This window comes from Urocampus carinirostris, chromosome 16 (assembly GCF_059441175.1).
Source record: "Urocampus carinirostris isolate Australia breed hairy pipefish chromosome 16, RoL_Ucar_1.0, whole genome shotgun sequence".
Classification (NCBI taxonomy): Eukaryota; Metazoa; Chordata; class Actinopteri; order Syngnathiformes; family Syngnathidae; genus Urocampus; species Urocampus carinirostris.
This window is the reverse complement of record NC_142364.1, coordinates 875,179-997,074: the sequence shown is the minus strand read 5'-3', so window position 1 is coordinate 997,074 and position 121,896 is coordinate 875,179. Positions and strand designations below refer to the sequence as shown.

At 39.2% G+C, this 121,896-nt stretch overlaps 9 protein-coding genes across 22 annotated transcripts; all 9 read left to right on the top strand.

Moving 5' to 3' along the window:
* Window positions 1–225: 225 nt before the first annotated feature.
* Window positions 226–13,453, top strand: LOC148349936 (uncharacterized). The gene is made up of 4 exons (XM_088319973.1): window positions 226–449; window positions 4,757–5,692; window positions 8,175–8,348; window positions 11,234–13,453. The coding sequence occupies exons 1-4, from the start codon at window positions 353–355 to the stop codon at window positions 12,361–12,363; spliced, it is 2,337 nt and encodes a 778-aa protein (XP_088176099.1). The 5' UTR covers window positions 226–352; the 3' UTR covers window positions 12,364–13,453.
* Window positions 13,454–15,586: 2,133 nt separating this feature from the next.
* On the top strand, window positions 15,587–21,565 carry LOC148349935 (uncharacterized). Of its 2 annotated transcripts, XM_088355467.1 has the most exons (3): window positions 15,587–15,829; window positions 18,325–18,678; window positions 18,763–21,565. In XM_088355467.1, exons 1-3 carry the CDS (start codon window positions 15,787–15,789, stop codon window positions 19,971–19,973), a joined length of 1,608 nt encoding a protein of 535 aa, XP_088211593.1. In that variant the 5' UTR covers window positions 15,587–15,786; the 3' UTR covers window positions 19,974–21,565. The 2 variants fall into 2 exon arrangements, with proteins under 2 accessions (XP_088211593.1, XP_088211592.1); XM_088355466.1 differs by having other exon boundaries at window positions 18,325–21,565.
* A 2,353-nt stretch (window positions 21,566–23,918) lies between these two features.
* Window positions 23,919–57,759, top strand: LOC148349932 (uncharacterized). 3 transcript variants are annotated; one of them, XM_088355443.1, is made up of 4 exons: window positions 46,365–46,591; window positions 52,481–52,891; window positions 56,688–56,723; window positions 57,622–57,759. In XM_088355443.1, exons 1-4 carry the CDS (start codon window positions 46,495–46,497, stop codon window positions 57,633–57,635), a joined length of 558 nt encoding a protein of 185 aa, XP_088211569.1. In that variant the 5' UTR covers window positions 46,365–46,494; the 3' UTR covers window positions 57,636–57,759. The 3 variants fall into 3 exon arrangements, with proteins under 3 accessions (XP_088211567.1, XP_088211569.1, XP_088211570.1); XM_088355441.1 differs by lacking the exons at window positions 46,365–46,591; window positions 56,688–56,723; window positions 57,622–57,759 and adding exons at window positions 23,919–24,138; window positions 27,421–27,515 and having other exon boundaries at window positions 52,618–55,885; XM_088355444.1 differs by lacking the exon at window positions 56,688–56,723 and having other exon boundaries at window positions 57,622–57,666.
* LOC148349934 (uncharacterized) lies at window positions 27,543–32,686 on the top strand (the record flags this gene model as incomplete). Its single annotated transcript, XM_088319964.1, has 1 exon — window positions 27,543–32,686. A coding segment is annotated over one exon (2,841 nt), but the record flags the coding sequence as incomplete, so codon positions are not given.
* On the top strand, window positions 35,219–46,143 carry LOC148349933 (uncharacterized). Of its 8 annotated transcripts, XM_088355458.1 has the most exons (4): window positions 35,219–35,484; window positions 39,161–39,176; window positions 39,207–39,583; window positions 41,806–46,143. In XM_088355458.1, the coding sequence occupies exons 1-4, from the start codon at window positions 35,388–35,390 to the stop codon at window positions 43,047–43,049; spliced, it is 1,734 nt and encodes a 577-aa protein (XP_088211584.1). In that variant the 5' UTR covers window positions 35,219–35,387; the 3' UTR covers window positions 43,050–46,143. The 8 variants fall into 8 exon arrangements, with proteins under 8 accessions (XP_088211584.1, XP_088211585.1, XP_088211583.1 ...); XM_088355459.1 differs by having other exon boundaries at window positions 39,161–39,421; XM_088355457.1 differs by having other exon boundaries at window positions 39,161–39,583.
* LOC148349931 (uncharacterized) lies at window positions 57,729–65,017 on the top strand. The gene is made up of 2 exons (XM_088355484.1): window positions 57,729–57,876; window positions 61,871–65,017. The coding sequence occupies exons 1-2, from the start codon at window positions 57,780–57,782 to the stop codon at window positions 63,181–63,183; spliced, it is 1,410 nt and encodes a 469-aa protein (XP_088211610.1). The 5' UTR covers window positions 57,729–57,779; the 3' UTR covers window positions 63,184–65,017.
* Window positions 65,018–68,392: 3,375 nt separating this feature from the next.
* Window positions 68,393–75,174, top strand: LOC148349930 (uncharacterized). Its single transcript, XM_088355493.1, has 2 exons — window positions 68,393–68,652; window positions 73,776–75,174. The coding sequence occupies exons 1-2, from the start codon at window positions 68,610–68,612 to the stop codon at window positions 74,744–74,746; spliced, it is 1,014 nt and encodes a 337-aa protein (XP_088211619.1). The 5' UTR covers window positions 68,393–68,609; the 3' UTR covers window positions 74,747–75,174.
* Window positions 75,175–77,433: 2,259 nt separating this feature from the next.
* LOC148349929 (uncharacterized) lies at window positions 77,434–81,491 on the top strand. The gene is made up of 2 exons (XM_088355490.1): window positions 77,434–77,689; window positions 80,264–81,491. Exons 1-2 carry the CDS (start codon window positions 77,647–77,649, stop codon window positions 81,325–81,327), a joined length of 1,107 nt encoding a protein of 368 aa, XP_088211616.1. The 5' UTR covers window positions 77,434–77,646; the 3' UTR covers window positions 81,328–81,491.
* A 918-nt stretch (window positions 81,492–82,409) lies between these two features.
* LOC148349928 (uncharacterized) lies at window positions 82,410–98,775 on the top strand. Of its 4 annotated transcripts, XM_088355483.1 has the most exons (4): window positions 82,410–82,647; window positions 86,504–86,779; window positions 89,282–89,379; window positions 97,217–97,365. In XM_088355483.1, the coding sequence occupies exons 1-4, from the start codon at window positions 82,605–82,607 to the stop codon at window positions 97,292–97,294; spliced, it is 495 nt and encodes a 164-aa protein (XP_088211609.1). In that variant the 5' UTR covers window positions 82,410–82,604; the 3' UTR covers window positions 97,295–97,365. The 4 variants fall into 4 exon arrangements, with proteins under 4 accessions (XP_088211609.1, XP_088211608.1, XP_088211607.1 ...); XM_088355481.1 differs by lacking the exons at window positions 82,410–82,647; window positions 86,504–86,779; window positions 89,282–89,379 and adding exons at window positions 90,381–90,588; window positions 97,776–98,775 and having other exon boundaries at window positions 97,217–97,691; XM_088355482.1 differs by lacking the exons at window positions 89,282–89,379; window positions 97,217–97,365 and having other exon boundaries at window positions 86,504–88,038.
* Window positions 98,776–121,896: the final 23,121 nt, after the last annotated feature.

The window sequence follows — 121,896 nt, the reverse complement described above, 5'->3', positions numbered from 1 at the left end:
TTGTTTTTGTTCATTTACATATTCTTATTTGTTTGTATGTATTTACACATTCTTATTTATGTGTTATTGTTTTTTATGTATTTATTTTATATTTCTGCGTATATTTTTTTTCTTTACTTTTAGCGAGAGGTGCCGAAAGAGCCTGTTCTCTAAAAAGAGACGGATAATCCAGTACTGTTCCATGGTGTGCTGCCCCCTAGCGGCCAATTCTTAGATGTGGCCATAAATGCGGAAACCTTGCACACAGCGCGATTCGAGGTGGTTGAAGGGAACCTCGCCAGGTTTTTTTTCGTGATCTCGTTGCGTGGAAAGGCGCCCTTAGACTTGAAAAGGGCCAGAGAGAGGGAAAGTGATGTTGAAAAAGGAGCTTCCAAGTCCTAAAGAGGAGATGGAGATACCGCTTCGAACTGACTGTTTGGAAGCAGCTTCGAGTTGTGTTGACAGAGCAGGTTGGTCATTTTTTTTCTTACTTTGTAACCTCTTCGATATTCTAGTTGAAGTTAAATATTCTATTCTGGTACATAAAATTGAATCGTGAGGGGACAGGGTCGGAAAAAGCTCAATACTGTAGTGTATTTTACAAGGAGCGGCCATCTTGGCTACTGTCGTTTTAGATGTGTGTCTTTCACGAACGAAAGGAATCGATTTGCCAACTCCTTTTGAGACTCTTGTTTTTCTCTGGTAATTGGTCAATATGTACTTTTTGGAGAGTCAGTGTTGGCGACTTCAATTTGTTGTATATCATCTCATCTGTTTTTATAGATCTGTAAATATGTGTGCTTTTTAGGAATCGTGTTTGCCGATTATCTTTTTTTTTTTTAAACTTACATTTTATTTTTGTATTTATTAGTTAAATGGTAAATGGTCTGCATTTCTATAGCACTTTTCAAGTGAATGAAGACTTCCCAAAGCGCTTTACATTGTGCTTCACACTTACCCCATTCACACACACACTCACACACCAACAGCCATGCAAGGCGCCTACCTGCTTATTGGGGACGTTAGGGATTCAGTGTCTTGCCCAAGGACACTTCGCCATATAACATGGAGGAGCCGGGAATCGAACCTGCGACCTCTAATATACTAATATATTACTATTGAAATAGTACAAAAATACTTCTGCAGGTATACAAAAGAAATACAACAACAAATATGCTACAAAAATCATACTGTGGAAATATAAAAATACTACAGGAATATCAAAAAAATACCACTACAGTGCTATTATACAAAAATACTACGACTCAATTATTACGACAAAAATACTAAAAAAAAAACATTTGTCATGAGACAGTACAAACGCAGCTTTTACTATATCACAAAATGACTAACATCATCCCCACAAAGTTTAATTTTCACCCAAAATATGAAAGCCAACGGCACCCAGATGATGAAAGGGCTGTATTTGAGTCAGATCAGGAGGCCCCTCCTGCTACTTCTAACCATGGAAAGCAGTAATATCTGTTTCATGTGGGAGAGCTAACCCATATCCAAAAAACAGCCTGTAGGAGAATGGGCGCCACCAAGGCACACCACAGGAAGTGATGCCCCTACGACCCTGGTGGTTAAGGGATCTGTGAACTGTAATTTCATAGTTTTACTTTTTATTACTGTAGGCCCATTACTTTTTGGACTGATAAGTCTTTACATAGCATTGTTGGGGAAATTGCAGGTTCGATAATCGAGAGAAAAGTCTTCTCATATGTGGATAAGGAAAATGGACAGGAGCCAGCTTCGTGGGAGGGAGATACAACTTTATTGATGCGTCAATGAAGTTTTCTCAGAGAGCTGGGAACATGACAATGTTTTTAAAGCTGGTAGCGACCATTAAGCTTCGATTGAGTACACCCCAAAAGGCGGTCCTGTGTCACGTATCAAGTTCAGAGCGTCCCGTCCCTTGCACGCTATCTTCAAGGAAACTTAATTGTCTGCCAAGAGTATCTTCAAGGAAACTTAATCGTCTGCCAAGAGTATCTTCAAACGATGTCAACCCGACCTTTTCCCACAACTGTAAGCAAGTCTTTCTAAATTTCTACATGTATGCAAATCTATTCTACAAATGCAAGTGTATTTACCACAACAGCATGTTAAAATAACTTTACATAGAGAACAAATGCAGACATCCTCACCTTTTGTACAGGGTTCGTAGGGGAGATAGATAGATACTTTCTTCATGCCCGTAGGGAAATTCCCACTTCCAGCAGTATCCTTTTGTTGTTTATTAACAGATGAACAGGATGGCCTCGGGGTTCTGTGTTGTAGTTTAGCCACATCGGAGTGGATGACATCACACGCTAGGCCAAAAGTTGGACGTCCCTGCAGCAGATGGAAATCTTTGTGCCCAGGGTTACACCACCTCGTGTTCACGTAGATAGTGAGTCCACCTCCTCTCGGCTTCCTGCAGGCTTTGTGTCCGTACTAACTGCGTCGAAGCCGGGTAGCTCCGGGTAGCTCCTTGCAAATGCTTGCATTTTGGGTGAATTACTTGAAGTTGCTTGAATTTATTTCCATTGCCATTTCCTGGCAGTCTGACTCAATAGATTACACTTAAAAATGAAGAAAAAGAAGGGCATAAAAATGACACCAATTGTGGCTCCAGTCCTCATTATTGAAATGTTTTGTCAAGCGTTACTGCACCCGACTGTCACATCCAAGAGGACAGGTTTATTAGACTCAAGGATCCCTTAACAGCATGGTTTGTCAGGGAACCAACAAGGACGCAACTCTGGACAGCTTTCTCTACTGTTGACGGTTCCTGGTCTGTTCTTGGGTTGTGGTAAACTTGGCACCAGTCCATTCCTAAATGTTGTGGGCCCAGTTCTTCTTCTGCCCCCTTGGACTTTGCCCTGAAGAATGATCTTGGTCAGTCCTGATGATCTTCTGACCATACCACTGAAGTTTTCCTCAACAGTTATTGGTCAGGCCCAATGTTCCCACTCATGGTTTTGTTTGTCACATGGGCTAAGTAGCTGATGCCTACAAGTTTCCTTTTATCATTTCTTTATACCACCAAAGAGTTAATCTGTGTAGTTTATATGTTATTGTTTTGCATTTCATGGATTTTGTGTTGTTATTCGACTTTCAATCTTTTAGATAAGTTTCATTAGACGAGTCATGGGAATTCCGGCTCTTTTTCGAGTAACGGCTCTTGTGAGGGTCAAACAGAGTTCCCGAATGTTTGATCTTACATTACACAGTCCAGCGTTTTCCGAATTGCTCAGTCCACCAAACTATGGAGTGATTATTTATTTCATATGTTTGGGAGGGGATCCGTCCCAAACACGTGAAATATTATCTTAAATATTGACGTATCATCTAAAACTATTTGTAAAACATCCATTTTTTTTAGCTTTGATTTTGAAAAACCTTTTGATTTCTTTCTTTGAAGTTTTGGAGTTTAACTATCAAAATGTACCGTTTACCAAATTGTTGGAATAAGTTATCTGACTCCATTAAACAAACACAATCTACATTCCTCCAACAATCATGCACGCTCGTTTTTTGAGAGAAAAATGATCAGGAAAGCCGACATTTCACACGGGGGGGGCGATTTATTCACAACATCAGAACTAAGGGTAAAACAGGAGACTGCTGAAGTGACGTTGAAGTCCGTGTGAAACCTCCTTCTGAAGTCCTTTAGCTTTCTCTTATTGGCCCACGTTTCCCCGCAAGATGGCGTCTCGGCTCCTCCCATGGGCGTGCCAAGCAGTTGTTTTGCGCCCAACGTTCTCACAACACAGCGCCTTGATGTCTGGCTTCCCAAATCAACATCGCCTGCCGTCCTGCGTCAGCAAATCCACGAGTCCTGTTCTCAAAATTTCCTAGGCAAAATATTATACATTTCGAACAGCCTGCCCTGACCTTGTTCATCGAACTAAAGCCCACTCAGTGAAAATCTTCATTGCATTATGAGTCAATCGTATAAAATCCTTTATAGTCAAATGTATGAAATCCTTAAGAACACAGGTGTCAAACAGGCGGCCCGCGGTCCAAATCAGGCCCGCTAAGGGATTGAATCCGGCCCGCGAGACAACACTCAGAGAAGCGCAAGAGAAAAACGAGCCGCAGGCTGAAATACTTGATGTTGCCAAAGCCAGGTGCCTCGAACAAAGACACTGTACTTGTATTTCTTTTTCTCTCTCTCTCTTTCTCTCTCTCTCTCTCTCTCTCTCTTTTTTCCACCCCTTTTCTCCCACTCTCTGTCTCTGTCTCTTTCACTCTCGGTGTCTCTTTTTCTCTTCCTTTGTTGCTCTTTGTTTCTTTCTCGCTCTGTCTTTTTAACTTCTTTTGCTCTAATTTCCCTTTCTCTCTTTTCTCTTCCTGCCCTTTGCGCTTCCTTTTCTCTCCTTCTGTCTTTTTTTTCTCTTTGGATTTCTTTCTTCCTCTCCCTTTCTTTTCCCCTCTCTCACGACTTTTTATCTCTTTTGTTTCTCACGCTCTCTCCCTCTCCTTTTCTTTCTTTGTCCCGCCCTCACTCCTTTTCCCTCCCTCTTTCTTTTATTTCTTTATCCCTCTTTTCCTTTCTCTTTAATCTGCTAGTCCGGCCCCCGACAGAATGTTTGTTCTATTGTGTGGCCCCCGAGTTAAAATGAGTTTGACACCCCTGCTTTAGAAGGTACTGGAAAAAATTCTCCTTGAAAGTGCTTGAATTTGACTATGAAAAAGGTTTACGAAGCCTGTTTACAAATCCATGATTTGGATATTTTTTTCATGTATTTTGAATGATACAATACCATGTGTGTCTTGTGTCCCACAGATCTCCATGAAGAATTCTTTCCTCCTGTGCGAAAGGAACCAGAGTTTCCTGATGTTAAAAAGGAGGAGGACAATGTGGAGCTTGTGTGTGTTAAAGAGGAGGAACATCTCGCAGAGTTGCCCGTTACTGAAACCTCTTTAACAAAGGAGAATTGGGTTAAACATGAAGAAAACAACTGGCAGGCCCCTCTAAGCAACAGCTCCAGTCAGCACATGAAAACTAATGATGACGACACATCCGACTCTGCGCACACCGATGGCGACGAACAGTCAGAAGGCGATATCAAGTGTTCCCAGTGTGGGAAAACCTTTCGATTCAAGTGTCATTTGAAGTCGCATATGGTTGTTCACACTGGTGAGAAACCCTTTTCCTGCTCCGTTTGCGGTCAAAGATTCAGCCTGAAGGGGAACTTAAAAAAACACACTAGAACCCACACTGGTGAGAAGTGTTCCTCCTGCTCAGTTTGCAGTCAAAAATTCAGCTGTAAAGACAGCTTAAAAAGACACATGAGACTCCACACTGGGGAGAAACCTTTCTCTTGCTCAGTTTGCGGTCAAAAATTCAGCTGGAAGCGCGCCTTAAATATCCACACAAGAATCCACACTGGTGAGAAGCCTTTTTCCTGCTCAACTTGTGGTGAAAAATTCCGACAGAAGACGCACTTAATAATACATACAAGAACCCATACTGCTGAGGAGCCATTTTCTTGCTCAGTTTGCGGTCAAAGATTCAACCGGAAGCACGTCTTGGAAGACCACACAAGAGCCCACAGTGGTGAGAAGCCCTTTTCCTGCTCGTTTTGCAGCAGAAAATTCAGCAGGAAAGAACACTTAAAAAAACACACAAGAATCCACACTGGGGAGAAACCTTTTTCCTGCTCGGCTTGCGGGCTAAGATTCTCGAGTCAGGCCAGTGCACAGGGTCACAAGTGTGCTGGTTAAAATGGTATTGGTCACTCTGCTTGATATGATTTCATTTCTTGCATTTACATTTAAGAAATATAACACAGAATTTACAGTTTTGTGTCCTCTTTATGTCATTGACATGCTTAAACTTTATGTGAGTGTATATATGAAATATACACAGTGGTGCCTCGTTTTATGATCGATCTATCTTAGGAAAGTTTCGGTATCCAAATATCGTGCCCGGCTAAAACCTTCCTTGTAATACAATCAGTTTTCCAGTATCCGAAGTCCGTGACGCTAACACTAAAGCAGAGGTCTGGAACCCATTGCTCTCGAGCCATGTATGCCTCTCTACATGAATACAAATGGCTAGGAGTTAAAATTTTACCCATGCAAATCTCATCCATAGTAATCCAATTCTCATAAGCGCAAAGTCAAGGATAGTGCACTCATAGCTGACGTAGCGCTAATAGTGTGAATGGTTCGGTCCAGTATATAAAGAGCTACTCCAGTTTACTATCAATTTGTCACACCAACATACCCCATTTTGGATATCCTTCATTAAAGAATCATTTATATAAAAGCTCATTAAACAATTTAGGTTTACTGTTGAGACACTTTATGATGAAAACCCACAGAAAAACTGTAAACAGCCAGTAACGCCAACCAAGCACACAGAGCAATTTGACTGGGTGAGCGCTAGGGGTGGGAGGAGTTATGCACACAACGCCCTTCTCTCTGCCCAGCGCCATCTGCACCGAAGGTAAATACGTCAGTATCCTTATTTGCAATATTTTGGGACATTTTTACAAAAGTACTCTGTTTGCACATTGTTTTGAAACCATTGCTTACAAAAAAGAAATGGTCAAAATGAGCCTCATCGATCTTGAGCAGTTGCGGGAGGGATACAAGTTTAAAGTGATATGTTTGTTGATATGGGACACAAGCTTTGGCATTATTATTTCATGAATTTTATCAAATCATCGAACGTCATGCCGCGAAAGAAATTCCGCTGAAAAATTATCTTTTGTCTGGAGAGCGGGTTTTGAGGTTTTGCTGAAATTGGTCTTAAAATATATGGGATGACTCCAAAAATAAAATAGAAATGTTTTGCCATTATGTCACAAAGGTTCCAGGCCTCTCATTCGTGCAGGTAGGCGTCCTGGGTGCTTTATCAGCGAGGTGAGACCCTTGCAACCCCCCTGCATTAAATAGTCAAATGGTTTAGTCTGTTAATTCATTGGTTTGCCGCCACCAGAGTTTTGGAGGGATCGTCGTTGGGCGTCGTCCCAAAATATACGCAGAGAGGAGATATGGCGAAAAGGGAACGCGCTTTATTGCATTCGGGACACGTTCAAAGTTCCAGATGTTCAACATTGACTTTTATGGTGTTCTCAAATAAAGTTAAGATATTTTGTGAAGGTCGTCCGCCCCGGCTCCCTCAGCATATCACCTTGTGACCTCTAGCAATGTCATTTCACGACCTTCACCAGATACCTACATACTTATCATTAGTTATTATCCAAATTCCACAACAAAAGCTCATGCCTCATTTCAGAATATTGGGAAATCGAATTGTCGGATGGTACCAGATCCCAAAGGGGGGTTCAGAGAAAGGTGGCAAGTCGGGTTTTTCCAACCTCCAACCAGGAAAATATCGCGTCGTTCAACATATCTTTTCCCCTGGTCGGTGGTTGGGAAACTCCGACTTCCCACTTTTCTAGAATGCGGAATTTCTGCCGTTGCTTTTTGTATGAAATGTTTTGGATTAATAAAGCTTTGTACTGTAAAGTAATTTCATTTTTTGCATTTCTGTAGCCTTATTTCACATTAATTCTATGTGGTATATTTATGAATATTGACTAAAAAAACAACTTTCAATTGATAACTGTTTCATTATGAAACGTCACAGGTGGGGGCAGGGGGTTATTTAAAAAAAACAAAAAACGAAATAAGTAAAAAATAAAGCAAATTAGTGATAAAAAAAAATAAAAAATGCAAAAGGAAAAATATATTCGAGGGCGCCTAAGCATTTCACACACTTGCACGTGCAACAAAAGGAGCTTGACAGAGGCTGCAATGATGATTTCAGCCAGAGGATGGCGTCAGCGAGTAGAATATTTTAAAGTTACGGACACCACTTTTAAATAGGATGACAAACGCTAGTTTTCTTTAAGTAAAACACCAAAAATGTTACAAACACCAGCATGTGCGTTGGCTCTTATATCACTTTAAATGAAATGAAAAAACAACTAACAGCCAGACATCCCCAAAAGCTCTGAACTTAAAGTCGCTCCTCGTAAAATATGACGAACCATTTGGGAACCGAAAGAATCGGCTCTTTTTAGTGAGCCGAGCCGAAAAAGCCGGTTCTCTAAAAAGAGTTGTAATTCCCATCCCTGTTCTACTGTTGTGCTGCCCCCTAGCGTCTGATTCATAGTTCAGGTCTTAAGTGCGGAGACGAAGCACACAGCAAGACTCGAAGTGGAATCTCGCCACTGTCATTTGACTGATTTCTTCGCCTGGAAAGGCGCCTTTGGACTTGGGAGGGAATCAATCTGGAGTTCGAAAAGGGCTAGAGAGGGAAAGGATGTTGAAAATGGAGCTTCCAAGTCCCAAAGAGGAGATGGAGATACCGCTCCAAAATGGCTGTTTGCAAGCAGCTTCGACTTGTGTGAACAGAGCAGGTTGGTTATTTATTTCCTACTTTGTAACCTTTCATATAATACCCTTGAAATAATATTTTCTTGTACGTAAAATGAAATCGGGAGGGGACAGGATAACAACACCCCCACACTGTATGTTACGATGAGCGGCCATCTTGGCTATTCTCACCATTGTATTTGATATGTGTGGTTTGCGAACGAAACGGCTTTACTAGCTGGCTTTTGAAGTGAACTCCGGGAGACGGCTCCCCACCAGTCAAGAGCCTGTTCCTTTAAACAAGGTTCTTAAGGGTTTTTGGAATCTTTGAAAATGCTTACATTCTAGTGTTGTTTTCTCATTGTTTACAAGTGTTTGGATTTAGTTTGAAGTCCTTGTAAACACTTGAAATTGTTACCATGTTTCTTGGTAGGCTGACTCGATAAACCGCGAATTGGATGGGGAAAATTAAAATGAGTCTGCCAAAAAATGAGGAGAAACTCCTCTGGTGGCTTTGGTTTGCCATAGCAATTCTCCTTTTCTCGGCAATTCCAGCTGCAGTGTGGAAAAGATTACTCATTGGCATCCTCCGCAGTGACCTGACCTCTCTTGCATTTTGTCTTCCATGGACAACTAGCCTTCTTGGGCGACTTGCATGAGTTTGTAGATTTGTTAAGATTCAATATTTTTAAAATCACAGAGTTGGAACAATCAACTTGACTTGCTAAAGCTTATAGCATCATAGACATCATAGGAGCAAGCGGCAGCCTTTCCAACAGCTCCGTGTTATTTCACTCTTTTTGTGATTTATTGTTTTAATTGTCTGCTTCTATCTTTTTCTTCCCATTTGACAACTACACTTTGGATTACTTTCTATCCTATCGTTATGTCTTTTAACGGACATAAATGCGTTTATTCGAGGAATCAACTACTTGCCCTGAAGAATTCTCGTGCCGGCGTGATGAGGGGGCGCTATAGTGGCTGCAGAGCCGGAGCTAAGGTGAAGTCTAGCGGCGTATAAGTCTTTGGTACTGTCCGTAATCATGATAAATGCGAACTCTCTACTAAATAAGACCGACGAACTTGCTGTGCTGGTGTAAAACATCAAAGCGATGGGAGTGCAGTTTGCTGTGTTTTACGGAAAACGTGGCTCACGTGGAGCTACCCGAAGCTATCCTGAGCTACCCGGCTTCAGCGCTGTTAGACAGAGACAAGAAAACCTGCGGGAAGCGGAGAGGAGGTGGTCTCGCTATCTACGTGAACATGAGGTGGTGTAACCCTGGGCACAAAGATTTCCATCTGCTGCAGGGACGTCGAACTTTTGGCCTAGCGTGTGACGTCATCCACTCCGCTGTTGCTAAACTACAACAAAGCACCCCGAGGCCATCCTGTTCATCTGTTAATAAACAACAAAATGATACTGCTGGAAGTGGGAATTTCCCCACGGGGATGAATAAAGTATCTATCTATCTGTTTATTTATTTGGCCCTTAATCACAAAGAGTCTCAAAGGGCTGCACAGACTATTATTGCACCATCCCCTAATCTAAAACCTACAAGGCACCTAAATGTGTTCTCTAAAACGTCCTAAACATATTTGTAATATAAATATACCTTTGCACTGCCTCGTGAGCAGGGTTGGGTAGGGTTACTTTAACTGGATTACTTTCAATGACTTTTGGATGACTCCAATACCAAATATGCTAATAAAAGACAAAAGAAACTAAATATGAATAAAACGATGACTCCCAACACGTGGTAAGCTTTCTCTCCTGGCTTTGATCTCTTTGATCTCCGGCAAAACGAACATAAACTGCGACAGAAACAAAATGAAAATCAATCCAAACAGCTTGCCAACATCATTTTTGCCGTTCCATGTATTCCGTTACTCCCCAAGCCTGCACAAAATTTTGTCATTTGATTCATATTTAGTTTCTTTTGTCTTTTATTTGCATATTTGGTATTGGAGTAATCCAAAAGTAATTGAAAGTAATCCAGTTAACTAGGACATATGATGGTAAAAGATTGTTATCTACTGCCAGCTATCGATATAGATGAATGTTATTTACCTTGCAGGTCATTGAAAGAAAGCAATGATACTAAAACATGGCATGCTTTTTAACAAAGATAAAATTGGCATTTTCTTGCGTAGCACTTGAAATGGTCTCACGGCACACTGGTTGAAAATTCGTCCTCACCTTTACAAGCCCATTATTTGGGTATTTTGTGGTTTATTATGGATGATCTAAAACAGGGGTGTCAAACTCATTTTAACTCGAGGGCCACACCATAGAACAAACATTCTGTCGGGGGCCAGACTAGTAGATTCAAGAGAAAGAAAAAAGAGATAAAGAAATAAGACAACGAGGGATAGAAAAGGAGAGAGAGCGGGACAAAGAAAGAAAAAGAGAGAGAGCGTAAGAAACAAAAGATAAAAAGTCGTGAGAGAGAGGGAACAGAAAGGGAGAGGAAGAACGAAATCCAAAGAGAAATAGAAATACAGAGGAGAGAAAAGAAAGCACGAAGGGTATGAAGAGAGAAAGAGGATAGAGAGAAAAGTAAAAGGGAAGTTAGAACAAAAGAGGTTAAAAGACAGAGTGAGAAAGAGACGAAGAACAACAAAGGAAGAGAAAAAAGGAGACACAGAGAGTGAAAGAGACCGAGACAGAGTGGGAGAAAAGGGGTGGGAAAGAAAGAGAGAGCGGGAGAGAGAGAGAAAGAGAAATAAAAACAAGTACAGTGTCTTTGTGAGGCACCTGCCTTTGGCAACATCAAGTTGACATATTTCAACCTGCAGCTTGTTTTTCTCTTGCTCTTCTCTGAGTGTTGTCTCGCGGGCCAGATTCAATCCCTTAGCGGGCCTGATCTGGCCCGCGGGCCGCCGGTTTGACACCTGTGATCTAAAACCATGTGTGTCTTGTGTCCCACAGATATCAGTGAAGAATTCATTTCTTGTCTGCGGCAGGAACCAGAGTTTCCTGGCATTAAAAAGGAGGAGGATGTGGAGCTTGTTTGTGTGAAAGAAGAAGAGGAGGATGTGGAGCTCGTTTGTGTTAAAGAGGAGGAACATCTCACAGAGTTGCCCGTGACAGAGACCTCTTTAACTACGGAGACTCGGGTTAAACATGAAGAAAAGAACTGGCAGGAGCCTCCAAGCAGCAGCTCCCGTCAGCACGTGAAAACCGATGACGACAAATCCGACTCCGATGGCGACGAACAGTCAGAAGGTGATCACAAGTGTTCTCAGTGTGGAAAAACCTTTCGTTTCAAGTACCGTTTAAAATTGCATTTGGCAGTTCACGCTATCGAGAAGCCATTTTCCTGCTCCGTTTGCGGTCAAAGATTCAGCCTGAAGGGAAACTTAAAAAAACACACGCGAACCCACACTGGTGAGAAGCTTTTCTCCTGCTCAGTTTGCAGTCAAAAATTCAGCTGTAACGACAGCTTAAAAAGACACATGAGACTCCACACCGGGGAGAAACCCTTTTCCTGCTCAACTTGCAGTCAAAGATTCAGCTGGAAGCATGCCTTAGAATACCATACCAGAATCCACACTGGTGAGAAGCCCTTTTCCTGCTCAATTTGTGGTGAACATTTCAGACAGAAGGCACACTTAAAAACACATACCAGAACCCATACTGCTGAGGAGCCTTTTTCCTGCTCAGTTTGCGGTCAAAGATTCAGCTGGAAGAATGCCCTAAAAGACCATTCAAGAATCCACTCTGGCGAGAAACCTTTTTCCTGCTCAATTTGTGGTGAAAAGTTCACCTGGAAGAAAGCCTTAAAAGACCACACAAGAACCCACAGTGGTGAGAAGCCTTTTTCCTGCTTATTTTGTAGTAAAAAATTCGGCCGTAAAGAACACTTAAAAAAACACACTAGAATCCACACCGGTGAGAAGCCCTTTTCCTGCTCAATTTGCAGCAAAAAATTCAACTGTAAAGAACACTTAAAAAAACACACAAGAACTCACACTGGTGAGAAGCCTTTTTCCTGCTCAGCTTGCGGCCTCAGATTTTCAAGTCAGGCCAAAGCTCAGGATCACACGTGTGCTGTTTAAATTGTGTCACTGCTTGATATGATTTCATTGCAGGCTCACTCTGTTATTGTTAGCCATTTAGGTCGACATTGGATCATTCAGAAGTCATCGGGGAGCTTCTGGAGTTAGTTGGCTAAGCTGAGAAAACAGGAGGCTAACACTTCATTTTTTTGTTGTTGTAAATACGATATAAAATGTTAAAATATTTTGGTTTCAATTCAGGATCGTTAAATAAATCTTCTTTTTTTTTTTTTGTAGCTTAAAGCAGTGTCTGAAATTTGTGACAAAAAGTTAGCGGACACCAGCCATAAAGTTGCCTGTCCCATTTTTCACAACTTGAAACACAAAAGACGACTCACCGTAAAAAAAAACATTGTTGCCAAGTATTAAGAATTGATCATCACAATATATAACAGAACAACACTTTAAATTTAAGTTTATTATAAATCTACTTATAACATTCAATTATGTATATGACATGGCTGTTTTCCATCTGCCATCAGTGTGTACCTGTATTTACTCCTCTTCATTCAAGCCATGTTTGCGTTGCTTCGTCTGCTACAAGCCACGTGAACTCTTTCCACGAGGCTTTTAATGTATGTTTACGTTTGGTAGCGTCATCAATTTTGTTAGCTTCTTTTGAATCCTTCTGGGGCTGAGGTTTTGACTCAATTCCTAACCACTTCTCCATTTTTCTTGTGTTCTCTGTGCGCCTACTTTGGAAAATGATATGCTATTGCACGACTTTATAACGCTCAGAAGTTATTTCATGCAGGCTTCTGATTGGCTGCCGAGTATGCAAATTGCTGTTGACGTTTGAAGCCTGAAATGTGGCAATATGACAAAAAGTTCTTTGGGGGGCGCTGTTCAATTAAACATCCTGTTATAGTAACAAACTACTATGATATCTGTTCATTATGTTTAACTATTGACTGAAATACTTTCTGAATGTCTTTTATTTTTGTGCCTATTAATCCTGTCCTTCTTTTTATCCTATTTTTCTCTATTAAGTCTTTTATGACGGGTTTATCACGAAGCGCCACGTCTAATTGTGTTGTAAACAATATTCCTTACGTTTTGATCAATAACAATAAAGACAAATCTAATTGTGGATGCATGTATTATTGTTATTATTTGTCGAGGTGACAAAATTAAGTGCACTCTGGACCAATCGATGGGAAGCGCCACCGAAAGCCTTCGAAATTTGTTTCGGCCCTTCTCTCTTAGGAGAAAGACGTGGATCGTGCAAAACGGAAAAATGGAGCTTCCTAGGAACTCTCATTACAGGATAAGAGAAAGGATCTCAATGAACAAGAAACTTTTGACTGAAACTAATAAACTCATTGTCCAAGATGACAATGCATCATGGGCAGCACGGCGGCACAGTGGTTAACACGTGTGCGGCACAGTTCTGAGGTCATGAGATCGAACCTCCTGTATGGAGTTTGCATGTTCTCCCCGTGCTTGCGTGGGTTTCCTCCGGGCACTCCGGTTTCCTTCCACATTCCAAAGACATGCATGTCAGGTTAATTGGCCGGTCCAAATTGTCCTTAGGCAGGGTTGGGTAGGGTTACTTTAACTGGATTACTTTCAATTACTTTTGGATTACTCCAATACCAAATGTGCTAATAAAACACAAAACAAACCAAATACGAATAAAATGACAAAATCTTGTGCAGGCTTGGGGAGTAATGGAATACATGGAACGGCAAAAATGATTTTGGCAAGCTGTTTGGATTTATTTTCATTTTGTTTCTGTCGCATTTGATGTTAGTTTTGCCGGAGATCAAAGAGATCAAAGCCAGGAGAGAAAGCTTACCACGTGTTGGGAGCCATCATTTTATTCATATTTAGTTTATTTTGTCTTTTATTAGAATATTTGGTATTGGAGTAATCCAAAAGTAATTGAAAGTAATCCAGTTAAAGTAACCCTACCCATACCTGTCCCTAAGTGGGGCCCCTGCCCACTGCCTGAAGACAGCTGGGATGGGCTCCAGCACCCCCGCGACCCTACTGTGGATAAGCGGTGCAGATAATGGATGAATGGATGGATGGACAATGCATCATGCCACAGAGCAAAAACTGTGAAAGCATTCCTTGAAGATAGACTCATCTAGTCAATGTCATGACCTGCAAATAGCCCAGATCTTAACCCAATTGAAAACCTGTGGTGGAAATTGAACGAAATTGTCCACAGCAAGGCTCCGACCTGCAAAGATGATCTAGCAACTGAAATCAAAGAGCGTTGTCACCAGATTGATGAAGAATACTGTTTGTCACATGCCCTAGAAACTGCAAGCTGTCACAAAAGCCAAAGGTGGTGCAACCAAATACCAATGATACGGTGAACGGTCTGCATTTCTATAGCGCTTTTCAAGTCAATGAAGACCTTCCAAAGTGCTTTACAATGTGCTTCACACTTACCCATTCACACACACACTCACACACCAATAGGGAGTCAGCCATTCAAGGCGCTTACCTGCTTATTGGGGCATTAGGGATTCAGTGTCTTGCCCAAGGACATTTCGACATATAACACGGAGGAGCCGGGAATCGAACCTGAGACCTCTTGATCCCAAGACGAGCGCTCTACCTAGATGTTTTGATGGTTATTTCTTTGTCTGTTTTTCATGATTCAATATTTTTTCTTCAGAATGGAGTCGCCGAGTAGTCAGTATATTACCAACAATAATTTAATGCAGAAAATGAATTAATAATTTGAATAAGAAAATTCAATATTCTACTTAATGTATTTTCTCATTCTACAGTGAACGTCCAAGCGACTTCATTTTTGAACTTTTTTATAATAAACCTCATTTGTGTCGAGCAATTCAGTATCTCACACAAAATGTTAATGAACAATATATATGATATAACGAAACTCATGTACAATATAACATGTTAAACCCCATAAATAAACACGTTTGCAAAAAAAAAAATATGGTTGGTTTGTATTTTGTAAGGGAAAATACGACACTTTGTAAGGGCATGGAGCCCTGGAGCGCGACAGGTATGGGAACAGGACTGCATAGAACATTCCTGTCGGTCTTGGAATGAATTGAATTAGTTCATAAAGTTTTAGTATTATTGGTAAAATATCATTTGGAAAAAAAACTACACTGCTTGGGAGCCGAAAGATCCGGCTCTTTTTAGTGAGTTGAGCCGAAAAAGCCAGCTCTCTAAAAAGAGACGGAATTCCCATTATCGTTCTCGTGGTGTGCTGCCCTCTAGCGTCAGAGAATGAATGCGGAAACGATAAAAACACTGAGCGAGACTGGAGGTCGAGCTCTCACCACAGTTATTTTACTGATCTATTCTCGCGGAAAGCCCCATTTGGACATGGAAGACAATCGATTTGGAGCGTGAAAAGGGTCAAGAGAGGAAAAGGAATGTTGAAAAAGGAGCTTCCAAGTCCCAAAGAGGAGGTCGAGTCACCGTTACAAAATGGCGGTTTGTAAGCAGCTTCGAGTTGTGTTGAACAGAACAGGTTGGTTATTTATTTCCTATTTTGTTACCTTTCATATAAAATCATTGAAATCATATTTTCTTGTACGTAAAATACAATCGGGTGGGGACAGGATAATAATCACAGATATAAATAGAACACTAGCAGCGTGTAGCAGCCAGCTGACTAATGTGCTTACGTGGCGGTGTTATGGCGAGAAATTCACCCCTGCAGACCTCACTCCCGATACTATAACCACTTTTACCTGGTTTTATCTCACTTTTATCTCACTTTTCGGGAATGTAATAGCGAACTTGTCACCAAAACCACTTCGTCTTGCCTTTGTTGGGAAGTTAATAGAACGGTAATGCACACCGTATATAAATCACTTTTGATTAGCGAAGGATTTTATATTGTATTCATTTGACTATAAGGGATTTTATACACAAATGACAGTTATTGAATGCAATGAAGATTTTTCACAGAGGAGGCTGAAGTTCGATGACAGGTCGCACCGTTCCAAGTGTGAAGTGTTTCGGCTGGGGAATTTTGATAACGGGGATAAGGTTTGTTGGTGTGGGTCTTTTAGACATGGCGGCGCCTTTCGGCGAGGAGGTGGTGAAGCTGAGCACCTGACCCGCCCCACGGGGGGTGGGCGACGCTCCGGCTTTTGAAAAGACGTGGACGAAAGGCTGAAGGAGAGATGGAAGATCAGATCAGGAATGAGAGGGAGGCTCGACGAAGACTAATTAGAGTAATTCGACAATAATTTGATGGAATTCACTTAAATACCTTAAGAAAATAAATTTGCCCCCGTGTGAAAATGCCGGCTATCTTTGTTCATTTTGCCTAAATTAAGAAACGAGCTAGCATTGTTAGGAGAATAAAGTTTGTGTTTGGTTAATGGAGTCAGATAACTAATTCGAACAATTTCGAACACGATACAGTTGTATTATGTTTTTTTCCCTAACATTAGGTAACATGTTTATTTTGCCTTTTCCTACTCAAAACGCTGGTATTGAAACGGTGTGACCCTGATTTAATGCAAGGTTATCACAAAAGAATGTTCTTTACAAATATGTCTAGGGTAAAAAACGGTTGTATACTAAAGGATTTTATACATTTGACTATCAAGGATTTTACACGATTGACTGAGTTTAATGCAATAGAGATATTCACTGACTGGGCTTTAGTTCAATGCCAGGGCAGGCTGTTCAAAATGCATTATATTTTGTCTGGGAAATTTTGATACCAGGACTTGTGGATCCAGTCTCGGCTAAAATAATCTTGTATGTATACAGATATTTTAAAAAGCCGACATTTGCACATGGGGTGGATTTATTTTCCCTAACAGAAAAGAACTAAGTGTACTCCATCTTGAGAGATTCGAGGTGGTTGACCTGAAATTTGTTTACTACAGGGACCCCTCGCTACCTGAGCGCCTCTGCTATTGCTGGTCCTCTGCTTTCTGAATTTTGAACTGAATTGTCCTCAATTGTCATTGATATCAGAGTAGCCCATTCTGGTCCATTCATTCAAGTTTCTGGGTACTTACTTGTCAGCTGACCTCACATGGACTGTCAATGCTATTGATATTCTAAAGTCAGCCAGACAAAGGCTCTACTTCCTTCATCAACTCAAATCATTCAGAGTCCGTCAATCCACTCTAGTCAATTTTTATCGTGCTATCATTGAATCCGTTTTAACTAGGTCAATCACAGTTTGGTTTGGTCGCGTCAATCAGAAGGAATTGTCAAAGATGGAATCAGTAGTGAGGACGGCAGAGGAAATAATAGGTACTGGCCTCCCGTCCCTGCATAGTATCTACATCGAACGAACGAGAAAACGGACACTAAAAATTATGGACGATCCCAGTCACCCTGCTCACAGGTACTTTGATGACCTGCCGTCAGGTCGCCGTCTTCGCTCCATTGTGAGCAAGACTACACGTCTTAAAGAGAGTTTTTACCCTTCCGCTATTCGTATGTTCAACGGGAATTGATTTAGGTTATTATGTATAGTATTATTATGCCAACGGCGTTCCTCTGACCTATTCTACTAGTCTTGTTATTTACATATTCTTTCTTTTTAAATGATTCTATTGAATTACCTTGTATTATACACTACAATATATTTTTTTACTCTATTCTTTATTGTTTTAAATCTATTATATTATCATTATTGAGAGTTTGCGTGTCAAATGATTTCTTGTATATATCATGTTTATGGTTTATACTGGCTGAATAAATAAATACAATACAATTGTGGTCAGAAAAGAGCACACAGCAAATGCTATCGCTGGGCTGTGTGTGTGTGTGTGTGTATTGACTGTCTGCGTGCACTACTGTGATAGGCTGGTGTATGGTGTCAGTCAAACAGCTGGGTGGGCGCACGAGTCAATATCTATGAAGCCAAACAAACTGGGAAGTATGGCAAACTTTAGCTTTCATTTTTTTTCTTGTTGCACTCAAAAGCCAAGATCCTTACCTTGCATGATTTTGGATGATACAAAACCACGTGTGTCTTGTGTCCCACAGATGTCCGTGAAGAATTCTTTCCTCCTGTGCGAAAGGAACCCGAGTTTCCCGGCATTAAAAAGGAGAAGGACGATGTGGAGCCCGTCTGTATTAAAGAGGAGGAACATCTCACAGAGTTGCCCGTGACTGAGACCTCTTTAACTACGGAGAATTGGGTTAAATATGAAGAAAACAACTGGCAGGAAACTCTAAGCAAAAGCTCCAGTCAGCACGTGAAAACTAATGATGACGACACGTCCGACTCTGCGCACACTGATGGCGACGAACAGTCAGAAGGTGATCACAAGTGTTCTCGGTGTGGGAAAAGTTTTCGATTCAAGGATCGTTTAAAATTGCACATGGTAGTTCACACTGGTGAGAAGCCATTTTCCTGCTCCGTTTGTGGACAAAGATTTAACCAGAGGGGGAGCTTAAAAAGACACGCAAATCTCCACACAGGGGAGAAGCCTTTTTCCTGCTCAGTTTGCGGTCAAAGATTCAGCTGGAAGAGTTCCTTAAAATCGCATGCAATAACACACACTGGTGAGAAACCTTTTTTCTGCTCAATTTGTGGTCAGAATTTTAGCTGTAAAGAAAGCTTAAAAAGACACGCAAGTCTCCACACAGATGAGAAGCCTTTTTCCTGCTCTGTTTGCAGTCAAAGATTCAGCCGTAAAAGCAGCTTAAAAAGACACACCAGACTCCACACCGGGGAAAAACCGTTTTCCTGCTCAGTTTGCGGTCAAAAATTCAGATGGAAGTTTGCCTTCAAATACCACACCAGAATCCACACTGGTGAGAAGCCCTTTTCCTGCCTAGTTTGCGGTGAAAGATTTACTCTTAGTGGGAATTTAAAATCACACACAAAAAGCCACACTGGTGAGAAACCATTTTCCTGCTCAGATTGTGGTCAAAAATTCAGCTGGAAGCGTGCCTTAGAATACCACACCAGAATCCACACTGGTGAGAAGCCATTCGACTGCTCTGTTTGCGGTCAAAGATTCAGCCATAAAAGCAGCTTAAAAAGACACACCAGACTCCACACCGGGGAGAAACCGTTTTCCTGCTCAGTTTGCGGTCAAAAATTCAGATTGAAGCGTGCCTTCGAATACCACACCAGAATCCACACTGTTGAGAAGCCCTTTTCCTGCCTAGTTTGCGGTGAAAGATTTACTCTTCGTAGGAATTTAAAATTACACACCAAAAGTCACACTGGTGAGAAGCCATTTTCCTGCTCAGTTTGCGGTCGAAAATTCATCTGGAAGAGTGCCTTAGAATACCACATCAGAATCCACACTGGTGAGAAGCCATTTTCCTGTTCAGTTTGCGATCAAAAGTTTAACCGGAGCGGGACCTTAAAAAGACACACAAGAACCCACACTGGTGAGAAGCCATTTTCCTGTTCAGTTTGCGGTCAGAGTTTCAGCTGGAAGCATGCCTTAGAATACCACACGAGAATCCACACTGGGGAGAAGCCTTTTTCCTGCTCTGTTTGTGGTCAAAAATTCAGCCTGAAAAGAAGCTTAAACAAACATATAACGACCCACACTGGCGAGAAGCCATTTTCCTGCTCAATTTGCGGTCAAAAATTTAACCAGCGCGGAAGCTTAAACAAACACAAAAGAGCCCACACTGGTGAGAAGCCATTTTTATCTGGAAGCATTCCTTAAAATGCCACACGAGAATCCACACTGGGGAGAAGCCTTTTTCCTGCTCCATTTGCGGTCAAAAATTAAGAGGTAAAAGCACCTTAGAAAGACACACAAGACAACACACCGGGGAGAAACCGTTTTCCTGTTCGGTTTGTGGTCAAAGATTCTCAATTCAAGCCAGAGCTCGGATCACACATGTGCTGGTGAAAATAGCATTGGTCACTCTGCTTGATATGATTTTATTTCTTACGTTTACATTAAAAAAATAAACCTACCACTTCATGTACAGACATGTCTACTCTTGATGTCATTGACATGTTTAAATTTAATGTGTGTGTACATTAGGGCTGCATGATTATGGGTAAAAAACCTAAATGGGATTTTTTTTTCAGACCAGTATTGCTATTTCCACGTGATTTTTTAAGAAAAGTTCCTCTTCTGTGCCAGTTATGTTTTTGTGTGTACTTGATCATAGTGACCTGCAATAACCTTAAGAAAACAATGTCCTCTTCTCAGAGGTTATACTCAAAAATACTTGTCCTAAGTTTGACCTCAGCCTTGAGTGCAACTTTTTTGAAGGGTGTCGTAAACTACCCGTGTTTTGGAATGTGTCTTTTATTTCAGTCTGTGCAGATAACAATGATTTATCACCTCTCCTCTGTTGATGCAATCAGCCAGGGGCTTGATCATGGGGCGTGAACACTTCATCGGCAAGACACGGGAAGGGTTTCGGAGTCAGATATCAGTATAATAAATGTTAAAACCTTACAGTACCTACCTTGTCATAAAATGCAAAATGATAGCACTCCCAGTTCAGAAAATATTGGTCTAGTCCAAGCAACTTATTTAAAAAAAGAACAAATGAACATTTATTTTCACATGTAATGGAGTGCTTCTCAATTATTTCCTGGCGACAAAGTATCGTGTGAACTGAAGTATATTATGCCCTGTATCATTCCAGTTGTGCAAAAAAAGCCTATTTAGAATTATAATTTGAAAATACAGAAGTTATTTGTTGGCCTGGAGAGGGATGGGGGGCCACCCTTTGACCATGACACACCACAGGAAATGGTGACCCTACCACCCCTCGTGGTGAAGGAATACCCCCATGCCGCTCACTTATGCCTGTAATTTGGGTTTGTTCTTTGGTTTCAATGAATAATAGTCTATATAACCCACATGTTGTGTTAGTAATTGGCACTACTAACTGTTATTAGTCAATTTTGACTCCGTCTCTAACTCAGTCGTGACCACTAAAAATTAAAGGAGTATCGCTCAATATGGTTAATACAACATCTTATTAAACATGTGTATCCTTGACCAAATATTCCCATTGTAATTTGATTTAATGTCCCATAAGAGACATATCAGTTATCACATTTCATAACCTTGGAGACCCTGACACAGGGATCCCCATTTTATTCCAAGCTGAGAGTTACTTTTCGTTACTTAAAACAAAGGGCAGCCATTTTTATATGCATGTGTATGGGATCACATGCTGTGACTCGCCATCAACTATCCAATTTTTTTATTTGACATAATGAAGATAAACATTGTTGCTGTGTTTATTATTTATTTAACTCAATAAATTACAATAAAAAAAGATTCAATATGGCTCATGTCAAGTTTATTTGTGACGCCCTTAATCACATGGGGTCTAACATAGGCGCCGTCGCGAGCGGCAGCCTTTCCAGCAGCTCCGTGTTATTTCGCACTTTTTGTGATTTATTGTTTTAAGTGTCTGCCTCTATCTTCGTTGTTTTTCATCCCGTTTGACATATACACTTTGGATGACTTTCTATCCTATCGTTATGGGTTTTAACGCACAAGAATGCGTTTCTTCGAGGAATCAACTCCCTACCCTCGTTAGGGGAAAAACTATATTATAAATGTATCGTTTACCAAATTGTTCAAATTAGTTATCTGACTCCATTAACCAAAAACAAACTTTATTCTCCTAACACTGCGTGCTTTTTTCTTGATTTTTGGTAAACATATTGACAAGAGACAGGCTTTTCCACACGGGGGCAGATTTATTTTCTTATTAAGTGAACTCCATCGAATTTTGTCGAATTATTATCGAATTAGTCTTGGCGAGCCTCTCATCTCTCGTTCTCCGATCTGTCTGTCTCCGATTCCTGTCTGTCTGTGCTCCCGTGTTCCGTTTCTTTTGACACGTCGGGGCATCGGCCACTCCCGTTGGGGCGTGCCGACTCCTCCCCTGGAGTGGGCCAGGAACTCCTCCTCCCATGGGCGCGCCGCCGCCTCCTCTTCGCCGGAAGACGCCGCCACGTCTAGAGGGCTCAAAACAATTAAGCTTATCAGAAACTTTGTCTCCTTTTCCCGCTTCACCCCTTGTCCTCGTTCTCGGTATTATGTAAACATAATTCTTGTCCAGGCCACACTGACCCCAAGCCCTGAATCCCTGTGAAAAATCCCCACTGCATTCAGCAAAATTTGATTTGTATTATATTAAATCCCTTATAGTCAATTAAATTAAAAAAAAAAAATCATTCACCCTGAAGAATTCTCGTGCCGGCGTGATGAGGGGGCCCTATCGTAGCTGCAGAGCCGGAGCTAAGGTGAAGGCTAAGCGGCTAGCGGCGATATAAGCCTTCGGTACCATCCGTATTCATGGTAAATTCGAAATCCCTACCAAATAAGTCGAACTGACTGTGATTGTGAAAAACAATAAAGTGTACAAGGAGTGCAGTTTGCTGTGTTTTACGGAAACGTGGCTCACGTGTAGCATCCCGGACGCTAACGTGGAGCTACCCGGCTTCAGCGCTGTTAGGGCAGACAGAGACACAAAAGCCTGCGGGAAGCGGAGAGGAGGCAGACTCGCTATCTACGTGAACACGAGGTGGTGTAACCCTGGGCACAAAGATTCCCATCTGCTGCAGGGACGTCGAACTTTTGGCCTAGCGTGTGACGTCATCCATTCCGCTGTTGCTAAACTACAACACAGCACCCGAGGCCATCCTGTTTAATCTCTGGGGACTTCAATCACGTGACTCTGGACACAGCACCGCCTGCTTTCTTTATTATTTTATTTTTCAACTCAAGTCTACTGCTGGAAGTGTGAATTTCCCGACGGGGATGAATAAAGCATCTATCTATCTTTTAGCGGTTTGTTATATTGAAAAGAAATTCATCGATGAAAGTGGACTCTGTGGAAAGTCAGAAGAGCGCAAAGGAAGGGCTGAACACAACCGGTTGCTTCATAGATTGTGAACAACACTCGTAAACTACCTCAGCGGCGCCTGTATTTAATTTTTTTTTTTTTTTAATGAAGCTGTTTAAGAATGCTTGGCAAAAACCTAATAAAGTAAATGGAATAATTTAAGATTCTTGCGCACATTTTGGATGATAATTTTGTTATTTTACTAAAAGTAACTGAAAATAATTATTGCTCGTTTTATTTTCTGAAAAAAATAATAATGGTGATCGAATAAAACAAAATAGAATGTTCAGTAAAACTTGAAAAACAGGTTAAAAATCTTGTATAATCTCATATTATATTGCAGCAAAATTATTAACCAAAATGAATATTAATCCCTGAGCCACGGTGACCACAAACAATAAGAAAAACTTTATAATGTCAGTTTAAATTTTAGAAAATAAAACATTTTTAAGCATTTTCAACTGACAGCATGTTTTTAGATTATTTTTTTAGGAAAACAAAAGGTTGAAAAACATAAGTCATGTTTGATCCAGCAACATGGTATTCCGATCCAGTCGCGTTAAAAAGCTTGGAATAATTCAAAATGAATTAATTTAGTTTAAAATGTTTTATCATTCTTGGCTATATAATGAAAAAAAAAACCTGAACAACCGTTTAGGAGCCGAAAGAGACATTTTTTTTAGTGAGCCGAGCCGAAAAAGAGCTGTCATTCCCATCACTGTTCTACTGTTGTGCTGCCCCCTAGCGTCTGATTCATATTTCCGGTCATAAGTGCGGAAACGAAGCACACAGCCAGACTCGAAGTGGAATCTGTCATTTGACTGATTTATTCGCGTGCAAAGGCGCCTTTGGACTTGGGAGAGAATCGATCTGGAGCTTGAAAAGGGCTAGAGAGGGAAAGGATGTTGAAAATGGAGCTTCCAAGTCCCAAAGAGGAGATGGAGATACCGCTACAAAATGGCTGTTTGCAAGCAGCTTCGACTTGTGTGAACAGAGCAGGTAAGTTATTATTTTCCTACTTTGTAACCTTCCATATAATATATTTGTAATCATATTTTCTTGTACGTAAAATACAATCGGGAGGCGACAGGGTAACAACAGCCTCACACTGACGATGAGCGGCCATCTTGGCTACTCTAGCCGAGGGCATCATGTTCTCAATTCTCCCCAAAATAAGCTATACAAAGTTGTTTTAGTAACATTTGCGTTAGGAGCGACATTTCATGCCGCGATGGACAATTTTCGGCACAACATCATTTGTATTAGTGGCGTGTCGCTCACGAATAATCGTTATTATATGGATAAAATTAACAAAAACAACCCGAAGTGCCGTTTTAGTGAGACCATTCCCATCCCCGGTGTTGGGCACGTTATTCAAAGAAAGTAATTACTTATAGTTAGTCGCTACTTCTTCCTAAAATTAACCGAGTTAGTAACTGCATTACTCTATACCAGGGGAAGTAACTCTTGCCATTATTTTAATAATACGTTGTATGTCAAATAATTTGAAATGTATAGAGCAATATTCTAGTCAGTTGAATATAGAAGAACAGACAGGTAGTTGTAATATTTAATGGACCTCGCCAGCAACAGATGTATCTTACATTTGATGTGCAAAAAAATAAACAATATCATGAAACAACAATCAGCAGTAAACAATAAAAAGTGAGTTTAATGAATTCAATCTAACTGGAATGGGCTGTTGTAGCGTTGGGTGTTACGACTCTTTTTAGAGAACCGGCTTTTGTTTTTTTTTTAGCTTGGGTCATTAAAATTTGCCAACCCTCTTGGCTCCTAAATGGCTCTTCAGATTGTTTTTGTTTAATTCATATATTACCATTTATGATGTCTTATCGTGAATGACTTAGATGGGAGGACAATAAAGCAAAATTAAAGCTAAAAGCTTGACACTGAAAAGCAAAGGAAGCATAAATCATAATAATTATTTATTTTTCCTCCATCTCCACCTCATTCGTTCTTCCTCTCACTCCCTTAATCAAGACTCTTCCAAACAGCTTACCCGGCACAGACAACAAACTGATACCTCTCAAATTGCTACATTCATTTTTATCACTTTTACCCTTATACAATGGCACTACGCATGCACTACACCAATCAACAGGAACCACAGCACCTAAAAAGCATACATTCAACAAGCGTACTAACCAGTCAATCATAGCTGTTCCACCTTATTTCAAGCATTCAGCAGTACAACCATCCAACCCAGGTGCCTTCCCCCTTTTCATTTCTTTCACTGCCTCTTGCACCTCCCATGTTTCCACAGGCTTCACATTTAAATCACCCAACACGGGCATTCTCCCCATACCATCGATCACCCCGACTCTCACTTCTCTCCAATCTTCAACATTTTGCAACTCTTCAAAATACTCTGCCCATCTCATCCTGACTGCAGTACCGCTAACCAGCAATTTACCATCCTTATCTTTCACTTTCTCTTCCTTTCCAGACTTGCTCTTTCTTATTCTTTTCACTTATTTCCAGAAGACTTTTCTCCTTTCCTCAAAGTTCACTCCTATCTTTCGACACCATTCATCATTTGCTTTCCTTTTTGCTGCTTCCACTGCCGCTTTTAACAACCTTTTCTTCACTTTATTCCTTTCAAACGCTTCACCACTCTTATCTTGCAGACACTTCTCAAAGGCACGTCTCTTCTCTGTCACAGCCTCTGATACCTCATCATTCCACCATTCACTTCCTTTCCTAATACCTACACCAACTTTTCTCATTCCACACACTTCTTTTGCACTCCTCAACACTGCCTCTTTAATCAACTTCCATTCCATTTCCACTCTCTCCACTTCTCTTTTACTAATCCACACATACTCTTCCCCTATCCTCTTTTTAAACTCTTTCATTTTCTGCCTGATTCGACGCTGACATTTTCACCTCTTCCCTCACACTCTTCTTATAACTAGCCCTCCACGATCCATCTATTCTCAGTTTTCCTTCCACATAAAAATGATCGGACATACCACTCATTTCACCTCTGTAAACATGGACATCCAACAATCTACTTAACATCCCTTTCCTAACCACTTCATAATCCATCAGTGCTCTGTCCACCATCTCACCACCATCCACTCTGACAAAAGTATACTTATTCACGTCCCTCTTTTTAAACAATGTATTTCCAATCACCAACTCATTTTCCACACATAACTCAATCAATATCTTCCCACTCTCATTTCTTCCTTGTATTTGTACTTCCTAGTATTACCACTTTCCACCCTTCTTTTGCTCTTGCCACACACTCGGACAAATCCTTCCAGAACTCCTCTCTCTTCTCAGCACTTCTTTCTGAACCAGGTCCATATGCACTTATAAACATCCATACTTCTACACCCCACTTTAACCTCACCCACATCAATCTGGAAGATATCTCTTTCCACTCCACCAGTTTTTCCTTTGCTTTCTCACTCACAAGCACAGGCACTCCATCTCTAGCATGTCCACATCTAACTCCCGAATTTCTACCATACATACCTCCAAGCTGTAATTCACTCTTTCCTTTCATCTTTGTTTCACTCAAGGCTAACACATCAACCTTCCTTTTATCATTATCCTTCCGATCTCCTCTTTCTTCCACTCAGTCGCTTTACTTCCACATCCTCTCACATTTAGTGACCCTATAACTAGGGTTTGCGAGACCTTTCGCCCCCCCCCCCCTTTCTTTGCCTTGCTGTCTCTTAGGGTGTAGAGATAGGGAGGAGAGGATCCCCAGTCCCCTCGCTCCCTCCACTTTAGTCGACTCTTACGACACGCGGCGGATCACGGTGGGAAAATTCTCACACCTCCCAGGGGGGAGGGCCCCTCTCCGCAGGGCATGATAATAATAATTTATTGGAAATATACAGGTTTACACCTAACCAGTGTGGCCACCCCTACTTAAGTTGCCTGGATTGCCCTGTGATTAGAAATAGTTAATTTGATGATGATGGTGCGGAGGAAACCAGTATCGAAGCAGAATTCGGCTGAGACATTCAACTTTAATCCCTTCGTAAACCCCCGAATAATTGCTTTCATTTTTGCAGACAAAGTAACAATTAAAGACCTAACAACAAAAGTACAGCCCAGGATACATGAGAAACAAAAAGATTAAGCATGACTAAAATAATCCGATAAGTCCCATACATGGCATGATAAAATTAAATTTTACCTAGATAACAAATGCAGATGTCCTCACCTTTACAAGCCCATTATTTGGGTATTTTGTGGTTTATTGTGGATGATCTAAAACCATGTGTGTCTTGTGTCCCACAGTGTTCAGTGAAGAATCCATTTCTCCTCTGCGGCAGGAACCAGAGTTTCCTGGCATTATAAAGGAGGAGGCGGAGCTTATTTGTGTTAAAGAGGAGGTGGCGGATGCGGAGGTATTTTGTGTTAAAGAGGATGAGGAGGACCATGCGGAATTTGTTTGTGTTAAACAGGAGGAGGATGTGGAGCTTGTTTGTGTTAAAGAGGAGGAACATCTCACAGAGTTGCCCGTGACTGAGACCGGTTTAACTACAGAGAATCGGGTTAAAAATGAAGAAAAGAACTGGCAGGAGCCTCTAAGCAAAAGCTCCAGTCAGCACGTGAAAACTAATGATGACGACACGTCCGACTCTGCGCACACTGATGGCGACGAACAGTCAGAAGGTGATCACAAGTGTTCTCAGTGTGGGAAAACCTTTCGATTCAAGTATCGTTTAAAATTACACATGTTAGTTCACACTGGTGAGAAGCCATTTTCCTGTTCAGTTTGCGGTCAAACATTCCGCTGGAAAAGTGCCCTAAAAGGCCATTCAAGAATCCACTCTGGTGAGAAACCTTTTTCCTGCTCAATTTGTGGTGAAAAGTTCACCTGGAAGAAAAACTTAAAAGTCCACACGAGAATCCACACTGGTGAGAAGCCCTTTTCCTGCTCAATTTGTGGTGAAAATTTTAGGCTGAATGAACAGTTAAAATCACACACCAAAAGCCACACTGGCGAGAAGCCTTTTTCCTGCTCAGTCTGCGGTCAAAGATTCAGCCGAAAGCATGTCTTAGAAGACCACACAAAAACCCACTCTGGAGAGAAACCTTTTTCCTGCTCAATTTGTGGTGAAAAGTTCACCTTGAAGAAAACCTTAAAAGCCCACACGAGAATCCACACAGGTGAAAAGCCTTTTTCCTGCTCAATTTGCGGTCAAAAATTCAGCTGGAAGAGTTCCTTAAAATCCCATGCAATAACCCACACTGGTGAGAAGCCTTTTTCCTGCTCTGTTTGTGGTCAAAAATTCAGCCTGAAAAAAAGCTTAAACAAACACACAAGAAGCCACACTGGCGAGTTTCCTGGCATTAAAAAGGAGGAGGATGCGGCGCTTGTTTGTGTTAAAGAGGACGAACATCTCACAGAGTTGCCGGTGACTGAGACCTCTTTATTTACTGAGAATCGGGTTAAACATGAAGAAAATAACTGGCAGGAGCCTCTGAGCAGCAGCTCCCATCAACACGTAAAAACTGATGATGACAAATCTGACATTGATGTCGACGAACAGTCAGAAGGTGATCACAAGTGTTCTCAGTGTGGGAAAACCTTTCGATTCAAGAATCGTTTAAAATTGCACATGGTAGTTCACACTGGTGAGAAGCCATTTTCCTGCTCTGTTTGCGGTCAAAGATTTAACCACAGCGGGAGCTTAAAAAGACACGCAAATCTCCACACAGGTGAGAGGCCTTTTTCCTGCTCAATATGCGGTCAACGATTCAGCTGGAAGAGTTCCTTAAAATCGCATGCAATAACCCACACTGATGAAAAACCATTTACCTGCTCAATTTGCGGTAAAAATTTTAACCAGAGCAGGAGCTTAAAAAGACACGCAAGCCTCCACACTGGTGAAAAGCCTTTTTCCTGCTTAATTTGTGGTAAAAAGTTCACCTTGAAGAAAACCTTAAAAGACCACACGAGAATCCACACTGGTGAGAAGCCTTTTTCCTGCTCTGTTTGTGGTCAATCATTCAGCCTGAAAAGAAGCTTAAACAAACACACAAGAACCCACACTGGCGAGAAGCCTTTTTCATGCTCAATTTGCGGTCAAACATTCAGCTGGAAGAGTTCCTTAAAATCGCATGCGATAACCCACACTGATGAGAAACCTTTTACCTGCTCAATTTGTGGTAAAAATTTTAACCAGAGCAGGAGCTTAAAAAGACACGCAAGCCTCCACACTGGTGAAAAGCCTTTTTCCTGCTCAATTTGTGGTAAAAAGTTCACCTTGAAGAAAACCTTAAAAGACCACACGAGAATCCACACTGGTGAGAAGCCTTTTTCCTGCTCTGTTTGTGGTCAATCATTCAGCCTGAAAAGAAGCTTAAACAAACACACAAGAACCCATACTGGCGAAAAGCCTTTTTCCTGCTCAATTTGCGGTAAAAAATTTAACCAGAGCGGGACCTTAAACAAACACACAAGAATCCATACAGGCGAGAAGCCTTTTTCCTGCTCAATTTGTGGTCAAAGATTCACCTGGAAGAGTTCCCTGGAATACCACACCAGAATCCACACTGGTGAGAAGCCTTTTTCCTGCTCGATTTGTGGTGAAAATTTTAGCTGTAAAGAAAGCTTAAAAAGACACGCAAGTTTCCACACAGGTGAGAAGCCTTTTTCCTGCTCGATTTGCGGTCAAAAATTTAACCACAGTGGGAGCTTAAAAAGACACGCAAGTCTCCACACAGGTGAGAAGCCTTTTTCATGCTTAGATTGCGGTCAAAGATTTAATCAGAGCTGGAGCTTAGAAAGACACACAAGAACCCACACTGGCGAGAAGCCTTTTTCCTGCTCAATTTGCGGTGAAAAATTTCATCAGAAACAAAGCGTAAAAGCACACGCTCTTACCCACACTGGTGAGAAGCCGTTTTCCTGCTCGATTTGCGGTCAAAGATTCAGCTGGAAGAGTTCCTTAAAATTGCACACACTCATCCACACTGGTGAGAAGCCTTTTTCGTGCTTAGTTTGCGGTCAAAAATTTAATCAGAGCTGGATCTTAGAAAGACACACAAGAACCCACACTGGGGAGAAGCCTTTTTCCTGCACAGTTTGTGGTCAAAGATTCAGCCAAAAGCATGTTTTAAAAGACCACACAAGAACCCACACAGGTGAGAAGCCTTTTTCCTGTTCGGTTTGCGGTCAAAGATTCTCAATTCAAGCCAGAGCCCTGGATCACATGTGTGCTGGTGAAAATAGCATTGGTAACTCTGCTTGATATAATTTATTACTTGCCTTTACATAAAAAAATAATTCTACACTTCGTGTACAGATCTGTGTACTATCGATGTCATGGGTAAACTTAATGTGTGTGTACATTAGGGCTGCATGATTTGGGGGTAAAAACCTAAATGTGATTTTATTTTTTCAGACCAGTATTGCTATTTCTACGCGATTTTTGATTTAATAAGAAAAGTTCTTCCTTTGTGCTAGTTATGTTTCTGTGAGTACTTGATCGTAGTGATCTGCGTTAACCTTAAAACAATGTCCTCTTCTCAAACTTTGTTAGGGCTGCCATCTGCCGACCAATCTTTACTTTTTTCAATGTAGGTACCTACCTCTTCATAAAATGCAAAATGATAGCACTTCGAGTTCAGAAAATATTGGTTTAGTCCAAGCAACTTATTTAAAAAAAGAACAAATGCACATTTATTTTGACATGTAATTGAGTGCTTCTCAATTATTTCCTGGCGACAAAGTATCATGTGAACTGAAATATATGATGTCCTGTATCATTACCGTTGTGCAAAAAAGCTTGTTTTCAAAATTATAATTTGAAAATACAGAAGTGATTTGTTGGCCTGGAGAGGGATGGGCGCCACCAGGTTGTACTTGCCCATGACACACCACAGGATATGGTGACCCTACCACCCTCGGGGTGAAGGAATACCCCCATGCCGCTCACTTGGGCGTGTAATTTGGGTTTGTTCTTTGATTTCAATGAATAATATGAAATGAAATGATCTGCATTTCCATAGCGCTTTTCAAGTCAATGACTTCCCAAAGCGCTTTACAATGTGCTCCACATTTCCCAATAGCGGCCTTGCAGCCATGTAAGGCGCTAACCGGCTTATTGCGGGTATTAGGCGTTCAGTGTCTTACCCAAGGACACTTCGACATGTAACACGGACGAGCCGGGATTCGAACTGGGATCCCTTGATCCCAAGACGAGCGCTCTACCTCCTGAGCTACAGACTGAATTTGCATTACGGTAAGGAGGCAAACATGGCGGCGCTGCTTTGCAAAACGACCAAAGACCGGGGATACTAGGTCCGGCGAAATAACAACCGGAGAGTCGGAGGGCGCTCGGGTGAGGCGATCAGCGGACGGTGCTGTAAAAGTTGCGTGGAATTTTCAAGATGTCGAGCAGGGACAAGGAACTTGAGGAATTCAAAAAGTCCCTTGGCTCTATGATAGACAAAATGGATATAGTCACCAAACAGCAAAATACAATCATGAGTTGAATAGCTGAAATCAGAGATCTAAAAAAATGAAAACATGGAGAAGGACAAGAGGATTAATGCGCTAGAAGGACGTGTAGCAGAACTTGAGTATACCAGGATCAATGACATTATCACCGGTCTGGACATCAAACCTCGAACCTATGCCAAGGCTGTGGCAAATAAAAGTATTGCAACAAGTACTGATAAACATTAATTAATTTACCATTACAGTAATGCATGGTTACCAAATCAATATAGTCATCATTTGAATAGAAAATGTTAGTTTCGTCTGCAAATGTTACTATTTTTAATAGTTTTGAAACATTAAAAATATCGTTAATATGTAAATTAAATAACTTTGGACTCAGGATAGAACCTTGTGGTACTCCACAACAGATGTCCAAGTATTCCAATGACAACTATCCCATTTTCTGTCGTTATGAATTTCTGTTGTAAATTCATAATCCCAAAGGTGAGAACAACCAGGAAAAGTATGTGTGTGTCTGTGTGTGGAGTCAAATTTTGGAATAACTTACAAGACAAGATCAAACAATGTCCAACTATTCACGTGTTCAAATTTAAATACAAAATAACATTACTGGTGGAATACAGAGTTGAAGAAAATGGGGTATGAGTGATTCGAGAGATTGGGAATTGTGCGTTTAGAACTATGGTTAACTTTGTAGTTATTGTTGCTATTGTTATAACTGTTATTATTAATATTATTACTATTGTTGTTATTATCATGGGGGCCTCGGTGATGTTTTGTGACTAGTGGCATTATGACGTTGATGGATGGGTACTACGAAGATTAGTGTATAAAATATGTGACTATTGTTATTATTATAATTATTGACATCTGACCTATGTAATGTGTGTATCCATGAGATTTTCTTATATTAGACACAAGAGGAGAAGAGGATTTGTAAAATGTATTTAATAGGGAAGATAAAGGGGAAAATAAGCATCTGCTTCCTACTCCCCCTTTTCGAACATGTTATGTAACATAATTTTGGTGTTGAGGTATTGCTTTTGTCCTGTTTTTGTTTTAATGTTCGAAATAAAAAGTATTCATTCATTTCATTCATTCATGTTACTTTTTACATTTAAATACACAGAAGAACTAACTGTGAGACACAATTATTAATGAAGTCAAAGGGGTAGGTTTTAAAAAGCATATGTTTCTTCCTACTACCTTTCGAACATGTACGTCAACATGGTATGTGCGTTTTATTTTTTCGATTTGTTGTTTTGTCTTTGCTTCTGTCGTGTTCGAAATTAAAGTTTCATTCGCTCATTCATGATTATTTTGCTAAAAGTAACTGAAAACAGTTCTTGCTCGTTTTATTTTCTGAAAATCATAATAATGATAAACGAATGAAACAAAATGTAATTTTTGGTAAAATTTGAAAAACAGGTTAAAAATCCTGTATAATCTCATATTGCAGCAAAATTATTAACCAAAATAATGAACCTTTCTTTTGTCTTATATGAGCATATTTGGTATTGGAGTCATCCAAAAGTAATTGAAAGTAATCAAGTTAAAGTAACCCTACCCAACCCTGATCCCTGAGCCACAGTGACTACAAACAATAAGCAAAATTTTATAATGTCAGTTTGAATTTAAAAAAATAAAACATTTTGAAGCATTTTCAATTGACAGCGTGCATTGAGATTTTTTTTAGGAAAACAAAAGGTTGAAAGAAAAAGTAATTCCCTGTTCTAGTGTTGTGCTGCCCCCTAGCGTCTGATTCATAGTTCCGGTGTTGTGTTGTGCCCAAATCCGACTCCTCTGCAGATTCCTCCCCCCCTCGCGTGAACGCGCATTCTGCTATTCTGCTGCGCTTCCAACAAAAGCGATCATATTCTATATAAAACGCTTATTAAAACAATAAAGCGAGCTAATTATAACAATTGGGAGATCCTAGTCTATATAACGCGTTTATTTAAACAATAAAGCGCGATATAACGCGTTTATTTAAACAATAAAGCGCGAAGCGCGATCGTATTCTACAAATTGCGTTTGTTAACGCGGATGCAAAAGTCACCAATGTCAATGTACGCTATGATTTCCGCGATTACAGCTAATTGTACACAAATAGCCTTTATTTGATGTACTATAATAGCTTTATGTAATGTCTTTTTTATTGTGAATGAAACCCTGGTTGCATTGGATCCCGCGGTGTAAACAAATTGTTGTTGTTTTTTTCATTTAAAATCGGACTTCCCTGTCTATACTGTTTGCAAAATAAGACACGCTTTAAACCTTATTATGCTCTTTGGTTTTGGGATCCAACTACAGAGGAATACCTCCACTATGCGATGTGTTACTGAATAGGTGTTCGACCAATCTAGTTCGTTTTTATGACTACTATTAATAATAATAATAGTAGTATTATGAAAAACGTCTGAAAGTTTTCAAATTCACTGTGCTGACATATTGATGCCACAGAAGGTTACTCTACAAGTTACAAGTCTGTATCTCCAACAGAGTCTGTTTTAGCAGGGGGGGGAGGATTTGGGCAGGCATTTCATTTTTCAACAGACTCTGTTGGAGATACAGACTTGTAACTTCTAGAGTAACCTTCTGTGGCATTAATAAGTCAGCACAGTGAATTTGGGGTCACTTGGAGTTTTTATTCAGGAGTTAGCAGGGGGGGGAGGATTTTGCCTGCCCAAATCCTCCCCCCCCCTGCTAAAACAGACTCTGTTGGAGATACAGACTTGTAACTTCTAGAGTAACCTTCTGTGGCATTAATAAGTCAGCACAGTGAATTTGGGGTCGTTTGGAGTTTTTATTCAGGAGTTAGCAGGGGGTGGGGGGTTGCCTGCCCAAATCCCCCCCCCCCCTGCTAAAACAGACTCTGTTGGAGATACAGACTTGCAACTTGTAGAGTAACCTTCTGTGGCATCAATATGTCAGCACGGTGAATTTGAAAACTTTCAGACGTTTTTCATAATACTACTATTATTATTATTAATAGTAGTCATAAAAACGAACTAGATTGGTCGAACACCTATTCAGTAACACATCGCATAGTGGAGGTATTCCTCTGTAGTTGGATCCCAAAACCAAAGAGCATAATAAGGTTTAAAGCGTGTCTTATTTTGCAAACAGTATAGACAGGGAAGTCCGATTTTAAATGAAAAAAACAACAACTATTTGTTTACACCGCGGGATCCAATGCAACCAGGGTTTCATTCACAATAAAAAAAGACATTACATACGGATATTATAGTAAATCAAATAAATATTATTTGTGTACAATTAGTTGTGATCGCGGAAATCATAGCGTACATTGACATTGGTGACTTTTGCATCCGCGTTAACAAACGCAATTTGTAGAATACGATCGCGCTTCGCGCTTTATTGTTTAAATAAACGCGTTATATCGCGCTTTATTGTTTAAATAAACGCGTTATATAGACTAGGATCTCCCAATTGTTATAATTAGCTCGCTTTATTGTTTTAATAAGCGTTTTATATAGAATATGATCGCTTTTGTTGGAAGCGCAGCAGAATAGCAGAATGCGCGTTCACGCGAGGGGGGGAGGAATCTGCAGAATAGCAGAATGCGCGTTCACGCGAGGGGGGGAGGAATCTGCAGAGGAGTCGGATTTGGGCACAACACCTGTCATAAGTGCGGAAACAAAGCACACATCGAGACTCGAAGTGGAATCTCGCCACTCTCATTTGACTAATTTATTCGCGTGGAAAGGCGCCTTTGGACTTGGGAGATAATTAATCTGGAGCTTGAAAAGGGCTAAAGAGGGAAAGGATGATGAAAAAGGAGCTTCCAAGTCCCAAAGAGGAGATGGAGATGCCGCTACAAAATGGCGGTTTGCAAGCAGCTTCGACTTGTGTGAACAGAGCAGGTTGGTTATTATTTTCATACTTTTTAACTTTTTATATAATATCTTTGAAATCATATTTTCTTGTCCGTAAAACGCAATCGGGAGGCGACAACGTAACAACAGCTCCACACTGAATGTTACAATGAGCGGCCATCTTGGCTACTCTAGCCGAGGGCATCATGTAATCATTTGTATGAGTGGCGTGCCGTTCACGAATAATCGTTATTATATGGATACAATTAACAAAAACAATCCGAAGTGCCGTTTTAGTGAAACTATTCCTGTAAAAGATGGACAGAGTCCTCTTTAAACTCAATACGAACGTTGTTTATTTACAGAAAACGATAAATCTTCGCGCTCTCTACCGTAATACCTCGTCTGCTGCGCAGGCACAATCAATTACCGTAAATGACCATTTCCATCACTGGTGTTGGGCACATTACTTCAAAGAAAGTAATTACTTATAGTTAGTCACCACTTCTTCCTAAAATTAACCGAGTTAGTAACTGTTTTACTCTAGCCAAAGTAACTCATGACCAGGGAAAGTAACTCTTGCTATTATTTTAAAAATAAGTTGTATGTCAAATAATTTGAAATGTATTGAGTAATATTCGAGTCAGTTGAATAGAGAAGAACAGATTGTTGAATTATAGAACCCTGTAATATTTATTGCACCTCACCAGCAACAGATGTATCTCATACTTGAAGTGCAAAACAATATCATGAAACAACAATCAGCAGTCAACAATAAAAAGTGAGTTTAATGAATTGAATCTAACTGGAATGGGCTGTTGTAGAGACAGTTATTACAACTCTTTTTAGAGAACCAACTTTTGTTTTTGTTTTTTAGCATTGGTCACTAAAATTTGCCACCCTTTTGGCTCCCAATTGGCTCTTGTTTGAGAAAAAAAACTACCGTTTTTTCCGCACTATAGGGCGCACCTGGTTATAGGGCGCACCCCCAAAAATTAGTAATTGGGCCTATATCTTCCATACATAAGGCGCACCGGATTATAAGGCACTACAATGGGAACGTCGACAAAACAGTCAGATAGTTCAGTCCATCTTCTTACCCCCTTAACATCCCAAAAGCTTGCAAAGAAGCAAATACGTGTCCTAGACACGTGCAAATGCGGTATCCGTACGATGTCACTCAAATGCATCGTTCCAAATATCATTCGGAAGGTTTAAGTCTTGGGATTCAAGAAATGCCAACCATTCCTTAGTTTCTATTTTCTTTTTCGCTCGCAACTTTATTGTGCATATGACAATAAACACTTGGAATTGAGTTTAATTTAAAAAAAGACCCATCAGAGAAACATCGATATCACTCTGAAACAAGATACTGGGAAAATATATAGCCGGAGTAGCTCACCGAAGTCGTTGTGTTCAATAATATTGTGCAACCATGGTCCTCTTATATTCGTGAGTGTAGTAAATCCAGGAGAGTAAAATATTTACAAATACAGTACAGAAAAGTAAAATACTGTTTTCTCTATGCCGTCAACCCAACATGCTATTCATATTCATCTTTTTCGGCCAATTGCAGGCTTTGTTTTGCCCCTTTAGCCTATGCCAGCCTGTAAATGATAAAAAGGATCCGCCCCCTTGACCTCCGAATAACTTTAGCCAATAGTGATGGATTCAAATGATGATTGACACATTGGTTAGCCAATGAAACGCCGGTAAATAAATCCCAGCATACACCGCGGACTACTCCATGTTCGGGGGGAAATCTAGTCGGCGGCTGCAAGTTAGTTGGAAGACTTTGCGACTTAATATTGATCCATATATAAGGTGCACTGTATTATAAGGCGCATGGTCAGCTTTTGAAAAAAAATAAGACTTTTAGGTGCGCTTTATAGTGCGGAAAATAGGATAAATTGTTTTAATCCGTTACAACACCCTGCATGTTTACCTTGAATGTTTAACGTAAACATAAAGCTAACCCAGGCTAATCGTACGTTCGCGTTATCATAATCATCCGTACAAAAGATTACGCTAACATGAACGTGTCAAAATAAAAAAAACAGGTCGTTTACAAGTCATTTAGCACCCGGGTCTCCACAACAAGTGGTGAGCGGTTCATTGGAAAGGGGGCTCGGTTCCAACACCCTGAATGTTTAACGTAAACTTAAATCTAACCCAGGCTACTCGTACGTTCGTGTTATTGTAATCTTATGAATAGGAATTCTTACCTATGTGGTGGTCAGCAGAAGGCGCTCGCACACCTCCTTCATATTTGGCTATTATTTCTTTCTTAAATGCAATAGTTGTACGCACTACTTTTCTTTTTTCACCTGTAGCAACTTTGCCGCTTGCACTGACTTTCTTCGGAGGCAGAATAAGGGGCTAAAACACCCGTACGCCGCTCAGCATCGCACCCTAGCGTACCGGCGTTCGAACTCCGATTTTTTGACCGAACAGCGAAGCAAGAATTTCTTGAAATTTTTGGTCGGACACCGATTTGTTCGAACTGAGGCTTTCGAAAACCCAGGTTCCACTGTATATGGCTCTTTCTATGAGTACAAATGGCTCAGAGACAAATTTGATTGCATGCAAATTTTCTCCATCTCGTTCAAAAAATGAGCTATTAATCCTGTCTAGATACACGCAAAGCCAAACCAAAGCTGAATTTCAATGCAGTACTTCGCAGAATATAGAGGGCACGTTTTTCACTACAATTTACAGTCAAGGTGTCACACCAAAAAAAAAAAACTCGTTTTGGCTGTACAACGCTAAAAAAATCCTTTATTTAATAGCTCACTATACAATCTGTGTTCAGTGTTCAGATACTTTATGATGAATCCACAGAACAAACTGTAAATACGCCAAAACCAGGAAGCGAACCTAAAGTTATTTGATTGGGTGAGGGGGAAAGATGGGTTGAGCTATGCAAAAAGTGCAAGCACTCCCTCCCATCTCTCGCCCTACGCCGTCTGCGCCGAAGGTAAGCGCATCAGGCTCCCTGTTTGCAGAATGTTGTGACGTTTTTACAAAATAACTGCTTGCGTCTGGTTTTGAAACAAATATGTATGAAAACAAAGGGTGAAAATGAGTTGAACCGATCATGAGTAATTGCAAGAAAAGAGACAAGTTTAAAGTGGTATGTTTGTTGATTTTGGGACAGGGGCTCTGGCATTATTCTCTTTTCATAATTTTTATCAAATCATCAAAAATAAATGTGCTGAAGACTAAGCTTTTGTCTGGGGCGCAGGTTTAGCAATTTAGTAAATTTGTCTCATAATATAGGGTGTGGCTCTTTCCCAAAATAAAATTCATATATTTTGCTTTTATGGCTCTTTGAGTCAAAAATGTTCCCTAACCCTGATATGGAGTATTAAAATAGTGCTACGGAAAATACACACTGTAATAAAAATAGGGTTATATGCAAATGTGGGGTTGGGGTTTAATGTGGGCTTTGAAAGAGCCTCATAGCATGAGGAAGAAATGATCTCCTTTGTCTGTCCGTGGAACAAGACTGTGAAGGCAGTCTGTCGCTGAAGCTGCTCTTCCGTTTGGAGATGATTCTGTGTAGTGGTTGTAAAGAATTGTCCATGATTGACCGCAGCTTGTTCAGTACCCGTCTCTCAGCTACAGTTGTCAGGCTGTCCAGCTCTGTGCCCACAACAGAGCCCGCCTTCCTCACCGGTTTATTATGGATGATCTAAAACTATGTGTGTCTTGTGTCCCACAGACGTCAGTGAAGAATTCATTTCTCCTCTGCGGCAGGAACCAGAGTTTCCTGGCATTAAAAAGGAGGAGGATGCGGAGGTTGTTTGTGTTAAAGAGGAGGAACATCTGACAGAATTGCCCGTGACTGAGACCTCTTTAACTACTGAGAATCGGGTTAAACATGAAGAAAACAATTGGCAGGAGCCTCTTAGCAAAAGCTCCAGTCAGCACGTGAAAACTGATGGCGACAAATCCGACACTGATGGCGACGAACAGACAGAAGGTGATAAAAAGTGTTCTCAGTGTGGGAAAACCTTTCGATTCAAGTATCGTTTAAAATTACACATGGTAGTTCACACTGATGAAAAACCATTTTCCTGCTCTGTTTGCGGTCAAAGATTTAACCACAGCAGGAGCTTAAAAAGACACGCAAATCTCCACACAGGTGAGAAGCCTTTTTCCTGCTCTATTTGCGGTCAAAGTTTCAGCTGGAAGAGTTCCTTAAAATCACATGTAATAACCCACACTGATGAGAAACCTTTTACCTGCTCAATTTGCGGTAAAAATTTTAGCCAGAGCAGGAGCTTAAAAAGACATGCAAGCCTCCACACAGGTGAGAAGCCTTTTTCTTGCTCATTTTGTGGCCAAACATTCAGCCGAAAGCATGTCTTAGAAGGCCACACAAGAACCCACTCTGGCGAGAAACCTTTTTCCTGCTCAGTTTGTGGTGAAAAGTTCACCTTGAAGAAAACCTTAAAAGACCACATGAGAATCCACACTGGTGAGAAGCCTTTTTCCTGCTCAGTTTGTGGTGAAAAGTTCACCTGGAAGAAAACTTTTAAACACCACTTGAGAATCCACACTGGTGAGAAGCCATTTTCCTGTTCAATTTGTGGTGAAAATTTTAGCTGTAAAGAAAGCTTAAAAGGACACGCAAGTCTCCACACAGATGAGAAGCCATTTTCCTGCTCGATTTGCGGTCAAAAATTTAACCGGTGCAGTAGCTTAAAAAGACACGCAAGTCTCCACACAGGTGAGAAGCCTTTTTCGTGCTTAGTTTGCGGTCAAAGATTTAACCAGAGCTGGAGCTTAGAAAGACACACAAGAACCCACACTGGCGAGAGGCCTTTTTCCTGCTCAGTTTGCGGTCAAAGATTCAGCCGGAAGCAGGCCTTAAAAGACCACACAAGAATCCATACTGGCGAGAAGCCTTTTTCCTGTTCGATTTGCGGTCAAAGATTCTCAATTCAAGCCAGAGCTCGGGATCACACGTGTGCTGGTGAAAATAGAATTGGACACTCTGTTTGATATATTTTTTCTTACCTTTACATGAAAAAAATAAACCTACTTCATGTACAGATCTGTGTTCTCTCGATGTCATTTGTAAACTTAATGTGTGTGTACATTAGGGCTGCATGATCAGGGGGTAAAGAACCTAAGTGCGATATTTATTTTTATTTTTTTCAGACCAGTAATGCTATTTCTAAGCGATTTTCGATTTGATAAGAAAAGTGCCTCTTCCATGCTAGTTATGTTTGTGTGAGTACTTGATCGTAGAGACCTGCGTTAACCTTAAGAAAACGTCTTCTTCTCAAAGCTTTGTTAGGGCTGCTGTCTGCTGACCAATCTTTACTTTTTTCAATGCAAGTACTGAAGTTATATACTATGTTATACGCTGTTTTATTCCACTTACACTCCAAAATACTTGTCCTAAGTTTGACCTCAGCCTTGAGTGCAACTTTTTAGAAGGGTGTCGTTAACCGCCTGTGTTTTGGAATGTGTCTTTTTTTACAGTCTGTGCAGATAACAATGATTTATCACCTCTTTGCGCCGTGTTGATGCAATCAGCCAGAGGCTTGATCATGGGGCATGAACATTTCATCGGCATGGGTGATAAGAGGAGGAGACCCCGGAACCTCGTCGTCTCCTCCACACGATTGTAATTGGCAAGGAAGAAAGATCCGATGTGTTCAACTCTTTGATTTGGCTAAATAAATTAATATGTGGACTATACTCGGTCCAATAACTTCTCCTGCTTCTGGACCTGCTCCAACCGTAAGGGTTTACACAAGACACAGGAAGTGTCTTCGGAATCAATATAATAAATGTTAAAACCTTACAATACCTACCTCTTCATAAAATGCAAAATGATAGCACTTCGAGTTCAGAAAATATTGGTCTAGTCCAAGCAACTTATTTAAAAAAAAGAACAAATGAACATTTATCCTTGTGTTGAAAATGAAATAATAAAAGATATAGAATACGAAAATACCCAATATAACGAGTTGATATAGAGTATTTAAATAGTGCTACGGAAAATACACACTGTAATAAAAATAGGGTAATATGCAAATGTCAGGGTGGGGTTTAAAGTGGGCTTTTACTTCCCTGGATGGAGTTAAAGAGCCCTGCATGAGGAAGAAATGATCTCAGTCTGTCCGTGGAACAAGACTGTGACAGCAGTCTGTTGCTGAAGCTGCTCTTCTATTTGGAGATGATGCTGTGTAGTGGATGTAATGATTTGTCCTTGATTGACGGCAGCTTGTTCAGTACCCGTCTCTCAGCTACAGTTGTCAGGCTGTCCAGCTCTGTGCCCACAACAGAGCTCGCTTTCCTCACGAGTTTATTATGGATGATCTAAAACCATGTTTGTCTTGTGTCCGACAGATGTCAGTGAAGAATTCATTTCTCCTCTGCGGCAGGAACCAGAGTTTCCTGGCATTAAAATGGAGGAGGATTTGGAGCTTGTTCACGTTAAAGAGGAGGAGGAGGACGATGATGCAGAGCTTTTTTGTGTTAAAGAGGAGGAACATCTGACAGAATTGCCAGTGACTGAGACCTATTTAACTACGGAGAATCGGGTTAAACATGAAGAAAATAACTGGCAGGAGCCTCTAAGCAGCAGCTCCCATCAACACGTGAAAACTGATGATGACAAATCTGACTTTGATGGCAACGAACAGTCAGAATGTGTTCACAAGTGTTCTCAGTGTGGGAAAACCTTTCGATTCAAGAATCGTTTAAAATTGCACATGGTAGTTCACACTGGTGAGAAGCCATTTTCCTGCTCTGTTTGCGGTCAAAATTTTAGCTGGAAAGAAAGCTTAAAAAGACACGCAAGACTCCACAATGGTGAGAGTCCTTTTTTCTGCTCAGTTTGCGGTCGAAAATTTGGTACGGGTGAAAATTTAAAAACCCACACACGGATCCACACTGGTGAGAAGCCTTTTTCCTGCTCAATTTGTGGTGAAAAATTTAGGCTGAATGAACAGTTAAAATCACACACAGGAAGCCACACTGGCGAGAAGCCTTTTTCCTGCTCAGTGTGCGGTCAAAAATTCAACCGGAAGCATGTCTTAGAAGGCCACACAAGAACCCACTCTGGAGAGAAACCTTTTTCCTGTTCAATTTGTTGTGAAAAGTTCTCCTTGAAGAAAACTTTAACAGACCACACTAGAATCCACACTGGTGAGAAGCCCTTTTGCTGCTCGATTTGTGGTGAAAAATTCAGGTGGAATACACAGTTAAAATCACACACAAAAAGCCACACTGGCGAGAAGGCATTTTCCTGTTCAGTTTGTGGTCAAAAATTCAGCCGGAAGGGTAGGTTAAACAAACACACAAGAACCCACCCTGGCGTGAAGCCTTTTTCCTGCTCAATTTGCGGTCGAAAATTTAACCGGAGCGGAAGCTTAAAAAGACACGCACGTCTCCACACAGGTGAGAAGCCTTTTTCCTGCTTGATTTGCGGTCAAAAATTTAACCAGAGCGGGAGCTTAAAAAGACACGCAAGAACCCACACTAGCGAGAAACCTTTTTCCTGCTCTGTGTGCGGTCAAAGATTCTCGGTTCAAGCCAGAGCTCAAAATCACACGTGTGCTGGTGAAAATAGCATTGGTCACTCTGCATGATATATTTTTTCTTACGTTTCCTTTTAAAAATAAAGCCCCCACTACATGTACAGATATATGTACTCTCGATGTCATTGGCAAACTTAATGTGTGTGTACATTAGGGCTGCATGATTTAGGGGTAAAAAACCTTACTGGGATTTTTTTTTTCGCACCAGTATTGCTATTTCTACGCGATTTTTGATAGAATAAGAAAAGTTCCTCTTCTGTGCTAGTTATGTTTCTGTGAGTACTTGATAGTAGTGACCTGCGTTAATTTTGGAGAGGACGTCGTTTGGTGTCGCCTCAAAACATAAACAGAGCCGAGATATGATAGAGAGAGAAAACGCCTGTTTGTTTCATCCATTCCTTCATCAGCGTTTCAAGTCCGTCTAAGAGATGCTTGGGCTTCTTATACTCTTATTCACAGCATCTGATGATGTTTTTCCTTCCCCGCTTCCTCAATCAACAATTCCTGTCACAAAATTATCTGATGATGTTTTTCCCGAACCCGATTTTCTCAGTCAACATCTTGTGATTTCTCTCCTGACTCATGTCTCCCGCCAGATGTCTTCTCACAATGGGCTACTGTTAGCTCAAAGGCTGCTGACTTATAGTTAATCCACAACAATCCTCCCCTTTGGGAGTTTTTATCTCCCACACATAAACAAAAAGAACCAAAAAATAAAATCTAGGATACATTGACTAATTCAATTACAGAGTCTAGTTTATTCTTTTCAAACCTTCCAGCTCCCAAATGTCTTGCCTTCTTGGAGCACCACATACGTTTTTAGATCATTATGTCAGGAAAACGGATGAAAAACCTTGTTTAGTTATTCTCAAGGGTGGTGTAAGGTTTTAACTATTTCTTATACTGAAATCTGACTCTGAAGACACTTCCCGTGTCTTGTGTAATCCCTTACAGTTGGAGCATGTTCTAAAGTCGGTGGAATTATTGGGCCGAGTATAGCCCACCTATTAATTTATTTTGGTGAATCAAAGAGTGAAGGTACCTATCCAGGTACCTAGGTAAACTATCCAAAATTATAGCTGTACTTCTGATACACAAACATAAAGACCCAAATTGTACTTCTAGCTGCTTGCGTGTCAGCCTGCTGTAATCTTTTTTTTTTTTTGTAAGTACGGAAATCTATATTACAAAATGTTGAATGTTCATTGATGCATGATAAAGGTACACACATTGATTAACTGATAAGCGGTAAAATAGGTGATAACAGCGCAAAATTACGGTAGTAGTTGTTAATACATGTCAGTATGAGTACATGATTGAATATGAATATAGTATATGTTCATGTTGGCATTTGACGTTGACACCTCCCCTTGAAGATTTCCAAGACCATGCTTCTCCATATTCGTCTTCGGGTTTCATGAAGTCAGATGTCGGAGTCAGAGACAATTCCAGCAGGCATCACGCTCAGCTTTTGTGTAGCCCAAAGTCCGGAAACGACGTTGCATCCTGACCCGCTTTCTCCCCGATGTTGTGATTATTCCTAGCGCTATAGTGTATTTATTAATTTTTATTTATTTAATCAAAGCGGCGCCTCCGTGAGCGGCAGCCTTTCCAGCAGCAGCCTTTCGAGCAGCTCTGTGTTATTTCGCACTTTTTGTGATTTATTGTTTTAAGTGTCTGCTTCTATCCTCTGTGTTTTTTGTCCCGTTTGACAACTACACTTTGGATGACTTTCTATCCTATGGGTATGGGTTTTAACGCACAAAAATGCGTTTATTCGAGGAATCAACTCCTTGCCCTGAAGAATTCTCATACCGGCGTGAGGGGGCCCTATCGTGGATGCAGAGCCAGAGCTAGCTAAGCGGCTAGCGGTGTTAAAAGACTTTGGTACCGTCTGTAATCCTGGTGAATGTGAACTCTCTACCAAATAAGACGGGCGAACTGGCTGTGCTGGTGAAAAACATCAAAGCGTACAAGGAGTGCAGTTTGCTGTGTTTCACGGAAACGTGGCTCACGTCTAGCATCCCAGACGCTAACGTGGAGCTATCAGGCGCTACCCTTCAGCGCTGTTAGGGACAGAGACACAAAAGCCTGCGAGAAGCGGAGAGGAGGTGGACTCGCTATCTATGTGAACACGAGGTGGTGTAACCCTGGGCACAAAGATTTCCATCTGCTGCAGGGACGTCGAACTTTTGGCCTAGCGTGTGACGTCATCCACTCCGCTGTGGCTAAATACATCAAAGCACCCCGAGGCCATCCTGTTAATCTGTTAATAAACAACAAGGAGACTGCTGGAAGTGTGAATTTCACTACAGGGATGAATAAAGTATCTATCCATCCATTATACAATTGGATATTGTAACATATGCAATTGGTCCGGATAATTGTTTTTGTTGATATTCCAATACTAACTTTATTTATTTCCATCATTTTTGTTTTCTTTGATTCTGTTTACTTTATTATCTTATTTTTATCTCCTTTTGCGGATGCTCTACTATCTTGTATAGGTTTTCCTGATCGTTTGCGTTTTCAGATAACCACCCCTTTCTGATTATTCCGTTTTGGGCGGATTTAACTCCTCGTCCTTGAGTCTCTCTGCTTCCACAAGCCTAGAGACCCCCCTTTCTTTGCCTTGCTTTTCCCTTATTTTCTTTTATTTGTTTTCTATACGTTTTTGTCTTGCTGTCGGTCACCCCGCTCGAGTGATATGACCAGAGTAGATAGATAGAACTGAAAACAATTCTTGCTCGTTTTATTTTCTGAAAATAATAATAATGATAAATGAATAAAAGAAAATAGAATGTTTGGTAAAACTTGAAAAACAGGTTCAAAATCTTGTAAAATCTAATATTGCAGCAAAATTATTTACCAAAATGATTAACCTGTAGCCTATATATCTGTATTATTTGTGATTGCAACATCCTTTGCTGCCTGGTAATCCTGAAAGGGGGATGCCACATGTGCGGTCCCTTTTCAAGGTTTCTTCATTTTCCTCATGTTGAGGTTTTTTGAGTTTTTTTTTGCCCTCATGTTGGTTCCAGATCAGGGAATGGTGTAAAAATAGTCTGTGTAATAACCTGTGAAGCCGTTTGAGACTCTTTGTGATTAAGGGCATCACAAATAAAAATGACTTGACTTGACTATTAATCCTTTGAGCTACGGTGGCAGCAAACAATAAGAAAATCTTTATAATGGCAGTTTAAATTTAAAAAAATAAACATTTTTAAGCATTTAACTGACAGCGTGCCTTGCGATATATTTTTATGAAAACAAAAGGTTGAAAAAAAGAGTTGTAATTCCCATCAATGTTCTAGTGTTGTGCTGCCCCCTAGCGTCTGATTCATATTTCCGGTCTTAAGTGCGGAAACGAAGCACACGACGAGACTCGAAGTGGAATCTCGCCGCTGTCATTTGACTAATTTATTCGCGTGGTAAGGCGCATTTGGACTTGGGAGAGAATCGATCTGTAGCTTGAAAAGGGCTAGAGAGGGAAAGGATGTTGAAAAAGGAGCTTCCAAGTCCCAAAGAGGAGATGGAGATACCGCTACAAAATGGCTGTTTGCAAGCAGCTTCGACTTGTGTGAACAGAGCGGGTTGGTTATCGTTTTCCTACTTTGTAACCTTTCATATAATACATTTGAAATCATATTTTCTTGTACGTAAAATGCAATCGGGAGGCGACAGGGTAACAACAGCCTCACACTGACGATGAGCGGCCATCTTGGCTACTCTAGCCGAGTCATCGTGTAATCCATTCTCCCCAAAATAAGATACGAAGTTATTTTAGTCACGTTTGCGTTAGGAGCGACATTTCATGCCGCGATGGACAATTTTCGGCATAACATCCTCTGTATTAGTGATGTGTCGCTCACGAATAATCGTTATTATATGGATAAAAGCAACAAAAACACCCCGTTTGGAAGCCGAATAGCCGCTTCGTTTTAGTGAGACCATTCCTATCACCGGTGTTGGGCACGTTACTTCAAAGAAACTACTTATAGTTAGTCACTACTTCTTAAAATTAACCGAGTTAGTAACTGCTTTACTCTAGCCAAAGTAATTCGTTACCAGCGAAAGTTACTATTGCCATTATTCTAATAAGTTGTATGTCAAATTAATTTGAAATGTATTGAGTAATATTTGAATGAGTTGAATAGAGAAGAACAGTCAGATAGTTGGATTATAAAACCCTGTAATATATACTGCACCTCACCAGCTACAGATGCATCTTACACTTGATGTGCAAAACAAGTCATGTTTATTTATTTGTGACGCCCTTAATCGCAAAGAGTCTCAAAGGGCTGCACAGATCAAAGACTATTGCAAACTACAGACTATTATGACACCATCCCCTGATCTAAAACCTACATGAGGGCACATTATACACATATTATCAACATAAAATCTAGGTTATTCATATTCTATAGAATATAAATCTGTTTTAAGTTTAGATTTAAACATTTCCACTGAGGTTGCAGATCCAATATCAGGGGGAAGAGCATTCCACAGCACCGGGGCCCGGATGGAGAACGCTCTCGAACCTGCGGATCTCTTCTTGGCTTTTGGGATCATGAGTAGACCAGCGTTTTCAGAGCGAAGGCTCCGGACCGGAACATAGGGGGAAATTAAATCTGAAAGATATGAGGAAGCAAGTCCTTGCATGATTTTGTATACTACCAACAGAACCTTTAAATCACTTCTTAAGTTAACAGGGAGCCAATGCAGGTTAGCTAAAATCGGGGTCATGTGATCAAACTTTCTTGTCTTGGTTAAAAGCCTCGCTGCAGCATTTTTTTTTTACCAGCTGAAGGCTCTTGATTTTGGATTTCGGGAGACCGGAGAGTAGTGCATTACAGTAATCATGACGGGAAGTATCAAATGCGTGAATTATAATCTCCGCATCCGACAGAGACAGCATAGGACGAATTTTAGCAATGTTGCAAAGATGGAAAAAAGCTGTTCAAGTCATATTCTTAACGTGTGTTTGAAGGGACAGATCGGGGTCAAATATGACACCTAAATTTTTAACTGAGTCACTCTGGGTTATCTTACATTTGTCAATGTTCAGAGTCGTTTTTGAGAACAAGTCACAGCATTTAGATGGACCAATGACTAACATTTCGGTCTTTTCAGAGTTAAGGCCCAAGAAGTTGAGTGAAGGGGGCGGCAGTGGCTCAGGAGGTAGAGCGCTCGTCTTGGGATCAAGAGATCGCAGTTCGAATCCCGGCTCCTCCGTGTTACATGTCGAAGTGTCCTTGGGTAAGACACTGAACCCCTAATACCCCCAATAAGCAGGTTAGCGCCTTACATGGCTGCACAGCCGCTATTTGGAAATGTGAAGCACAGGCGCTTTGGGAAGTCTTGACTTGAAAAGCGCTATATAGATGCAGATCATTTCATTTTATCCATTCTTTTATCTCAGTGAGGCAGGCCTCCAAATTTCCACTGTTTAGTGAAGCAGATTCCTCAATCGGAAGATATAGTTGAGTGTCATCTGCGTAGCAATGGAAACAGATATTATACATGCGAATAATACCACCTCATCGAAGCCGGTAAATGCAGAAAAGAAGGGGGCCAAGTACTGAACCCTGCAGAACACCACAGGTAACACTAAAGGGCTCAGATGTCATTTCACCATATGTAACACAGTGCGTCCTATCTGAGAGGTAGGATCTGAACCATAAGAAGACGGTTTCTGAAAGACCGATCCATTTTTCCAACCGTTCAATTAAGAGATTATGGTCCACAGTGTCAAAAGCCGCACTAAGATCCAGCAGCAGCAAGAGTGATGAAGCGCCAAAGTCCATTGCCAGTAGAAGATCATTGGTTACCTTAATCAGGGCTGTCTCAGTAGAGTGGTTAGCCCTGAATCCTGATTGCATTGATTCAAAAAGATTGTTCTTGGATATGAAATCATTCAGCTGCTGTGCCACTACTTTTTAAAGTACTTTAGAAAGAAACGGCAGGTTTGACACAGGTCTATAATTACATAAGCTTTCTGGATCAAGGTTGTGTCGTTTCAGTGTAGGTTTAATAACAGCGGACTTAAAAGCCATTGGAACTACACCTGAGGAGAGTGATATGTTTATAATATTTTGAACTGAAGGTCCAAGGACCCCAAAAATACGTTTAATCAGCGAACCCGGAAGCGGGTCGAACAGGCAAGTCGTCTGTTTGGCCGTATTCACCACCTGTTTAAGATTATCAAGCGACAGATCACTAAATCGGGAAAAAAATCCCTGGACAGCCACCATGTCGTGCATCTATAGATTTCAGCCCTTAGATATGTGATTTATTAACAATGTTTTTAGAAATTTCTTCCCGTATGCGTTGAATCTTCTTATTAAAGAAGACCATAAAGTCATGGGCTGAATGGGTAGAACTATCTGGAATAATCTGTTGCCTCGTTAGCGATGCTACAGTGTCGAAAAGGATTCTGGGGTTATGCTTTTGTGCCGCAATCACCTTCGAAAAATAGGCTGATTTTGCAGAGGCAAGGGCTGCTTTATACTTAGGAAGTTATCACACCAGGTTTGACGGAAAACCTCAAGCTTGGTGGCTCGCCATTTTCTTTCAGATTTGCTGCATTCATGTTTAAGCGCTCTAGGGTCATCAGTAAACCAAGGCGTGCGTCTTTTAGGTCCTGATTTAAGGCGTAGAAGCGCTACGAAATCCAGGATACTCGCCAGGGTAGCATTAAACTCATTCATAAGTGAGTCAATTGAGCCTTTATATGAAGGAGACGACGCAACTACTCCTGAAAGAAGATTAGAGAGCTCAGAAACTATGCCAGTGCTTATGTTGTATCCTCTAAACCCTTTAGTCTTTTTTGGTATAACATTTCGCCAGCACGTCAAATGTAACTAAATGATGATCAGAAATAATGATGGTACACAGTAACACCGTCACGTTTGAGGTTGAAACTCCTCGAGTCAGAACCAAGTCTAGCGTGTTTACATCTTTATGAGTCGGCAAATCAACCAGTTGATTAAAACCAAATGTATCAATTAGAGACAGAAACGCAACAGTAAGTGAACTGAGTGGATAGTTCATATGAATGTTAAAATCCCCCATAACTATTATTTTGTCTGCATAGGTTACTAGATCAGACAAAAGTTCAGAGAATTCATCTAAGAAAACCGAGTATAGTCTTGGTGCGCGATAGTCACTCCATAAATTGACATTAAAGAGGACCGCATAACAAGAGCCTCGAACGCCTTATAATTATTAGAGGTACGGGGAGTAAGTTTGAGTATTTTTTCCGAAATGAGCGCAACACCGCCACCCTTCCTTAAAGAGCGTGCTACATGAAAGCTCACGTAGTCTTGAGGAGAAGCCTCATTTAATGGTAAAAACTCATCCGGTCTCAACCAAGTTTCACACAGACCAATCAGGTTAAGTTTGTGATCACAAATAATATTATCAACAAGTAGAGCTCTAGAGCAAACGATCTTATATTTAAAAGACCAAATTTTATCTTTGCTGAATCGTTTTAACTTAGCTGAAGTCTTTGTAGAAATGGTCACAAGATGTCGCTGTTTGGGTGTATTGACAGGCAAGATCGATGAAGAAACATAGGTGGAATTAGGCACATTTTCCATCTTCGTGTCCTTCACTGCCGTCTCGCCGATGTAGCTCCCTTAGCTTAGCACACTTGCCCGAGCCACAGCCCCGCTTTTGTTTACGATCCCTACGCTGTCTCCGCCGCTTCGGAAGTGGGTTGGCCACCCACAGAGATCCCGCAACTCTTTGTATTTCTCGCAGGATATCAAAGGTGGTATAATAAGTGCCCAAAAAGTCGAAATTTTGACGCCGACCCAAATGTATAAGTTCTGTTGTGGTAAATACACTTGCAAATGTAGAATGGATTTGCATACATGTAGAAATTTAGAAAGACTTGCTTACAGTAGTGGGAAACGGTCGGGTAGACATCCTTGAAGATACTCTTGGCAGACATTAAGTTTCCTTGAAGATAGCGTGCAAGGGACGGGACGCTCTGTACTTGATACGTGATACAGGACCGCCTTTTGGGGTGTACTCAATCGAAGCCTAATTGTCACTACCAGCTTTAAATACATTGTCATGTTCCTAGCTCTGTGAGATCTTCATTGACGCATCAATAAAGTTGTATCTCCCTCCACGCGGCTGGCTCCTGCCCATCCTTATCCACAATATGAGAAGACTTTTCTCTCGATTATCGAACTTCCAAATTTCTCCAACATTTCGACAACAGTTCCTCCTCCCGACTATAGGTATAATTGGCCATGCATGGGTCCAGAAAAGAAAGCAAAAAAGACAAGAGAACGGTAATAAATAGATAATTAACTGAAGAGCCGTGAGCCGCTGCGCCCATGCACGGCGCCATCATCATTAAAGATCAGTATTAAAATAATAAAACAAACAACATCACGAAATAACAACCAGCAGTAAACAATAGAAAGTGGGTTTAATAAATTCAATCCAGCTGGAATGGTCTGTTGTAGAGACTGGTATTACGACTCTTTTTCTAGAGAACCGGCTTTTGTTTTTGTTTTTAGCTTGGGTCACTAAAATTTGCCAACCCTTTCGGCTCCCAAATGGCTCTTCAGATTGTTTTTGTAGTTTAACTCACTTATTACCATTTATGATGTCTTATTATGAATGATTTAGAAGGGAGGACAATAAAGCAAAATTAACACTAAAACGTTGACACTTAAAAACAAAGGAAGCATAAATCAAAATATTTATAAATCGATAAAGGAAAAAGATAAAATACAAAACAATTGTAACCTTTTTTTTACTCGACAAAGTCAGACATCAGCACAAAATCACAAAAAAAAACGTCTCTCCATTGGTGGGTAGCCGGCTTCCACTTTCTTTTAGAGCTTTTTTGTTTGGAAACGACACGAGTCGGTATCAATTTGTCTTTTCCTTTGGCGCATTAGTAAATACTATATTCGTAATCGCTCTCTTAACCGTATGGTAGTCGCTATTTTGAATAGTGACATGATCCGAAAAGACGTGACGTAAACAACTCAGAGGAGAGCGGAAAACCGCTTTATGATGATGGTGAGACATTCAACTTTAATCATTTTACAAAGCCCCCAAAAATTGCTTTCATTTTTGCAGATAAAGTGACAATTGATGGCCTAACAACAAAAGCACAGCCCGGGGTACATGACAAACAAAAAATGATTGAGCATGACTAAGATAATCCAATAAATCCTATGAAATTAAACCTTACATAGATAACAAATGCAGACTTCCTCACCTTTACAAGCCCATTATTTGGGTATTTTGTGGTTTATTATAGAATAGATTAGAATAGGATAGAATAGAATATACCTTTATTGTCATTGTTACAAAATGGGTTAACATATTGTGACAACAAAATTAGGCATGACACTCCAGTTTCACACATACACAGTGAGGTAAAAAACCCAAGATGGCGATATTATGATATTATGGATGATCAAAAACCATGTGTGCCTTGTGTCCCACAGATGTCAGCGATGAATTAAATTCTCCTCTGCAGCAGGAACCAGAGTTTCCTGGCATTAAAAAGGAGAAGGATGTGGAGTTTGTTCACGTTAAAGAGGAGGAGGCGGATGCGGAGCTATTTTGTGTTAAAGAGGAGGAGGAGGAGGACCATGCGGAGCTTGTTTGTGTTAAACAGGAGGAGGAGGATGTGGAGCTTCTGTGTGTTAAAGAGGAGGAGGACAATGTGGAGCTTGTTTGTGTTAAAGAGGAGGAACATCTCACAGAGTTGCCCGTGACAGAGACCTGTTTAACTACGGAGACTCGGGTTAAACATGAGGAAAATAACTGGCAGGAGCCTCTAAGCAGCAGCTCCCATCAACACGTGAAAACTGATGACGACAAATCCGACTCTGATGGCGACGACCAGTCAGAAGGTGATCACAAGTGTTCTCAGTGTGGGAAAACCTTTCGATTCAAGTATCGTTTAAAATTACACATGGTAGTTCACACTGGTGAGAAGCCATTTTCCTGCTCTGTTTGCGGTCAAAGATTCAGCCTGAAAGGAAACCTAAACAAACACGCAAGAACCCACACTGGTGAGAAGCCTTTTTCCTGCTCACTTTGCAGTCAAAATTTTAGCTGTAAAGAAAGCTTAAAAAGACACGCAAGTCTCCACACCGGTGAGAAGCCTTTTTCTTGCTCAGTTTGCGGTCAAAGATTCAGTCGGAAGCATGCCTTAAAATTCCACACAGGAATCCACACTGGTGAGAAGCCTTTTACCTGCTCAACTTGTGGTGAAAAATTTAGGCTGAATGCACAGTTAAAATCACACACAAAAAGCCACACTGGCGAGAAGCCATTTTCCTGTTCAATTTGTGGTCAAAGATTCAGCTGGAAGCATGCCTTAGAATACCACACGAGAATCCACACTGGGGAGAAGCCTTTTCCCTGCTCAATTTGTGGTGAACATTTTAGACAGAAGGCACACTTAGAAAGACATACAAGAATCCACACTGGAGAGAAACCTTTTTCCTGCACAGTTTGCGGTCAAAGTTTCAGACAAAAGCATGCCTTAAAAGACCACACAAGAATCCACACCGGTGAGAAGCCCATTTCTTGCTCAATGTGTGGTCAAAGATTTGTCCGTGAAGATAGCTTAAAAAAACACTTAGAAACCCATACAGGTGAGAAGCCCTTTTCCTGCTCTGTTTGCGGTCAAAAATTTAGCCTGAAAAAAACCTTGAATCAACACACAAGAATCCACACTGGTGAAAAGCCTTTTCCCTGCTCAGTTTGTGGTCGAAAATATGCTACGGGTGATATTTTAAAAATCCACACCAGAATCCACACTGGTGAGAAGCCTTTTTCCTGCTCGATTTGTGGTGAAAAATTCAGGCAGAATACACAGTTAAAATCACACACAAAAAGTCACACTGGCGAGAAGCCATTTTCCTGTTCAGTTTGCGGTCAGAAATTCAGCTGGAAGCATGCCTTAGAATACCACACGAGAATCCACACTGGGGAGAAGCCTTTTTCCTGCTCTGTTTGTGGTGAACATTTTCGGCAGAAGGTACACTTAGAAAGACATACGAGAGTCCACACTGGTGAGAAACCTTTTTTCTGCACAGTTTGTGGTCAGAGATTCAGACAAAAGCATATCTTAAAAGACCACATAAGAATCCACACTGGTGAGAAGCCATTTTCCTGCTCGATTTGCGGTGATAAATTCATACGGAAGTCCCACTTAAAAATACATACAATAACCCACAGTGCTGATAAGCCTTTTGCTTGCTCAGTTTGCGGTCGAAAATTTAATCAGAGCTGGGGCTTAGAAAGACACACAAGAACCCACACTGGCGAAAAGCCCTTTTCCTGCTTATTTTGCAATAAAAAATTCATCCAGAAAGAACACTTAAAAAATCACAAAAGAATCCATACTGGTGAGAAGCCTTTTTCCTGCTCATTTTGCGGCCTAAGATTCTCAATCCAGTCCAAAGCTCAGGGTCACACGTGTGCTGGTGAAAATAGCATTGGTCACTCTGCTTGATGATTTCATTTCTTAGATACATCCATGGATGCATTATCTGCACCGCTTATCCTCATTAGGGTCCAGCGGGGGTGCTGGAGCCCATCCCAGCTATCTTCTGGCAGTGAGCAGGGGACACCCTGAACTGGTTGCCAGCCAGTCCCAGGGCACACAGGGACAGACAATTCGCTTGCTCATTCACACCTAGGGACAATTTGGACCGGCCAACTAACCTGACCTGCATGTTTTTGGAATGTGGGAGGAAACTGGAGTGCCCAGAGGAAACCCGCGCAAGCACGGGGAGAACATGCAAACTCCACACAGGAAGGTTCGATCTCACGACCTCAGAACTGTGCCGCACACGCGCTAATCACGGCGTCGCTTTGCTTCATTTCTTACATTAAAAAAAGAAACCTACCACTTCATGTACAGATCCGTTTACTCTGGATGTCATCGATATGACTAAATTTAATGTGATTTTCGATTTAATAAGAAAAGTTCCAGTTATGTTTTCGGTGTTCTTGATCATAGTGACCAGCGTTAACCTTAAGAAAACAATGTCCTCCTCTCAGATCTTTGTTAGGGCTGCCGTCTGCAGACCGATATTTCTTGTTTACGATGTAAGTACCTACCTCTCCATAAAATGCAAATAGATAGCACTTATACAAAAAATAAAATAAAAATGACATTCCGAGATCAGTAAAATATTGGTCTATCTATCTATCTTTCTGTAATGACGCAGATCGATATTTACTTTTTTCGATGTGAGTACCTTCCTCTCCATAAAATGCAAATAGGTAGACCAATATTTTACTGAACTCGAAGTGCTATCTATAATGACGTCATTTCAAAGTAAGTTTGACCCTTTGGATGCTTTGATGAAGGTGCAAGACTACTTTGTGGATTTTCACTTTTCGCAGGTAGTTGTGGTCCCCATTAACTGTAAAAACTGAGTTATCTCTGTACAAACCAGAACCCCTATTGCAGGGAAGTCTTTTTCCTGCTCCTGGTGCGGGTTAAACAAACGGCTGTAAAGAACAATTAAAAAAAAAAACACAATCCACACTGGTGAGAAACCTTTTTCCTGCTCAGCTTGCGGGATAAGATTTTCAAGTCAGGTCAGATCTCAGGGTTACACGTGTGCTGACAAGAATAGCATTGGTCAATCTGATTGATATGATGATATGATATCATTACTTGTATTTATATTTTAAAAAATCTACCACTGATTGTATAGATTTGTGTACTCTTGATGCCATTGATATGTATAAACATTGTGTGTGTACAGGTGTATATATGTATGTTTGCAGGGTTGGGTAGGGTTACTTTAACTGGATTACTTTCAATTACTTTTGGATGACTCCAATACCAAATATGCTAATAAAAGACAAAAGAAACTAAATATGAATAAAATGACAAAATTTTGTGCAGGCTTGGCGAGTAACGGAACACACGGAACGGCAAAAATGATGTTGCAAACTGTTAGGATTTATTTTCATTTTGTTTCTGTCGCGTTTTATGTTAGTTTTGCCGGAGATCAAAGAGATCAAAGCCAGGAGAGAAAGCTTACCACGTGTTGTGAGTCGTCATTTTATTCATTTATATTATAGCTTTTATCGTCGCCGGCGACTTTAATCGGGCATGTTTATGGACTGTACTTCCCAAATCCATTCAATACGTGGACTGAGCAATTAGTGAATAAAACACTGGACCGTGTGTACAGTAGGATCAAACATCCCGTTGGATCCCCCATCTCTGTTTGTCCCTCACCCCCCCTCATACTTGTGTACAACCAGTTGTGATCTTGAAAGTTCTAGCATTTAGCTACATTGGGTCGCCACCGGTGTTGGTGACGTTTGCATTAATATGTCTGAATAAACTCCTTATATAGAATACAAATGCTTTTTGTTTGATTCACGCCGATCGACACATTATACGGACTACGATGATGACACTCGTTTCGTCAGAAGCGAATTTTCGTGAAGCATAGTGTGCGTTCACCCGAAGGGGAGTCAGATTTTGCAGGGGAGTCGGAATTAGGCACGACACTGGCTCATAAAGCCGTTTCGTTTTTGTACCTCAAAAACCTTGAGCTCGTCGTGTTTTTTTAACTCGTGTGCCGTGAGAACTTGTCTAGTGTGCCGGAGGAAAATGCCCAATTTTATATTTGCAAATAAAAACAACATCCCATTGTTTTTTTCCAGTGATCAACCAAGTAACTGCAACTTTCATCATTATCAGTAAGTGGAAACACATTACCTTTTTCCCTATACTAATGATCTGCTCTTGTGCCAGCACAGGGACACACGTATATATATATATATTTTATATATATATATATATATATATATATCCAGCTACCAGCCTACCTGTGCGGAGTTTGTTTGTTCTCCCCGTGCTTGCGTGGGTTTCCTCCGGGCACTCCGGTTTCCTCCCACATTCGAAAGACATGCATTTCAGGTGGATTGGCCGGTCCAAATTGTCCTTAGGTGTGAATGAGCGAGCCAGTTGTCTGTCCCTGTGTGCCCTGCGATTGGCTGGCAACCAGTTCAGGGTGTCCCCTGCCCGCTGCCCGATGATTGCTGGGATGGGCTCCAGTACCCCCGCGACCCTACTGAGGATAAGCGGTGCAGCTAATGAGATGAGATATATATATATATATATATATATATATATATATATTAAGCTGTTTAGTCTTTGCCAAGCATTTCTAAAGTAGATGGAATAAAGTAAAGAATCATGCACATATTTTGATTTTTATTTGTTTTTTTTACCAAAAAATCACAAAGCAATTGTTGTCTGTTTATATTTTGAAAAAAAAGGAAAATAATAATAAATGGATAAAACTATATAAAATGATAATAATACTCGAAACACAGGTTATGAATCTTATAAAATCCCGTATTGCATCAAAATTAATAACCCAAATGATTATTAACCTGTAGCCTATTAATTCCTGAGCTACGGTGACCGCAAACAATAAGAAAAAATTTATAATGTCAGTTTAAATTTTAGAAAATAAAACATTTTGAAGCATTTTCAATTGACAGCGTGTCTTTAGATTTTTTTTAGGAAAACAAAAGGTTGGAAAAAAAAGTTGTAATTCCATCACTGTTCTACTGTTGTGCTGCCCCCTAGCGTCTGATTCATAGTTCCGGTCATAAGTGCGGAGACGAAGCACACAGCGAGACTCGAAGTGGAATCTCGTCATTTGACTGATTTATTTGCGTGGAAAGGCGCCTTTGGACTTGGAAGAGAATCGATCTGGAGCTTGAAAAGGGAAAGAGAGGGAAAGGATGTTGAAAAAGGAGCTTCCAAGTCCCAAAGAGGAGATGGAGATACCGCTCCAAAATGGCGGTTTGCAAGCTGCTTCGACTTGTGTGAACAGAGCAGGTTAGTTATTTATTTCCTACTTTATAACCTTTCATATAATATATTTGAAAGCATATTTTCTTGTACGTGAAATGCAATCGGAAGGGGACAGGCAACAGCTCCACACTGAATGTTACGATGAGCGGCCATCTTGGCTACTCGAGCCAAGGGCATCATGTAATCCATTCTCCCCAAAATAAGATACGAAGTTGTTTTAGTAACGTTTGCGTTAGGAGCGACATTTCATGCTGCGACGGACAACATTCGGCACAACAATATTTGTATTAGTGATGTGTCGCTCACGAATAATCGTTATTATATATAAATAAAGATGACTTGACTATATGGATCAAATTAACAAAAACAATCCGAAGAGCCGTTTTAGTGAGACCGGTGTTGTGCACGTTACTTAAAAGAAACTAATTACTTATTGTTACTCACTACTTCGTTAAAGTAACTGAGTTAGTAACTGCTAACTCTAGTCAAAGTAACTGGTTACCAGGGAAACAAACTATTGCCATTAGATAGATATATAAATGCTTTATTCATCCCCGTAGGGAAATTCACATTTCCAGCAGAATCCTCATGTTACAAAATAAAATAAGAGATCTAGAATACAACGATACCCAATATAACATGTAGTATAAAAAGGGTTTATATAATGTTCCAAAAATAAACCCTGTAATAAAAATAAAGCAAAATATGCAAATGTAAGGTTAGGGTTTAAGTGGGCTTTTACTCCCCTGGGCGGAGTTAAAGAGCCTTATGGCATGAGGGAGAATTATCTCCTCAGGCTGTCACTGAAGCTGCTCTTCTGTTTGGAGATGATGCTGTGTAGCGGATGTAGTGAGTTGTCGATTGATTGGCCGCACCTTGTTCAGTGCATGTCTCTCAGCCACAGTTGTCAGGCTGTCCAGCTCTGTGCCCACAACAGAGCTCTCCTTTCTCACTGGTTTATTTACACGAGAGGAACCTTTTTTCTTAGCGCTGCCTCCCCAATACACTGATGCATAGATGAGGGCTCTCGCCACAACAGTTTGATAGAACATCTGCAGGAGCTTTTTGCAGTCGTTGAGGGACGCCAACCTTCTGAAGTACAGTTTTCTCTCCTTTTCTGCTCCGAGCTTCTGTGTTGGCAGTCCAGTCCAGTTTATTGTCCAGCTGCACACCCAGGTATTTGTAGGTCTAGACAAACTCTTCACATTGCCCTTTGATGGTTCCGGGTGAGGTCTAGGCCTCCAGGAGTCCACCACCATCTCCCTGGTCTTGGTGGTATTCAGGTGCTGGTTGTTAGCGTCGCTCCATGAGACAAAGTCCTGGATCAATTTCCTGTACGCCTCCTCCTGCCCACTCCTGATACATCCCTTAATACCAGTGTCGTCAGCAAACTTCTGCACGTGGCAGGACTGTACTGAAAGTCCGACGTATACAGGGTGAACAGAACCGGATAGAGCACGGTCCCCTGCCACGCTCCTGTGCTGTTGACCACAGTGTCTGATGTGCAACCCCCCCTGTTTTACAGAGTAGTGTCTACCTGTCTCATAGTCCGTAAACCGTGCCACAAGTTGTGAGCCGACTCCCCTCTCTGTCAGTTTACCACTAAGTAGCAGAGGCTGTATGGTGTTGAAGGCACTGGAAGAAGTCCAAAAAAAATAATCCTCACAGCACCCCTGCCCCTGTCCAGGTAAGAGAGAATCAGTGTAGCATGGAGACTATAGCGTCCTCCACTCCCACCATCTCCTGGTAGGCAGACTGCAGAGGGTCTTTAAAAATAAGTTGTATGTCCAAGAATTCTAGAATTCTATTGAGCAATTCGAGTCAGTTGAATATAGAAGAACAGACAGGTAGTTGGATTATAGAACCCTGTAATATTTATTGGACCTCACCGAAGGCTGAAGAAGAACCGGCTTTTTCAGCTTGGGTCACTCAAAAGAGCCAACCCTTTCGGCTCCCAAACATACTCCCTACTTACTGTCGGAATTTCTTGTTAAATCAACGCAAACTTCAAATAATCATCTGACTCCATTTTGTGACCTTTCCCAATCACCACTCATCCAAACAATTTGCGCGCTCTTTTCTGCATAGAAAGTTCTCAGAAGCCGGCATTTCACTCACGAGTGGATTTATTTCTAACACACAAATCACTACATCTCTGCACGCTTCTCCTTCCAAAAACCGACTCTCCTCCTTCTTCCAAGTTGCTCAGCAAAGCATCTCCTCCGCCCCTTGGCTGGGTCCCATTGGTTTCCCGTCCCAGAAGAATGGCGCGTCGACTCCGCCTGGCCGCGACGTAGCCCACTCCCATTGGTCTCCCATTCCCGGAAGAATGGCGCGTCGACTCCGCCTCGGCCCCCCGACAGCTGGTCACCTCCCACTGCCTGAGAGCTGCCCCACGTGATCTACTCCACAAAACCTTTGCACAAAACACTGAAAGTCCAACAGACAAAACCCAAATTCAAACTTCCATATTCCTTTCTTACGAACATTCGAGTTACGAAAAATGGTAGATACGAACATTTTTTTCGGGATGTCGAAAAATATCCAGACATTGCTGTAAGTTAGATTTGGTATTGTGCACTTTTTCCGAGAACAGGACATTACTGTAGTGCTTCTTTCTTGCTGCTGCTACCGGCGTGTGGCACTGTGAGGGCTCACCCAGCATCTACCTGAAGAAGAAATCCAGCTTCCTCTTCCTTGTTAGTGTGTAAACATACTATTCTGTATGTCCAGCGCGCTAATAAATTTGACGTTTTATTGTTAAATATCTTGTGTATCCATTCAATGTGGTTGGTGTAAAGAGGAGGCGAGCTGTTTCATTTGAAATGAAAGTGAAATAAGAAAGCTTGATGCGGTTGAGAAAACGGTCAAAATGTATTTTTCGGAAACTTTTCACCACGGAGGAGAAAGGCGCCTAATTCTTGAAGCCCATCTTCCAATAGTAAGTTGAATGTCACGTTATAGAGTATATTATTTTCTTGAATGTTTATTTTTTTAGTACAAAGCAACACAGGTTACGTATTCAAGCCTTAAACATACCATCTGCCTCACATTCCGCCCCTTTTATTTGCTATTTTTGACTTGCTTGTTTTACTTTTGCTTTATTGTTGTGTCCCACTATATGTAAAGCGACCTTGGGTGTCCTGAAAGACGCTTCGAAATACAATTTATTATTATTATCATTATATCAAACTTAAACATACATTCCATACAAAATATAGCACTGAAGCAACTTATGAACAAATTCAACTTACAAACGATCGTCCGAAGCCTATCTCGTTCGTAATTATTACAATTTTTCATGTATTATTATGAATGACTTAAAATGGAGGAAATTAAAGCAAAACCAACACTATATTGTTGACACTGAAAAACAAATGAAGCGTGAATTATAATGTTTATAAATCTACAAAGAAAAAGATAAAAAAGAAAACAATTGTAACTTTTTTTTTCAGCATAGAAATCCAGAAAAAAATGCATTTTAAGCAATCACAAGAAAGCAAAGGGAAAACCAAGGGAGCCGGCTCTCCATTGGTGGGTAGCCGGCTCCCACTTTCTCTTAAAGGTTTTTTGTTCGCAAACGGCACGAGTCGATATCCGCCACATTCACCAATTTGCCTTTTCCCTTGGCGCATAAGTAAATACTGGTAGTCGCTATTTTGAATGGTGACATGATCCGAAAAGATGTGACGTAAACAACTCAGAGGAGAGTGGAAAACGTCTTTATTTATGATGATAGTGAGACATTCAACTTTAATCCCTTGGGGGAAAAAAACAAAAATTGCTTTCATTTTTGCAGACCAAGTGACAATTGATGGCCTAACAACAAAAGTACAGCCCAGGGTACATGACAAACAAAAAATAATTGAACATGACTAAAATATTCCGATAAAACCTATAAAATTAAACTTTACATTGAAAACAATTGCAGACGTCCTCGCCTTTTCAAGCCCATTATTTGGGTATTATGTGGTTTATTAAGGATGATCTAAAACCATGTGTGTCTTGTGTCCCACAGATGTCAGTAGAGAAATCATTTCTCCTCTGCGGCAGGAACCAAAGTTTTCTGGCATTAAAAAGGAGGAGGATTTTGAGCTTGTTCACGTTAAAGAGGAGGAGGATGCGGAGCTTGTTTGTATTAAAGAGGAGGAACATCTCACAGAGTTGCCCGTGACTGAGACCTGTTTAACTACGGAGAATCTGGTTAAACATGAAAACAATTGGCAGGAGCCTCTAAGCAACAGCTCCAGTCAGCACGTGAAAACGTCCGATTCTGCGCACACTGATGGCGACGAACAGTCCGAAGGCGACATCAAGTGTTCTCAGTGTGGGAAAACCTTTCGACTCAAGTGTCATTTGAAGTTGCATATGGTTGTTCACACTAGTGAGAAGCCATTTTCCTGCTCTGTTTGTGGTCAAAGATTCAGCCTGAAAGGAAACTTAAAAAAACACACAAGAACCCACACTGGTGAGAAGCCTTTTTCCTGCTCCGTTTGCGGTCAAAATTTTAGTTGTAAGGAAAGCTTAAAAAGGCACGCAAGTCTCCACACCGGTGAGAAGCCATTCTCTTGCTCAGTTTGCAGTCAAAGATTCAGTCGGAAGCATGCCTTAAAAGACCACACAAGAATCCATACTGGTGAGAAGCCCTTTTCCTGCTCAATTTGTGGTGAAAAATTCCGACAGAAGACACACTTAAAAATACATACAAGGACTCATACTGCTGAAAAACCTTTGTCCTGCTCATTTTGTGGTGAAAAATTCCGACAGAAGACACACTTAAAAATACATACAAGAAACCATACTGCCGAGAAGCCATATTCCTGCTCAATCTGTGGTGAACATTTCAGACAGAGGACACACTTAAAAAGACACACGAGACTCCACACCGGTGAAAAGCCTTTTTCCTGCACAATCTGCGGACAAAAATTCAGACAGAAAGTGGCATTAAAAGCACACACAAGGACACACGAGGGTGAGAAGCCTTTCTCCTGCTCAGTTTGCGCGAAACGATTCACTGAAAATGTGGCCTTAGAAAGACACGCAAGAACCCACACCGATGAGAAGCCTTTTGCGTGTTCTTTGTGCAGTGAATTATTCAGACAGAAGGCACATTTGAAAATGCACATCAGAACCCATACTGGTGAGAAGCCTTTTGCCTGCTCATTTTGCAGTCAAAAATTCAGCCAGAAGGAACTTTTAAAAAAACACACAAGAATCCACACTGGTGAGAAGCCTTTTTCTTGTTCAGCTTGCGGCCTGAGATTCTCAAGTCAGCCCAAGGCACAGGGTCACATGTGTGCTGGTGGAAACGGCATTGGTCACTCTGCTTGAAATGATTTCATTTCTTGCATTTAGATTAAAAAACTCTACCACTGTATGAACCGATTTGTGTACTCTTGGTTTCACAGATATGGCTAAACTTGCTATGTGTCCGTGTGTGTCCGGTTTTTGTGGTTCATCGGGACTAGAACACCTGGAAAAGTGAAAATCTGAAAAGCAGCGTCACACCTTCCTTAAATCCCTCAAAGGGGAAAACTTTCCTCGAGATGACATCATTACCGACTGACATTTTCCAACTGTAACAAAATAACCACTACAAATCTACAAATAATAACACACAAAACGTAATTGCGGATGAATGAATGGTTTTATTATCATTTTGCAAATTTCAATCAAAATTAGAGGATAATTGTGAAAAGCACTCACATTTTCTGGTATGAGCATATTACACACACAGTTTAACTTCGTCATACAGACTGCCTATCCCAAGCTAAGAACATTATCAGGGACCCCTCTCACCCCCATCATGGACTGTTCACTCTGCTAGCCTCTGGGAAGAGGTACTGCAGTGTGCGGTGCAGGACCACCAGGTTCCACAATAGTCTTGTCCCCCTGGCCATTAGACTGTTAAATGGTCAATCAAACACATAGTAAATCTAAACTGCTGCTAATCTGTACATCTGTTGGTTTTGTTTGACTTTTTGCACTTCTGGCAGTTCTTTATAGCTAGCCACTCCTTGCACATATGTTTCTCTGCACAATGGTACTTACAGCGTTATTGTTACAGTGTTATTGTTACTGTTTACCTGACTTGTTTACCTGACTGCCCATTTTGCACATCTGGTTAGCTGCTCCTCTTGCACTATTTGCGCTACTGTAAAATACTATACATAGCCATAATTATTTAGTATATTATTAGTACTCAATACTCCAACTCAATACAACATTTTATTTATATCTGTACATTCAAGGAAACTGTGCGGGTCAGATGTATCGACATTTCGTTCTGTATACACGTGTACTAGAATGACAATAAAGTAGATCTGAATCTGAAAAATTTCGTGCCAGGATGGTGCATGATCCTTGTGTAACGAGCAAATCATCCCCGTTGTAAATATTTGACAACTAATCAAACTTTCTCTGCCTCCCAATTGCCATAAAACGCATCTTCACATTTGATTAGTTATCAAACATAAAATACAGCAATAACATAAATAAAATGATATTAACAGAATAATGACCACTTACCATGGAGGGAGTCAGCGTAACACATTTTTGAACAAGGATCAGGAAACCTTGCACTGCTTGTGAAATTCCAAATCAATAAATGACAACCACAACTATTTTATTACCAAGTTAATTCTTGAAAGTATGGTTAAAATGACGAGGTCAATCTTTAATAAAAATCATTTTACTAGAAATTCACAATTTTAGAGAAAAAAAAGAAAGAACAGCTAGGAAAAAATTTTTGGAAAAAAACAGGGTAAAAGAAGAAAAAGTTTGTGTTGCATTCAAATAATTTCAAATTATACCAAGTCAATCTTGTTGCCAACATTGTACTTCTGATAGGGTGGTCGTTTTGGTTGTAACATTTCTCAGTATTCACTGTGTGAATATAACTTGTTTTTATATTCCTAAATGTAAAAACAATCTTTCTCACACACACACATGAAGTAACGGTTCAATAATCCGTCTAATTGCGTGTCTTGTACGTTTATCAGTTTTGTACTCTTATTTTGAAGTTGCATTTCCGGTGTATATCTGTTTCCTGTGTGACTAAAGTTAACTAGACACGCGGGGGCGCGCAGTGTGTGTGGCCGGTAGCCCAGCCAGGGCGAGTGGCGTTTGGGCCATCACCAATGCTAATAAATTTGATTTACCTTAATGCTTGTTTTTATTTGTTTAATTCTGCCAACATAGAGTTCATATAAGTTTTAACTTTAACAACTTCCACTAAAAGATGTGATTAAATACAGTTGTGTATCGTGCAACCAACTAAATAAGCCCCCAAAAATATTAGTACGATGCGACAAAAGATACCAGGAAAGAAAAGAAATGGAAATCTTGTGAAAGAACTGTAAAAACAAATGACGTTTGTAGGCCGTAAAACCTTTGCAATAATACATGAGTCAATTCATTCAAAAGAGAAAAATATTTTTGCATTGCCAGAAACTTAGCAAAATGTAACTTGATGTCAAATTTTGGACATGTTTGATAATGATCTAGTTGCGACACTTTGCCGTTGCTCACTGTTGTTTCAAGCGTTGCTCACCGACTTTGTGTGAACGCTCAGACCCGTAAGGAAAATTACAGGGAACATTGCTGATAACGCTGTACAGGAAAACAAGCTCAGACAGGCTCGTGTAACGACCCTCTTTCATGCACGACACAAGGTTTCACAGTCACTCGGTTTATTGCCTGCGTTCAGTAAACAAAACAATACAAAAGTCAGGGGCATCTGTTCACGACTGCAATTATCTTCAGCGCATACAAATTCACTGAAGCTACGGCAAGCAGACAACATGCGAGCACATTAATAGTGAAACTTAAATAATAACAATGAACATAATTTTCCCACGTACCTGCATTCAGTAAACGAAACAATACAAAAGTCAGGGCATCTGTTCACGACTGCAATTATCTAAAACATTAAAGATACAAAAAACGGGTCATTACTCAACAGGCCGCACCTCCTGGCGTGTTTGCATCGAAACATGTTGCATCATCGTTTCAAGCTGTATTACTTTACTTCTTATTTAGTGCTTTTTTTAATATACATCATTTAGCACAACTTGTATATTTTTATATACAAAAATAATTTGCAAAAGCAGCTCCTATATCTAGCAAAATATGCATTTTTTATCCAACTGATATTGGGCACATCTTACCTTCAGCGCATACAAATTCACTGAAGCTACGGCAAGCGCTGAAGCCCATAAAGTGCCAAACGAAAAAGACAGTCGCAGACGCCCATGACTTAACAACTGAATGAGGTACCGGAATATTAACAGTAATACAACAAAAACACAGATTTTGTGAGAATTAAAAAAAAACATTCAAAACAATCAAATTTCAACTCTGTTACACCCGCTATTACAATAGAGGGGCTAAGGGACTACGGCCTCTGAAGAATGGAGAACAGGTGCGAGTACAGTCTCAAGTGGCTGGACACACTGTCTGCATCGGTGGTCCGACAGGACCGCAGGACAAAGACTAGGAACCTTCCCGTGGTGTCCTGCTAAGGGCTCTCTCCCGGGGGAGCCTTACGAATCCTACTCGATCCACTCAGACTCGCTCTCTCTCTTTTTCTTGGTCCTCTCTCCTTCTTCGTCTCTCCTTTTCTCTCTTCTCCCTTTACACTCTTGTCTCTCATTTTCTCTATCCCTCTCTTTCCTACTCTCTCCCCGCCTCTCTCACTCTCTTTTCCCCCTTTTTGTGTTTTACTCTGTCTCTCTCTCTTTCTATCTGTCCCTCTCTTTCTCTTCTACTCTCCTCTCTCTGTTCTTCTTAGGGCGGGCGACTTCGAGAGCGACCCTGGCCCCCAGTCTAAATGCCAGTGGTGCTTTCGAACCATTCGCTGCGACCACAACCCGATCACCTGTACTACCTGCCCACGGGGCTTCCATAAATCATGCACCGGCCTGTCCGAACGTACTAAGGACTTCAGAGGCTTCGTATGCTTGGTTTGCTTGGGTCACACCCCGTCAGGCCTGGCTACACAGGACAGTCGCAGCCCCCTCTCCTTCGGAGAACTACGGAGCCTCCCACAAGCGAGTCTAGCGCTACTAAGGATTACCGTATTTTCCGCACTATAAGGCGCACCTAAAAGCCTTTATTTTTTTCATAAGCTGACCATGCGCCTTATAATACAGTGCGCCTTATTTATGGATCAATATTAAGTCGCAAAGTCTTGCAACTAACTTTCAGCCACCGACTACATTTCCCCCCGAACGCCAAGTAGTCCGCGGTGTATGCTGGGATTTATTTACTGGCGTTTCATTGGCTAACCAATGTGTCAATCATCATTTGAATCAATCACTATTGGCTAAGGTTATTCGGAGGTCAAGGGGCGGATCCTTTTTATCATTTACAGGCTGGCATAGGCTTAAGCGGAAAAACAAAGCCTGCAATTGGCCGAAAAAGATGAATGTGAATAGCATTTTGGGTTGACGGCATAGAGAAAGCATTTTTTACTATTCTGTATTTGTAAATATTTTATTCTCTTGGATTTACTAAACTCACGGATATAAGAGGACCATGGTTGCACATTATTATTGAACGCAACGACTTCGGTGAGCTACTCCGGCTATATATTTTCCCAGTATCTCGTTTCAGACTGATCTCGATGTTTCTGTGATAAGCGGTGCAGATAATGGATGGAATGGAGTGTCTATTTTTAAATTAAACTCAATTCTAAGTGTTTATTGTCATATGCACGGTAAAGTTGCGAGCGAAAAAGAAAATAGAAACTAAGGAATGTTTGGCATTTCTTGAATCCCAAGACTTTAACCTTCCGAATGATATTTGGAACAATGCATTTGAGTGACATCGTACGGACACCGCATCCGCACGTGTTCTCGACACGTATTTGCTTTTTTGCAAGCTTTGGGAATATTAAGGGGGTAAGAAGTTTGACTGAACTATCTGACTGTTTTGTCAACATTCCCATTGTAGCGCCTTATAATCCGGTGCGTCTTATGTATGTCAAATATAGGACCAAAAACTATTTTTTCGGGTGCGCCCTATAACCTGGTGCGCCTTATAGTGCGGAATACACGGTACCTTGGGCGCCTTGAGTGACTCAACAACAACGACAGGACCAGAGAAGGTCCTCGTCCGTGGAGCTGGAAAATGGGACTGTGCTGTCGATTTGAAACAAAAGGGAAGATGTTACAATGTATGTGTTTCACCCGGTGCGGTTATAGGGGGGGGGGGGCACCTTGCAATGTACACACTGATGTTTCCGGTAAAGCTGGTGATAATACATTTGTGTGCGAGTCTTCATTTAAATGTAATATCCAACGTAAAACAAACACTGCGGAAAACGAGGAAGCACCGTGAGACAAACGTTTCAAAATAATTAATCGATAAAAAGAAACCGCAGTCATGATGCTTTGACACTGTCTAAGAAGCAAAAAAAAATAAATAAGAATCCAGACAATATGCTGATTTCCTTTTATTTTAGCCACTGCGTGTGAATTTGAAAAGTTTAGATGTGTTGGCAATGCTTTTAGATTAATAACCGGAAATTGGTGCCTTTTCCGGTGGTAAATACGGAAACGGAACTCGTGCTTTTTTGTATTACCGCAGCCAGTCTCTTTTGTTTCGGCAACGAAGTGTTTCGATCCAGTCGTGAGGCAAAGCTCAATTTGGCTTAAAATAAATCAAGCGAGTGCTTGAAACCTTCGAAAGAGGGAAAGGAATACTCAAAAATAAGTTTCCAAGTCCCAAAGAGAAGCTACAGTCACCGCCACAAAATGGCGGCCTGCGAGCAGCTTCGAGTTGTGTTGGACGAAGCAGGTTGGTCATTTATTTCCTACTTTGTTACCTTTTATATAATAATCCCTGAAATCATATTTTCTTTTATGTAAAACGCAATGAGGGTGGAGGTGGGGGGTTAACAGGGTAAAAATCACAGATATATCTCGAAGACTGGCGAGTGTCCTAAATTCTGTAGCACCCCTACGCCTTAAATCAGGACCTAAAAGACGCCTTGGTTTACTGATGAAAACTAGATCGCTATATTAAAGGTCTGAAATCAATAGATGCGCTGTCCAGAGATTTTTTTCCCCCGATTTAGTGATCTGTGATCGGAGTGCCTGGACGAACCCCAAGCAAGCAATAACTGATAAAGAACTGATGGTTTGTTTTTGTTTTCCCCAAAAAAACTTTCCAACATATTCTCTTTCATGTTGCATTCCAATAGTAACTTAACATTCTTTTAATTTCTAATTCCTGCTTCTTAAATAGTCAGTCCTGTGCTGAGGGGCCCTCCCCCCTGGAAGGTGTGAGAATTCTCCCACCGTGGTCTGCTGCGTGTCGTAAGAGGCGACTAAAGTGGAGAGAGCGAGGGGAGTCAAGTCACATTTATTTATATAGCCCTTAATCACAAAAATGTCTCAAAGGTCTGCACAGGATTACAATTGCACAATTACCTTATCTTAAACCAGCATGCGGGCAATGAACAACTCAAAAACCTCAGTGTGAGGAAAAAAGAGAAACCTTGAGAAAGGACCTCACACGTGGTAACCCCCCTTCCAGGATTGACCAGGGTGAATCACAATTAGCATTACTGTACACAGAATAGTAAACACTAGGTAAGATGTTGAAAATGTCCGGAAAATGCATGACAGCAACGATGCCCCGGCCTGTAAACTAGTCCAGAAAGTCTATGACGGCCACGACGCAGCTTCCCATATCTGCCAGATGGTCCATGCAGGCGTTCACATGCTTCAGGTCAAACACTGGTCGCTGACTCATCTCAAATCGTCCTTCTCCTTCGTATCACCACCGGGCAGGAAGTCGGAAAAAGACAGGACAATACAGAATATGAGGCGGGCATCAATCATAAGCTTTGGAATAAAAGTGTGTCTTTAGAAGTGTGATCCTCTCCTCTCTATCTCTACTCCCTAAGAGACAGCAAGGCAAAGAAAGGGGGGCGGGGGACCGAAAGATCTCGCAAACCCTAGTTATAGGTCACTAAATGTGAGAGGATGTGGAAGTCAAGCAACTGAGTGGAAGAAAGAGGAGATTTGAAGGATGATGACTAAAAGGAAGGTTGATGTGTTAGCCTTGAGTGAAACGAAGATGAAAGGAAAGGGTGAATTACAGCTTGGAGTATGGTAGAAATTCGGGAGTTAGATGTGGACATGCTAGAGATGGAGTGCCTGTGCTTGTGAGTGAGAAAGCAAAGGAAAAACTGGTGGAGTGGAAAGAGATATCTTCCAGATTGATGTGGGTGAGGTTAAAGTGGGGTGTAGAAGTATGGATGTTTATAAGTGCATATGGACCTGGTTCAGAAAGAAGTGCTGAGGAGAGAGATGAGTTCTGGAAGGATTTGTCAGAGTGTGTGGCAAGTGCAAAAGAAGGGTGGAAAGTGGTAATACTAGGTGACCTGAATGCTAGAGTGGATGATAGAACGGTTGAAAATGTGATTGGCAGATATGGAGTACCAGGAAGAAATGAGAGTGGGAAAAAATGATTGAGTTATGTGTGGAAAATGAGTTGGTGATTGCCAATACATTGTTTAAAAAGAGGGACGTGAATAAGTATACTTTTGTCAGAGTGGATAGTGGCAAGATGGTGGACAGAGCACTGATGGGTTATGTAGTGGTTAAGAAGGGGATGTTAAGTAGATTGTTGGATGTGCGTGTTTACAGAGGTGAAATGAGTGGTATGTCTGATCATTTTTATGTGGAAGGAAAACTGAGAATAGATGGAAGAGTGTGAGGGAAGAGGTGAAAATGTCAGAGTTGAATAAGGCAGAAAAGGAAAAAGTTTAAAAAGAGGATAGGGTAAGAGTATGATCGGATTAGTAGAACAGAAGTGGAGAGTGTGGGAATGGAAGTGGATTAAAGAGGCAGTGTTGAGGAGTGCAAAAGAAGTGTGTGGAATGAGAAAAGTTGGCCGAATTATTAGGAAAGGAAGTGAATGGTGGAATGATGAGGTCTCAGAGGCTGTGACAGAGAAGAGACGTGCCTCTGAGGAGTGGCTGCAAAATAAGAGTGGTGATGCGTATGAAAGGTATAAAGTGAAGAAAATGTTTGCAAAAGTGGGAATGGAAGCAGCGAAAAGGAAAGCAAATGATGAATGGTGTCGAAAGTTAGGAGTGAACTTTAAGGAAAGGAGAAAAGTCTTCTGGAAAGACGTTAAAAGAGTAAGAAAGAGCGAGTTTGGAAAGGAAGAGAAAGTGAAAGATAAAGACTGTAGATTGCTGGTTTGCGGTAGTGCAGTCAGGACGAGATGGGCAGAGTATTTTGAGGACTTGCTAAAAGTGGAGGATGGGAGAGAAGTGAGAGTCGAGGCGATCGATGGTATGGAGAGAATGCCCGTGTTGGGTGATTTAAATGTGAAGCCTGTGGAAACATGGGAGGTGCAAGAGGCAGTGAAAGAAATGAAAAGGGGAAAGGCACCTGGGTTGGATGGTTGTACTGCTGAATGCTTGAAGAAAGGTGGCACTTGTTGAACGTATGCTTTTTAAGTGGTGTGGTTCCTGTTGATTGGTGTAGTGCATGTGTGGTGCCATTGTATAAGGGTAAAAGTGAAAAGTATGAATGTAGCAATGAGAGAGGTATCAGTTTGTTGTCTGTGCCATGTACGCTGTACGGAAGAGTCTGTATTAAGGGAGTGAGAGGAAGAACGAATGAGGCGGTGATGGAGGAGCAGAGTGGTTTCAGGAAAGGAAGATGATGTGTGGATCAGGTGTTTGCAGTACGACAGGTGTGTGAGAAATATTTTGCAAAATGTAATGATGTTTATCTGTCTTTCATGGACTTGGAAAAGGCGTATGACAGAGTCGATAGAGATGCGTTGTGGCAGGCGATGGTAATGTATGGGGTGGGTGGAAAGTTGTTGGAAGCACTGAAGAGTTTTTATGTGAACAGCATAGCATGTGTAGGAGTAAGAAGTGAGACAAGTGAGTGGTTCCCTGTGTTGACTGGTGTGAGACAGGGGTGTGTAATGTCACCATGGCTGTTTAATCTGTACATGGATGGTGTGGTGAGAGAGGTGAATGCAATAGTATTTGGCAGAGGTGTAGAGATGATGGATAACAGTGGAGCGGTGTGGCAGGTAAGTCAGTTGTTGTTTGCAGATGACACAGCGCTCGTGGCTGATTCTGAGGAAACATTGAGAAGGTTGGTAACAGAGTTTGGAAGAGTTTGTGATAGGCATAAGTTATGTGTGAATGTTGGGAAGAGTAAGGTGATGAAGTGTTCACGTGATGGAGTGGGCATGGCATTAGAAATAAGGTTGCATGGACAGGGCCTGGAAGAAGGTGAAAGCTTTAGGTACTTGGGTTGTGATGTGGCTGCAGTTGTTGGAATGGAGTGAGAGGGATTGCACAGAGTGAATCAAGGAAGGAAAGTTTTGGGGGCTCTGAGGAGGGTGATGAATATGGATGTTAAGAGGGGACTGTATGAGAGTGTGATTGTGCTTTCTGTGTTGTATGGTGCAGAGACTTGGAGCCTGAATGCAGATTTAAGAAGGAAATTGAATGTTTTTGAGATGAAGTGTTTGAGGACTATGTTAGGAGTGGCAAGATTAGATAGATTGAGAAATGAAATTGTGAGAGACAGAACTGGAGTAGTCATGGAACTGAGCAAGCGTGTGGATAAGAGAGTACTCGGTTAGTTTGGACACATGGAGAGGATGGATGAGGAGCGAATGTTGACAAGGATCAACAGAGCAGAGTCAATGAAAGGAGACCAAGAGGAAGGCCGCCATTGACGTGGATGGATGGTGTCATGAGTGCACTGCAGGAAATAGTTCTAAATCTAGTGGAAGCTAGAGCTTTTGTTAGTGATAGGAATGATTGTGAAAGGATAGTGGGATGTTTGGACACGTTCCAAGGGATGGGCAGGGCACCTGTATGATGCGGCAGGGGTAAACCAGTGAAAGCTGTTGGGCCTTGCTGTTGAACAGAATAGTGTGTTGTGTCACCCTGACCCAAGTGACATGGTCGCTTTCTCGTGTCCCGTTTTATCTGGAGGGACGAAAGCATGACCAACTTGGGTGCCCAGGTGCTTAACTTGTTTGGGAGTTTGGGCATTTGGGTTGGCCATGGTCCAAAATCTTTTGTGAGTTTTTTTTTTTTTTTTTTTTTTTTTTGCTACTTTATCCCTTTTTATTTTCTTAATTTTTGTATGTGTTGACTTGCTGTCGGTCACCCCTCTCGAGGGATATGACCAGGGTAGATAGATAGATCTGTCACTATATAATCTTAAACAGGTAGCGAATACGGCAAAACCGACTACTTGCCTCTTTAACCCGCTTCCGGGTTCGCTGATTAAAAGTCTTTTTGGGGTCCTTGGACCTTCAGTCCTACGTATTATAAACATTTCACTCTCCAGTGGTTTTTAAGTCCGCTGTTATTAAACCTACACTAAAACAGACCCAACCTTGATCCAGAAAACATATGTAATTATAGACCTGTGTCATGGAAATGTTTAAATCTAAGATTAAAACACACTTCTACTCTAAATAGCATATGAATAACCTATATTGTATGTTGACAATATCTTTTTATTATTTTCCCTCATGTAGGTTTTGGAACAGTGGATGGTGTCATAATAGTCCATAGTTTGCAATAGTCTTTGATCTGTGCGGCCTTTGAGACTCTTAGTGATTAAGGGCATCACAAATAAATATGACTTGATAAAAAAAAAAAAGAAAATGGCGTCACAGGCAGACGTAAGCAAAATGATGGATGTCCAGAAGGACCAAAACCTAAACACCTGCTTCACCTGAAAATAAACCCCAAAACAGCGAAAGTGCATTCCCAGGAGCGCTTTCACTTACTGTCCCATGAACATTTAAATAAATCACCTCTATTCATATATTCATACATTTTGTCATTCCTTTATTATGGTATTTTGTGGTGTATTTGGGACGATCCAATACCATGTGTGTCTTGTGTCCCACAGATGTCAATGAGGAGCTCCTTCTTCCTGTGCTGCAGGAGCCAGAGTTTCATGGTATTAAAAAGGAGAAGGACGATGTGCAGCTTGTTTGTGTTAAAGAGGAGGAACATTTCACAGAGTTCCTTGTGACTGAGACCTGTTTAACTACTGAGAATCGGATTAAACATGAAGAAAGCAACTGGGAGGAACCTCCATGCAGCAGCTCCCGTCAACACGAGGGAGCTGATGATGACGACACGTCAGACTCTGCCCACACTGATGGTGACGAACAGTCAGTAGGCGATATCAAGTGTTCTCAGTGTGGGAAAACCTTTCGATTCAAGTGTCATTTGAAGTTGCATATGAGAGTCCACACAGGTGAGAAACCTTTTGTCTGCTCAGTTTGCGGTGAAAGATTTACTCTTAGTGGGTATTTGAAAAAACACACTAGAACCCACACTGGTGAGAAGCCTTTTTCTTGCTTAATTTGTGGTCAGAGATTCAGCTGGAAAAGTTCTTTAAAGTCGCATGCAAGAATTCACACTGGTGAGAAGCCTTTTTCCTGTTCAGTGTGCGGTCAAACATTCAACTCAACGCATGCCTTAAAAGACCACACAAGAACCCACACTGGTGAGAAGCCTTTTTCTTGCTCAATTTGTGGTGAAACATTTAGACAGAAGACACACTTGAAAAGACATACAACAATCCACACTGGTGAAAAGCCTTTTTCCTGTTCAGTGTGCGGTCAAACATTCAGCCTGAAGCAGGCCTTAAATGACCACTCAAGAACCCACACTGGTGAGAAGCCTTTTTCTTGCTCAATTTGTGGTGAGAAATTCAGCTGGAAAAGTTCTTTAAAATCACATGCAAGAATCCACACTGGTGAGAAGCCTTTTTCCTGCCCATTTTGCAGGAAACAATTCAGACAGAACACACACTTGAAAAGACACATAACAATCCACACTGGTGAGAAGTCTTTCTCCTCTGGGCCATGATTCCTGAGTCACGCCAGAGCTCAGTGTCACACGAGTGCGGGTGAAAAACGGTCAGTGTGCTTGAGATGATTTCATTTTTTTTTTGCAATTACATTTAAGAAATCTACGACTGAATGTGCAGAAGTGTGTTCTCTTTTAGCTAGCTCCAAAGGAGGATGTCAACTTTTGTCTTTATTTTCAAACCGCTATTCCATCAATGTCTTTTTTGTTAGTATTGCATCCAAATTGTTGCATGATAGCGCCATTGTAAAGTCATTCATTCATATACAGTAATCCCTTGTTGAATCGTGGTTTACTTATTGCGGTTTTGCTACTTGGCAGATTTTTATCATGCATCATGTTCTGCATTCTGATTGGCTAAACGGTTTCCCCGCTTCTTTTCTCCTTGCCTGCACGACAATGACATTAAAGTTTGAGTTGTACACGTACCTAAAACTTGTTTATGTGTAAATCCTTTCGAACATCCAATTTTTCTAAAAGCCATCATGTTATCACAACGCTCTGGACCCACAAAAGCACCAAGACGCAGAGGAAGATTGTTCAACGAAATTGCATATTTCCACGTCTTAATAAACTGGTGAGGAAAGCGAGCTCTGTTGTGGGCAAAGAGCTGGACAGCCTGACAACAGTAGCTGAGAGACGGGCACTGGAAAAGCTGCGGTCAATCATGGACAATTCATCACATCCACTACACAGCATTATCTCCAGACAGAAGAGCAGCTTCAGCGACAGACTGCTGTCACAGTCTTGTTCCACGGACAGACTGCGGAGATTTTTTCTTCCTCATGCCACCTGCAGGAGTAAAGGCCCACATTAAACCACACCCCCCACATCGCATATTACCATATTTTTATTGCAGTGTGTAATCTGTGTAGCGCTATCTAGATACTCTCTATAACACGTTACATTGGGTATTTGTGTATTGTATTCTTTTTGCCTTATTACTGTTTTGTTTTCAGTGCAGGGATGCTGCTGGAAGTCTGAATTTCCCTGCGGGGATGAATAAACTATCTAAACTGGCCTGCAGCAGCATGTGGCTGTTTGGTGCTACCGAGTGGCTTTTTAAAAAAAAAATTGATAATGGAAAAATTAAAGAGGACAGTGGAACCTCTGTTCTCGACCATAATCCGTTCCAGAACCCTGTTCGAAAACCGATTTGTTCAATCGCCAAAATCGTTTTTTCCCCATTAAAAGTAATGTAAAATCGTTTTAATCTGTTCCAACACCCTGAATGCTTACCTTGAATGTTTAACATAAACATGAAGCTAACCTAGGCTAATCGTACGTCCGTGTTAGTGTAATATTTCGTACGAAAGATTACGCTAACATGAACGTGTAAAAATAAAAAAATTAGGTCGTTTACACGTCATTTAGCACCCGGGTGTCCACAAAAAGTGGTAAGCGGTTAAACGATAAAAGAATTATGAATAGGATTTCTTACCTTTGTGGTGGTCTGCAGAAGCCATGCTCTATTCCCTCGAAAGAAGGGAAACTCGCACACCTTCATATTTTGCTATTATTTCTTTCTTAAATGCATTAGTTGTACGCACTACTCTTCTTTTGTCACCTGTAGCAACTTTGCTGCTTGCACCGACCTTCTTTGGAGGCATAATTAGGGGCTAAAACACTTCGTACACCTATATTAAAAGTGAAAGCAAAACAAAGCACGTCCGCACGTGATAACAGTTCTTCACGAGGGGTGGGGGCAATCTACACCCGTACGCCGCTCGGCATCGCCCCTAGCGTACCGGCGTTCAAATTTCGATTTTTTGAACGAAAAGCGAAGTAAGAATTTCTCAAAATTTTTGGTCGAGAACCGATTTGTTCGAACTGAGAGGCGTTCGAAAACCGAGGTTCCACTGTACTTGAATTTAGTCATTAACTCAAAATGCAATTTTTTATGTCCACACGAAGGTCTCATCTCATCAGCTGCACCGCTTATCCTCGGTAGGGTCGCGGGGGTGCTTGAGCCCATCCCAGCAAACATCGGGCAGTGGGCAGGGGACACCCTGAACTGGTTGCCAGTCAATCGCAGGGCACACAGGGACAGACAACTCACTCTTTTCATTCACACCTAGGGACAATTTGGACTGGCCAATTCACCTGAAATGCATGTTTTTTGGGGGGGAATGTGGGAGGAAACCTATGCAAGCACGGGGAGAACATACAAACTCTGCACAGGAAGTCTGGAGCTGGATTTGAAACCACGCAGGAGGTTCCCAAGACATGAACTGTGCCGCACATGCGCAAACCACTGTTCCGCCGTGCTGCCAGTATTCTCTGGTCTACCTAATCAATACAGATTTGCATTAAAATGGAAAAATGATTTTAAAATTATAATTCGACAGTAAGTTATTTTTCACAATATATTGTCATGTTTAAGGTATTTCAATGTATAATAAACGAATGACTTGACTACTGTAAACTGTTTCTGCGACCGCATGACCTTTTTGGAAAACACACTGCGGAAAACGAGGAATTACCTTCAGACAAACGTTTCAAAATAAATCGTCGTATAAAAAGAAACCGAAGTTATGATGCTTTGTCAATTTCTAAAAAGCAATAAAACATAACAAAAAACAGGTAGTATGCTAATTTCCTTTTTGAGCTACTGCGTGTATATTTGAAAAGTTAAGATGTGATAGCAATGCTTTTAGATCAATAACCGGAAGTTGGTGTATTTTCCGAGGGTAAATAGGGAAACTGGATTCGTGCTTTGTTGTATTACTGGAGCCGGGGTCTCTTTTTTCGGCAACGAAGTGTTTCGATCCAGTAGCGAATGAAAGCGCAAATTGGCTTAAAATGAATCAAGCGAATGCTTGAAACCTGCGAAAGAGGGAAAGGAATATTAAAAAATAAGCTTCTAAGTCCCAAAGAGGAGCTCCAGTCACCACTACAAAATGGCGGCCTGCGAGCAGCTTGGAGTTGTGTTGGACGAAGCAGGTTGGTCATTTATTTACTACTTTGTTACCTTCAATATTATATCCTCAAAATCATATTTTCTTGCACTTAAAACGAAATCGGGAGGGTATAGGGTAAAACTCACAGATATACATCGAAGACGAGATTAGCAAAACGCGGTAGAAGGCCGCTAACTGCGTGCCGACATAGCGGCCACTAACGTTCGTTCTAAGTGAGTTTCTGTTTTTTCCTAAAAAGATTTGATTGTATTTTTTATAAATAGGACCTTGAAATATTGAGAAGTTCGGTTTACTTAAATTTCTTAAGTAAGGAAAGTCACCCTGCTACGTGATGTTGCAAAAAAGGGGCTCTTTCCATTCCCAAATGGCTTTTCACGTTGTCTAAGTTGCTTTCATATTACCAATGATCGTGTCACATTATGCACAAATTGATTTAAAAGGGAAATCGGAGAACCAAAGAAGACTTAAAAGCAAGACAAATGAAGCACAAAGCTGAAAAAAGAAACAAAAATGTATTCCTCACAGAAACATGACACTCAATCCTAGTGAGAGTCCAGTGAATGTAAAATACTTAGTCGAAAACCCACGCTAATGCCGACTAATACAAATAACCCGCTTGAAAGCATTTCAGCCTCTTTGGACGTTCCTTGTTGTGACGGGCTCGTTTGGCCACATCGTTTCCGTTAACAAATAAACAAACTTGAGTCTCATCTCATTAGCTGCACCGCTTATCCTCAGCAGGGTCGCGGGGGTGCTGGAGACCATCCTAGCAATCATCGGGCAGTGGGCAGGGGACACCCTGAACTGGTTGCACGCCAATCGGGCACACGGGGACAGACAACTCGCTCGCTCATTCACACCTAGGGACAATTTGGACCAGCCAATTCACCTGAAATGCATGTCTTTGGAATGTGGGAGGAAACCGGAGTGCCCGGAGGAAACCCACGCAAGCACGGGGAGAACATACAAACTCCGCACAGGAAGGCCTCAGAACTGGGCCGCACACGCGCTAACTACTGCGCCGCCGTGCTGCCCCACGCTAACGCCGACAGATAAAAATAATCCGCATGAAAGCATTTCTGTTTCTTTGGACGTTCCTTGTTGTGACGGGCTCGTTTGGCCACATCATTTCCGCTAACAAATAAACAGACTTGTAAAACGATTTCCAATATGGCTGTTAGCCTCTGACCCTGAGATTGACATTACACTCAGCCAATAGCGGGCATTTCTTCACGATCCACCGCCTGCATTAGCCTATGAGAGCCTGCATTCCTAAAACTGACGTCACCTAAAGTTCTACATATCCTGAGCAAGTAATAACCAATTCAAATGAGGGTCGAATGTGGCTTAGACATTCACTTTTAATCCCTTTTTCAGGCCAATGAAAAAAAAATGCTTAGATTAGTATTTAATTAATAGCCTTATAACAAAAGTACAGCCCAAGGTACAAAACAAATCAACAAAGAAAGTGCTTCCTTTTTTCAGTAACAAGCCCAACATGGCGCCTGACTAGAAAATTCCAGATGGACAATCTTTAGAATCCCCTGATGCAGATCTGATCGCTCTGGTCCTCAAGGACCACGTGTGGAAAGCTAAGCGAAACACCAGCCATTATAGGTTGTCACAGGCTAAGAATTGTGGGTAGGGGCTTTCAGTTGGCAGAAAGTGGGATCAATAAAAACGTCAGCGGCTAACAAACATATTGGAAATTGTCTGATCGATTCAATTGCCCCCTGTGTTTGTATTCGGGGCCTTCTCTCTGAAAATGCTGGTCTACTCGTGATCCCAAGAGCCAAGAAGAGATGCGCAGGTTCGAGAGGGTTCTCCATACTGCAACCCGTTCATACTTTTTATTTTGTTTTTTTATATTACATTTTACTTTAAATATTTTATATTGAATTCTTAATTTTATTGTTTGTTGTTGCAACATCCATTTTGGGCTGGTCATCCTTGTAGGGGAATGACCTCATGTGTGGTCCCATCTCTAGGTTCCTTCATTTTCCTCTTGCTGAGTTTTTTGAGCTTTTCCTTGCCCTTGTGGTAGTGGTTCTATTATGTCTGGAGAGTCTTTTTTTACCTTCGTCTTCCTGTGGCGCCATTTTCGTGTCAGTGTTTCCTTTGGATCGATAACGAACTAAAAGTGAGCATCTCAGTGGCATCTCGACCTCTGTACTGGTTCCCTGCACACTAACATCAACAACCAAAAACAAAACGCATCCTTTCCAATTGTGCAGGTGGCCAAAACAGCGAAGAAGGGTTACATAAGCGTGACTTAACCCTAAATAATAACATATTGTAAACACCATGATGAAATACTAAAAACAAATGCATACGTCCTCACCTTAACAGACCCAAAGAAACACACAAAAATGGCGTCACAGAGAGACATAAGCAAAATAAGGGATGTCCACAAGGTCCAAAACCTAAACACCTTCTTCTGAAAATGAATGCATAAACAGTGAAAGCGCATTCCCAGGAGCGCTTTCATTTACTGTCCCACGAACATTTAAATACATCTATTCATATATTTTGTCATTATGGTATTTTGTGGTGTATTTTGGACGATCCAATACCATGTGTGTCTTGTGTCCCACAGATGTCAATGAAGAGTTCCTTCTTCCTGTGCTGCAGGAGCCAGAGTTTCTCGTTATTAAAAAGGAGGAGGAGGAGGAGGAGGATGTAAAGCCTGTTTTTGTTAAAGAGGAGGAACATTTCACAGAGTTGCCTGTGACTGAGACCTGTTTACCTACTGAGAATCAGGTTAAACATGAAGAAAGCAACTGGGAAGAACCTCCATGCAGCAGTTCCCGTCAACACGAGGAAACTGATGATAACGAGACATACGACTACGCGCGCACTGATGGTGACGAACAGTCAGTAGGCAATATCAAGTGTACTCAATGTGGGAAAACGTTTCCATTCAAGTATCGTTTAAAATTGCATATGGCAATTCACACTGGTGAGAAGCCATTTTCCTGCTCAGTTTGCGGTGAAAGATTTACTATTAGTGGGAATTTGAAAAAACACACAAGAACCCACACTGGTGAGAAGCCATTTTCCTGCTCAATTTGCGGTCAAATATTCAGACAGAAGACACACTTGAAAAGACATACAACAATCCACACTGGTGAGAAGCCTTTTTCCTGTTCAGTGTGCAGTCAAACATTCAGCTTGAAGCAGGCCTTAAAAGACCACACAAGAACCCACACTGGTGAAAAGCCTTTTTCTTGCTCAATTTGTGGTCAGAAATTCAGCTGGAAAAGTTCTTTAAAATCGCATGCAAGAATCCACACTGGTGAAAAGCCTTTTTCCTGTTCAGTGTGCAGTCAAACATTCAGCTCAAAGCAGGCCTTGAACGACCACGCAAGAACCCACACTGGTGAGAAACCTTTTTCCTGCTCAATTTGTGGTCTGAGATTCAGCTGGAAAACTTCTTTAAAATCGCATGAAAGAACCCACACTGGTGAGAAGCCCTTTTCCTGCCCATTTTGCGGTCAAAGATTCAGCCTGAAAGCAAACTTAAACACACACATAAAAATCCACACTGGTGAGAAGCCATTTTCCTGCTCAACTTGTGGTGAAAAGTTCACCTGGAAGAAAACCTTCAAACAGCACATGAAAATCCACACTGATCAGAAGTCTTTTTCCTCCGGGCCATGATTCCTGAGTCAGGCCAGAGCTCAGTGTCACACGGGTGGTGGTGAAAAACGGTCTCTGTTTTTGAGATGATTTCATTTTTTTGCAATTACATTTAAGAAATCTACGACTGAATGTGCAGAAGTGTGTTCTCTTTTAGCTAGCTCCAAAGGAGGATGTCAAGTTCTTTATTTATTTTTAAACCGCAATTCTATCAATGTCTTTTTTGTTAGTATTGTTGCATGATAGCATCATTGTAAAGTCAATCATTCATATGCAGTAATCCCTTGTTGTATCGTGGTTTACTTATTGCGGTTTTGCTACTTAGCAGATTTTTATTAGCTAAACAGTTTCCCAGCCTCTTTTCTTGCCTGTGCGACAATTACATTAAAGTTTGAGTTATACACGTACTTAAAACCTGTTTATGTGTAAATCCTTTCCAACTTCCAATTTTTCTAAAAGCCATCATGTTATCAAAACGCTCTGGACCCAAAAAAGCACCAAGACGCAGAGGAAGATTGTTCAAAAAATTGGATATCTCCACGCGCCAAACTTGCCTGCAGCAGCATGGGGCTACCAAGTGGCTTTTTCAAAAATGTTTGATAATGGGAAAATTAAAGAGTGCTTGAATTTGGTCATTAACACTAAATGCCGTTTTCTATGTCCACACAAAGGTGACAAATTATTATCCGAAGTAAAGTGGTTGTTCAATACAGATATGCAATGAAATGGAAAGATGATTTTAAAATTATAATTTGACAGTAAGTTATTTTTTAACAATATATAGTATTGTTTATTGTATTTCAATGTATAATAAACGATTGACGACTACAAACCGAGTGACCTTTTTGGAAATAAACACTGCGAAAAACGAGGAATTACTGTGAGACAAACGTTTCAAAATAATTCATCGAATAAAAAGAAACCGCAATCATGATGCTTTGACAATGTCTAAGAAGCAATAAAACAAAACAAAAATCCAGGTAATATGCTAATTTCCTTTTATTTTGGCTACTGCGTGTGTATTTGAAAAGTTTAAATGTTATAGCAAGGCTTTTAGATCAATAACCGGAAGTTGGTGCCTTTTCCGGTGGTAAATACGGAAACTGAACCCGTTCTTTTTTGCATTACCGTAGCAGCTCTCTTGTTTTGGCAAGTAAGTGTTTCGATCCAGTCGCAAATGAAAGCACAATTTGGCTTAAAATGAATCAAGCGAGTGCTTGAAACCTGCGAAGGAGGGAAAGGAATATTCAAAAATAAGCTTCCAAGTCCCAAAGAGGAGCTCCTGTCAACGCCCCAAAATGGCGGTTTGCAAGCAGCCCCGAGATGTGTTGAACAGAGAAGGTTGGTCATTTATTTTCTACTTTGTTGCCTTTCATATGATATTCTCGAAATCATGTTTTCTTGTACGTAAAATGCAATCGGTCGGGTACAGGGTAAAACTCACAGATATATCTCGAAGACGAGATAAGCAAGCGCGGTTGAAGGCCGCTAACTGTGGTGCCCACATAGCGGATATTTATGTTCGTTCTGAGTGAGTTTCTGTTTTTTTAAAAAAGATTTGATTGCATTTTCTATTATTAGGACTTTGAAATATAGAGAAGTTTGGTTGAACAAATAAAGAAAAAGATCGAGAAAAATGAAACACAAAGCTATGAAAAATGAAACAAAAATGTATTCCTCACAGAAACATGACGCTCAACCCTAGTGAGAGTCCAGTGAATTTAAATATTTAGTCGAAAACACACGCTAATGCCGACTAACAAAAATAATCCGCATGAAAGCATTTCTGTTTCTTTGGACGTTCCTTGTTGTGACGGGCTCATTTGGCCACATTTCCGTTAACAAATAAACTATCTATCTACCTTGGTCATATCCTTCAAGAGGGGTGACTGACAGAAAGACAAACGCATACAAAAAAACAGAGAAAATAAAAGGGGAAAAAAAGGCAAAAGACACACACAACCCAATTGCCCAAACACCCATACAAGTTAGGCAGCTAAATTGGTCATCCTTTTGTCCCTCCAGATGAAATGGGACACCAGAAAGCAGCCATGTCACTCGGGTCCGGGTGACACAACACACTCTTCTGTTCAACAGCAGGGCCCGACAGTTTTCACTGGTTTACCCCTGCTGCATCATACGGGTGCCCAGCCCATCCTTAAGAACGCGTCCACAATATCACTATCCTTTCACAACACCTCTTCACTCCTTCCTATCACCAACAAGAGGTCTAGCTTCCATTATATTTAGACCTCTTTCCTGCAGAGCACTCATAACACTATCCATCCACGTCCATCGCGGCCTTCCTCTTGGTCTCCTTCCATTGACTTCTGCTCTGTAGATCCTTTTCAACATTCGCTCCTCATCCATCCTCTCCATGTGTCCAAACCAACCGAGTACTCTCTTATCCACACGCTTGCTCAGTTCTACTCCAGTTCTGTCTCTCACAATTTCATTTCTCAATCTATCCAATCTTGTCACTCCTAACATAGTCCTCAAACACATTCAATTTCCTTCTTAAATCTGCATTCAAGCTCCAAGTCTCTGCACCATACAGTAAAGTACAATCACACTCTCATACAGTCCCCTCTTAACATCCATATTCATCACTCTCCTCAGAGCCCCCAAAACCTTGCTTCCTTGATTCACTCTGTGCAATACCCCTCACTCCATTCCAACAACCTCAGCCACATCACAACCAAAGTACCTAAAGCTTTCACCTTCTTCCAGCACCTGTCCATGCAACCTTATTTCTAATGCCATGGCCACTCCATCACGTGAACACTTCATCACCTTACTCTTCCCAACATTCACACATAACTTATGCCTATCACAAACTCTTCCAAACTCCGTTACCAACCTTCTCAATGTTTCCTCAGAATCAGCCACAAGCGCTGTGTCATCTGCTTTCAATAGGAAGAGAGTGGGATGAATAAAGAGATCATTGTCGACTTTAGGAAAAACCAGCCCAACCATGCCCCACTTTGCATCAACAACAAGGCTGTGGAGGTTGTCAGCAGTATCAAGTTCCTAGGGGTGCACATTACAAACAAACTCACCTGGTCCGTGAACACTGCATCACTGGTTAAGAGGGCACAGCAGCGCCTGTACTTCCTGCGGAGGATGAGGAGAGCCCACCTTCCCCCACCCTCCCTCATCACATTCTACAGGGGCACCATAGAAAGTATCCTGACCAGCTGTATCTCTGTGTGGTGTGGAGGCTGCAGCGCTACCGACTGGGGTAGTGTGAGGAGGGTAACGAGGACAGCAGAGAAAATAATCGGGACTACACTTCCCTCCATTCAGGACATTGGCCAGAAGCGCTGCCTATCCCATGCTAAAAACATTATCGGGGACCCCTCTCACCCCCATCATGGACTGTTCACTCTGCTAGCCTCTGGGAAGAGGTACTGCAGTGTGCGGTGCAGGACCACCAGGTTCCGCAGTAGTCTAGTCCCCCTGGCCATTAGACTGTTAAATGGTCAATCTAACATATAGTTAACCTAAATCTTAACGGCTGCTAATCTGACTTTTTGCACTACTGGCAGTTCTTTATAGCTTGCCACTCCTTGCACATTTGCTCTCTGCACTATTGTACTTACAGCGTCACTGTTACAGTGTTAATGTTACTGTTTACCTGACTTGTTAACCTGACTGCCCATTTTGCACATCTGGTTAGCTACTCCTCTTGCACTATCGGCACTATGGTATGGTAAAAGACTATACGTAGCCATAATACAATACAACTTTTACTTATATCTGTACATTCGAGGAAACTGTGCGGGTCAGATGTATCGACATTTCGTTCTGTATACACGTGTACTAGAATGACAATAAAGTAGATCTGAATCTGAATAAAAACGTCCGAGGCTAACAACCATCTTGGAAATCGTCTGACCGATTCAATTGCCCCCTGTGTTTGTGTTCGGAGCCTTCTCTCTGAAAATGCTGGTCTACTAGTGATCCCAAGAGCCAAGAAGAGATCCGCAGGTTCGAGAGGGCTCTCCATACTTCCCTCTAAGATCCGATTTAATTCTTAATTTTATTGTTTGTTAACGCAACATCTATTTTGGCCTGGTCATCCTTGAAGGGGGATGACCTCATTCAGATTCAGATCTACTTTATTGTCATTCTAGTACATGTGTATACAGAACGAAATGTCGATACATCTGACCCGCACAGTTTCCTTGAATGTACAGGTATAAATAAAATGTTGTATTGAGTTGGAGTATTGAGTATAGTATTTTACAGTATTGCAAAGAGTGCAAGAGGAGCAGCTAACCAGATGTGCAAAATGGGCAGTCAGGTAAACAAGTCAGAACAATAACACTGTAGTACGATAGTGCAGAGGAGAACAGACGTGCAAGGAGTGGCTAGCTATAGAGAACTGCCAGTAGTGCAAAAAAGTCAAACAAAACCAACAGATGTACAGATTAGCAGCAGTTTAGATTTACTATGTGTTTGATTGACCATTTAACAGTCTAATGGCCGGGGGGACAAGACTATTGTGGAACCTGGTGGTCCTGCACCGCACACTGCAGTACCTCTTCCCAGAGGCTAGCTGAGTGAACAGTCTCATGTGTGGTCCCTTCTCAAGGTTTCTTAATTTTCCTCATGCTGAGGTTTTTGAGTTTTACTAGGTTGTAGTATGTCTGGAGAGTCTTTTTTTACCTACGTCTTCCTGTGGCGCCATTTTCGTGTCAGTGTTTCTTTTGGATCGATAGGGAACTTAAAGCGAGCATCTCAGTCGAATCTCGACCTCTGTGTTGGTTCCCTACACACTAACCTCAACAACCAAAGACACAACGCATCCTTTCCAATTGTGCAGGCGGCCAGAACAGCAAAGAAGGGCCACATGAGCGTGACTTAACTCTAAATTAATAACATATTGTAAACACCATGATGAAATACTAGAGAAGAAATGCATACGTCCTCACCTTAACAAACCTAAAGAAACACACGGAAATGGTGTCACAGGGAGACGTAAGCAAAATAAGGGATGTCCACAAGGACCAAAACCTAAACACCTTCTTCTGAGAATGAACGCATAAACAGTGAAAGCTCATTCCCAGGAGCGCTTTACTGTCCCACGAACATTTAAATAAGTCTATTCATAAATATGTATTTATTTCTTTATTATGGTATTTTGTGATGTATTTTGGACAATACAATACCATATGTGTCTTGTGTCCCACAGATGTCAGTGAAGAGTTCCTTCTTCCTGTTCTGCAGGAGCCAAACTTTCCCGGTATTAAAAAGGAGGAGAAGGACGATGTGCAGCTTGTTTGTGTTAAAGAGGAGGAACATTTCACAGAGTTGCCTGTGACTGAGACCTGTTTACCTACTGAGAATCGGATTAAACATGAAGAAAACAACTGGCAGGAGCCTCTAAGCAAAAGCACCAGTCAGCACGTGAAAACTGATGACGACAAATTTGACTCTGCACTGACTCATGTCGATGAACAGTCAGAAGGTGATTACAAGTGTTCTCAGTGTGGGAAAACGTTTCAATTCAAGTATCATTTAAATTTGCATTTGGTTGTTCACACTGGAGAGAAGCCATTTTCCTGCTCTGTTTGTGGTCAAAGATTCAGCCTGAAAGGAAACCTAAACAAACACACAAAAACCCACACTGGAGAGAAGCCTTTTTCCTGCTTTTGCGGTCAAAATTTTAGCTGTAAAGATAGCTTAAAAAGACACGCAAGTCTCCACACAGGTGAGAAACCTTTTTCTTGCTCATTTTGCGGTAAAAGGTTTAACCAGAGCGGGAGCTTAAAAAGACACACAAGGACCCACACTGGTGAGAAGCCTTTTACCTGCTCAGTTTGCGGTCAAACATTTTCCCAGAGTGGCAACTTTAAACAACACACGACAACCCGCACTTGTGAGAAACCTTTTGCCTGCTCAGTTTGCGGGCAAAAATTCTCTAAGAATGAGAACTTAAAACAACACACAAGAGTCCACACAGGTGAGAAGCCGTTCACATGCTCTGTTTGCGGTAAAAAGTTCAGCGTGAAGACACTCTTAAAAAGGCACTCAAGAAACCACACGAGTGAGAGGATTTTTGCCTGTTCAGTTTGTGGTCAAAATTTCATCCAGAAACAGCACTTAAAATCACACATAAGAACACACACTAGTGAAAAGCCTTTTTCCTGCTCAATTTGTAGTCAAAAATTTAACCACAGCGGGAGCTTAAAAAGACACTCAACAACCCACACTGGTGAGAAGCCTTTTTCCTGCTCAATTTGTGCTCAAAAATTTAACTTGAGCGAGAGCTTAAAAATCCACACAAGAATCCACACTGGTGAAAAGCCTTTTTCCTGCTCAATTTGTGGTCAAAAATTTAACCAGCGAGGGAACTTAAAAAGACATACAAGAACCCACATTGTTGAAAAACCTATTGCCTGCTCAGTTTAAGATCAAATATGCTCATGCATCATTGTTTCGTCACCACCAGTATTATGTGATCCCTTAAAAAAATTAGACCTATAAATGACCGTCACTTTCATGCAGCAGTGCAAAAGGGTTAAATCACTTTCTTTTTTAAAAGCAATGGGTCGGTCTTTCCCCTATTTTACGTGAGATCTGTGTTTGGTTAAGATTTGGTCCCCAAACCTACGCCCTTGCCTGTGCACGCATATACACATGTTATTATTTGTTGAGTTGATCAAATCAAAAAGATTTGTTTTAAATCCGATTGTAATTGAATAAACCTACAATGTATACACCTTCTTTTTTATCTTTAATGTAAGCCTCATGACTAGTTTGGAAGTGGACCCTCTTTCAAGATCCTTCTGTCGACTGAATGAGGGTGATTTTCAAACGGACCTATTTTAAAATGAATGTGTTTTGATAACTTCATGTATTTAAGAGTGGACCATTAATGAAAATATAGTAAATTCCCGACTATAAGCCGCTAGTTTTATCCCTAACTTTCAACCCTGCGGCTTATTCAGTGATGCGGACAATTTATGTCATTTTTCTAACGGCCGCCAGCGGCGCTCGAGTGTTGCTACCATTAACTGCCCTGTCAAAGCTATATTATCATTATTAAAGCTTTGAAAACTCTCTCGGTGTACCGTTTTTCTTTGTAAATATGTGTAACCCATGTATAATATGTATTTGCTACTGTATATGTTTGTAATGTATTTATTTTAGACACTTATTCTGATATGCTTTGCACGGGTGAACAAAAAATGAGGGGCGGAACAAACTCGGGGTGCCGAGTTTAAGTGGGGACCGCTAAAGCTGAGGGACAAACAAGGAAAGAAGAGGGGGTAAAAAGTTGGTTAAAGAAAAAGGAGTTGCGTGAGTAAATGTGTTCATCTGATATATTTTTCCCACCCTTATCTTTGGAAATATACACTTTTTTCCTTGGATTACTTTCAACGGGACCCGGACTCTGCTGGTCTGCATCAAACCTTAAGTACCGGTCTCATTTTCCGTTCATTTTGCCGGCTGTGATTTTTGGACTGTGGACTTTAATGAAGGACATTTAGTTTCAATCGCGGGACTTGAAGTCAGGTTTGGGTTAATTTTGTGTTTGTGTTACATGTTTAAATGTGGGCCATGTGGCTTATATACAGGTGCGGCTTGTGTATGTACAAAATCGGTTTCCCTCCTAAAATGTGGTGGGTGCAGCTTATAATCAGGTGCGCTCTATAGTCCGGAATTTACGGTATTAGGAATGTATTTGTTGTTATGAGTAGTTTTCATTTTGTTTCCATAATGAATAAAGTTAAAAATAAACAAAAAACCTAGCGGCAAAGATCAGTTTACTTCCGACTCCTACTTGACAGTCTGGTTTTGGTCTTTGTGTGGGCTTGTTTGTGCGTTAGTTTGTCTTTGTATGAGAGCGCTGCATGAGTCTGTCGCCGTGGAATCTGAGAGAGTATGTCAAAGCGCATAACGTCGTCGCTAATGACGCTGCTGTGGCGAGCGGCGTTTGACTTCTTGCTGTCTTCTGGCTTTGTAGTCGATGGTGTCCTCCAGAGGCCGTCACGAAGGAGTTCGGAGGATGCACCACGGCGCCCCGCAGCCTCAAAGACGAGCGGTGATGGGGACCCATCAATGGTCAGTGTGTCCCGGGTCTGATTTCTTTATCACTATTTGCAGAATATTCTAAGTGTGAGGGCATTTTGGTTACTGATTAGCGCAAAAGGGCAAATAAGAACGTCTAAAATCACAACTTATCATGCCATACCTGCAAACAGTATCGCTTTACGTGTTAGTGTGAAGTGCACTGTAAAGCGCTCTGGGAGATCTTTAGTGACTGACAGTGATCGTTATCGTTTTTTAAAATTTTTACACGTTCATGTTAGCGTAATCTTTCGTACGGAAGATTACGGTAACGCGGACGTACGATTAGCCTGGGTTAGCTTTATGTTTCCGTTAATCATTCAAGGTAAACATTCAGGGTGTTGGAACGGATTAAAACGATTTACATTATTTTTAATGGAAAAAAATGATTTCGGCGATCGAACAAATCGGTTTTTGAACAGGGTTCTGGAACGGATTATGGTCGAGAACCGAAGTTCCACTGTACTTGCAATCAATGTAACTTTGTATATTTGGGCATTTAATTTCAACGAGCCCAAATGATGGTCACTCGATAGGGTCATATACCAGCCCATCAGGTGATGCAGCCCACCACGGTGCATCTGGATGAAAAACTAGCCCACGCGTGGTTAAGTTCACATTTTTCAAACGGCATAATCCTTTAAGGCACTTGATTCTATTTGCAGACCCCTCTTCCTCGGATGAGTCTTGCTGCCAGTTTTTCTGCTTTGCTTGGAGCAACATGACTGACCTCCCTGAAATGTGACGCAATTACTCTTGCTTTTTCAAGTTTTATCTGTGGTGCTACGCTTGGACAATTCTCCGGACATCATTTAGCGTGATCTTCGACAACAGCGTGTATAAATTATCTCCGCCATGACGTTATTTCGCAATTTGTTTAGTGCTGTTTACGAGAGACCGGAAATGACGTACCATCCTTACTCGAACGCGGAAGTAGGTCGTGCATCTATTGACCGGAAGTTGTTTGATTGGAGCTCCGCCCACTGCCGTTCAAATTTGTTTGAGGTTATTCCTGGCCACGTTTAGGAAAAAGCTCAATTTATTTTGGTAAAAATCAAGTGATTACTTCAAACATGGCGACAATGTGCACAAGAGGGAAAGAAAGGTTCAAAGAGGAATTATTAGAGGAAGAGGAGACGGAGCGAGAACATCGAAGGTCGGACACTATTCGCAAGGAGCTTCGAGTTGTTTTGAGAAAAGGAGGTTGGTCATTTAAATTCCTATAACATTTTTGAAATCTTACTTTACGCCGCCGAAGTTTTCTGCACGATATATGTTCCATATATATTCAATACAATATTCTTCATGTAGTTGCTAGTCAAAAGAGATCTGAGTTTCAAACTTGCGGGCGTCGAGACGAAATAAACTATACGCTCATCTGGACCAAACATAAAACCATCTTGCGGCTAAACAAACTTCAACAGTAATTTGATAATAAAGAAGATTTAAAGTAGTCCAATCGACATAAAAGTTCTCCTTATGTTCCCTTTGTGCACTTAAAATGGCGGCAGGGTGGAATGTGGTAGGTATTCTACCAAATTTCTTTTTAAAATACATGTTGATAATTCATTACAACGTACAGATTTTATAATGAAGTCCCAAATTGAAACCACAGTTAAATCTTTGTTACGTTGAATTGGATTGTTTCTAACGCGCTTAATGGTGAGAATATGCGTGTTTACTTTCGTGTCACTTGCAGGTTAACCATATCATACAAACATGAGTACAATGTGGCATTATGGGTAACGAAGTTCTTATGCTATCAGACACATAACATCCCATCTTCCCTTTTTAGAAATAATCAAACAACTAAAGTGGACCATATGTAGTATAATATTTGGTTGGTTGGCAGGGTTGGGTAGGGTTACTTTAACTGGATTACTTTCAATTACTTTTTGATTACTCCAATACCAAATATGCTAATTATAGACAAAAGAAACTAAATATGAATAAAATGACTCAATTTTGTGCAGGCTTGGGGAGTAACGGAATACATGGAACGGCACAAAGGATGTTAGCAAGCTGTTTGGATTTATTTTCATTTTGTTTCTGTCGCATTTGATGTTAGTTTTGCCAGAGATGAAAGCCAGGAGAGAAAGATACCACGTGTTGTGAGTTATCATTTTATTCATATTTACTTTCTTTTGTCTTTTATTAGCATATTTGCTATTGGAGTAATCTAAAACTAACCCTGTTGGTTGGTTGAATCTCGGGGCAGCGCCGCCGCGCAGTGGTTCGCGTGTGTGCGGCACAGTTCTGAGGTCATGAGATTGAACCTCCTGTGTGGAGTTTGCATGTTCTCTCTGTGCTTGCGTGGGTTTCCTCCTGGCACATTCCAAAAAACATGCATGTCAGGTTAATTGGCCGGTCCAAATCGTCCCTAAGTGGGAATAAGCGAGCGAATTGTCCCTGTGTGCCCTGCGATTGGCTGGCAACCGGTTCCCACTGCCCGTAGATAGCTGGGATGGGCTCCAGCACCCCCACGACCCTACTGAGGATAAGCGGTGCACATAATGGATGGACGGTTGGACCTCTTCAGCACACTCGTCAAAAGGGGCACCATTTCCTGTGGTGTGTCTTGGGCAAGTGCAGCCTCGCGGCGCCCATCCGTCTCCATGCCAATAGAATGGCATGTACATATGAATATGCACTGCAATAACAGCCGAATCATTGACACACACTGCTTAGTTGATTTAGAGATATCGGGATCATACTAATATTTTATTCATGCAGTTATTGAAATTAAATGATTTAATAAAATTTTTCACTTCACAATTGTTATTTAAGGTCAACAAAAACATGGTGCCAGAAAACATTCAACAATTATTCGTTAGGAAAGAGGGAAATTATAACTTGAGGGGCTGTCGTAAATTCATAATCCCAAAGGTGAGAACCAGCAGGAAAAGTATGTGTGTGTCTGTGTGCGGAGTCAAACTTTGGAACGATTTACAAGACGAGATCGAACAATGTCCAACTATTCACGTGTTCAAATTTAAATACAAAAAAACATTACTGGCGAAATACAGGGATGAGAAAAATGGGATATGAGTGAGATTGGAAATACCGTAAATTCCGGATTATAGAGCGCACTTGATTATAAGCCGCAGCCACCACTTTTTAGGTGATTTGCCACTTTTGCACTTACACAAGCCGCACCCATGTATAAGCTGCATGCGCCCGTATTAAAATTTGCGACACGATCACAAGTTTATTCCATACCGGGCTTTAAGTTCAACGATTGTAAATTTTTTGGGGGGTTGAACAAATTTATTGACACTAATAACAGCAAACAAACATTTTTTTTTAATTTGAACAAATCTATTGACACTAATAACAGCAAACAAACAATGTGAGGTTTGAACATCCCTTCTTGACAATCTTAATAGCAATCAAGCATATTCACAATTTCGTTATATAACATCTTTGTTAGTTTCAATAGATTCCGTCCAAGCCAAAGTTGATAGTTAGTATACAATCCTAGAACCACAATTGGCATCATAAATGGAGAATCATACCCGTAATTAACGTTTGATGCAGACTTGTAAATTCCGGGTCCCGTTGAAAGTAATCCAAGGAAACAAAATGTATATTTCCAAAGTTAAGGGTGGGAAAAATATATATCCACTATTGTCCGCTGCGACAACAGACAGATCTACCGGTAACTCAGCTTTACCCCATTTCCCATCAGCCCGCGTTTGCTCCTCCCCTTCATTTTGATTCGTCCGTAGAACACATAACAGAATAAATCTCTAAAATAAATACACGACAAAAATATACAGTTGCAAATACATATTATACATGGTTACACATATTTAGCAAGAAATACGGTACACCGAGAGAGTTTTCAAAGCTTTAATAATAATACAGTAATATAACTTTCATCCCAAACCGTGCCTTTGAAAGGCAACAACACGCTAGTAGGATCACGCTCGCAATGTATCGAACGTGCCTGCTAAGAAAAAGCATCTCTTAATTGTGAATTTCACGGTGGATCGTTCTCAACATCCTTCTCATAATTATCGCCATCAAGGGCATCTTACTCATTAACGGAACATACCGTATTTTCCGCACTATAAGGCGCAGCGGGTTATAGGGCGCACCCCGAAAAACTAGTTTTTGGTCCTATTTTTGACATACATAAGACGCACCGGATTATAAGGGAAATGGGAACGTGGAAAAAACAGTCAGATAGTTCAGTCCAACTTATTACCCCCTTAACATTCCGAAAGCTTGCAAAGACGTGTCAACAACACGTGCGGATGCGGTGTCCGTACGATGTCACTCAAATGCATCGTTCCATCATTTGGAAGGTTAAAGTCTTGGGATTCAAGAAATGCCAACCATTCCTTAGTTTCTATTTTCTTTTTCGCTCGCAACTTTACTGTGCATATGACAATAAACACTTGGAATTGAGTTTTATTTAAAAATAGACACTCCATTCCATCCATTATCTGCACCGCTTATCACAGAAACATCGAGTTCAGTCTGAAACAAGATACAGGGACAATATAAAACCCGGAGTAGCTCACCGAAGTCGCTGTGTTCATAATAATGTGCAGCCAATATCCTCTTATATCCGTAGGGGTTGTAAATCCAGGAGAATAAAATATTTACAAATACAGAATAGAAAAAAATGCTTTCTCTATGCCGTGAGCCACGTGCTATACACATTCATCTTTTTCGGCCAATTGCAGGCTTTGTTTGCCGTTTAAGCCAAGGCCAGCCTGTAAATGATAAAAAGGATCTGCCCCTTGACCTCCGAATAACTTTAGCCAATAGTGATCGATTCAAATGACGATTGACACATTGGTTAGCCAATGAAACGCCGGTAGATAAATCCCAGCATACACCGCGGACTACTTGGCGTTCGGGGGAAAATCGAGTCGGCGGCTGCAAGTTAGTTGGAAGACTTTGCGACTTAATGTTGATCCATAAATAAGGCGCATGGTCAGCTTTTGAAAAAAAAAAGGCTTTTAGGTGCGCCTTATAGTGCGGAAAATACAGTACCTTAACTTTACAGACAATGTATTCTGAAACTTAGATGTTGCAGTCTTTCTTGGGCGCACATATTCTACTGGTCTTAATCTTACCTTTTATTATCCAACGCCGCTGGTGGCCGTTAGAAAAATTCCATAAATAGGCTGCTTCACTGAATAAGCCGCAGGGCTGAACATTTGGGGAAAAAAGTAGCGGCTTATAGTCCGAAATTTACGGTACTGCGTTTAAAACTATAGTTAACTTTGTTGTTATTGTTGCTATTATTATAACTGTTATTATGAATATTATTTTTATTGTTGTTGTTATCATTGGTGCTGCAGTGATGTTTGGCAATTAGTGGGATTATGATGTTGAGGGATGGGTATTACGAAGATAAGTGAATAAAATATGTGATTATTGTAAAATTATAATTATTGCTATCCGAACCTATGTAATAAGTATATCCATGAGATTTTGTTATATTAGACACAAGAGGAGAAGAGGATTTGTAAATAGTATTTAATAGGGGAGCTAAAGGGGTAGGGAAAATAAGCATCTGCTTCTGACTATCCCTTTTCGAACATCTCATCTTATCAGCTGCACCGCTTATCCTCAGTAGGGTCGCGGGGGTGCTGGAGCCCGTCCCAGCAATCATCGGGCATTGGGCAGGGGACACCCTCAACTGGTTGCCATCCAATCGCAGGGCACACAGGGACAGACAACTCACTCGCTCAGTCACACCTAGGGACAATTTGGACCGGCCGATTCACCTGAAATGCATGTCTTTGGAATGTGGGAGGAAACCGGAGTGCCCGGAGGAAACTCACGCAAGCACGGGGAGAACATACAAACTCCGCACAGTAAGGCCGGGAGCTGGATTTGAACCCACGCAGGAGGTTCCCACGACCTCAGAACTGTGCCGCTAACCACTGCGCCGCCGTGCTGCCCCCTTTTCAAACATGTTATGTTATATAATTTTTCATTGTTTTTGTTCTGTTTTTATTTTAATGTTCGAAATAAAGTTAAAAAAAACTGTTTCCCGCAGTATCGTGTAGAGTCTAGACTCTAGACCCTTCTATCTACCGAGAGAGCTAAGTGTGGTCATTGTGATTGCTGTTTACGTTCCACCGGATGCTAACGTTAGCATAGCGCTAAATCTCCTGCCCGCTGCTATCAATAAACTGCAGCTTACACACCCCGACGGAGCTTTTATCGTCGCCGGCATCTTTAATCAGGCATGCTTAAGGACTGTACTTCCCAAATTCATTCAATATGTGGACTGAGCAACCAGGGGGAAAAAAACAGTGGATCGTGTGTACAGTAACATCAAACATGTGTACAGAGCTTCCCCCCCTGCCCCCACCTAACTTGATCCCGCCATCTCTGTCTGTCCCTCACCCCCTCATACACCCCCTCCGGGAAAACAAAGCCTGCAACAAGGACAATACAAACATCTTCTTTGTTTTCTTTTATCCTCACTGTAAAATGTGAAACTGGGGTGCCACGTCCAATTTCGTTGTCACAATATGTTCAACCCATTTTGTAACAATGACAAAAATGGTATATTCTATTTTATCTATCTATCTACCTTGGTCTTATCCCTCAAGAGGGGTGACCGACAGCAAGACAAACACATAAGATAACAAAGAAATTAAAAGGGAAAACAAAAAAATAGCTAAAAACACACACACAAAAATTGGACCATGGCCAACCCAATTGCCCAAACACCCAAACAAGTTAGGCACCTCGGCACCCAAGTTGGTCATGCTTTCGTCTTTCCAGATAAAACGGGACACAAGAAAGCGGCCATGTCACTCGGGTCAGGGTGACACAACACACTCTTCTGTTCAACAGCAGGGCCCGACAGCTTTCGCTGGTTTACCCCTGCCACATCATACGGGTGCCCAGCCCATCCTTTAGAACGCGTCCACCATCCCACTATCCTTTCACAACACCTCTCAACTCCTTCCTATCACCAACAAGAGCTTTAGCTTCCATTATATTTAGACCTCTTTCCTGCAGAGCACTCATCCATCCACGTCCATCGCGGCCTTCCTCTTGGTCTCCTTCCGTTGATTTCTGCTCTGTAGATCCTCTTCAACATTCGCTCCTCATCCATCTTCTCCATGTGTCCAAACCAACCGAGTACTCTCTTATCCACACGCTTGCTCAGTTCCATTACTACTCCAGTTCTGTCTCTAACAATTTCATTTCTCAATCTATCCAATTTTGTCACTCCTAACATACTCCTCAAACACTTCATCTTAAAAACATTCAATTTCCTTCTTAAATCTGCATTCAGGCTCCAGGTTTTTTCCTGGTTTAAGCTTGTTTCACACTGTTTCACAAGTCCCAGGATTGGTTGTACATGCATATCCACGATCAGTCGCTGTGCTGTCATCTGTTGATCTTTAAGCTTTTAGGTCACTATCCATCCACTTTCGACAGGACATTTTTCTCCAGTTTATCCGCTAACTTTTTGTTTTTACAGTAGTAGCAAGGGTCTTCTCCGTATTTTGGAGAGAACGTCGTTGGCCGGTGCCCCAAAAATACGCAGAGAGGAGATATGGCGAAAAGGGAACACACTTTATTGCATTCGGGACACGTTCAAATTTCCAGACATTCAATATTGGTCTTTATAGTGTTCTCAAATAAAGTTAAGATATCTCGTGAAGGTCGTCCGCCCCGGTTCCCTCAGCATATCAGCTTGTGACCTCTTGCAACAACGTCATCCCACGACCTCCTACATACTTATCGTTAGTTATTATCCACATTCCACAACACTTGCTTCTCAAGAACAAACTTAATTTTGTTGGGTGTGGATTTTCAAATCTATGTGTTCTTTGTCCTGCAGATGTCCGTGAAGAATATCTTTGTCCTGGGCGGCAGGAACAAGAGGTGCCTTGCGCTAAAGGTGAGGAGGTGGATTTGAAGCCTGATCATGTTAAAAAGGAGGAAGAGGAGGAGCATCCAGCTCATGCTAAAGAGGAGGAAGAAGAAAAGCCTGTTCACGTTAAAACGGAGGAACATTTCACTGAATGGCTCTTGGCAGGGGTCCATTCAACAGCCGAAGGTCAACATAAAGAAAACTGCTGGCAGGAACCTCTAAGCGGCAGCTCCCGTCAACACGAGGGAACCGACGATGACGACGATACGTCCGACTCTGCGCCCACTGATGGCGTTGAACAGTCGGAAAGTATAAACAAATGTTCTCGTTGTGGGAAAACGTTTCCACTCAAGTGTGATTTGAAACTGCATATGGCAGTTCACACTGGTGAGAAGCCATTTGTATGCTCAGTTTGCGGTGAAAGATTCCGGAGGAAGTATACCTTAAAATTACACACAAGAACCCACAGTGGTGAGAAGCCATTTGTATGCTCAGTTTGCGGTCAAAGATTCCAGAGGAAGTATACCTTAAAATTACACACAAGAACCCACACAGGTGAGAAACCATTTGCCTGTTCTATTTGCAGTCGAAGATTTACCATTATTGGGAATTTAAAAAGACACACAAGAACCCACGCTGGTGAAAAACTATTTTCCTGTTCAGTTTGCAGTAAAACATTGACTGAGAATATTACGGTAAAAGTACACAAACTAATCCACAGTGGTGAGAAAATGTACACCTGCCTTTTTTGTCAAAAAGAAATCCCCCAGAGTTTGTTCTTTAAAAAAGACACAAAGACCCACACTGGTGATAAACCTTTTGCCTGCTCAGTTTGCAGTCAAAAATTCAGCAGGAAGAGTTCCTTAAAATCACATGCAATAACCCACACTGGTGAGAAACCTTATGCCTGCACAGTTTGCGGTCAAAGATTCTCTGAGAATGGGAACTTGAAACAACACACAAGAGTCCACACAGGTGAGAAGCCTTTTGTATGCTCAATTTGTGGTCAAAAATTTAACCAGAGTGAGAGCTTAAACAGACACACTAGGACCCACACTGGCGAAAAGCCTTTTGCCTGCTCAATTTGTGGTAAAACTTTTAACCAAAGTGGGAGCTTAAAAACGCACACAAGAACACACACTAGTGAAAAACCTTTTGCCTGCTCCGTTTGCGATCAAAAATTCTCAAGTCAAGCTAAAGCTCATAGTCACGAGTGTGCAGTTGAGAATAGAATTCAACACTCTGCTTGATATTTCTATTCTTGCGTGTACCTTTAAGAAATCTACCACTGAATAAACAGATTTGTGCACTCTTGAAATATTTCGATTGGCTAATCTAAGATTTCCTTAGCATATATATATATATATATATATATATATATATATATATATATATATATATATATAATGTAGCATATATGATATATACATATACACGTACTAGTTTTGAAAATGTTTGAGGGTTTTTTATATATATATATATATATATATATATATATATATATATATATATATATATAGGCAGCACGGCAGCACAGTGACTAACGCGTGTGCGTGAGGTCATGAGATCGAACCTTCCTGTGTGGAGTTTGCATGTTCTCCCTGTGCCGGTGTGGGTTTTCCCCCGGGCACTCTGGTTTCCTCCCACATTCCAAAAACATGCATCTCAGGTTAATTGGCTGGTCCACATTGTCCCTCGGTGCGAGTGACTTGTCTGTCTCTGTGTGCCGTCCAACTGCCTGGCAACCAGGTCAAGGTGTCCCCCGCCCACTGCCTAGAGATGGCTGGGATGGGCTCCCGCGACCCTACTGAGGATAAGCAGTACAGATAATGGATAGATAATAAATGGATATCTGAACTAGTTACCGGCCAGTCGCAGGGCACACTGGGTCAGACAATTGGCTCGCTTATTCACACAGAGGGACAATTTGAACCGGCCAATTAACCTGACACGCATGTTCTTGGAAAGTGGGAGGAAACCGGAGTGCCCAGGGGAAACCCACACAAGCACGGGGAGAACATGCAAACTCGTCACAGGAAGGTTGGTAGCTGAATTTGAACCCACGACCTCAAAACTGTGCCGCACACACACTAGCCTCCACATCGCCATGCTGCCCTATATATATATATATATATATATATATATATATATATATATATATAATGATTTAATATAATTATATTCCTCTAGTGGGAGGTGGTTAGTTAAGAACACATTGACATTTTTGACTCTTACTGGAATATTGATACAGAGAATCAATCCCCTGTTGTCAGTCCGTCTGCAAACCTCAGTGTGTACAAGGCAAGCCTTTTTTTGACCCTGACTCCCACCTGTCCCGTTTTTGCTCCTGTCTATCTCTGGCTACGACCTGTTTTGCTCCTGACAACGTCTGTTCTCCCCTCCCGGCTTATGACCTCTTTTTGTCCCCGACTACGTCTACGCTCCTGTTCTGGTTTACAACTCATTTCCGACCCTGAACACGCTTTGCTCTACTGACCAGTTTTTCCGTTCCTGACACCACCATTGCTTGCTACGGAAGATGTACTTCCGTGTTCAGATCCCAGTCCAAATCCGAGAAAGACTTACTTCCTGCGTCCAGTGAACACTGGATCGTGGGCGCAGCCCTTCCTCCTTATTTCAATAACGCTTGTGGTAAACGTCACGCAATTTGGTCATGTTTCCGTTCTGGTCCTGACAATGAGGGTGATTATCAAACTGAATTATTTTAAAATGAATGTGTTTTGATAATTTCATGCATTTAAGAGTGGACCATTAATAAAATGTTATGAATGTATAAGTTGTGATGAGTATTTTTCGTTTTGTTAGTATGTCGAAAAATGTCCAAAAAACACAAAAAGGTTAGTATGTCAAAATGACATAAAGACAAATGGGGTAAGTATGTCGAAGCAGTCGAAAAAAAAAACACAAAAATGTTAGTATGTCGAAAATATCAAATAGACAAAGGGGTTAGTTAGTATGTCGAAAATATCCAAAAAACACAAAAATTTTATCATGTGAAAAATGTCAAAAAGACAAAGAGGTTAGTTAGTATGTCGAAAATGTCCAAAAAACACAAAAAGGTTAGTATGTCAAAAATGTCCAAAAAACAGAAAGACGTTAGTATGTCGAAAATGTACAAAAAAACACAAAAATGTTAGTATGTCGAAAATGTCAAAAAGACAAAGGGGTTAGTATGTCGAAAAAAATCGAAAAAAGACAAAGGGGTTAGTATGTCGAAAAAGTCGAAAAAAACAGAAAGAGGTTAGTATGTCGAAAATGTCAAAAAGACAAAGGGGTTAGTATGTCAAAAATGTCAAAAAAAAGACGTAAGGGGTTAGTATGTCAAAAATGTCGAAAAAAAGACGTAAGGGGTTAGTATGTCGAAAATGTCCAAAAAACACAAAAATGTTATTATGTCGAAAATGTCAAAAAGGGGTTAGTATGTCGAAAATGTCCAAAAAACACAAAAATGTTATTATGTCAAAAATGTTAAAAAGACAAAGGGGTTAGTATGTCGAAAATGTCCAAAAAACACAAAAATGTTATTATGTCAAAAATGTCAAAACGACAAAGGGGTTAGTATGTCGAAAATGTCCAAAAACCACAAAAATGTTATTATGTCAAAAATGTCAAAAAGACAAAGGGGTTAGTATGTCGAAAATGTCCAAAAAAACAGAAAAAGGTTAGTATGTCGAAAAAAATCGAAAAAAGACAAAGGGGTTAGTATGTCGAAAATGTCAAAAAAACACAAAAATGTTATTATGTCAAAAATGTCAAAAAGACAAAGGGGTTAGTATGTCGAAAAAAATCGAAAAAAGACAAAGGGGTTAGTATGTCGAAAAAGTCGAAAAAAACAGAAAAAGGTTAGTATGTCGAAAATGTCAAAAAGACAAAGGGGTTAGTATGTCAAAAATGTCCAAATAACACAAAAATGTTATTATGTCAAATATGTCAAAACGACAAAGGGGTTAGTATGTCGAAAATGTCCAAAAAACACAAAAATGTTATTATGTCAAAAATGTCAAAACGACAAAGGGGTTAGTATGTCGAAAATGCCCAAAAAACACAAAAATGTTATTATGTCAAAAATGTTAAAAAGACAAAGGGGTTAGTATGTCGAAAAAAAACGAAAAAAGACAAAGGGGTTAGTATGTCGAAAAAGTCGAAAAAAACAGAAAGAGGTTAGTATGTCGAAAATGTCAAAAAGACAAAGGGGTTAGTATGTCGAAAATGTCCAAAAAACACAAAAATGTTATTATGTCAAAAATGTCAAAAAGACAAAGGGGTTAGTATGTCGAAAATGTCCAAATAACACAAAAATGTTATTATGTCAAAAATGTCAAAAAGACAAAGGGGTTAGTATGTCGAAAAAAATCGAAAAAAGACAAAGGGGTTAGTATGTCAAAAAAGTCGAAAAAAACAGAAAAAGGTTAGTATGTCGAAAATGTCAAAAAGACAAAGGGGTTAGTATGTCGAAAATGTCCAAAAAACACAAAAATGTTATTATGTCAAAAATGTCAAAAAGACAAAGGGGTTAGTATGTCGAAAAAAATCGAAAAAAGACAAAGGGGTTAGTATGTCGAAAATGTCCAAAAAACACAAAAATGTTATTATGTCAAAAATGTCAAAACGACAAAGGGGTTAGTATGTCGAAAATGTCCAAAAAACACAAAAATGTTATTATGTCAAATATGTCAAAACGACAAAGGGGTTAGTATGTCGAAAAAAATCGAAAAAAAACACAAAGGGGTTAGTATGTCGAAAATGTCCAAATAACACAAAAATGTTATTATGTCAAATATGTCAAAACGACAAAGGGGTTAGTATGTCGAAAAAAATCGAAAAAAACAGAAAGAGGTTAGTATGTCGAAAATGTCAAAAAGACAAAGGGGTTAGTATGTCAAAAATGTCCAAATAACACAAAAATGTTATTATGTCAAATATGTCAAAACGACAAAGGGGTTAGTATGTCGAAAATGTCCAAAAAACACAAAAATGTTATTATGTCAAAAATGTCAAAACGACAAAGGGGTTAGTATGTCGAAAATGTCCAAAAAACACAAAAATGTTATTATGTCAAAAATGTTAAAAAGACAAAGGGGTTAGTATGTCGAAAAAAATCGAAAAAAGACAAAGGGGTTAGTATGTCGAAAAAGTCGAAAAAAACAGAAAAAGGTTAGTATGTCGAAAATGTCAAAAAGACAAAGGGGTTAGTATGTCGAAAATGTCCAAAATTCATAAAGAGGTTAGCATGTCAAAAATATCAAATAAACAAAGAGGTTAGTATGTCAAAAAAAAACGAAAAAAACACAAAGGGGTTAGTATGTCGAAAATATCCAAAAAACACAAAAATTTTATCATGTGAAAAATGTCAAAAAGACAAAGAGGTTAGTTAGTATGTCGAAAATGTCCAAAAAACACAAAAAGGTTAGTATGTCAAAAATGTCCAAAAAACAGAAAGACGTTAGTATGTCGAAAATGTACAAAAAAACACAAAAATGTTAGTATGTCGAAAATGTCAAAAAGACAAAGGGGTTAGTATGTCGAAAAAAATCGAAAAAAGACAAAGGGGTTAGTATGTCGAAAAAGTCGAAAAAAACAGAAAGAGGTTAGTATGTCGAAAATGTCAAAAAGACAAAGGGGTTAGTATGTCAAAAATGTCGAAAAAAAGACGTAAGGGGTTAGTATGTCGAAAATGTCCAAAAAACACAAAAATGTTATTATGTCGAAAATGTCAAAAAGGGGTTAGTATGTCGAAAATGTCCAAAAAACACAAAAATGTTATTATGTCAAAAATGTTAAAAAGACAAAGGGGTTAGTATGTCGAAAATGTCCAAAAAACACAAAAATGTTATTATGTCAAAAATGTCAAAACGACAAAGGGGTTAGTATGTCGAAAATGTCCAAAAACCACAAAAATGTTATTATGTCAAAAATGTCAAAAAGACAAAGGGGTTAGTATGTCGAAAATGTCCAAAAAGACAAAGGGGTTAGTATGCCGAAAATGTCCAAAAAAACAGAAAAAGGTTAGTATGTCGAAAAAAATCGAAAAAAGACAAAGGGGTTAGTATGTCGAAAATGTCAAAAAAACACAAAAATGTTATTATGTCAAAAATGTCAAAAAGACAAAGGGGTTAGTATGTCGAAAAAAATCGAAAAAAGACAAAGGGGTTAGTATGTCGAAAAAGTCGAAAAAAACAGAAAAAGGTTAGTATGTCGAAAATGTCAAAAAGACAAAGGGGTTAGTATGTCAAAAATGTCCAAATAACACAAAAATGTTATTATGTCAAAAATGTCAAAACGACAAAGGGGTTAGTATGTCGAAAATGTCCAAAAAACACAAAAATGTTATTATGTCAAAAATGTTAAAAAGACAAAGGGGTTAGTATGTCGAAAATGTCCAAAAAACACAAAAATGTTATTATGTCAAAAATGTTAAAAAGACAAAGGGGTTAGTATGTCGAAAAAAAACGAAAAAAGACAAAGGGGTTAGTATGTCGAAAAAGTCGAAAAAAACAGAAAGAGGTTAGTATGTCGAAAATGTCAAAAAGACAAAGGGGTTAGTATGTCGAAAATGTCCAAAAAACACAAAAATGTTATTATGTCAAAAATGTCAAAAAGACAAAGGGGTTAGTATGTCGAAAATGTCCAAATAACACAAAAATGTTATTATGTCAAAAATGTCAAAAAGACAAAGGGGTTAGTATGTCGAAAAAAATCGAAAAAAGACAAAGGGGTTAGTATGTCAAAAAAGTCGAAAAAAACAGAAAAAGGTTAGTATGTCGAAAATGTCAAAAAGACAAAGGGGTTAGTATGTCGAAAATGTCCAAAAAACACAAAAATGTTATTATGTCAAAAATGTCAAAAAGACAAAGGGGTTAGTATGTCGAAAAAAATCGAAAAAAGACAAAGGGGTTAGTATGTCGAAAATGTCCAAAAAACACAAAAATGTTATTATGTCAAAAATGTCAAAACGACAAAGGGGTTAGTATGTCGAAAATGTCCAAAAAACACAAAAATGTTATTATGTCAAATATGTCAAAACGACAAAGGGGTTAGTATGTCGAAAAAAATCGAAAAAAAACACAAAGGGGTTAGTATGTCGAAAATGTCCAAATAACACAAAAATGTTATTATGTCAAATATGTCAAAACGACAAAGGGGTTAGTATGTCGAAAAAAATCGAAAAAAACAGAAAGAGGTTAGTATGTCGAAAATGTCAAAAAGACAAAGGGGTTAGTATGTCAAAAATGTCCAAATAACACAAAAATGTTATTATGTCAAATATGTCAAAACGACAAAGGGGTTAGTATGTCGAAAATGTCCAAAAAACACAAAAATGTTATTATGTCAAAAATGTCAAAACGACAAAGGGGTTAGTATGTCGAAAATGTCCAAAAAACACAAAAATGTTATTATGTCAAAAATGTTAAAAAGACAAAGGGGTTAGTATGTCGAAAAAAATCGAAAAAAGACAAAGGGGTTAGTATGTCGAAAAAGTCGAAAAAAACAGAAAAAGGTTAGTATGTCGAAAATGTCAAAAAGACAAAGGGGTTAGTATGTCGAAAATGTCCAAAATTCATAAAGAGGTTAGCATGTCAAAAATATCAAATAAACAAAGAGGTTAGTATGTCAAAAAAAAACGAAAAAAACACAAAGGGGTTAGTATGTCGAAAATGTCCAAATAACACAAAAATGTTATTATGTCAAATATGTCAAAACGACAAAGGGGTTAGTATGTCGAAAATGTCCAAAAAACACAAAAATGTTATTATGTCAAAAATGTCAAAACGACAAAGGGGTTAGTATGTCGAAAATGTCCAAAAAACACAAAAATGTTATTATGTCAAAAATGTCAAAACGACAAAGGGGTTAGTATGTCGAAAATGTCCAAAAAACACAAAAATGTTATTATGTCAAAAATGTCAAAACGACAAAGGGGTTAGTATGTCGAAAATGTCCAAAAAACACAAAAATGTTATTATGTCAAAAATGTTAAAAAGACAAAGGGGTTAGTATGTCGAAAAAAATCGAAAAAAGACAAAGGGGTTAGTATGTCGAAAAAGTCGAAAAAAACAGAAAAAGGTTAGTATGTCGAAAATGTCAAAAAGACAAAGGGGTTAGTATGTCGAAAATGTCCAAAATTCATAAAGAGGTTAGCATGTCAAAAATATCAAATAAACAAAGAGGTTAGTATGTCAAAAAAAAACGAAAAAAACACAAAGGGGTTAGTATGTCGAAAATGTCCAAATAACACAAAAATGTTATTATGTCAAATATGTCAAAACGACAAAGGGGTTAGTATGTCGAAAATGTCCAAAAAACACAAAAATGTTATTATGTCAAAAATGTCAAAACGACAAAGGGGTTAGTATGTCGAAAATGTCCAAAAAACACAAAAATGTTATTATGTCAAAAATGTCAAAACGACAAAGGGGTTAGTATGTCGAAAATGTCCAAAAAACACAAAAATGTTATTATGTCAAAAATGTCAAAACGACAAAGGGGTTAGTATGTCGAAAATGTCCAAAAAACACAAAAATGTTATTATGTCAAAAATGTTAAAAAGACAAAGGGGTTAGTATGTCGAAAAAAATCGAAAAAAGACAAAGGGGTTAGTATGTCGAAAAAGTCGAAAAAAACAGAAAAAGGTTAGTATGTCGAAAATGTCAAAAAGACAAAGGGGTTAGTATGTCGAAAATGTCCAAAATTCATAAAGAGGTTAGCATGTCAAAAATATCAAATAAACAAAGAGGTTAGTATGTCGAAAAAAAACGAAAAAAACACAAAGGGGTTAGTATGTCGAAAATGTCCAAATAACACAAAAATGTTATTATGTCAAAAATGTCAAAAAGACAAAGGGGTTAGTATGTCGAAAAAAATCGAAAAAAGACAAAGGGGTTAGTATGTCGAAAATGTCCAAAAAACACAAAAATGTTATTATGTCAAAAATGTCAATAAGACAAAGAGGTTAGTATGTCGAAAAAAATCGAAAAAAACACAAAGGGGTTAGTATGTCGAAAATGTCCAAATAACACAAAAATGTTATTATGTCAAAAATGTCAAAAAGACAAAGGGGTTAGTATGTCGAAAAAAATCGAAAAAAGACAAAGGGGTTAGTATGTCGAAAAAGTCGAAAAAAACAGAAAGAGGTTAGTATGTCGAAAATGTCAAAAAGACAAAGGGGTTAGTATGTCAAAAATGTCGAAAAAAAGACGTAAGGGGTTAGTATGTCGAAAATGTCCAAAAAACACAAAAATGTTATTATGTCAGAAATGTTAAAAAGACAAAGGGGTTAGTATGTCGAAAATGTCCAAAAAACACAAAAATGTTATTATGTCAAAAATGTTAAAAAGACAAAGGGGTTAGTATGTCGAAAATGTCCAAAAAACACAAAAATGTTATTATGTCAAAAATGTCAAAACGACAAAGGGGTTAGTATGTCGAAAATGTCCAAAAACCACAAAAATGTTATTATGTCAAAAATGTCAAAAAGACAAAGGGGTTAGTATGTCGAAAATGTCCAAAAAGACAAAGGGGTTAGTATGCCGAAAATGTCCAAAAAAACAGAAAAAGGTTAGTATGTCGAAAAAAATCGAAAAAAGACAAAGGGGTTAGTATGTCGAAAATGTCAAAAAAACACAAAGAGGTTAGTATGTCGAAAATGTCAAAAAGACAAAGGGGTTAGTATGTCGAAAATGTCCAAAAAACACAAAAATGTTATTATGTCAAAAATGTCAAAAAGACAAAGGGGTTAGTATGTCGAAAAAAATCGAAAAAAGACAAAGGGGTTAGTATGTCGAAAAAGTCGAAAAAAACAGAAAAAGGTTAGTATGTCGAAAATGTCAAAAAGACAAAGGGGTTAGTATGTCAAAAATGTCGAAAAAAAGACGTAAGGGGTTAGTATGTCGAAAATGTCCAAAAAACACAAAAATGTTATTATGTCAGAAATGTTAAAAAGACAAAGGGGTTAGTATGTCGAAAATGTCCAAAAAACACAAAAATGTTATTATGTCAAAAATGTTAAAAAGACAAAGGGGTTAGTATGTCGAAAATGTCCAAAAAACACAAAAATGTTATTATGTCAAAAATGTCAAAACGACAAAGGGGTTAGTATGTCGAAAATGTCCAAAAACCACAAAAATGTTATTATGTCAAAAATGTCAAAAAGACAAAGGGGTTAGTATGTCGAAAATGTCCAAAAAACACAAAAATGTTATTATGTCAAAAATGTCAAAAAGACAAAGGGGTTAGTATGTCGAAAAAAATCGAAAAAAGACAAAGGGGTTAGTATGTCGAAAATGTCCAAATAACACAAAAATGTTATTATGTCAAAAATGTCAAAAAGACAAAGGGGTTAGTATGTCGAAAAAAATCGAAAAAAGACAAAGGGGTTAGTATGTCGAAAAAGTCGAAAAAAACAGAAAGAGGTTAGTATGTCGAAAATGTCAAAAAGACAAAGGGGTTAGTATGTCGAAAATGTCCAAAAAACACAAAAATGTTATTATGTCAAAAATGTCAAAAAGACAAAGGGGTTAGTATGTCGAAAAAAATCGAAAAAAGACAAAGGGGTTAGTATGTCGAAAATGTCCAAAAAACACAAAAATGTTATTATGTCAAAAATGTCAAAAAGACAAAGGGGTTAGTATGTCGAAAAAAATCGAAAAAAGACAAAGGGGTTAGTATGTCGAAAAAGTCGAAAAAAACAGAAAGAGGTTAGTATGTCGAAAGTGTCAAAAAGACAAAGGGGTTAGTATGTCGAAAATGTCCAAAAAACACAAAAATGTTATTATGTCAAAAATGTCAAAAAGACAAAGGGGTTAGTATGTCGAAAAAAATCGAAAAAAGACAAAGGGGTTAGTATGTCGAAAATGTCCAAAAAACACAAAAATGTTATTATGTCAAAAATGTCAAAAAGACAAAGGGGTTAGTATGTCGAAAAAAATCGAAAAAAGACAAAGGGGTTAGTATGTCGAAAAAGTCGAAAAAAACAGAAAGAGGTTAGTATGTCGAAAATGTCAAAAAGACAAAGGGGTTAGTATGTTGAAAATGTCCAAAAAACACAAAAATGTTATTATGTCAAAAATGTCAAAAAGACAAAGGGGTTAGTATGTCGAAAAAAATCGAAAAAAGACAAAGGGGTTAGTATGTCGAAAATGTCCAAAAAACACAAAAATGTTATTATGTCAAAAATGTCAAAACGACAAAGGGGTTAGTATGTCGAAAAAAATCGAAAAAAAACACAAAGGGGTTAGTATGTCGAAAATGTCCAAAGAACACAAAAATGTTATTATGTCAAAAATGTCAAAACGACAAAGGGGTTAGTATGTCGAAAAAGTCGAAAAAAACAGAAAGAGGTTAGTATGTCGAAAATGTCAAAACGACAAAGGGGTTAGTATGTCGAAAATGTCCAAAAAACACAAAAATGTTATTATGTCAAAAATGTCAAAACGACAAAGGGGTTAGTATGTCGAAAATGTCCAAAAAACACAAAAAGGTTATTATGTCAAAAATGTTAAAAAGACAAAGGGGTTAGTATGTCGAAAAAAATCGAAAAAAGACAAAGGGGTTAGTATGTCGAAAAAGTCGAAAAAAACAGAAAAAGGTTAGTATGTCGAAAATGTCAAAAAGACAAAGGGGTTAGTATGTCGAAAATGTCCAAAATTCATAAAGAGGTTAGCATGTCAAAAATATCAAATAAACAAAGAGGTTAGTATGTCGAAAAAAAACGAAAAAAACACAAAGGGGTTAGTATGTCGAAAATGTCCAAATAACACAAAAATGTTATTATGTCAAATATGTCAAAACGACAAAGGGGTTAGTATGTCGAAAATGTCCAAAAAACACAAAAATGTTATTATGTCAAAAATGTCAAAACGACAAAGGGGTTAGTATGTCGAAAATGTCCAAAAAACACAAAAATGTTATTATGTCAAAAATGTCAAAACGACAAAGGGGTTAGTATGTCGAAAATGTCCAAAAAACACAAAAATGTTATTATGTCAAAAATGTCAAAACGACAAAGGGGTTAGTATGTCGAAAATGTCCAAAAAACACAAAAATGTTATTATGTCAAAAATGTCAAAACGACAAAGGGGTTAGTATGTCGAAAATGTCCAAAAAACACAAAAATGTTATTATGTCAAATATGTCAAAACGACAAAGGGGTTAGTATGTCGAAAAAAATCGAAAAAAAACACAAAGGGGTTAGTATGTCGAAAATGTCCAAATAACACAAAAATGTTATTATGTCAAATATGTCAAAACGACAAAGGGGTTAGTATGTCGAAAATGTCCAAAGAACACAAAAATGTTATTATGTCAAAAATGTCAAAAAGACAAAGGGGTTAGTATGTCGAAAATGTCCAAAATTCATAAAGAGGTTAGCATGTCAAAAATATCAAATAAACAAAGAGGTTAGTATGTCGAAAAAAATCGAAAAAAACACAAAGGGGTTAGTATGTCGAAAATGTCCAAATAACACAAAAATGTTATTATGTCAAATATGTCAAAACGACAAAGGGGTTAGTATGTCGAAAATGTCCAAAAAACACAAAAATGTTATTATGTCAAAAATGTCAAAACGACAAAGGGGTTAGTATGTCGAAAAAAATCGAAAAAAAACACAAAGGGGTTAGTATGTCGAAAATGTCCAAATAACACAAAAATGTTATTATGTCAAAAATGTCAAAACGACAAAGGGGTTAGTATGTCGAAAATGTCCAAAAAACACAAAAATGTTATTATGTCAAATATGTCAAAACGACAAAGGGGTTAGTATGTCGAAAAAAATCGAAAAAAAACACAAAGGGGTTAGTATGTCGAAAATGTCCAAATAACACAAAAATGTTATTATGTCAAAAATGTCAAAACGACAAAGGGGTTAGTATGTCGAAAATGTCCAAAAAACACAAAAATGTTATTATGTCAAAAATGTCAAAACGACAAAGGGGTTAGTATGTCGAAAATGTCCAAAAAACACAAAAATGTTATTATGTCAAAAATGTCAAAACGACAAAGGGGTTAGTATGTCGAAAATGTCCAAAAAACACAAAAATGTTATTATGTCAAAAATGTCAAAACGACAAAGGGGTTAGTATGTCGAAAATGTCCAAAAAACACAAAAATGTTATTATGTCAAAAATGTCAAAACGACAAAGGGGTTAGTATGTCGAAAATGTCCAAAAAACACAAAAATGTTATTATGTCAAAAATGTCAAAACGACAAAGGGGTTAGTATGTCGAAAATGTCCAAAAAACACAAAAATGTTATTATGTCAAATATGTCAAAACGACAAAGGGGTTAGTATGTCGAAAAAAATCGAAAAAAAACACAAAGGGGTTAGTATGTCGAAAATGTCCAAATAACACAAAAATGTTATTATGTCAAATATGTCAAAACGACAAAGGGGTTAGTATGTCGAAAAAAATCGAAAAAAAACACAAAGGGGTTAGTATGTCGAAAATGTCCAAAGAACACAAAAATGTTATTATGTCAAAAATGTCAAAACGACAAAGGGGTTAGTATGTCGAAAAAGTCGAAAAAAACAGAAAGAGGTTAGTATGTCGAAAATGTCAAAAAGACAAAGGGGTTAGTATGTCAAAAATGTCGAAAAAAAGACGTAAGGGGTTAGTATGTCGAAAATGTCCAAAAAACACAAAAATGTTATTATGTCAAAAATGTCAAAAAGACAAAAGGTTTAGTATGTCGAAAATGTCAAAAAAACACAAAAATGTTATTATGTCAGAAATGTTAAAAAGACAAAGGGGTTAGTATGTCGAAAAAAATCGAAAAAAGACAAAGGGGTTAGTATGTCGAAAAAGTCAAAAAAAACAGAAAAAGGTTAGTATGTCGAAAATGTCAAAAATTCATAAAGAGGTTAGCATGTCAAAAATATCAAATAAACAAAGAGGTTAGTATGTCGAAAAAACCCGAAAAAAACACAAAGGGGTTAGTATGTCGAAAATGTCCAAATAACACAAAAATGTTATTATGTCAAAAATGTCAAAAAGACAAAGGGGTTAGTATGTCGAAAATGTCCAAAAAACACAAAAATGTTATTATGTCAAAAATGTCAAAAAGACAAAGGGGTTAGTATGTCGAAAATGTCCAAAAAAACACAAAAATGTTATTATGTCAAAAATGTCAAAACGACAAAGGGGTTAGTATGTCGAAAATGTCCAAAAAACACAAAAATGTTATTATGTCAAAAATGTTAAAAAGACAAAGGGGTTAGTATGTCGAAAAAAATCGAAAAAAGACAAAGGGGTTAGTATGTCGAAAAAGTCGAAAAAAACAGAAAAAGGTTAGTATGTCGAAAATGTCAAAAAGACAAAGGGGTTAGTATGTCGAAAATGTCCAAAATTCATAAAGAGGTTAGCATGTCAAAAATATCAAATAAACAAAGAGGTTAGTATGTCGAAAAAAAACGAAAAAAACACAAAGGGGTTAGTATGTCGAAAATGTCCAAATAACACAAAAATGTTATTATGTCAAAAATGTCAAAAAGACAAAGGGGTTAGTATGTCAAAAATGTCGAAAAAAAGACGTAAGGGGTTAGTATGTCGAAAATGTCCAAAAAACACAAAAATGTTATTATGTCGAAAATGTCAAAAAGGGGTTAGTATGTCGAAAATGTCCAAAAAACACAAAAATGTTATTATGTCAAAAATGTTAAAAAGACAAAGGGGTTAGTATGTCGAAAATGTCCAAAAAACACAAAAATGTTATTATGTCAAAAATGTCAAAACGACAAAGGGGTTAGTATGTCGAAAATGTCCAAAAACCACAAAAATGTTATTATGTCAAAAATGTCAAAAAGACAAAGGGGTTAGTATGTCGAAAATGTCCAAAAAGACAAAGGGGTTAGTATGCCGAAAATGTCCAAAAAAACAGAAAAAGGTTAGTATGTCGAAAAAAATCGAAAAAAGACAAAGGGGTTAGTATGTCGAAAATGTCAAAAAAACACAAAGAGGTTAGTATGTCGAAAATGTCAAAAAGACAAAGGGGTTAGTATGTCGAAAATGTCCAAAAAACACAAAAATGTTATTATGTCAAAAATGTCAAAAAGACAAAGGGGTTAGTATGTCGAAAAAAATCGAAAAAAGACAAAGGGGTTAGTATGTCGAAAAAGTCGAAAAAAACAGAAAAAGGTTAGTATGTCGAAAATGTCAAAAAGACAAAGGGGTTAGTATGTCAAAAATGTCCAAATAACACAAAAATGTTATTATGTCAAATATGTCAAAACGACAAAGGGGTTAGTATGTCGAAAATGTCCAAAAAACACAAAAATGTTATTATGTCAAAAATGTCAAAACGACAAAGGGGTTAGTATGTCGAAAATGTCCAAAAAACACAAAAATGTTATTATGTCAAAAATGTTAAAAAGACAAAGGGGTTAGTATGTCGAAAAAAATCGAAAAAAGACAAAGGGGTTAGTATGTCAAAAAAGTCGAAAAAAACAGAAAAAGGTTAGTATGTCGAAAATGTCAAAAAGACAAAGGGGTTAGTATGTCGAAAATGTCCAAAAAACACAAAAATGTTATTATGTCAAAAATGTCAAAAAGACAAAGGGGTTAGTATGTCGAAAAAAATCGAAAAAAGACAAAGGGGTTAGTATGTCGAAAATGTCCAAAAAACACAAAAATGTTATTATGTCAAAAATGTCAAAACGACAAAGGGGTTAGTATGTCGAAAATGTCCAAAAAACACAAAAATGTTATTATGTCAAATATGTCAAAACGACAAAGGGGTTAGTATGTCGAAAAAAATCGAAAAAAAACACAAAGGGGTTAGTATGTCGAAAATGTCCAAATAACACAAAAATGTTATTATGTCAAATATGTCAAAACGACAAAGGGGTTAGTATGTCGAAAAAAATCGAAAAAAACAGAAAGAGGTTAGTATGTCGAAAATGTCAAAAAGACAAAGGGGTTAGTATGTCAAAAATGTCCAAATAACACAAAAATGTTATTATGTCAAATATGTCAAAACGACAAAGGGGTTAGTATGTCGAAAATGTCCAAAAAACACAAAAATGTTATTATGTCAAAAATGTCAAAACGACAAAGGGGTTAGTATGTCGAAAAAAATCGAAAAAAGACAAAGGGGTTAGTATGTCGAAAAAGTCGAAAAAAACAGAAAAAGGTTAGTATGTCGAAAATGTCAAAAAGACAAAGGGGTTAGTATGTCGAAAATGTCCAAAATTCATAAAGAGGTTAGCATGTCAAAAATATCAAATAAACAAAGAGGTTAGTATGTCGAAAAAAAACGAAAAAAACACAAAGGGGTTAGTATGTCGAAAATGTCCAAATAACACAAAAATGTTATTATGTCAAATATGTCAAAACGACAAAGGGGTTAGTATGTCGAAAATGTCCAAAAAACACAAAAATGTTATTATGTCAAAAATGTCAAAACGACAAAGGGGTTAGTATGTCGAAAATGTCCAAAAAACACAAAAATGTTATTATGTCAAAAATGTCAAAACGACAAAGGGGTTAGTATGTCGAAAATGTCCAAAAAACACAAAAATGTTATTATGTCAAAAATGTCAAAACGACAAAGGGGTTAGTATGTCGAAAATGTCCAAAAAACACAAAAATGTTATTATGTCAAAAATGTTAAAAAGACAAAGGGGTTAGTATGTCGAAAAAAATCGAAAAAAGACAAAGGGGTTAGTATGTCGAAAAAGTCGAAAAAAACAGAAAAAGGTTAGTATGTCGAAAATGTCAAAAAGACAAAGGGGTTAGTATGTCGAAAATGTCCAAAATTCATAAAGAGGTTAGCATGTCAAAAATATCAAATAAACAAAGAGGTTAGTATGTCGAAAAAAAACGAAAAAAACACAAAGGGGTTAGTATGTCGAAAATGTCCAAATAACACAAAAATGTTATTATGTCAAAAATGTCAAAACGACAAAGGGGTTAGTATGTCGAAAATGTCCGAAAAACACAAAAATGTTATTATGTCAAATATGTCAAAACGACAAAGGGGTTAGTATGTCGAAAAAAATCGAAAAAAAACACAAAGGGGTTAGTATGTCGAAAATGTCCAAATAACACAAAAATGTTATTATGTCAAAAATGTCAAAACGACAAAGGGGTTAGTATGTCGAAAATGTCCAAAAAACACAAAAATGTTATTATGTCAAAAATGTCAAAACGACAAAGGGGTTAGTATGTCGAAAATGTCCAAAAAACACAAAAATGTTATTATGTCAAAAATGTCAAAACGACAAAGGGGTTAGTATGTCGAAAATGTCCAAAAAACACAAAAATGTTATTATGTCAAAAATGTCAAAAAGACAAAGGGGTTAGTATGTCGAAAAAAATCGAAAAAAGACAAAGGGGTTAGTATGTCGAAAAAGTCGAAAAAAACAGAAAAAGGTTAGTATGTCGAAAATGTCAAAAAGACAAAGGGGTTAGTATGTCGAAAATGTCCAAAATTCATAAAGAGGTTAGCATGTCAAAAATATCAAATAAACAAAGAGGTTAGTATGTCGAAAAAACCCGAAAAAAACACAAAGGGGTTAGTATGTCGAAAATGTCCAAATAACACAAAAATGTTATTATGTCAAAAATGTCAAAAAGACAAAGGGGTTAGTATGTCGAAAATGTCCAAAAAACACAAAAATGTTATTATGTCAAAAATGTCAAAAAGACAAAGGGGTTAGTATGTCGAAAATGTCCAAAAAACACAAAAATGTTATTATGTCAAAAATGTCAAAACGACAAAGGGGTTAGTATGTCGAAAATGTCCAAAAAACACAAAAATGTTATTATGTCAAATATGTCAAAACGACAAAGGGGTTAGTATGTCGAAAAAAATCGAAAAAAAACACAAAGGGGTTAGTATGTCGAAAATGTCCAAATAACACAAAAATGTTATTATGTCAAATATGTCAAAACGACAAAGGGGTTAGTATGTCGAAAAAAATCGAAAAAAAACACAAAGGGGTTAGTATGTCGAAAATGTCCAAAGAACACAAAAATGTTATTATGTCAAAAATGTCAAAACGACAAAGGGGTTAGTATGTCGAAAAAGTCGAAAAAAACAGAAAGAGGTTAGTATGTCGAAAATGTCAAAAAGACAAAGGGGTTAGTATGTCAAAAATGTCGAAAAAAAGACGTAAGGGGTTAGTATGTCGAAAATGTCCAAAAAACACAAAAATGTTATTATGTCAGAAATGTTAAAAAGACAAAGGGGTTAGTATGTCGAAAAAAATCGAAAAAAGACAAAGGGGTTAGTATGTCGAAAAAGTCGAAAAAAACAGAAAGAGGTTAGTATGTCGAAAATGTCAAAAAGACAAAGGGGTTAGTATGTTGAAAATGTCCAAAAAACACAAAAATGTTATTATGTCAAAAATGTCAAAAAGACAAAGGGGTTAGTATGTCGAAAATGTCCAAAAAACACAAAAATGTTATTATGTCAAAAATGTCAAAAAGACAAAGGGGTTAGTATGTCGAAAATGTCCAAAAAACACAAAAATGTTATTATGTCAAAAATGTCAAAACGACAAAGGGGTTAGTATGTCGAAAATGTCCAAAAAACACAAAAATGTTATTATGTCAAAAATGTCAAAAAGACAAAGGGGTTAGTATGTCGAAAATGTCCAAAAAACACAAAAATGTTATTATGTCAAAAATGTCAAAAAGACAAAGGGGTTAGTATGTCGAAAATGTCCAAAAAACACAAAAATGTTATTATGTCAAAAATGTCAAAACGACAAAGGGGTTAGTATGTCGAAAATGTCCAAAAAACACAAAAATGTTATTATGTCAAAAATGTCAAAACGACAAAGGGGTTAGTATGTCGAAAATGTCCAAAAAACACAAAAATGTTATTATGTCAAAAATGTCAAAACGACAAAGGGGTTAGTATGTCGAAAATGTCCAAAAAACACAAAAATGTTATTATGTCAAAAATGTTAAAAAGACAAAGGGGTTAGTATGTCGAAAAAAATCGAAAAAAGACAAAGGGGTTAGTATGTCGAAAAAGTCGAAAAAAACAGAAAAAGGTTAGTATGTCGAAAATGTCAAAAAGACAAAGGGGTTAGTATGTCGAAAATGTCCAAAATTCATAAAGAGGTTAGCATGTCAAAAATATCAAATAAACAAAGAGGTTAGTATGTCGAAAAAAAACGAAAAAAACACAAAGGGGTTAGTATGTCGAAAATGTCCAAATAACACAAAAATGTTATTATGTCAAAAATGTCAAAAAGACAAAGGGGTTAGTATGTCGAAAATGTCCAAAAAACACAAAAATGTTATTATGTCAAAAATGTCAAAAAGACAAAGGGGTTAGTATGTCGAAAATGTCCAAAAAACACAAAAATGTTATTATGTCAAAAATGTCAAAACGACAAAGGGGTTAGTATGTCGAAAATGTCCAAAAAACACAAAAATGTTATTATGTCAAAAATGTCAAAACGACAAAGGGGTTAGTATGTCGAAAATGTCCAAAAAACACAAAAATGTTATTATGTCAAAAATGTTAAAAAGACAAAGGGGTTAGTATGTCGAAAATGTCCAAAAAACACAAAAATGTTATTACGTCAAAAATGTTAAAAAGACAAAGGGGTTAGTATGTCGAAAAAAATCGAAAAAAGACAAAGGGGTTAGTATGTCGAAAAAGTCGAAAAAAACAGAAAAAGGTTAGTATGTCGAAAATGTCAAAAAGACAAAGGGGTTAGTATGTCGAAAATGTCCAAAATTCATAAAGAGGTTAGCATGTCAAAAATATCAAATAAACAAAGAGGTTAGTATGTCGAAAAAAAACGAAAAAAACACAAAGGGGTTAGTATGTCGAAAATGTCCAAATAACACAAAAATGTTATTATGTCAAAAATGTCAAAAAGACAAAGGGGTTAGTATGTCGAAAAAAATCGAAAAAAGACAAAGGGGTTAGTATGTCGAAAATGTCCAAAAAACACAAACATGTTATTATGTCAAAAATGTCAAAAAGACAAAGGGGTTAGTATGTCGAAAAAAATCGAAAAAAGACAAAGGGGTTAGTATGTCGAAAAAGTCGAAAAAAACAGAAAGAGGTTAGTATGTCGAAAATGTCAAAAAGACAAAGGGATTAGTATGTCGAAAATGTCCAAAAAACACAAAAATGTTATTATGTCAAAAATGTCAAAAAGACAAAGGGGTTAGTATGTCGAAAAAAATCGAAAAAAGACAAAGGGGTTAGTATGTCGAAAATGTCCAAAAAACACAAAAATGTTATTATGTCAAAAATGTCAAAAAGACAAAGGGGTTAGTATGTCGAAAAAAATCGAAAAAAGACAAAGGGGTTAGTATGTCGAAAAAGTCGAAAAAAACAGAAAGAGGTTAGTATGTCGAAAATGTCAAAAAGACAAAGGGGTTAGTATGTCGAAAATGTCGAAAAAAAGACGTAAGGGGTTAGTATGTCGAAAATGTCCAAAAAACACAAAAATGTTATTATGTCGAAAATGTTAAAAAGACAAAGGGGTTAGTATGTCGAAAATGTCCAAAAAACACAAAAATGTTATTATGTCAAAAATGTTAAAAAGACAAAGGGGTTAGTATGTCGAAAATGTCCAAAAAACACAAAAATGTTATTATGTCAAAAATGTCAAAACGACAAAGGGGTTAGTATGTCGAAAATGTCCAAAAACCACAAAAATGTTATTATGTCAAAAATGTCAAAAAGACAAAGGGGTTAGTATGTCGAAAATGTCCAAAAAGACAAAGGGGTTAGTATGCCGAAAATGTCCAAAAAAACAGAAAAAGGTTAGTATGTCGAAAAAAATCGAAAAAAGACAAAGGGGTTAGTATGTCGAAAATGTCAAAAAAACACAAAGAGGTTAGTATGTCGAAAATGTCAAAAAGACAAAGGGGTTAGTATGTCGAAAATGTCCAAAAAACACAAAAATGTTATTATGTCAAAAATGTCAAAAAGACAAAGGGGTTAGTATGTCGAAAAAAATCGAAAAAAGACAAAGGGGTTAGTATGTCGAAAAAGTCGAAAAAAACAGAAAAAGGTTAGTATGTCGAAAATGTCAAAAAGACAAAGGGGTTAGTATGTCAAAAATGTCAAAAAAAAGACGTAAGGGGTTAGTATGTCGAAAATGTCCAAAAAACACAAAAATGTTATTATGTCAAAAATGTTAAAAAGACAAAGGGGTTAGTATGTCGAAAATGTCCAAAAAACACAAAAATGTTATTATGTCAAAAATGTCAAAACGACAAAGGGGTTAGTATGTCGAAAATGTCCAAAAACCACAAAAATGTTATTATGTCAAAAATGTCAAAAAGACAAAGGGGTTAGTATGTCGAAAATGTCCAAAAAGACAAAGGGGTTAGTATGCCGAAAATGTCCCAAAAAACAGAAAAAGGTTAGTATGTCGAAAAAAATCGAAAAAAGACAAAGGGGTTAGTATGTCGAAAATGTCAAAAAAACACAAAGAGGTTAGTATGTCGAAAATGTCAAAAAGACAAAGGGGTTAGTATGTCGAAAATGTCCAAAAAACACAAAAATGTTATTATGTCAAAAATGTCAAAAAGACAAAGGGGTTAGTATGCCGAAAATGTCCAAAAAAACAGAAAAAGGTTAGTATGTCGAAAAAAATCGAAAAAAGACAAAGGGGTTAGTATGTCGAAAAAGTCGAAAAAAACAGAAAAAGGTTAGTATGTCGAAAATGTCAAAAAGACAAAGGGGTTAGTATGTCGAAAATGTCCAAATAACACAAAAATGTTATTATGTCAAATATGTCAAAACGACAAAGGGGTTAGTATGTCGAAAATGTCCAAAAAACACAAAAATGTTATTATGTCAAAAATGTCAAAACGACAAAGGGGTTAGTATGTCGAAAATGTCCAAAAAACACAAAAATGTTATTATGTCAAAAATGTTAAAAAGACAAAGGGGTTAGTATGTCGAAAAAGTCGAAAAAAACAGAAAGAGGTTAGTATGTCGAAAATGTCAAAAAGACAAAGGGGTTAGTATGTCGAAAATGTCCAAATAACACAAAAATGTTATTATGTCAAAAATGTCAAAAAGACAAAGGGGTTAGTATGTCTAAAAAAATCGAAAAAAGACAAAGGGGTTAGTATGTCGAAAATGTCCAAAAAACACAAAAATGTTATTATGTCAAAAATGTCAAAAAGACAAAGGGGTTAGTATGTCGAAAAAAATCGAAAAAAGACAAAGGGGTTAGTATGTCGAAAATGTCCAAAAAACACAAAAATGTTATTATGTCAAAAATGTCAAAAAGACAAAGGGGTTAGTATGTCGAAAAAAATCGAAAAAAGACAAAGGGGTTAGTATGTCGAAAAAGTCGAAAAAAACAGAAAGAGGTTAGTATGTCGAAAATGTCAAAAAGACAAAGGGGTTAGTATGTTGAAAATGTCCAAAAAACACAAAAATGTTATTATGTCAAAAATGTCAAAAAGACAAAGGGGTTAGTATGTCGAAAAAAATCGAAAAAAGACAAAGGGGTTAGTATGTCGAAAATGTCCAAAAAACACAAAAATGTTATTATGTCAAAAATGTCAAAACGACAAAGGGGTTAGTATGTCGAAAATGTCCAAAAAACACAAAAATGTTATTATGTCAAATATGTCAAAACGACAAAGGGGTTAGTATGTCGAAAAAAATCGAAAAAAAACACAAAGGGGTTAGTATGTCGAAAATGTCCAAATAACACAAAAATGTTATTATGTCAAATATGTCAAAACGACAAAGGGGTTAGTATGTCGAAAAAAATCGAAAAAAAACACAAAGGGGTTAGTATGTCGAAAATGTCCAAATAACACAAAAATGTTATTATGTCAAAAATGTCAAAACGACAAAGGGGTTAGTATGTCGAAAAAGTCGAAAAAAACAGAAAGAGGTTAGTATGTCGAAAATGTCAAAAAGACAAAGGGGTTAGTATGTCGAAAATGTCCAAAGAACACAAAAATGTTATTATGTCAAATATGTCAAAACGACAAAGGGGTTAGTATGTCGAAAATGTCCAAAAAACACAAAAATGTTATTATGTCAAAAATGTCAAAACGACAAAGGGGTTAGTATGTCGAAAATGTCCAAAAAACACAAAAATGTTATTATGTCAAAAATGTTAAAAAGACAAAGGGGTTAGTATGTCGAAAAAAATCGAAAAAAGACAAAGGGGTTAGTATGTCGAAAAAGTCGAAAAAAACAGAAAAAGGTTAGTATGTCGAAAATGTCAAAAAGACAAAGGGGTTAGTATGTCGAAAATGTCCAAAATTCATAAAGAGGTTAGCATGTCAAAAATATCAAATAAACAAAGAGGTTAGTATGTCGAAAAAAAACGAAAAAAACACAAAGGGGTTAGTATGTCGAAAATGTCCAAATAACACAAAAATGTTATTATGTCAAAAATGTCAAAACGACAAAGGGGTTAGTATGTCGAAAATGTCCAAAAAACACAAAAATGTTATTATGTCAAAAATGTCAAAACGACAAAGGGGTTAGTATGTCGAAAATGTCCAAAAAACACAAAAATGTTATTATGTCAAAAATGTCAAAACGACAAAGGGGTTAGTATGTCAAAAATGTCCAAAAAACACAAAAATGTTATTATGTCAAAAATGTCAAAACGACAAAGGGGTTAGTATGTCGAAAATGTCCAAAAAACACAAAAATGTTATTATGTCAAAAATGTCAAAACGACAAAGGGGTTAGTATGTCGAAAATGTCCAAAAAACACAAAAATGTTATTATGTCAAAAATGTCAAAACGACAAAGGGGTTAGTATGTCGAAAATGTCCAAAAAACACAAAAATGTTATTATGTCAAAAATGTCAAAACGACAAAGGGGTTAGTATGTCGAAAATGTCCAAAAAACACAAAAATGTTATTATGTCAAAAATGTCAAAAAGACAAAGGGGTTAGTATGTCGAAAATGTCCAAAAAACACAAAAATGTTATTATGTCAAAAATGTCAAAACGACAAAGGGGTTAGTATGTCGAAAATGTCCAAAAAACACAAAAATGTTATTATGTCAAAAATGTCAAAACGACAAAGGGGTTAGTATGTCGAAAATGTCCAAAAAACACAAAAATGTTATTATGTCAAAAATGTCAAAACGACAAAGGGGTTAGTATGTCGAAAATGTCCAAAAAACACAAAAATGTTATTATGTCAAAAATGTCAAAACGACAAAGGGGTTAGTATGTCGAAAATGTCCAAAAAACACAAAAATGTTATTATGTCAAAAATGTTAAAAAGACAAAGGGGTTAGTATGTCGAAAAAAATCGAAAAAAGACAAAGGGGTTAGTATGTCGAAAAAGTCGAAAAAAACAGAAAAAGGTTAGTATGTCGAAAATGTCAAAAAGACAAAGGGGTTAGTATGTCGAAAATGTCCAAAATTCATAAAGAGGTTAGCATGTCAAAAATATCAAATAAACAAAGAGGTTAGTATGTCGAAAAAAACCGAAAAAAACACAAAGGGGTTAGTATGTCGAAAATGTCCAAATAACACAAAAATGTTATTATGTCAAAAATGTCAAAAAGACAAAGGGGTTAGTATGTCGAAAATGTCCAAAAAACACAAAAATGTTATTATGTCAAAAATGTCAAAAAGACAAAGGGGTTAGTATGTCGAAAATGTCCAAAAAACACAAAAATGTTATTATGTCAAAAATGTCAAAACG

Coding starts and splice junctions, on each gene's coding strand:
- LOC148349936 (XM_088319973.1), top strand. CDS start 353: ATGTTGAAAAAGGAGCTTCCAAGTCCTAAAGAGGAGATGGAGATACCG. Junction 450..4,756: donor GAGTTGTGTTGACAGAGCAG/GTTGGTCATTTT, acceptor TGTGTCCCACAG/ATCTCCATGAAGAATTCTTT. Junction 8,349..11,233: donor GACTTGTGTGAACAGAGCAG/GTTGGTTATTTA, acceptor TGTGTCCCACAG/ATATCAGTGAAGAATTCATT.
- LOC148349935 (XM_088355466.1), top strand. CDS start 15,787: ATGGCGGTTTGTAAGCAGCTTCGAGTTGTGTTGAACAGAACAG. Junction 15,830..18,324: donor AGTTGTGTTGAACAGAACAG/GTTGGTTATTTA, acceptor TGTGTCCCACAG/ATGTCCGTGAAGAATTCTTT.
- LOC148349932 (XM_088355441.1), top strand. CDS start 24,042: ATGTTGAAAATGGAGCTTCCAAGTCCCAAAGAGGAGATGGAGATACCG. Junction 24,139..27,420: donor GACTTGTGTGAACAGAGCAG/GTAAGTTATTAT, acceptor TGTGTCCCACAG/TGTTCAGTGAAGAATCCATT. Junction 27,516..52,617: donor TTATTTGTGTTAAAGAGGAG/GTGGCGGATGCG, acceptor AAAGAGGAGGAG/GAGGAGGACCATGCGGAGCT.
- LOC148349933 (XM_088355457.1), top strand. CDS start 35,388: ATGATGAAAAAGGAGCTTCCAAGTCCCAAAGAGGAGATGGAGATGCCG. Junction 35,485..39,160: donor GACTTGTGTGAACAGAGCAG/GTTGGTTATTAT, acceptor TGTGTCCCACAG/ACGTCAGTGAAGAATTCATT. Junction 39,584..41,805: donor ACACGCAAATCTCCACACAG/GTGAGAAGCCTT, acceptor TGTGTCCGACAG/ATGTCAGTGAAGAATTCATT.
- LOC148349931 (XM_088355484.1), top strand. CDS start 57,780: ATGTTGAAAAAGGAGCTTCCAAGTCCCAAAGAGGAGATGGAGATACCG. Junction 57,877..61,870: donor GACTTGTGTGAACAGAGCAG/GTTAGTTATTTA, acceptor TGTGTCCCACAG/ATGTCAGTAGAGAAATCATT.
- LOC148349930 (XM_088355493.1), top strand. CDS start 68,610: ATGGCGGCCTGCGAGCAGCTTCGAGTTGTGTTGGACGAAGCAG. Junction 68,653..73,775: donor AGTTGTGTTGGACGAAGCAG/GTTGGTCATTTA, acceptor TGTGTCCCACAG/ATGTCAATGAGGAGCTCCTT.
- LOC148349929 (XM_088355490.1), top strand. CDS start 77,647: ATGGCGGCCTGCGAGCAGCTTGGAGTTGTGTTGGACGAAGCAG. Junction 77,690..80,263: donor AGTTGTGTTGGACGAAGCAG/GTTGGTCATTTA, acceptor TGTGTCCCACAG/ATGTCAATGAAGAGTTCCTT.
- LOC148349928 (XM_088355480.1), top strand. CDS start 90,459: ATGGCGACAATGTGCACAAGAGGGAAAGAAAGGTTCAAAGAGGAATTA. Junction 90,589..97,216: donor AGTTGTTTTGAGAAAAGGAG/GTTGGTCATTTA, acceptor TTTGTCCTGCAG/ATGTCCGTGAAGAATATCTT.